The sequence below is a fragment of the Mchenga conophoros genome, linkage group LG1 (genome assembly GCF_057382185.1).
Source record: "Mchenga conophoros isolate Kocher_MC1m ecotype Shallow Benthic linkage group LG1, M_conophoros_male_GT1.1, whole genome shotgun sequence".
NCBI lineage: Eukaryota > Metazoa > Chordata > Actinopteri > Cichliformes > Cichlidae > Mchenga > Mchenga conophoros.
Window position 1 is genome coordinate 37769315 of NC_140526.1, and position 144179 is coordinate 37913493.

The 144179-nt window shown below is 41.5% G+C and overlaps 8 protein-coding genes across 11 annotated transcripts in view; 6 read left to right on the forward strand and 2 right to left on the reverse strand.

Annotated features, from left to right (window-relative positions):
• Positions 1-20540: 20540 nt before the first annotated feature.
• LOC146583776 (cathepsin D) lies at positions 20541-27408 on the forward strand. The gene is made up of 9 exons (XM_085277340.1): positions 20541-20708; positions 23024-23180; positions 24363-24486; positions 24630-24748; positions 24822-25021; positions 25403-25525; positions 26243-26387; positions 26502-26600; positions 26868-27408. Exons 1-9 carry the CDS (start codon positions 20647-20649, stop codon positions 27027-27029), a joined length of 1191 nt encoding a protein of 396 aa, XP_085133466.1. The 5' UTR covers positions 20541-20646; the 3' UTR covers positions 27030-27408.
• A 1703-nt stretch (positions 27409-29111) lies between these two features.
• cdhr5a (cadherin-related family member 5a) lies at positions 29112-44784 on the reverse strand. Of its 2 annotated transcripts, XR_014892766.1 has the most exons (15): positions 44648-44784; positions 42103-42275; positions 41575-41634; positions 40970-41059; positions 40805-40891; positions 40388-40492; positions 40123-40308; positions 38772-38862; positions 37630-37727; positions 37339-37545; positions 36331-36444; positions 36175-36241; positions 35596-35756; positions 33568-34324; positions 29112-29844 (listed from the first exon to the last, which is right to left on the reverse strand). XR_014892766.1 is itself a non-coding variant. In XM_085277353.1 (14 exons), exons 1-14 carry the CDS (start codon positions 44736-44738, stop codon positions 33743-33745), a joined length of 2112 nt encoding a protein of 703 aa, XP_085133479.1. In that variant the 5' UTR covers positions 44739-44784; the 3' UTR covers positions 30011-33742. The 2 variants fall into 2 exon arrangements, 1 of the variants encoding a protein (XP_085133479.1); XM_085277353.1 differs by lacking the exon at positions 29112-29844 and having other exon boundaries at positions 30011-34324.
• A 4018-nt stretch (positions 44785-48802) lies between these two features.
• On the forward strand, positions 48803-75853 carry drd4b (dopamine receptor D4b). Of its 2 annotated transcripts, none has more exons than XM_085277375.1 (4): positions 48803-49431; positions 51276-51388; positions 53018-53610; positions 75522-75853. In XM_085277375.1, exons 1-4 carry the CDS (start codon positions 49183-49185, stop codon positions 75545-75547), a joined length of 981 nt encoding a protein of 326 aa, XP_085133501.1. In that variant the 5' UTR covers positions 48803-49182; the 3' UTR covers positions 75548-75853. The 2 variants fall into 2 exon arrangements, with proteins under 2 accessions (XP_085133501.1, XP_085133492.1); XM_085277366.1 differs by lacking the exon at positions 75522-75853 and adding an exon at positions 63575-66325.
• Positions 75854-79013: 3160 nt separating this feature from the next.
• sirt3 (sirtuin 3) lies at positions 79014-86905 on the reverse strand. Of its 2 annotated transcripts, none has more exons than XR_014892769.1 (8): positions 86420-86905; positions 86284-86335; positions 84104-84283; positions 83767-83999; positions 83572-83672; positions 82342-82503; positions 80907-81051; positions 79014-79233 (listed from the first exon to the last, which is right to left on the reverse strand). XR_014892769.1 is itself a non-coding variant. In XM_085277400.1 (8 exons), the coding sequence occupies exons 1-8, from the start codon at positions 86511-86513 to the stop codon at positions 79210-79212; spliced, it is 1056 nt and encodes a 351-aa protein (XP_085133526.1). In that variant the 5' UTR covers positions 86514-86905; the 3' UTR covers positions 79014-79209. The 2 variants fall into 2 exon arrangements, 1 of the variants encoding a protein (XP_085133526.1); XM_085277400.1 differs by having other exon boundaries at positions 80907-81116.
• psmd13 (proteasome 26S subunit, non-ATPase 13) lies at positions 86877-93583 on the forward strand. Its single transcript, XM_085277389.1, has 13 exons — positions 86877-87094; positions 88539-88617; positions 90025-90059; positions 90151-90206; positions 90284-90327; positions 90425-90511; positions 91388-91559; positions 91647-91726; positions 91807-91932; positions 92289-92351; positions 92440-92520; positions 92677-92793; positions 93310-93583. The coding sequence occupies exons 1-13, from the start codon at positions 86994-86996 to the stop codon at positions 93403-93405; spliced, it is 1137 nt and encodes a 378-aa protein (XP_085133515.1). The 5' UTR covers positions 86877-86993; the 3' UTR covers positions 93406-93583.
• An 8614-nt stretch (positions 93584-102197) lies between these two features.
• Positions 102198-118425, forward strand: jph3a (junctophilin 3a). Its single transcript, XM_085277420.1, has 5 exons — positions 102198-103589; positions 110507-111287; positions 112005-112129; positions 113243-114492; positions 116617-118425. The coding sequence occupies exons 1-5, from the start codon at positions 103208-103210 to the stop codon at positions 116695-116697; spliced, it is 2619 nt and encodes an 872-aa protein (XP_085133546.1). The 5' UTR covers positions 102198-103207; the 3' UTR covers positions 116698-118425.
• Positions 118426-122891: 4466 nt separating this feature from the next.
• On the forward strand, positions 122892-127717 carry znf319a (zinc finger protein 319a). The gene is made up of 2 exons (XM_085277432.1): positions 122892-123244; positions 124232-127717. The coding sequence occupies exon 2, from the start codon at positions 124400-124402 to the stop codon at positions 126158-126160; it is 1761 nt and encodes a 586-aa protein (XP_085133558.1). The 5' UTR covers positions 122892-123244; positions 124232-124399; the 3' UTR covers positions 126161-127717.
• Positions 127718-136465: 8748 nt separating this feature from the next.
• The window catches only part of LOC146583783 (casein kinase II subunit alpha'-like), an 11107-nt gene continuing 3393 nt past the window's right edge, over positions 136466-144179 (forward strand). The window contains exons 1-8 of the mRNA XM_085277444.1: positions 136466-136710; positions 136796-136907; positions 140394-140495; positions 140617-140667; positions 140832-140891; positions 141476-141559; positions 143640-143750; positions 143835-143936. Of these exons, the coding sequence (XP_085133570.1) occupies positions 136604-136710; positions 136796-136907; positions 140394-140495; positions 140617-140667; positions 140832-140891; positions 141476-141559; positions 143640-143750; positions 143835-143936 (729 nt within the window). The 5' untranslated portion in view covers positions 136466-136603. The remainder of the gene's footprint in view (positions 136711-136795; positions 136908-140393; positions 140496-140616; positions 140668-140831; positions 140892-141475; positions 141560-143639; positions 143751-143834; positions 143937-144179) is intronic.

A 144179-nucleotide genomic window follows, 5' to 3' on the forward strand; every position in this document is an offset into this window, starting at 1 on the left:
CACATTGTTAGTGAGTTAACTCTGGATATCTGTAGGTTTTGTCAAACTTGGAGTGAACAAAAGCAGAAAAACAGTAAAAGATGCAGACGGTGAAAGTCTGGTTTATTTCATGAACACAATGAAACATTTTACAGTCCACAGAGCAAAGTAGCATACATGATAAATAGATACACATAACATGAGAAGTAAAACTCGTCGTCTTACCACATGTTATATTCTGTAAACTTAAAATAACCACAGAAATTAGAGTTTAGTGTTTTAAAGTCATTATTAAAAACATGAGTCAACATTACTGAAGTGACGCTTTAACGATGCTTCTTTATGATGATAAAACATGTTCTCTCATTAGTAGTTGTCTGCGCTGTCACTTGTCATGAAAATGTCCAGAGCCAGGGTTCCTCTTTAATCACCATTGATCATTAATAGGGTCACAAAAGATTTGTCACATTATCCCCATAAACAAAATGCTTTTATAGAAATCATTGTGACACAGATATTTAGATTCTTGATTCACAATGTGCACGAACTCAAAATCTTTAGAGGTTCATATTTATAAAGTATCGCAAATAATACATTTATACCATTGTATGAGCTACACTTCTTGTAAAAACTGATTGAAAAAAGCTCCTGTCGTGACCTTCCTTCTGTGAGGACACACACACACACACACACAGAGAGAGAGGGGGAGATCATTAGGATTGGAGGCGTTTTTGGATTTTCACTTATTGTTGGCTTTACAGTCACATAAAATTCATTCCAATTTTTTTGCCTTTGCTTCAATTAAGGTGTTTCTTTAAATCTACAGCAGCTTCCTTTTCAAAAAGTTTACTGACATAGTAAGGAAGTAGCTAGGGAACTCAGTAAGTATGAGCAACAACAGCTTAGGGACAGTTTCTACAATAAAGAGGAATTCATCATCATCTGCAGTTCATCAAAAAAAAAAAAAAACAATTCAGCAGATCCTCAAAGTATGGATACAATCTGTTTTCAGCTGTAGAGGTACGCTTCATGTACTTATCAACATGCAGTTTAGAGGCTTGCATTAGAGTGCTTTGGTACTTGGGCCTCTTTTATTTAGCACGGTTATACCATTGTGCATTTAGCTATATAAATATGCTCAAGAGTCTATTGTATGTTTGTCATGCAATTAAAAATTCAAAAATATAATTTTTAAATCAGTAACTTTGCAAATTTAGAGGAAATGTTTTTGGATAACAAATGTGTCACATTTTCAACAGGGTTTGAATAATCAGCGTTAACACAGAGACATTTATGCGCTGGGTATAACAGACATCCTTACCTTGGAGCAGAGAAACACGGTGTATTGTTGCTTTTCTCTATTGTATAAGCAGCGCCCGACTGTCAGAAACGCTCTGTGCGGGTAGCAAAGTCGGATCCAACGCACATCCAGGAATCTGTGTGAAAGAAAGGTGTCGCTGCAGCTAGGCTCTCAGGATAGTCAGGCTTTTATTTATATTTGCATTCTGGTGCGTTAAAGCAGCCTCTGTGTCCCGCTTGGATCCTCATTCCGAAAATTCAGATATTTAAATAAAATGGCGAATTGGTGAGAATTGATGAGGAGCCACTTAGATCCGTAAAATGAGGTTTGATTAAATTAAACTCTTATGAACAGCTATGAACTCTACCTCTCTGCTGATGTGTTCCAAACAAACGATGTTTTCTACACGTCCAAACTGTGTGCTAACTACCTCACACCGCTGTGTCTGGGATCCGAAAAAATAAAAAGTTAAAACGCTATACCTTGCGGCAGTTGTGAAGTGGTGAGGAAACTACTGTGTGTCTGATGGGGTGTTTTTATATAGGTGGACTTGGTTTCAGTTGGCCTCTGACATGATAAGATAAAATAAAGGAAACTGATTGTAATGGAACTACAGTGCTGGGATGCTCTTGATAAAGGGAGCCTCTTTTATTGTTTTATGACTTGTTTTGCTGACTGTTGAGGGCCTAACTGTAACCAACTCTGTCTAACTGTTGCAGAGTTAAGAATCTGTAGTTTTTAGAAGTAGCACAAGAAAAGTTTATTTCTAAAGGAAAACCTGTTGTTTGTGGTGCTCTATTTAAAACTATTAGTGTCATGAACCGAAGTTCAGCGCACAAGCTGGACCCAGAAGCAGAGCCAACACACACAGGAGTACGAGAAAATAAACTTTATTTTAACTGAAGGTGTCCCGGGAGGGTAGAAGGAAAACACGCGTGAAACTCGAGAAACCAAGGGACCGGGAGATGAGTCGCGCAGGAACGCCGAAAACGGGACTGTGGGAGGCTGCAACAGAAAAAGGACAAGAATTATTGGGGCGCGGGGAAATAGCAGCATACGTGGGGGAAGAGTATGAGTCTTACGGTGACAGCGGGGCCGTGGGAGCCGGAGGGAGGGGTGAGGGTCCGCGCTAAATTTGCAAAGTTACTGATTTAAAAATTATATTTTTGAATTTTTAATTGCATGACAAACATACAATAGACTCTTGAGCATATTTATATAGCTAAATACACAATGGTATAACCGTGCTAAATAAAAGAGGCCCAAGTACCAAAGCACTCTAATGCAAGCCTCTAAACTGCATGTTGATAAGTACATGAAGCGTACCTCTACAGCTGAAAACAGATTGTATCCATACTTTGAGGATCTGCTGAATTGTTTTTTTTTTTTTTTGATGAACTGCAGATGATGATGAATTCCTCTTTATTGTAGAAACTGTCCCTAAGCTGTTGTTGCTCATACTTACTGAGTTCCCTAGCTACTTCCTTACTATGTCAGTAAACTTTTTGAAAAGGAAGCTGCTGTAGATTTAAAGAAACACCTTAATTGAAGCAAAGGCAAAAAAATTGGAATGAATTTTATGTGACTGTAAAGCCAACAATAAGTGAAAATCCAAAAACGCCTCCAATCCTAATGATCTCCCCCTCTCTCTCTGTGTGTGTGTGTGTGTGTGTCCTCACAGAAGGAAGGTCACGACAGGAGCTTTTTTCAATCAGTTTTTACAAGAAGTAGCTCATACAATGGTATAAATGTATTATTTGCGATACTTTATAAATATGAACCTCTAAAGATTTTGAGTTCGTGCACATTGTGAATCAAGAATCTAAATATCTGTGTCACAATGATTTCTATAAAAGCATTTTGTTTATGGGGATAATGTGACAAATCTTTTGTGACCCTATTAATGATCAATGGTGATTAAAGAGGAACCCTGGCTCTGGACATTTTCATGACAAGTGACAGCGCAGACAACTACTAATGAGAGAACATGTTTTATCATCATAAACACGGTGATAAGACGCATCGTTAAAGCGTCACTTCAGTAATGTTGACTCATGTTTTTAATAATGACTTTAAAACACTAAACTCTAATTTCTGTGGTTATTTTAAGTTTACAGAATATAACATGTGGTAAGAGTTTTACTTCTCACTGTCCGTGTTATGTGTATCTATTTATCATGTATGCTTTGCTCTGTGGACTGTAAAATGTTTCATTGTGTTCATGAAATAAACCAGACTTTCACTGTCTGCATCTTTTACTGTTTTTCTGCTTTTGTTCACTCCAAGTTTGACAAACCTACAGATATCCAGAGTTAACTCACTAACAATGTGGAGCAGTCACAGTGTATTTAGCTGCTTTTTCCCTGAACACAACCAACTGAGAGAAACGCCTGTAGGCCTCACTTTGGTCATTTGAACGCTGAAGGAGATTTGTTCCATAGACACCTTATACTAGTGTTTCCTGCACTACTTTGTTCTATTTAAATCCAGATTCCTTTTATAGTTTGCAGTGAAATTTGTTAAACCATTGCTTAATGGGACAGAAGTACAAGTCACTCTTTACTAACACGTTTGTAGATGAGTTTATTGCTGAACAACACAGCTAGCAGTCTCACACACTCTTTAGGTTTTTCAAGTTATGTGTGTAAGGGTTTAGTCTATCAAACCTTACCCTTTTCTCCTCAGTATCACAACAGTATGACTCCCAAAGTACGGCTCAGTAAACAACCTATGACTCTAAAGCCAGAACAGAAAGATACAGTTGGAAGATGAATGATTGCGTTTTTATGATGTGTAGTAAAACGACCCCCTCTTCTTCTTCTCTGTGTGTGTGTGTGTGTGTGTGTGTGTGTGTGTGTGTGTGTGTGTGTGTGTGTGTGTGTGTGTGTGTGCCTTAGAAGTCAAATAATACATTAGCCATACTTAAAAAAAAACATCTGAATTTCATTTAGAACTGAGATTCTAAGTTGTAAGCAGAAATCTTATGCACAGCCAGAAACATGTTTCCCCACTTTCACAATGCTGAGGTGACAAATCCACAACCCCAAACAAATGGTTTATTACACGCAGGTGTGAAGGGCAAGCTTTACTTACACAGCCTCACACACAGTAGATTTTTAAAGGTTTTTTTTGGGTACAGTGGTTTAGCCACAGATGCAACATCCACTTTTGATAAAGATCACTCCACCTGTTTATTTCTTAAGAAATTAAGCATCTTTATTAAGCTCTTATTTATACATGTCTACACAATAATAGACACAGTGTGCTCTGAGACATTATAGTCTTCTACTTCTGCTTCCATCGGTTTGCATTTTAAACTCCCAACCTTTCAGGTTGTTATGAACGGCTTATATTTCTAACATTTTGTGATGTAAAAGTGAACCATGCGACTTTTTTTATTTTCTGTTTGATGGAAGGACTTAAGACACGAGTTATTTAAACAATTCTAAATGACCGTGTGATGGCCATAGTACTTTATGTGGGCCAAATGTGTTAAGGATAATGTTTATCAATGTAAAATTGCAAAGAACCTTTGAATAGATTATAACATTTTGTAAACAGATACCTCAGAAGCTGTACTGGTAGATCTATGTATGTAAGGTAAAACTATCCACAGTACTTCCACTTAAGTAACTAAACACATAAAGTCACCCTTACCAGTAATCCACTGCTCCTTGAAAAAAAGTAGCACAAACAGACAACTGACTGAGCAATGATAAGTAGAGCTACCCGAGGCCGATACTCAAGCAGAAGAAAATTAAAAGTTGTTGTTTTTGTGGCTCGAAAAATTAAAGAATGTATGTTTAATAATTCAACAAGACCCGCACCTTCAACACATGTACATTCAAATTTTGGAACAGGCTCAACATTGCTGCTGTTCAATAGTTTTTATCCGTTTGAAAAAGTCATTTTACGGCTTTAATGTTTCCAGCTGATAAGGAGAATGAGTGCATTTCAAATGAGCGTCCGAAGGCTTTAAACATCTGCTTTGTCTGTAACGCCAGTATCAAACTACAGAGCATTGTTTTTACTAAAATTCAACATTTTCAGATGAAAATTTGGCTACTTTTTTTTTTTTTTTTCTTTACTGTAACACGCACCTCAATGCCATTTTTAGGATATTCTTGGTGATCACATTTTTTTCATATTTATGCTTTTGGCACTGAGGGTATCTAATACGCATGTTGTCACTGTGTTTGTACTACCAGCTGTGAGGGCTCTGCTTTTGCTTTGAGCAGTCTGTTTTTATTTTGTCTCGTGACTGTGTGTTTTTTTTTTTCAAACGAGATCCTCGTCAGTTTGATTTTGTTACCACAAACTTTGTGTGAAGTTCACAACAGAGGTAAAGAGATTTAAACACCCCAGTTTAAGGAGGCAGGCAGGGGTTGGACCACCTGCACAGGACAGGTGAAGCAGAGAGTGTCGGGGGAGATGTGCAACAGAAGCAGAGGGAACATTTTACAAGATGATTAATGGCAGATTTAGATGATTAAGGATTTGTTGACAAGATTAAAAGACACGTCCGTCAGAGTTCAACAACATTACAGTTTGATTAAATTAAAAAGTTTTTAGACTACACAAGGTTCATTTTCTCCTCTGATAGTAATCATATTAAACATGTCAAGAAAGAAAGAGTATAAAGAAAAATAGTAAATGTGTGTCTAATTAAACTCTTCCTGTGAGCCTTACATCATCCTTTAATATGTTTGGTGTTACAAACTTGAAGAAGCACAGAAAAGATCATCAGACATTAATCTAATCAGTTTGCAGCCTTCATTCGTATTGAAAAGTTGAAATCTTCCCTGCTAGACCCAAGTGCAGCGTTTAACACCGTCGGCCATAACATTTTATTACAGCTATTATTAAATGGAGAGTCCTCTTCACACACTGAGGTTAATTATGAAGCTCCACAGGCTTCTGTGCAAAGACCAGTTCTGTTTACATTATACGTGCTTTAGAAGACATAGCATACCACAGGTCAGCTCAGCAACATTTCGACTTTGGCTTGTTTTTTCTGGTTAACGTTAATTACGTAATTTAGAATTAAAGTTTAGTGTTTTTAGCATTTAGGATGGCCGTGGCGAGTAACTCAAGTGCTGTAAACATTTCATGAAACCTCATCAAAAGTTATCTGAGTTGGAAGGGTGGCTGTTAATAAGCCATTCTTAAGGAAGGAGAACAGAGAAAAATAAGGCTGAGGTGTGCCAAATTACACAAGAAATTGACTGGAAAAAGAAATCAGCTGTAATATGTCTTATGGAGTAATGAATCCAAATTTGAAATATGCATGGAAGAGGTCCGAAGAGAGATACAACAGTGAATGTCTATAGCCGTCTTTAACACAGCGTGGATACTCTACCGTGCTTTGAGGCTGGATTTCAGCCAGTGTTGTTGGAGCTCTTATCCAAATTAATCAAATTATGAATGTAGAAAAGTTCCACCAGATTTTGATCGACCATGTAATACCACGTAGTGTCTGATTGGCTTCAACTTCATTTTTCAGTGCGACAATGATCGCAAACATACTGCCAATGTAGTCAAAGTATGCCTGGATGAAACAACGCATCAGTCATGGATTGATCTCTCCAGGGTTCGAACCTCAAGATAATCGAAGCAGTGTGGGATCATCTTGACAGAAAACAAAACAAAAGGCAGCCAGCATCCAAAGAAGAGTCTCGGATGTCTTTCAAGAAGCCTGCAGAACTAAGAAATTACAAGAAAGCTTACCTATTAGAGTTTAAGCTGTGTTGAAGAATGAAAGGCAGCTTTAACTGGACAAAAGGGGGAAAAAAATCCCACATTGACAGCTAACTCAAGAGACAAAAAGCATTAGAACTCAAGTCATTACCTTACTTAAGGATAAATAAGTTAATTAATTACATTAATGCATAAGCAGAAAATAACCTACAGTAACTGCTTTGCGATATGGAAGTGCAAAAGACAACTGAAAGGGAGGATAGTTTCTATATATGTGGTTTCTATTAAGGGACAGAGGAACGATAAGAAATCAAGGACAAGGAGTGTGGTGTAGATAAGTGAGGAAATCCGATCATTACTACAAATTTAGTTGAAATTTAAATATTTTAACTATGGTGCCTCCTGTGAGGGCTGTCTGTTTTCCACATTCTGCAACGGTAAAATACGACTTAGAGGCGGATATTTGTTTTACTTTATGGGCAACAGTTGTTGACAAAACTCGCCTCATGGTTGACTCTGAGAAAAAAACTCTTTCCCACAGAGGGGAATAAACTTATTCGAATATGAGCTTTTTTCCACTAAGACTTGTTTTATGGGGAGATGTACGAAATTATTTACCGGGTTACAAGCAATGATAATATCGGATGTTGACTCCTCAGCGTCATCATTTTCTATCTATTGAGAAATCCCATTGTAAAAGTAATGAAGAAAAAAACTATTCTGCCGTCTAACTCCTCCTTGGCCCGCGGGGGGTGTGTGTGTGTGTGTGTGTGTGTGTGTGTGTGTGTGTGTGTGTGTGTGTGTGTGATCGGCGGCGTTGTTTGAACGGAATGCTGACATAATATTCACGGATTCTTCCTCGCGATTGGTAGAACTGTCACAGATATCGACTCCCCTCCCGTTTCTTCTCTCATTTTATCCTAGTCTAGCGAAGCATCTGTTTTTCGCATCTTTCTCTTGACAATACCAATAGTTAGAGAGGGTTGTTTTTTTTTTTGATTGCCTTCTTGCGAACGCCGTCTGTTTTCCACATTCTGCAACGGTAAAATATGACTTTGAGACGGATATTTGTTTTACCAAATGGACAATTGCTGTTGACAAAACTCGCCTCATGGTTGACTCTTTCCCACAGAGGGGGGTGCTTTAATAAACTTATTCGAATATGAGCTTTTTTCCCCGCTAAGACTTGTTTTATGGAGAGGAGATGTACGAAATTATTTACCGGGTTACAAGCAATGATAATATCGGGTGTTGACTCCTCAGCGTCATCATTTTCTATCTATTGAGAAAACTTATTGTTAAAGTATTGAAGAAAAAAACTCCTCCTCGGCCCGCGGGGTGGGTGTGGGTGTGTGTGTGTGTGTGTGTGTGTGCGTGTGTGTGTGTGTGTGTGTGTGTGCGTGTGTGTGTGTGTGTGTGTGTGTGTGTGTGTGTGTGTGAAACAAGATCGCCTGTCGCTGCAATTATGGTTTGTTTTTCAGTCTCTCAAAAGGAAAAGTAGTATTCACTAAGGGATAGTTATTCGTTTTTTACACATAGACAGCCTGTAGGTTACAAGCGGATAGAAAGTTCTTCTTTTCATCACAAGCTATGGTGTATCTTAAAGGTTTTTTACAGCGTCTGTATTATAGGAAAATAAAATACTATTGAAATCTCTACAGGAAGTCACTCTTTATTTCCATTACAAACGCCGGTGCAGCTTAAGAAAGTAAAATTACATCCGCTCTGTCTCTCTATTCATCACAGAATCATCTGCTGCATCACCGCTGTGCTTCAGGAACCATACCCCTCCCCTCATGCTTAGGGAACATGACGCATCAGGTCTGAAAATGACTAGACACTTCCGGAGTATTTCCGGTAGGGTCATAAGGTCCGGATCGAGGCCTTCCATAGTAAATATGCTGTATTTGAATATGTCATATTCAAAGCCTTCTTCTTTGGGAGAGCAGATCTCATCGGACACAGGAACGCTGCTGGGCTGCAGAAGGAAATCCATCTTGTGTCTGTGCCTTAGAAATTGTGACGGACTCCACCTCTCTGCTTTTTTATTCCCCTCCAACAGATGGCGCGCTTCCGGAGGTTTCCCCCCTCCCTTCTCAGGATGCAATTCGACACGCGGGGGGTTTCCCACCCCCCTTCTCCGGATGCGATTCGTCACGCTCATTACACGCTTCCGGGGGGGGAGGGGCGGGAGGTCAAAAGGTCGTGATTAGGGCCATCAATCACTTCGGATCAAATTTTGTCATAAGCTGTATGGTATTAACTCTCTAGTACAAGGTCAGGAAGAACCAGGTAAGAAAACAGACAGGGAGTACTATCAGGCACAACAGAAACTTTTAAACTGGCAAAGAAAAAAAACTAATTTTACTCGTACAATCTGGAGGTTGTGTTCTCCCTATATTAAAGTTGCTATACACAGTCTACAAAACAAACTGGGTTGTCAGCCCTGGCACTGCATTACCATGTTGAGCTTCAGTCAGAGGAAGTCACGGTTGCCAAAGACTTTTTGAAGCTCAAGAGTGAGGCTGGTGCCATTCCAGATATGTTAACATTGTACAATCTTCTGGATAATTAGATCTTCCCCAAACTGAAAACTGTTATTCAGGTTGACCTAACAAACCCAGTTAGCAGCTGTAGCTGTGAAAGGTCTTTTAGTGTCTTTCATCAGCTCCATACCTGGCTGAGAAGGACAATGGGTGTTATGTGACGGCTGTGTGCAGGCAGGAGAAGGACCCAAAGTGCAGACTCCGGAGACAGAAGGTAACTCAAAACAGCAATCAGGGAATGGGTAACAGGAGGGAAACACAGCTGGGGCAAATCAGGCCTAACGAGACAAGGGGAAGCAAAACCAGATACATTAACCTCAGACAAGGACCTTCAAAATAAAACAGGAAACATGACACAGACTGAACTAAAGACACAGACTCGCACGCACTGCAACAGAGGGAACAGAGACGTGGGACCAGTAGCAACTGACGGGGATATAGCAACTAAGGATACACAGAGACGCGAACTAGACAAGGGGATACAGGTGACAGGGGAGACAGAGCAACTAGAGAAGACAGAGACATAAACCATAAGACAGAACTCAAAGAAACCAAAGACTAGAAAGTATAAATAATATAATAAACTCAAAAACCCTGGGTCAACGACCCAGGCATCCTAACAATGGGTCAAAGCAGACTCCAGCACCTGGCTGTGATGTCAGTTGAGAAAGAGATGCTTGAGAGACTTGACCACCAAAAAGTGACAGACAGATTTGCCAACCTCAAGCTGAGGCGACATAGGATAAAAGAAAAAATCTGCAGAGCCATAGTAGTATGTGCAGTGAAGATCTTTTCATACATTGTACCATAGGCAAAGGTGTCTCAATGTTTTTTAATTTTGTAATAATATTTTGTACATTTCAAGGACTCTATTTTTGGAGTGTATTTTTATGTATCTGTATTATATTATACATACACATTAAAAGTGAATCTCTGTCCAAAAAATGCACTCAGTTTACTTTTTACTCACTATGAGCATCATTCATTATTCTCCCGCAGTAATTAAGGTTAGGATATGTATTTTTTTTTATTCCAATCCATTCTTCTTCTGCAGCATTTAAATAACCTTTATCAGATTTGATGGTTTTGTTACAGACTTTAAAAAAAAGTGTTTTGCTTTTCTTTCACAAATGTGGGATTAAATTGTGTTAAAATGTACAAAACAATGATGTCATGTTTTGTGATGAGGACCCAGGCACAGAGAGACTTGATGAATTTAAGAATCTTTTGATTTAATAAAGAAATTTGCAGACTTGCACAGAGATGGTAAAATGATGATGACTGATAATGGAGATGAAGACAACAGACGATGAGGACAGGGAGGAACAGGGGTTTAAATGCACCAAGGAGACAGTCAGAGAGAACTCAGGAGACATTTAAGGATGCAGGGACTGACAGAGACGGGGAAGAAGTCTCATCGTGACGAGTAAAGTTTATCTTGCCTGGCTGGGCAGCTCTCTGGGTGCTCAGCACCCCCAAAGCTCTGATCCTAGAATCGCCCCTGGTGCAAACGTTACCGCTGCTGCTGGGTTGAGATTCACGAGTCCGGAGCAGAATTAAAAACACGACATTCATTTAAGGTCATTGTGTGTTTTGTGAGCAAATGCTTTTGAATATTCGTAGTGTTTCCTCCCTTAAATGAAATATCTACTTTGCAAGTATCGCAAGTTGCCCTGTTGTCATCCGTTCTCGTAAAGTATAATCAAACTTTTGAGCGTTTGAGCCGCCATGTTTCCTGCCAGGTAAATGACGCTCCGCAATGTGGTGACGTCATTCGGGGCAACTGGAATCGATAAGGGAATCGGTTGCAAAAATGGCAAACAATTCCAAGGAATTCAAACAGTGCGAACGGTTCTCAACAAGAACCGGTTTTAAATACCCATCCCTAATCACAGGTAGGAACATCATTACATCTGACTAATCAGCCTCGGGCATTTTAAACTTTTGGGTTTTAGTGCAGTTTGGGAAATTGGGTTTTGAGCACTTACCTGCCCCAAGACTTACAGTCATAATATCCAAACTAACAATGATAACCTTATTCTGGGTGCCACTGTAGCTCAGTGCCTGAGTAGGCGACCCAAGTGCATCTGTCCAACCCTCAGCACTTATATTCTTTCTCTCTTCCTGCTCCACTGTCCATAAGAAATGTGTGGCATCATATTTGATCATACATAATGTTCACCTAAGTGATGGTGAGGGTTTTTTTTAATATTTTTAGATGAGCTTGATGTACCCAGTAATGGGTAGTTCTGTTTTTCTTACAAATAGCATTTTATAATGTAAGACATTAGAATTGTGTAGTGCAGTGAATATTTCCACAGGATTGTGTAACATCATTAAGTCATGAATTCACCCATTTAAAGAGATTTTCAAGCTATAAATTGTAAAGATATGTGTCATTTTGGCCAGTTTTATAAATTTATAACAGTTTTTATTATACTTACATGACATATTTATTTTTAATGTCAATCTTATTACTGTTAAAGCTGGATTACTAATTCAATATTTGTGATTTACAGCTGTAATCAGTGCCACATTTTTTTTTACCACTTTTTATGTATTTCCTGTTTTTATGCCAGAATTTAAATGCTTTGTCCTCAGTAGGTCTTAACTGTTACTGAGCTTACATTGTTGAAGCTAAGCATATATGTTTAGTCACTTTGTCTTGTTGGAGACTATTATTTTCTGAATCTTCAGTTATGCTGATGTTACAGCAGCACCACTGGATAAGTCTGACTGGACTGGACGTTGATAAGTGTTGCAGATTTATAATTGTATTTGTATCGAAGTGTCAGTCTCTGTACTTTGAATTAGAAATGTTTCCAAACAGATGTTCCTTTAAGTTTACATGTATTCGTCTTTTTATTTATTTATATATTTAAATATGATTTGAAAGACAAAAGTCCTGTAATGTCCTCCAATAAATGTTTAACCTCCTGAGGCCTAAGTGGCCATCTGTGACGACCCCGGCCTTCAAACTAGTTTTTTTTCATTTTTGTGTTTATTATGCAAGATAGATATGCAAAACACGGATGACAGAAGTTTTCCAAAAATGGTCCTAAACAGACCCACCACATTTCAAAACATACTAATCATAGCCTAAACTTAGACTTAAACTCACTTAAAAAGGTTCACAAACAATCCAAAAAAGTCTAAAGTTTTGACCTTATGTCTGCATTATGGAGTCATTCTTGGATTACAGGAGACAGTGGGACGGCCTAAATCCACAACAGATGTGTCTTCCTAGGTGCTGGAACAAGTTGTCTGCCAGATACCTCGAAGTATCCAGGAGCGCTGGTGCTGCTTTAAAGGCAAAAGATCTCTAGTCAAATATTAATTCCACAACGTTTTCTGTTTACTTCACAGTAAAAGATAATCCTTGCATTATTTATGAAAGCATTCTCACTTTTCTTTTAGTGCCTATAACATTTTCACTGTGCAAACATTCTGTGTGTATTTATAGGTTGTTGTCCCAGATCCCAGCCACTGAATGTTTGACTCCACAGCCAAACTTCCTCTGTTCCACTCAGTTGTGCTTCATTACTCAGTCACTCCGTCTCTGGCCAGTTCACTTCGTTTTCTGCCCATCTGCTGGCAGATTTGTTTTTATGTGATGACTAAAATAAAGAACTGAGAGCTTGCCACTGTGAGACCCACTCATAGAACAGAGCCTTCTAGAAGCTGTTATCACATCTCTGTGAACTGTAACTACATGCTGCAGCATTAACACGTCTTTAAACTGGAGCAAAGCAGCCAACGCTCTGGTTTGGCTGCAGGCACCGAAGGCCTTGCCTTGGTAAAAAAGTTTGTTGATGTGTGAATCAGTTTGTGTGCACTCTGTGCGTACTTACTTTTACGTATTAGCCACAAGCAGAGTGACTCAGGTCAATCAGCAGTTAAGCACAAGCATGCTGTTGCAATCATGTTTGTTCACAGAGTCTCATGCATGTTGGTTAGTTTCAACTTAAGACCCACGTTCCTCTTTGTTGCTTTGTTTTATCACGTTTTCTCGTGATTTTCCAGACCTTTCCCTCAACCCTGAGAACAGGAAGTAATTTTTGCAGTTTGGAATCACATGATTTGCCTGCGTGGAACATTCAAAAATGCTGACAATATTAAACAGTCTTTGTTGCAAGTTTCAGTGATGACTCGTTCCATTTAAAAGGTTTCTCTTTGGTCTCTGTCTGACTTTGTCTACTTCACATATACAGTGGCTTGCAAAAGTATTCGACCCCCTTGAACTTTTCCATATTTTGTCATATTACAGCCACAAACATGAATCAATTTTATTGGAATTCCACGTGAAAGACCAACACAAAGTGGTGCACACGGGAGAAGAGGAACAAAAATCATACATGATTCCAAACATTTTTTACAAATAAATAACTGCAAAGTGGGGTGTGCGTAATTATTCAGCCCCCTGAGTCAATACTTTGTAGAACCACCTTTTGCTGCAATTACAGCTGCCAGTCTTTTAGGATCTGTCTCTACCAGCTTTGCACATCTACAGACTGAATCTTTGCCCATTCTTTTTTGCAAAACAGCTCCAGCTCAGTCAGATTAGATGTACAGCGTTTGTGAACAGCAGTTTTCAGATCTTGCCACAGATTCTCGATTGGATTTAGATCTGGACTTTGACTGGGCCATTCTAACACATGGATATGTTTTGTTTTAAACCATCCCATTGTTTCCTGGCTTTATGTTCAGGGTCGTTGTCCTGCTGGAAGGTGAACCTCCGCCCCAGTCTCAAGTCTTTTGCAGACTCCAAGAGGTTTTCTTCCAAGATTGCCCTGTATTTGGCTCCATCCATCTTCCCATCAACTCTGACCAGCTTCCCTGTCCCTGCTGAAGAGAAGCACCCCCAGAGCATGATGCTGCCACCAGCATATTTGACAGTGGGGATGGTGCGTTCAGAGTGAGGTGCAGTGTTAGTTTTCCACCACACATAGCGTTTTGCATTTTAGCCAAAAAGTTCCATTTTGGTCTCATCTGACCAGAGCAGCTTCTTCCACATGTTTGCTGTGTCCCCCACATGGTTTGTGGCAAACTGCAAACGGGACTTTTTATGGTTTTCTGTTAACAATGGCTTTCTTCTTGCCGCTCTTCCATAAAGGCCAACTTTGTGCAGTGCACGACTAATAGTTGTCCTACGGACAGATTCCCCCACCTGAGCTGTAGATCTCTGCAGCTCGTCCAGAGTCACCATGGGCCTCTTGGCTGCATTTCTGATCAGCGCTCTCCCTGTTCGGCCTGTGAGTTTAGGTGGACGGCCTTGTCTTTGTAGATTTGCAGTTGTGCCAGACTCCTTCCATTTCTGAATGATTGCTTTTTGTAGCCTAAGCGTGCTTTAGATTTCTCAATAACTTTATCCCTGACCAGTCTGGTGTGTTCTTTGGACTTCATGGTGTTGTTGCTCCCAATATTCTCTTAGACAACCTCTGAGGCCGTCACAGAGCAGCTGTATCTGTACTGACATTAGATTACACACAGGTGCACTCTATTTAGTCATTAGCACTCATCAGGCAACGTCTATGTGCAACTGACTGCACTCAGTCCAAAGGGGTTGAATAATTACGCACACCCCACTGTTAAGTTATTTATTTGTAAAAAAATGTTTGGAATCATGTATGATTTTCGTTCCACTTCTCACGTGTGCACCACTTTGTGTTGGTCTTTCACGTGGAATTCCAATAAAATTGATTCATGTTTGTGGCTGTAACGTGACAAAATGTGGAAAAGTTCAAGGGGGCCGAATACTTTTGTAAGCCACTGTATATGATGAACTCACCATTCCCAAAGTCAAGCGTGCTGCAGCCCACTTAAAGAACAGAACATCCCACAGGGCCCACCCAATCTTAAATCTTCAAGTTAAAGTGGGGTATTTCCCCATGCATTTTACTGAAAAAACACAAATAACACAGCCTGTTGGGTGTAAATGCGACCCCATGAAAGTGTTAAGGCCAATGTGTCAGCGAGTACATTTATCAGTCATGTTCAGTCATCACGATTATTATAGACATGCAGCTCCCCTGAAGTAACTCCACAATATCTTGGAAATAGATGCTGACATCTCGTGCTGATGCTGAAATCTGCAATCACAGTCAGTGTAGTAGAAACGTTTCTTTCACATTCTTGGAAGTGCCACTGTGTTTGAAGTTCCAAGAATTTAAAAAAAAAAAGTTTTAATGCTGTTTAACCACAAAGACAACACAAAAACTTGGCCTTGGCTCAGAAATACATAAACAGCATAATATTTACAATTGAGCAGTATGCTAAACATCAGCAGGAAGATGGCACTTGATAGTCTGGTGTAAATTATTGGATTGAGGACCCCTGCTGAGGGTGTCTTTATGGCATCTGGCAGACACTCGCTGCCATGACATTTAAAGAACAAAGTCTCCGATAGCAGATTGGTTTAATTCAGGAAAATGTCCATTGCTCTGGGAGAAAAACATCTGTTTTTAGACATGCTATAAAGAAGCAAAGGATCAAAATCAGAACCACTAAACCTCCGTTAGACTAGAGAAAATTGTATAACTACAGGTCTTAGGCTAAAGGGGGAAAAGGAGAGGTGTGCCAAGCAGGGTTTCCAAGAAGTGTGGAATCAGGGCCTGGATACTGCCAGCATTGCAAAATAGTATCAGCATAATTGACAAAAGGCTAGACCCATAACTGACTGCTACAGCAGAGACTACGTTCTGGCAAAGATGAGGCGGTGGGGCAGAACAATTCAAAGAGAATTGATTGTAAAAGTAGCTGCCACTGCTGCTGTTCAGGCTGTAGTGCACACCTGCAATCCTGTAATCAAGCACAGACCAAGACAGAAAGAAAGAAAAGGAAACTGCAGGAACGGCAGGAGAGGAGATATAAGAGTTATGCACCAGTGGTCTATTGTATTGTGAATGACTTCAGCCCAATCTAAATGATTGATATAGATTGAAAGCACAAAACCATAAGAGCTGAAACACTGAAGGATCCAGCTGTCATACAACAACACAGCAGCAGTACTTCCTTACTTTGTAACAACAGTGTTCATAGCAAAATGGTAACATGGTAACATTCCAAATAGAGACCAAAGCAGACGTACAGCACAACTGTTGTGCTGCTCTGACTGCACAACAGCTGTGCTGTTATTAAATGTTTACAGTATAATACCAGCGTAACGCTCTGCAGACTGTCGCATGCAAAATGCAAGACACATGCGCAGGACAACTCAGACTTGTGTCTGAATCCGTTTGTTTTTTTCAAACTCGGATAAAAAGTCATTTCAAAATGAAGTTTTACATTTGTTTATAAATGAAGGATTTGGTGTATAAAATGTTGGGAGTAATGCAGTTACAGTTTCTCTCAAGCGCTCTCCAGCTGCTCTAACAAATGAAGAAATCTTCATTTGTTAGAAATCGTCATCTTACTCTGGGGTGACATGCCACTGAAATCCTCCCATTTGAGAAGCGAGTCGTGTTATCAGTTAAAAATTATAGTTCACAGAATTTTTCGTTATTTCTGTTTGACCTTTAATATCATCTAACATTATTTACAGGAGTTCTGAAACATTCACAGATTTTATGTAGATTACATCTTGCATTGCAAAAGACTATTTTTCAATTCAGTTCAATTACATATAGACAGCGCCAACTCACAACAACAGTCGCCTCAAGGTGCTTTATATTGTAAGGGAGACCCTACAATAATAAGACTACTTCTTATAGTTGATGTAGTATGATAATGTCGTAAGATCTTCCTAGCAGCTTTATTAAATGAGAAGGACACAGTGTTGGTTATGATAAATAAGGCTCACTATGTGCTGTAACATTTTCTACATGTTGGATTTTCTTTGTTACTATGTGCTGCAACTATGTTAGACAAGAAGAAAGAGCCTGTCTGTGTCTGTGTGATCTTAAAATAGCTCATCAGCAAGGTTTGATTTCACACAGAGGGAGAGCAGACGCTGGATGGTCTGTGATTTGTGGGGAGAGGAAGCCACTAGCTGCCAAACGTCGGCATTACAGGAATCCCACTAAGCCCCTATTCTCCAGCTGACACAACAATGACCTTCAGTAAAGGATTTAATGTGTCACGTCTCAAGCTACAGACTGAGACCGAGGATAAAATGATTTGCAAGGCAGAAAAATGTATAAGTGTTTGTGCCAGTGTCCAATAGATTTCTATTATTACAAAAGAATAAATAAATTATAACAAAAGCCTTCAGAAATGTCAGTCCTGTAATAAACTATGAAAAAAATATTTCACTTTATTGTCCAGCTATAAATAAACTAAGAAATTAAAGAGAGTGATGCATTTGGAGATAAAATTGAGAAAAATTAATTTTTCCAATATATAATTTATTTGTGAAGGATTATTTGGGGTTGTGCAGAATGTAAAAATCTGATACCAGCGTAATTTACTTGTTGCCTGTCTGAACTGTAGTGAAAACAAAATACATTTACTATGATTAATATGACTATGAGATAATGTAAAAGTGATAAAAAAAACTTTGATGCTGCTTCATACTTTTATTACAGTATGATGATGTCAGCCTGTTATTGTGAAACTGTGATGTCGTAGGGAGTCATGCAGAAAAAATAAAAATTGTGTTGTACAGCCCGCTTCATGTTCTTTCATATGACATATTATTTAATAAGCTTTCTTGATTTTTTTTTCCAAGGTCAACTTTGACCCTGGGCACTAACAGTGAAGGTCAAGGTCAAATGCTTAGCCAGCCTGGGTACTTATGCCCCCCACGGCCTAGTATACTGTTTGAAGACAATTAATAACAAACTGTGGGTAACATAAAGTTTTTACTAATTTTCATATTTAATGTGACCTTGACCTCACCAGAATTAAATCAACTTGAGCTGTCATTGCTATTATTGTTGTTATCTGCTATCACACAAGATTTGAAATATCTTGAAAACTGGACACTGGATTGCTAACAAACAGACAAACATACGAAACCGATAACACACTCACACCCTTGGGAAAAATTCACTCATTTAAATCTTTATTGATGAAAGACTGGAAAAGAAAAACACATATGGTCAACTGTACAACTGATGGATGGAAATGATTCAATATGTGAATGGAATAATTAATTTGGAAAAAATGAACAACTTTGTTTTAGCAGGATCTTTGTTACAAACTTGTTGAATCTTTTCAGAAATTCTGCAAATAATTTTGTAAATGTTTTGTACAATTAGAAGACAGCCATGTGAAGTTGGCAATCCTGCATTGCATGTGCTGAACACTGCGTTTTAAATAGTATATTGTAATATGTAGTGTGTAAATGAATGCTCAGTAGTGTTAGTTTTACTAGCTGTGTGGAGGCAGTGACACCACCAAGTGCTTTTGAGCACAAAACAGTTTTGATTTGTTTTCAAAGGTTTTGCCAAAAGAGATTTTTTGTGATTGTAGATTGAAACAAAAAACTATTAGCATGTGACTTCCAAGAGTACTGTTCATATCACTTTTTATATAAAAGCACCTTAACACATTTTTGAGGGAAAAACAATGCCGACTCTACAACACATATGCAGAAGTGGTTTCATGTTGGGTCTTGTGACACGTTCCAACAGTCAGAGGACTGGTTCATGGTCTGATTCCTCAAAAAGCAGTGATTGACCATCAGCATTCACAAACTGTAAAACCTTTTGTTTGAAAGTAAAGGTCTGATTATTTCTTAATGTTTGAATGGCTTCTGTAAAGATGTGAACTGATATGCTTAAAAGGACTAGCACAATGTAAGGTTAAATTACAATTTTTTGTAAAATTGTGCTTAATGAGTAATTAACACCAAAAAGTCAATATATTACACTCGGCTAATCCTTTCAGTACTTACTAGTGATGTGTCGGTCGCGAACGAAACGGCTCTTAGAGCTGACTCTTTGAAGTGAATGACGCGAGCCGGCTCCTTATCAAGAGCCATGGGGTTTTTTTTCTCTTTCTCTCACCCTCTCTCTCACTTTTTTCCCCGCTTCACTCCGCACGCGAGCCTTCTGCTTTGCGCTGAGCAGAGGGGGGAGGGGCGGTAGTTACACTCGCAGTAGCATAGGAACAGAGCGGGAGGGAGAGAGAGAGCCAGGGTCAACAATGTCACATTAGAAAGGTATAGTAATCATCCACAACTATTTTCAGTTGCAGATGATAAAGGATTCAGAAAGTTTATTCATGCAGGCCCATATGACAGAGAATGTGCATGTTCTTTTTGTTTTCATATTTTTTCATATTTATATTTAATTGTGTTGTGGTTTGCAGTGTTTTGTGTTGTTTCACTTTAAATTTGTTTAAAAGGAAAAAGCTGAAAATTTTAATACTTAAAAGTTGAACTGTGAATAGTTGGTTTTTGTATTATATGATTTATTTATTACATTTTATGTGGAGTGAATAAATAAAAGTATATTTACGGTGGCCCCTACAGACAAAGCACATACAAACTCCGAAACACGTACAAACTCCAAAACACATACAAACTCCAAAACACGTACAAACTCCAAAACACGTAGTAACACAACAGAAGTGCAGGATGCTAGGGGCAGTTTTGAGCTTTTGTTACCTAGTGGCTACACAAGCCAGGACGTACCAACGACCGGATTTGGTGTGTGGTAATAACAGGTAAATGAACATTTACATTTTTTTAATTATTTGAATATACATGAGTGCTTGTGTATAAATACACAAACAACACACATATGCTTCCAACTGTGTAATTTAAGGGATCTAGGCAGCTGTTTTGGAAGTTCAGTTAACACTAGAAATGTGTTTTTGAGTTTGTACGTGTTTTGTCTCTAGGGACCACTGTATATATTTAGATATAAACATATATAAATAAAACCACGGGGTTTTTTTTACATTAGTAATTCCTTTTGTGCATAATTTTATATTATTGTTAATAATTAATTAATTAAAGCAACAAAACAACCTGAAGAGTCGGTTTGGAGCCGAAAGAGCCGGTTCTCTAAAAATTAAAACTTTCTACTTCCGCTGACAAGCCGGTAAAAAACCGGATGTGACTTCATTTTTGGGCAGGTGACTACCGTCAGCTGATTAAAGTCGGCTGTTTGTGGTCAACAAGGCGAAGTGCTCAGTCATTGTTGTGGAGTGTGTTTCTGTGATTTTCCAGCCGTTACAATGAGGTCCTTATTCCTGTTTGTCATCGCAGCGTTAGCCTTGACTAACGACGCCTTGGTGCGGTAAGGGAAATATTCCGTTTGTTAGCCTCCTGTTATTTCGGCTGGACTCACTGCTAGCTCGTCTGTAATGCAACTTACCATGAATAACACTGCAATACGCGACAGTCAGGCTGTGCTTCATAGGAGCTGTTTTTGGTAGCAGGCAGCCAGCTTTATTCTTACATTTATTCAGCTTGTTTTAGCTAACAAGCCCGCATCGTCTCCCGTGTGCTCATGGTATTCTCTTTGTCTGTTGGTCTTGTGACTTGTGCCCCCCGTCGTCCAAACACACAGCTGTTTATCAGCGGAAAGCAAAGACGCTTCCAGAAAATCCAGACGTAATTAATCATTTATTATGGCTCACTTTCGTCGGGTAAAGTAAACTAGGTTGGCCGGTAGAACAACATGGCGTGTAGAAGGCTCTCAAATTGAAAACAGCTGTAATTAATACACCTGAGCTTTATCTGCACTAACATGTCAAAACGCCTACTGTGCGGACTGTGCCTGTTACAGGTGTTTTTCTTCCTGCCTGGGAGCCGTTAAAAGCGCCACAGTGAAGCTAAATGTCTTTGTGTTTACTTTGGGTCTAATAATAATAAGTGTATAAGTGCTGAACAGACATGCGCAGACAGACACGAAAACTATATTTATAACACAAACAGATCTATAGATGAATATATAGGGAGGGAGGTGCCGGTATGAAGGAATGCTGAAAGAAATATATTTACAATCCTATTCAGTAACAACTACTGCCATAAAATCATGATCCCAGACGTGAGTTGAAGAACAAAGTAAGCCCACTAGTTCAGTATTAAAACAGGTTTTGGTATTTATGAAAATCGAATTTCTCGGTCCCTCCTTTATACTTACTACCACATCTATTACTGCTACTAATATTAGTACCATTGTCGTTAATAGGAATAAATGTAGGAATAATAATAATAAGACATTATTACTGAGTGTGAATTTAGACCTAAATTAGGGCTAACATGGAAGAATTATATGTGATAGGTGAAGTCACATGTATTTAATACGTAGTATAAAGGAATATTTGGAATATTTAGATTGAGAAGAATGACTTTTATCCATTTTAAATTATACATTAAATTAAGCAGGGCTCAGATTCTGAGTAGAGTTAATCGACAGCCTGTTTTCTGACTTTCTCAGATTTTCTGTTGTTGGTAATTAATTGTCAGATGAACATTAAAAACTCAGTATGGGATTTTGTTGTACGTCTTGGTTTTAAGCGTAGCAGTAAGATGGTGATTAGTGTTTCCTGAAGCCTTTGGGTCACATGTTTGTTTCCTGCATAGCTACAGTAAAATAGAGGGACTTTCAGTAGAAGGGTTTACGCCTAGTTTACATTTACAGAAGCAATGAACCCTACTAGCATTTTCATTTCAAGAGGGCAGAAGAAATATTTTTTAAAGTTGATCATGTCATGCTTGCCTTATGGGTGGTGCACATTTTTGCAGCCCTGTTGCAGAACATTTTGTAGATAAGATGTGGCCCACTTGCTACTTCCTTATCTGCGAGGCGTTAGTATTAAAATGTGTTAATATTTCACAAAGGAAACTCAGTGGACTGAAGATTTTCTCTTTTTTTCCCTGTGGTTTAAACTTGATAGAAGACGTACTTTTAAAATTGTCACTGGGCAGGTTGTTTGTGGTTGTGCAGTGTGAGCAGAGAAGGTTGAGCTTCACTGTTAAAAGTGAACACAACATCGACCTGAGGGTGGGGTCGATGTTGTGTTCGACCCCACACAACATCGACTGTACATCAGTACAGTCGTGTTGTACTGATGTAACTCTCTCTGGTAATTAACGCTAAGTAATGGATTAATAGTTGAACTAATATCGCTCACCAAAACTGAAGCACAGAGTTTCCATGAAAATGTAGAAAATACTCCAAGAGCACAAATACAGGCAACAGGTGCAGTTCAGGGGCTTGAATTTGCAGAGGTGAGGCCACAGCACACAGTTACTGGCTACAGCTTATAGTGCTGGCACTGGGGAAAGTGGCTTCACCCCTAATGTTAGTAATTAACAGAATCATAATGAGTGATTTATTCTTTTGATTTAAAAAAAGGAACTTATGTAAATCTTTTGTGAAGGCAGAAACTGGAGTTTTTCAGGAGGCCCAGGAGGTAGCTGCCTTCACGGCTAAGCTCACAGGGAGGCTAAAGCTTTGGTGTGCTTCTAAACGTGTCGCCACACTTTCTGAACCAACTGAACACGAAATGTTACATTTCTGCAGATCACAGATCTAGGCATTCAGACTTGTGTTATGTCACTGCAAATGAACAGAGCAGTCTAATTTTGTTTTCCTCTTTCCAGAATTCCCTTAAAGAAATTCCGTTCCATCAGACGTGAATTGACCGACTCGGGGAAAGGAATCAAGGAGCTTGTGGCTGACAAACACTCCCTTAAGTACAACTTTGGCTTCCCCTCGAGTAACGGACCCACTCCAGAAACCCTTAAGAACTACCTTGATGTAAGCGTCACTCTCCAAACTGGCAACCTTAAAGTCTTCACTTTCCTTAATGCACTTTTCACAAGTTTAAAACCCTCGCAGGGAGAGCCACAACAAAGGTCTTCTTGTGCTGTGGCTGCCTCAGCCTTCCTCTGTAAATCCTCCAGCAGTTTGGAAAAATAGGCTCGTCTGTCAGGCAGAGTCATTCCCAGCAAACACATTATATTTTTTAACAAGGCTGATTCACAGTGAGAGACTGAGAGACACAAGAGGAACAGGGACTATCTGACAGCTGACTCATTGATCTGGAAGCTGCAGGATCCTAATGAGCCTACAGAAGACTGGTTAGCACTGTTTTACTCAACACATCGTGGAATCAGTTCTTTTGTCTTCAAATACTCAGTCAGCTTTTATAGGTTATAAAGAGACACAAAAACCAGACTTACAATTTTGAGTAGACCAAAAACATCAAGGTTTAAACAAAAACTAAAGCTAATAATAACCGTTATAACAGGACGAATCTATAACATGACAGTTGCTCTGTATTAGTTTCAGCCTAATCTACCCAGAAAACAGGGAGGTTTAAATGGTTTTTCTTTTATATAATCAAACCAAAAGTGAAATTATTAATTGTCTTCTTGTTATCTATCATAAGAAAACTGCTGCTTGCTGTCTGCTCATGAGTTTTAGTATTCCTGCTGCTTTTCCATCATAGTTTGACATTTGTGTCCCTGCAAGGCTGAAACGTGAGAGTCTTCACAGACAAACCTAAACTGTGAACAGCCAAAATCAATCACTGGAGCAATCAAAGGAACGTGACTTCTACATTTTGCTCAGAAAAAGGAAGCGTTGTGTGACCGCAGTGACTGGGCAGAAATGTCGACACTATTTTGCAATGAAGGTTTCGATCTGAGAGATTTTGTGTCACATGAAATGGAAGTTTGCTTCATGTCCTGAATTTATGGGGTAGTCATTTCTTTTGTGTAGCAGCTGATTTACTGCTATGACTCACTTCTTATTTGACCTGCGTCCTAATAACATGTGCTGATACTGACAGACGTAAAAACAGGCTGGCTCACTTTTACATGTACGATGAGACTTTGTTGTAGACCTGGTCCTCTTTAGGTTACTATAACAGAAGATCAGCTGCATAGTTCTTCTTTCAGCTCAGCTAACTGATCGATTTCTTCCTTTTCCATCCAGGCCCAGTATTATGGCGAGATTACCCTGGGAACGCCTCCTCAGAAGTTTACCGTGGTGTTTGACACGGGTTCCTCCAACCTATGGGTGCCCTCTGTTCACTGCTCTTTCTTCGACATAGCATGCTGTAAGTTATCAGCTCCAAAACACAAGGCGTTCATGGCGTTGCCGTGCAGAATCAGATTACCTGTGATCACACAAGAAGATTTGTTTGAACAAACAAAGCACAGATTACAGAGACGGATTAAAATGTGTGTTTTTGTTTCTCAGGGCTTCACCACAAATATAATTCTGCAAAATCCAGCACATATGTGAAGAATGGAACTTCCTTTGCCATTCAGTATGGATCTGGCAGTTTGTCGGGCTACCTCAGTCAGGATACATGCACTGTAAGTTTCAGCGGTCCCACATTAGTGTATAGTCGGAGTCAGTTCCTTCTAATTATTCGTCCTGCTCTTTCAGATTGGAGACATATCAATAGAAAAACAGATCTTTGGAGAGGCCATCAAGCAACCCGGCGTCGCTTTCATCGCAGCAAAGTTCGACGGGATCCTCGGCATGGCCTACCCGCGCATCTCCGTGGATGGGGTGGTTCCGGTGTTTGACAACATCATGAACCAGAAGAAGGTGGAGAAGAACGTCTTTTCCTTCTACCTGAACAGGTGAGAGCAGCCGTTTCTAAGCTCAAGCTCAGAGTGTTGGGCTGCAGAGTGACCTGCTCAGAGTTCATGTTTTCTAACCTTATGTTGACGTGTTGCTGGTTAGTGTGAACGGGACACAGCTGTAAAAGACCAAGATGGACAAACAAGTGTTTTTAGTGAAGCAGTGAGCCTTGTGGGTAATGTCAGTGCCAGGTTTTTGGTACTTTTGCTATTTGTTTTATATTTGCTGTGTTTAACTGAGTGTTTTGTATGCTGCTGAAGGTCTGAATGGATAATCTCTTACATAACAAGAAAATCACACGACTGTTTCTCCCTTTAAGATTAAGTGTTTTCAGACAAACACTTGGGCAGGTGCTAATATCAAAGCTTGCTGTTCATCAGGAACCCTGACACAGAACCTGGTGGTGAGCTGCTCCTGGGAGGGACCGACCCCAAATACTACGACGGTGACTTCCACTATGCCAACATCAGCCGGCAGGCCTACTGGCAGGTCCACATGGATGGGTAAAGGCTCAGATATCGTACTCATACGTGCTTAATTTCTGAAGCGATGCATAAAACATTCACCTGAAAAATGTTTATCGAGTGTTTAACAAACTTATCAGACCACCTGTCGTTAAAAACAAGAAAACCGTGTTTAAAAACTACTGAAATTCATGTTTTCATATGTGGCACATTGGACTGCTTCCAGATGTCAGAAATGAATCATGCGTAACATTCAAGTACTAAAACATAATTCTATTTTAGCATCAGTTAGCACATGTGGGGGGATTAACCATTACAACACTGTTTAATTTAGGCACTGCTAAGCAAGCATTTCTGGTCTCATGTCTGAAGATTCACTGCTTTGCTTTGTTTTGCATCATCATCATCAGAAGTTTAATCTTTGATTTTTAGTTCTTGTTTGGACAGAACGAGATATCTGGTGGCCCAGCTTGATCACCAAAAACCCACCGAAATTGAAATTAACTTTCATGTAAGCTATGACAGAGTTTAGCCCCCTGCATCCCGTATTGAATTAATGGTTATTAAAACAGTTGCATCAGTACCTGAAGTCTGAAATATGTTGGACAGCAAATGAACACAAATTGGTCAAACAGGTCAGTCTGAAGGAGTTTCAGTCAGTACGTGTTTGAATCACTTCTTCCAAAGTGATTAAAATTTAGGACATTTAGTTGAGTGTCTTCGTGTAGCGTGAATGTTTTTGTATGTGTTTGACAGGATGACAGTTGGCAGCCAGCTGAGTCTGTGCAAGAGCGGCTGTGAGGCCATCGTAGACACTGGGACCTCTCTAATCACTGGCCCCGCTGCCGAGGTCAAGGCCCTGCAGAAGGCCATCGGAGCCATCCCGCTCATCCAGGGAGAGGTGAGAGCAGTCCTCACCTTTAATCTGCTGAATAACACTGTGATATAAAATCCTTCAAACATCACTCACACAAATACAATACAAAACAAAGTGTTGTTGAAATTTGTGTTTTAGTACTTGGTGAACTGCAGTAAGATCCCATCGCTGCCTGTCATCACCTTCAACGTAGGCGGACAGAGCTACACTCTGACTGGAGAGCAGTATGTCCTCCAGGTGAGACTGTTTCCAGCAGAGGGCGGCAGAGCGTCCCCATCTGATGTGACAAAACAACACTGTGACTGTGTTTCGCGTCATTAAAGTCCAAACAAATGCAGTTTTGTTGGATTTAGCACAACCGGCAGAGGGCTGGCTTCGTGTCTGAGGAGGGATCAGTTTGTTTTCCTCGTTCCTGCTCACGAGCGCTTCAGATTCTCTGAATTATGTAAAAGATGGTCGTTTCATGTTCACCTGTTCTTGACTTTATCTTTGTCTTCCTATTAGGAGAGTCAGGCTGGGAAGACTATTTGTCTAAGTGGCTTCATGGGATTGGACATCCCTCCACCTGCTGGGCCCCTATGGATTCTGGGAGACGTTTTCATTGGCCAGTACTACACAGTCTTCGATCGTGACAACAACAGGGTGGGCTTTGCTAAATCCAAATGAGCCCATCCTGCACTTTTGAGGAGCATGTCCAAGTGCAACGCTACAAATCTAAGCTGCACACGTTTTCTGTTGCTTTGCAATCAAACGGTATAGAGCAATAGATTTTATGGAATAGACTAAATGCACTGATCTGAACAATATGTAAGATTTCCAAGAGCAGGAGAAGCAGATAGGATACTTCGTGAGTTGTGTGATAAGTGTCTAAGAGCAGTCGATTATAAATTTCCTGCCCATTCAAGTGATCCTTTTTCTTTTTTAATCAGGGATTTGTTTTAAAAAGAACTTTTGAATTTGTATTTTTGGGAGGAAGATGGTATCTACTACTGATAGGTGTGTCTTTTAATCTGACTAGCTTCAATAAACAATTTTTAAAATATGATCCGTTTTGTGTTTTGAGTGAATTGATTTTGGGTGGTTCTTTTAAAGACACAGTCTCTGTAAGTTTTAGAAAAGTACACATTTCCACCTGTTGTCTAAAAGTCTGTTTTGAAAAGTGTTACGTCATCAGATCAGAGTTAGGGCGTTTGTGGATGCTAACTGTAAGCCATCGCCAGTGGTGCTTCACCATGAGTCATCATGACAATGGCTAAGTATGAAGCAAAGCCTCCAGTTTAATCCACTGAGGAATTTGGTGATATGCAGGGGGTGAGCTGTTGAAGCTCAAACTTTGAGCACTATTGTCTATTGTACATTTCAAAATTGTTTAAGAGCATTTTATTGAATCCTAGCTTGGAACACATCCAGACTAATCAAAGAGTCAAATTAAACTACATTTAGTACAGCTTTCTTTACCATTTGACACCGATCTTCACTGTCAAACGTTCACATCTTCTCAAACAACATGTCAGGAGTGTGAGGTGTTTTCCCATTAAAGGTTCATCAGTGTTTGTCCATAAGCCTTGTTTTATTAACTGAGTCCTACAGTATAGTATAGTAAATATTCCAGCGCGTGGATGAGGCTGACAGCTGTAGTTTGAGTTAACGGTTGGCAAATATGTTAAATATAAAAATCATCTAAATTATATTATGTTTGTAAAGACACACATTTCCACAGATTAATAAAACTGTTGCTTTGATATTAACTGAATAAGAAACTGCAAAATGTCAGTCAGTTGCCTGAAGGAGGGCAGGAATCAGAGGAACCTGTCAAATAAAAGCTGCCAGTACGTAGCTTAGGTTTACAGAGTCTATTACCCAGATAGATGACTCGGAGTTTAGCTTAACTCTCTTTCTGAAACAGAACATTTTCCCTCAGCTCACAGTTGACAAACCCAGAATTACCACTCCTTCAACTCTCTGGACCCCAGATCTCCATTAAGGACCTCTTAAAACCACTTCCCTGTACAGGAAGATGGTTTTATAGTATGTGAATAAAAATGTGCGACAACCAACAAGACTCAAACTTTATTATTCCCTCAAGTGCTTTACATCAATCACTATAATGTACAAAATATCAGCTATACATAAACCATAGATTTCCCCATAAAAGTAGTTATTTTAACCAACATTCTCAATAAATACATATAAATACTAGTGCTTTCAGCATTAATCTCCTTAAAATAACGTTAACGCCACGTGGGGCTGCACGGCGTCAACGCGTTAGCACAGTTAGCTCGTTAAAGTGTTAGCGCCATGCAGCCCCACGCATGGGGTGAGATTTGCCGCGTTAATGCGGTTATAGCGTTAACGTCATTTTAATGAGATTAACACTGACAGCAGTAATAAATACACATATAAAATCTTTACAGCTGTTTAGTACTCAGTAGATAAAGTTTTACCATCAAATCATTTTCTCAACCTGGAATCACAACAAAACCGCTTTAGTTTCATAAAGTTCATAAACACTGTGTGTGGAAATGATGACAGCTCTACACAAAGAAGTTACTCACTGCTGCTAAAAGCAGAACCAGGCGACACTTTGGGGTGTCTGGTGTTTCGCATGGGTAATTTGTGTTGCAATGTGGGGTTGAGTTCCTGAAATTTCAATGTTGAAACCATACAAATACATGATAATCAAGTGAATACTGATAACTAACCCCCAACCCATTAATGCACCCCCCCCCCCCCCCCCCAAAAAAAAAAAAACAAAACAAAAAAACAAAGAAAAACCTCACATTACCATTTTCTAATAAGGCACCACTTATCAGTGGGTTTATTTAGTGTCAATAAATCTTTTGCTAATGGCTTATAGAAAAATGAAGCACACAAAGGCAGACTGCAGTAGGCACATAGTGTGAAGGCACTTTACTGGATAGAAGATAATCTTTAAGGTCTCCGCTGTTTAAGTAGAATCACATTTTACTAACATCAGGCAGGAAGAAGTAGCAGGTACTGCTAGTTAGCAAAGCTAGGCTACATAGCCCTTAGCACCACTCCTATCTGCTCCTGTGGCATAGCTAATGTTTGGTGCGCTTGTTGCGAGGCGATATCAAGAGCCTACCTTCTGCTAACCGTCACAACATTTTTGACATGGACAAAAAAAGCACATAGGTGAAAGACAAACACATGCACAGGAAGTTTATTTCTCATTTTAAGCATAAAGATATAAAAAATGTAAACATTAGCCTAGCTTAATATTTATGTTTCTTAGCTTAAATAGCTGCTATGTTTCCTGCATTCTATTGTGAATAAAATACAGGCTCATTTACGTTTTAAATAGTGTCCAAACTTTCTTAGAACTTTGGTTGTATATGATGTTGTAATATTTATGACACACCATGCAGAAACCATGGTCTCTCTCACTTTTTTTCCGCTTCACTCCGCATGCGAGCCTTCTGCTTTGCGCTGAGCAGAGGAGGGAGGGGCGGTAGTTACACTTGCAGTAGCACAGGAACAGAGCGGGAGGGAGAGAGAAAGAGAGCCAGGGACAACAACGTCACATTAGAAAGGTATAGTAATCATCCACAACTATTTTCAGTTGCAGATGATAAAGGATTCAGAAAGTTTATTCATGCAGGTCCATATGACAGAGAATGTGCATCTTCTTTTTGTTTTCATAGTTTAATTTATATTTAATTGCGTTGTGGTTTGTAGTGTTTTGTGTTTTTTCACTTTAAAAATTTTAAAGGAAAAAGCTGAAAATTTAAATAGTTAAAAGTTGAACTGTGAATAGTTGTTTTTTGTATTATATGATTTATTTATTACATTTTATGTGGAGTGAATAAATAAAAGTATATTTACAGTGGCCCCTACAGACAAAGCACGTAAAAACTCCAAAACACGTAAAAACTCCAAAATACGTAAAAACTCAGAAGCACATAAAAACTCAAAACACGTACAAAAGACAACAGAAGTGCTCCAGAATGCTAGGGTGCAGTTTTGAGCTTTTGTTACCTAGTGGCTACACAAGCCAGGAAGTACCAACGACTGGATTTGGTGTGTGGTAATAACAGGTAAATAAACATTTTTTTTAAATTATTTGAATATATATGAGTGCTTGTGTATAAATACACAAACAATACACATATGCTTTCAGTTGTGTAATTTAAGTGATCTGGTAGCTCTGTTTTGGAAGTTCAGTTCATGCTAGAAATGTGTTTTGGAGTTTGTACGCGTTTTGTCTCTAGGGGCCACCGTAAATATTTATATATAAACATATATAAGTAAAACCACTTTGTTTTTACATTAGTAATTCCTTTTGTGCATAATTTTACATTATTGTTAATAATAAATTAATTAAAGCAACAAAACAACCTGAAGAGCCGGTTCAGAGCCGAAAGTGCCGGCTCTTTTTAGTGAGCCGAACCGAAAGAGCCGGTTCTCTAAAAAGAGCCGGAAATCCCATCACTAATGCAAATGGTATTCATTTGTAGGCTACAAGAAGCTGTGAATCGACCACAATCCACACCCCGTTACAGCCCAAAGACAGAAAAGCTGCTAGCATCACCAGCGGGGGAGGTTTTTCTTGCTGTCTGACATAAATGATAGTGTCGATGGGATCTCCCTCCCACATCCAAGAGGTTTGCTGGGACAATGATGGAAGATGAGTTCTTTATTTGCAGTTTATGCATGAGAAACTACTTGATAAATTACATTTTACAGATGTAGCTTTGAGAGATATTTGCAGACAGTGAATGTTGGAATGTTCAGTTGTTCTTGATTGTGTCATTGCTTGACTGTTGTTGTCTCAGTCGGAGGTTTTGGCCAGTGTCTCCCATGCTGCGTCACGTTTATATTGCAAGGTAAGATGTCAAAGAGCCGCAGCCGAGAATTAACTGGACTTAGCCCAAAACTAGAATGAATGCATTTTAGTTTTGTAGCTCTAACACCATCAAAGCTTCTATAGCTGCAAAATGAATGGTCTGTTTTATGATAATGATTATACATTCAAACTTATAGTTGCTGATGGATTCAGTATGAATTCAGTCAATGAAGACAGAATGAATTACCAATGACATAAAAGGGTTTGTTGACTACCACTTATACCTCTGTATAAATGGTGCCTTTTAGAAAGTGGAGCCAGTCACTTTACGATAATGAAAATGGTTTATTAGTAATACTTTGTGATTTGCTTTTGTAGTTTGTACCATGATTTCTAATGCTAATGACAATATAACCTGAAGTGAATCTTATACCACCTGAAAGCCTGTTTATTTGTTGCCACATTTGTACAGAAAGTGCATTTGTGGGTTGAGCAGCAGAGTTCAGTATGTGGGTTGTGCCCATGAAAAACTTGCTAAATCTTCTCTTCCAATGCCAAACAAATTATTCTGCTGACTGATGTTTGATGTTGTGTATCGAATTGGATGACTGAAGTGTGAAGAGACAAGACATATTTGCAATTTAGGAAGCAGGGGCCTCAGTAACATGTGGAAGCACCATACACAACCACAACAGCCGGTCACTTCCTTCTCATGCGGGTCATTAGCTTGGTCACCCACTGCTGTGGGATGAGATCGCATTCTTCAAGTTACATTTGTTGCAAGTCAGCCAATGTCAAATTGTTTTTCAGCATGAAAAACAAGTTGATCTCACAAGTGTTCAGTGGGGTTGAAGTCAGGACTGCAGGCAGGCCATCCTCAACAAATCCACTCAAATTCTGGAGGCAGTCTCTCTGTGATCTCGGAGGATAGAGTTAGCTACTTGGCTGTGGAGATAAGGGAATGCCAGCTGTTTCAGGATCTCATCTCGATATCTCTGCATCCAATGATGACATTTTTCCAGTGAGGATAATACCGCCCCACAACATAACAACGCCTCCACCAAAAGCAGTCAGCATAGCATTCTCCATGCACACTTCGACCTAAGTGTTATAGGAAGAATCTGGACTCACTGCTGAATATAACTCTACATCTTCAGGTTCCAGTGCACAAGTTGCCAAAATCAACTCGAATAGGTCTGATGGTGAAGAGCAGATATTAAAGCCCTATGCAGCAGGAGATGCATTTCTGTATTTCTGTAGAAGACCACTTCCTACGTGCTGACAGGGCGAGGAAACAGTTTTCTTGCGGTGTCGTCTTCTTGGAACGCACACATAGCAGCTTTTCTTTGACATCCCCTGTTATATGGAACTTGGCCTTCAATTTGGAGATTGTACTTGGACTTACTCAAAATAATGCTGCAGCTTGGTTTTGCGGAACACCAGATTGAAGTTGCCCTATGGTATGGGTCCTATTCAGATCAGTCAAATGTGGCTTAAGTGACACTAACTGACCCTGGCAGCCGGGTCCATGGTGCTGCAGATCACCACCAACTGAGCACCTAGGGCAGCAGAAGCTCAAAACAAGAGTCAATAATAGAAAAGGCTGTTTGGCATTGGGAGAGAGGATTTGGCAAGTTTTTCTTGAGTGCACCCAGTAAACTCAAATCTGCTGCACAACTCACAGAAGCAGTTTCCTAACAAATATGGCACCATTTGTTAGGAAATAAACAGGCTTTCTAAAGGTATAAGATTTACTTTACAACAAATACATTTGAAAACAAAAATGTGTCTTTTTTGTGATAAGCTTAGTTAACAGTTTGAAAACTGAAGTTTTTGGCCTGTGGAGGTGGTGTTCCCTCACAAAAGTTCAGTGGGGCAAGAAACTCAAAGAGTCAGAACAGATTATTTGGATTGGCGGGTCCATATAGGAGGTTTCTATGAGTCCAAAGAGGGTCTGATGTTTTTTTAATGATGATGTCTTTAAAAAAGAAATTAATTTCTCAGGTAAACGTTGGAAAGGTTTCCTTAAAAACCTTTCCAACGTTTAGAAGGGGAAAACGTTGCTCTTTGATCACCTGTTCGGTGCTGTGTTGCTACATTTATATGCAAACTGTTACACACCGCACAGACTGTAAAGCATCGGATCTCAACCTCGCCTAGTGAAACACTGACTGCTCGTGTTTTTTGCCCCGCTGGACTTGAGGTCATGCTGGCACTGTGATCTCTACAATTCCTGTAATGGGGACTGTAATAGTCTAATGGGCACAATTATAAACCAAAAATGTGTTAGTGTTATTGGAAGACCTTATCTCATCTTTAATACTTGGCCCACACTGGTTCCAAGTGTATGTTTGGTATCCAGTTAATTCCGCTGGAACTGTAGTGTAGTATACTCACAGTAGAAGACAAATACTTCTGGATGCTTGAGTCAGTTCTTTGAGGTTGGGCAGTAGTCCACAGATGTTAAGCGTGCCATTGTCCACTGCTGAGACTTTGACTGTAGGCATCCAGGAAAGCAAACAGCATTCTGCTCAGTCCTTTCAGACTCCAGTTTGACCTCTGACCTCTACTGTCAGTGCTCCCGCTCCTGGCTTCCTTCCTGTTTTTCTGAACTAGCGTTCTCTGGGTACTGTTCGTTGGTCTCCTGCCCATCATCAGCCTCTCTTAAAGGGGCTGCCGGGTCTCTGACAACACTTTCCATCTCTACCTCCCCCTCCAGCTCCTCCTCTGTCTCCTCCTCCACCCGGCCCACAGTGTCTGGGATGATCTCCACCTCAATGTCTGACGAATCTTCACTCTCCTTGAACCACACAGTCTTCTGGCCCTCCTTCCTCCGCTGCTTGGTCAGGATTGACCTTGCACTATATTCATCCTCATCTTCTCTGCCCCTCCTGGAGGGTCTCACTGAGGGACTCCCCTTAGGGATGTGGTTAGTATAGATGCCACATGAAGAACAGTGGTGGCTCCGCCTCTCTAGGGGTATGACGCGGCCCCGGGCCTGGGGGAAGGTGCTCCTTCTGGGGAGAACATTGTTCCAGCGTCTGGCTCCCCGACGGCTCAGGTCCCCCTCATTCTGGAAGCCATCATTGGTGTACTGCAGGGAGTCTCTGTGGCCACTTCGGGGCTGGCCGGACTGCAAACATGGGCTCAGGCACTACAGTCAGGAGAGAGGTTCCTCATTAATAAAGCAGTTAATGCATGAGGTACTGCCAATGCACTACCTTCAGTCTGTCTCTGAAGTCTAAACAATGGAGGTGTCTATTTATACTTTATCATATAGCCAATAAAGGCTTCGTAGGCTTTCACTTGATCTATGAATAAGTCGGCCAAGCAGAAATGCAGTTTATCTAGTCTCCAATAATGAATTCCATGTTATTATATTACATATGTACAAAAATAACCACTATTTACTTTAATAGTGTAATGTGCAGTAACAATGTTACCACTTTTAAAAGCTTAGTTTCAGGCTGAGCCAAATTCTTTCTTTGTCACAGTCACAAATTATCCAAAATGTTTGTGTTTCAGTTTTGCTGAATGAAATCCTGGTATTTTATGAGAAACTACATATTCAGTTGAAACGACTGTACGGGTGGTTAATGAGTCAGCCAGTTTGCTAATGTCTGAAAACCAAACTCACTCTCATCTGAGAAGCAGTTGGTTCAAATCATTATAAAAAACCCAGAAGCCACTAAGTCATAGGACCTACACTGGCTACACCACCTGTTTTTTACCTTATCATTGACTGAGACACTGCCATCCAAGAAAGAAGATCCTGCTTCAACATCTTCAATCTTGACTAAAGTTTGTAACTGACTACACTGACAAAGAAAATGTGTTTTAGAGGGAAAATAGAGTTGTTTTACTGCAATTAGGAAAGGAGAGACCTGCAATGCAAAGAAAACTGTAACAACTGTTAAACATGGTGAAGGCAGCATCGGGCTCTGAGGCCAGTTTGCTGTCAGTAGAACTGGTATATTTTAGGTGGACTAGCACACAATTCATCAGCATAGCCTCAAACCATCTGTTGAAACTTACTTGAAACTCACATCACAAGCCTTTGAAATGTATTTGGACTTTTTTTAAAATCAGCTCCTATAGTAACCACTCCACCTGACAGTTAAATATCTGATGAAAATTATACCCAAAGCTTGTTGTCAAGGTTGATTCTTGCTAAGGGACATTTTTTACAGTATATGTATACTGCAAATGTTAACTTTGACACTTTGTTTACTTTAGAAAACAATAAATCATTTGTATGATGTGTGCTGTGAGATCAGAAAGAAGGAAAGACTGAAAGCCTGATATTGTCTGTTACACTCATTTACATGATGTCCAAGATGGAAAGCAGTGAGGAAGGAGTAAAGATTTTTTTAACTTATCATCTTTTCACCGGTTTAAAATATTTCCATTGCCAAACCGACTAACCTCACATAGTTTGTCCACACCCGTATTTCCCTTCCACAAGTGGGAAACTAAGAAGCCAATAACAATCAGGCAAAGGATCAGCAGAGCTGCCATGATCAAGCCCAGAAGCGCCATGTCACCTGGACGATAGCCGATGTTTGAGGGAGATGGGCTGGCTAAATCTGCACAGGAAGAAAAGCAAAGGACTTAAGGTTAAAGGAATGATTATTATTAAAGCTATGATTTCCTTTAACTTTGATTAAAAATGAACAATTAACACAGTGCCCATTTTGAATTTCACTGAAATGTTCAGGAGGAACCAAATGGGCTCCCAGCCTCAGTATGAAGTAATATTTCTGGCTTACATTTGACTTTGTTTTACAATATTACAAATAAAGAATAACAGCAAGCCCTTTAATTTTGAAGAATAAACAGTTTTGTGTTCCCTCCTTGAGAGGTAATATTTGAAATCATTAGTATAAAAACTGTTTTTTTTTATAAAGATTTAGTAATGTTTTTAGTGATTTCGTTTTTACTGATATGACATGAAATTAGAAACTGGAGAAATAAGGTGAAAGTTTTTCCAGTCCGAAGTCTCACCAGGTATGACCTGAACTGAGAGGGCTGCAGTTCCAAACTCCCCTGTTGTCACATCCACTGCTCGGAGCTGCAGAAAGTAAAAGTTTAACAGCTTACAAAGTGTCAAGAACCAGGAAGTCTTTGCTCTCATTGTGCCATGACGTTTTAAAAAGTCACCTGAAGAGCGAAGGACTCTGTCTTCACAACTCTTTTCAGTATCACGAAACCATCAGAGGTCACATTGACGTAGCTGCTGTACTGAACCTCGTATTTGACATCTGGATTCACACCCTGACAAACAAAGATTTTATCTTGTTAGTTTAGCATTAGTTGTGCATTTAAAGCTGCTTTAAGTGATTTCTAACCAGCAGGAGGTAGAAAATAATGACCAGCAACAGCTTGCACAATAAACGTAATTGTGATCGTGTACCTTTTTAACTGTACAGGGGTTAATCATCATTAGCTCCGGCATGCAAAATAAACACCTGCACATTTTTACAAGTACTCTAGTACTCCTGTACATTTAAATCTGTATAATCTACTACACTAGAAACAGATTTAGTATGTTCTTCCTGTAAGCGGTTCTTTCAGCCAGGGTTAAATAAGAGCAAGAACTTTAAGTTATTCTTCTCTGTATGACTTTATCAGGCTCTGACATGGTTGTGGAGGAATTTTGCCCCACTTTTCTCTACTTGTTGTTTCAGGTCACTGAGGCTTTAATTTCACACAGTGCTTTTAAGGTCCTGCTGAATTCCAATCAGCTAAAAGTCCGGCCTGGAATGTGGCACTGCAACACCTCGATTCTTCCATGTTCAGCCATTCTGTTGTCCTGTTACATGACCTAGACTGTAGTCTAATATATAGCTGTTCTATTATTATTACACGCTTTATGCTTGGGATGAAATTACCGGCACTTTGGGTTAGCATCCACCTGAATGGCCCAGACCAGCAAAATGCCAAAACAAATGATTTCCTCGTAGCACGTGTACCTGACAGTCGGTCGGTCTCTACAACCCTTCCATGTGTAAATCAGCAGCATCCATAGCTGACCTTTTCAGTTAACTCAGTAGGGTGTTACTAATGGTTTTGCTTATTGTAGCTACAAGCTGTCGAACCAGCCAAACGTCAGGGTTAGGCTTATAACATATACCATAATATTTAGCTTTGATTTCAAAGAGCGCTCACACTGGCGAAGTCTTCGTCCCGTGCTCGGACCCTGAAGGGTCGGTTGGTGTTTCGGTCTCGGAGGATCATGGTCTCAGGCACAGAGTTGCTGTAGATAAATCCTTCATATCGCTCCCTTTCAAAACGAGGAGGACTCCTGCTCTTCTTCATCACATCAATGGTAACCTGTGTCACTGCAAACTGATCTCTGTTGGTCACCTGTGATGCCTGATAGTAAAACCAAATATCTAATTCCTGAAAATCTGTATTTTCTTTATATTATTTGACAAATGTATATAATATTTGTTTTACCAGGATAGTGAGAGTTATTGGACCAACAATATCAGCAGCTTTGGTCATTGTGATGTTCCCCGTTTCTTCATCAATCTGAAATATATTTCCTTCGTTTCCTACAGATAAAGGAAAAAAACACATAAAGACAAATAAGAGCATTTTCTTTATGCTGCCCTACAAACCAGCAGAATAAGCTTACTTTATTATTTAACCACGACCTGAATCTGACTTATTGAAATTCGACCTCATTAACAGAATGGTGCCATGAGAGCGTGTACAAAAACAAACTAAGCAGCAGTGATTGCAAAGTGGGTGCAATCACTTGGTCGTTGCTAGCCTCTAAATGGCACCAGGTAACGATGATTTACTTATTTTTTTCTTCTGAGCTTCTTATATCACACGATTAGATGAACAATTAAAAATAAATGGAAAGGATTAAAAGCATTTTGATAACTACTTTTAGTAGTAGAGCCTTCAAACTTCTATCAGTTCAATTCAATTCAATTTTATTCATACAGCGCCAAATCACAACAACAGTCGCCTCAAGGTTCTTTATATTGTAAGGTAGACCCTACAATAATACATACAGATGATACCAAGTAAGACTGGTTTCTGAGTTTTACACAAGGCTAAGCATCAGGCTTTCAAATGAATTAAAAGTCTGTCTGGGTCTTTGGTTGATTAATAGGCTGGTGTGAAAAATTGCTGCCACACCGCCCCCTCGGCCTGTGCTTCGAGGTTTCTGGTAGTTAGAATGACTCGGGGATGTTGATTCATTTAAACTAACATAATCATCCTGCTGCAACCAGGTTTCTGTAAGGCAGAGTAAATTGATTTGTTGATCAATTATTAAGTTTAATAATCCACATTTCACTGTTTTACTCTTTGGTTCAGATGTGGATACTGTATTGTTCTTTCTTTGTGATTGTTTATGTTTAAGTTGTTTGTTGCTGGTTTTTAGTTTGTTTTTTGTCTGTTTGGAAGCTGACACAGTCTCTATGGAGATGGGTTTTGGGGGGGGGGGGGGGGTAGCAGGAGGAGAGAAGCTGCAGAGAGGCGTGTAAGACTGTCTGTCTATATGTGATAATCAGTTTAATAAGCACACCAAACTGAAACTGTTGAGTGTAAAACTCGGGTCCTCCACAGGTTTTTTATCCGACCTCGTAATATTCTGTAGCTGATCTGCTCGCTCTTGTTCTTGTCTCCATCCTTGGCAAACACAGGTCCAGGTTCCAGCACCAGCGGGCCTTCCTGAAGGTGAAAATCAGTATGTATTCATTTCAATTCAATTCAATTCAATTTTATTTATATAGCGCCAAATCACAACAAAAGTCACCTCAAGGCGCTTCATAGATACAGAGAAAAACCCAAAAACGCAACAATCATATGACCCCCTATGAGCAAGCACTTTGGCGACAGTGGGAAGGAAAAACTCCCTTTTAACAGGAAGAAACCTCTAGCAGAACCAGGCTCAGGGAGGGGCGGGGCCATCTGCTGCGACCGGTTAGCTGTTATCGTGTGTCCTCCACACTGATTGATTTCACAAGTCATTACCGTTAATATTGCTATCACTGAATAAATACTGGCAAACACAACATGTAAAAATCACCAAAATTTGCATCGTCCCCATGTCATTGGATCTCGTTGCAGGTTTTAGCCTGTAATGTTTGGCCCTACAGTGGAACCTGAGCAAGTGTCCTCCCTCACAGATAAACCAGTGCTGAGGTTTCCCTGAAAGGCTGAGATGTCATGATGCTGGTATCTTAGGATCACTATGATCACCAACACACGCAAGCACTGCTCTGATGATAATTTTATTACCCTGAAATTTTCTTTGCACACCTGTGTGGTGTTTTGGTGCCCAGCACAGAAGTGCACACCTGCCATGGTCTGTCAAATAAAGCAGCTCGAAGCTGATAGTTCTTATTTCATAGAAACTGTGTGACAGACTGCTGCCGCTGCAGTGATGAACATCAGAACGAACCCTCAGAGCTTCGATGGAAACATTTCTGAAAATGTTTAATCATTTACATTATTCACTCCCCAGATAACAAATGTATTTAAAACAGCATGAAGGTTATTGTGACCCTCAAATGTCTGTGCAGCGTACAGACTTAAGACACTTTGTCCTGTTTCCTGTGTATTTGATTTTTCTGTGTAGCAGCTAAAGTAACAGTGTTTGCCTGGATGTGCACACTCTTTGTCCAAAGTAGCACAGACTGGTATACATTTCATATAGTCGTAAAACTGTACTTGGTTAAATAAAGAATATGTTTTATACAGAAAACCAGTTTTTTAGATGATAAATGTGTTTTCATGACATCATATCAAATATGAACTTCCCCTGTATAATAAGGTTTTTAACCTTTTTTCTGTATGAGCTAGAATAGCACGATGGCTCTTGCATAATTAAAATAAGGCCCAGAGATGTCAGCCATGTGAGCGACTTCCTGTTCAGGTGAAGCGCATTTCTTTTCTTGCTGTGATGTAAACGCCAGAGTCAGACCCCACCTGTTTCTCTGTGAGGTTGACTTTGCCTCTGTAGCCGCTGCTCACACACAGTTTAGCATTTCCTAAGTTTGTCCTCGTGCATGGCTGAAACCACGGGGGCCGGTTGTCCACATCCTTCACACGCACTGTGATGGTGGCCACAGAGGTGAAGAAGGGCTTGTTGGAAGCTGAACCGTTGAACGTATCCTGTAAGAAGCAGACTTCAGACTGGTTTTTACAGAAAAAGCAGAGCCTTGCAGGATGTTTTCATAAGTCATTACTGTACCTGCACGTGTAAGACCAGCGAGATCTTTTGTACAACATCGTAGTCCAGGATGGTTTTCACAAGAATCTTTGGAGTATTGACGTTTTCCAAGCGGAAATACTTGTCCTGAGGAAAACCGACAGAGACAGATCAGCTGATCTCACTTGGATTTTGTGGCCTGAAGCCTGAACAAAGGCTATGCTCAAAGGTCCATCAGAGGTTAGCAATTGAGGGAACCTTTACACTTTTCTTCCCGTTGTTAATAATGAAGCTTTAGTCATAGACATAATTTTGTCCAAGAGAAGTTGATTCATGTGGAGCCTGGGCCTCACAGATCAGTGTGATGTAAACAAATAGCAGATGCATGTATTCCATTCATTTGTCTAAATGCGTCCGAACTTCATCATAGTCATTTGGACATAGTTTGTCTTGTCTTACTGTTGTTGTCTCCAAGCGATAATACAGCGGCTGTGAATCAACATCTGTGGCTTCTATCAGACCAATACTGGAGTTGACCGGAATGAGCTGCAGGACATAAAATGGTTCAAAGAGGAAACACAAACACATGTTGTTCTACAAGCATGAAAGAGCAGTGCAGCCCACCTCATTCACATCCAGCACATAGTGGTTCTGAGCAAAGTTGGGGGGGTTATCGTTCACGTTTTCAACCAAAACCTCGACGGACTCGTTCACCTTGAGGAGAGAGAATCAGCTCAGCTTCAGTCAAACAGTGAGAACACAACAACACATCGAGGCACTGCTCCTAACAACACAACGACACAACAGCACTCAAGCCTTATAAACATGCTCTGTGGGCGGAGTGAAACTAGGAGACAGATTTAGAGTGTGACACGCATTTTCTGTTTAACTTGTTATATAATAATACAATATAATTTTTACATTTATAGACACAACTTACAGCAATGATAAACATTTTTAAAAAGTAAAAAATAACTGTTCATTTCCATTTTTATATTCATCTAGTTTTTCTTGCCAAAGTCACACGGGGTGACTGGTGATGGGGCAAAAAGAGCCGGTGCAGCTCTGGAGCTGAAGAACCCTGACAGGTGGAGTCCCTTACATGAGAACATAATGTTGGCATTAGGCGTGTACAGGTGACCTGATGTCTTGACTTTCAGATTCATTTCCCCCAGACTCGGTTCATTTGCTGACTTCTGTCTGTTTTTAATGTGATGACTCTTACTCACAGATCTAGAGCCAGCTCTGCTGCACTTTATCCACACCATCAGAGTCGCGCTGGGCAATGACTAATAAAGAAACAAAAACAGATACATGGGACGCGCCTACTGCAGGAATATTCTGAAATATTATTAGCTGTAAAAGAAAACAAATAAATGTTCATAATGATATCATTACAGTACATGCTCATATAACCTAGGTCAGGGTCGAACTCCAGGCCTCGAGGGTCGGTGTCCTGCAGGGTTTAGATCTCACCCTGGCTCAATACACCTGAATCAAATGATTAGTTCATTACCAGGCCTCTGGAACTTCAAGACATGCTGAGGATGTCATTTAGCCATTTGAATCCGCTGTGTTGGATCAAGGACACATCTAAAACCTGCAGGACACCGGCCGCCGAGGCCTGGAGTTCGACACCTGTGACCTAGGTAGTCCTGAAAACACTTTATAAACTTTCTGCATACCACATTCTAATATCCAATTCCAAAAACTGATCACATATCTCTTATATACATTATTTGTGTTCCATACATCACCTCATAGTCCAGGCCTTTCTTTACCATGAGGGCGTTTCCTTTCAGGTAGAATAAATCTTCAGGGTTCACCGTCACTGTCAGAGTCACATCACTGTTGGAGCTGATTTTGGCCACCTGGACGTCAGCCGTGTTGTTTTCTGACACTGGTATGGGGCCAGGGGGCACTGTGCAAACTGGGAGAGCATAGGTGACAGAAACATGTGCAGTGATTGAGGTTTTACAGCAGCAAAATGGTCCATGGCCTGTATTTGTATAGCACTTCACACAACCTGTCCTCCACACATTGGTGATGGCAAGCTACATTGTAGCCCTGGGGCGCACTGACAGAGGCAAGGCTGCCGGACACTGGCGCCACCAGTAGGCAAAGGGTGAAGTGTCTTGCCCAAGGACACAACGACTGAGACTGTCCAAGCTGGGGCTTGAACTTGCAACCTTCCAATTACAAGGCGAACTCCCAACTCTTGAGCCACGATCGCCCAACACACAGAGAGAGCTCAGGAGGCTATGCTGTGGCTTCATCACTCCCTGCTAATGTGTCCCTGCTAAAGTCTGCAGATCACAGACACAGACGTGTATATGATACAGTCACCTGATGGACTTTACTCTAAAATAAATTAAGCTTTTGCCAGCACCCATTGTTTTCTGAGATGGTAAACCTCGGTTTATTTGCACTTTAATGTCAAAGGTTAATCATCAACTCGTAGAATACAAGCACTTCCTCTTTGATCAGTTGCTCCTTTTATGAGTCACCACAGCAGCTCATCTGCCTCCATCATGTCTTAAATCCTCTTCTGTCCTCCTTCACTGCATCTTTTAACCTTCCCTGTGGTCTTCTTCTCTTTGCCTTCACCATCATTTGTCCACCATATCCACTATCCCTCCTCTGCACATGTAAAACCATCTTTGCTTCTTAAACTTTGTCTCCAGATTTCTGGACACTCCTCTTCAGCCACTCCACCCTGCCTGCACTCTTTTTCACCTCTCTCGAGCCACTAGTCGCAGCTTCACTTTTCAACCTTCCCTCTTATTCAGACACATGCATGTGTGTAGAATACACACACACACACACACACACACACGACTGGCTTGCACACCGGGGCTTAGGATTGTGTTTTGTTTAAGCCACATGCTAAAATATGCACATTTTCAGAAAATATAGAACATTTTCTTACTTGTGTTATTCGTTTAAGGCCTGATAGTTTTTCTGTGAAAACCTTTTATATCTGGGTGGTCCATATTTGTTAAAATTCCCCACAAAAGCGGCAGACATCAACCTCATCCTAAACTTATAGATGCCACTGATGAGCTTGTGGATGTTAAGAGGTTAAATTACAGGAAATACTTCTAGTAATGACGATTCTGAACATTTAGAAGTATTGAGATGTAAACATAGTTCTAAATACAGTAAATATAGAAATATTAAAACCCCAGTTCTGAAAAGGCTGGAGCACTGTGAAAACGTCCTAACGTTAGCTCGTTTACTCGGTAACAGTTCCAGAGATCATTGTCTGCTGTCTGCTCTCTTCAAGCCGGGACAAAGCCTTGCATGTTTCAGCAACACAATGCTAAACCTCGTATTGTAGCTGTTATAATAGCATGGCATTGCAGTAGAAGAGTCTGAAGTGGCCCGCTTGCAGTTCAGACCTTTCACCAACTGAAAACCTCTGTCCCAAAAGTTCAGCAGTTCATATCCTAATTTCCTCACGTTTCAGGAACAGCGTTAAAAGAAGAGGAGATGCTGCACAGAGACAAACATAGCCCGGGCCCACAGGTTTTGTGACGTGTTGCTGTCATAAAATTCAAATTTACCTTTTTTTACATTTTGTCATTTGAAACATTTGGTTTTCTCTGTTCTACTGTGAATGATGTATTGGTCTCTGAGATTTGTAAATCATTACATTCTGTTTTTATTTATCTGTAACTCACACAGCATCCAAGCTTTTTGGGATAAAAATCTTAAATCAATGTAAAAACTGAGAAAAAATGTTTTACATTAACCCTAGGGATCAAATGTTCACAGCTACATTAGTAGCTCCTGTGATGGTTCACATCATACTGTGATAATACGATCTGTGAACAAAACAATGTTATTACCAAAAATAGTGGTTAGTTACATCAGGAACTGTACAGCATGTACAAAATATATCTAACAAATGAAATCAGTCCTGAGCATGGCATTGGTTGGTTTCCACCTTAAGATTCGCCCATGATGTGACCGTATCACTTGGCCTAAGGATTTGTGTGCCTGGCACTTTGATCATATATTATTCCTGAACTCTTCCTTCTCTTTAGTTTTGAGATTTTTTTTCAACATACGGCACAAAAACACAGTTAGCCGGACCCCTTCAGGCCTCTCAATAAAGAAACAAGAAAATATGCACTTCTCTTTTTTAGGTGTGAGTTTGAGAGGACACAAAAAGGGTGACGATCTCTTCTTCAAGGATGAAAAACTGCCCCCACACACATTCTGTCCACAGATTATCATCCACAGGTCCTCATCCAGCCCCACATCACCGCCCTTCACAGAAAACAAAGCTCCACTCACTTCTTTGAGCCAGACAAAGGTTATAAAGGCAGACTGCAATGAAGCATCCAAGGACAACGTCTACAGGTTTGCGCTTCGATTTCAGTTCCATGTCCTGATTTCAGCAGCAGCAACAAATGAAGTCCCGAGGAGGATGAGGAGCCCCGTGGTACCAGCTGGTACTCGTCAGCATAATGCCCCGTTTGTGCTGCTCCGAGAGTGGGAGTAGACTACAGTCGCAATGTTTGTGACTTCATCTTACGGGCACATATTGCATTAAGCGCCTGCCAGCAGAGGACTCGCAGCCTCCCACTAAAATACTTGCATCTCTTTTAGCTGGACTGGTCATTCTGTACTGGTGCCCCTGTTTTTTTCTGGGAGAAATCCAGCAGAGGAAACTGGAAACTTTTCTCATGCATTGATATATTTTAGGTAGACAGCCCTTTCAATTTGCTTCTTTGTATGACTCACTAGTGATGACATCTATGAAAACATCTAAACAGTAGTGAAGTGTCCGGCAGGAGTAACAGATGGGTTCAAGATGGGAGTGGGATTATATCAGGGACCCTCTCTGAGCCTATAATGAACACTAACGCAGGCAAACAGGAAAGAATCGTTTTTACTACTACAGGAGTTGTTTGACTCCTCTTGCAGTCATTGTTCAGTCAAACTCAAAGGTGGGGCTTCTTTTTCAGTGTGACCAGCAGACTAGTTTTCATTTATCACCACTGTCAGTATTGAATAACTGGATTTTAACATTTATAAGGTGGAACTATTATGCTTTTCCTTATTTTGTGCCATGCATATACTCTCCCAGTGGTGGGGGTCTACACTTAAAATTAGCAGTAATTCATATAATGAGCCCACGTTGAACTCTGTGAGCAAAAAACTCAGGCTGCAGGCTACACTAAATACTCAGTCAGCTTTGGTTCTGAATAATATCCATGTACTGTGTCTGCCACAGCACGTAGTCTGAAAAATGATCTACAGTCCTAGTTCCTACAAAAGTCTTGAATGTAAGAGACAAAGTAAGAAAAAACACAACATTTATACAAAAGTTTTGAAAATGAAAACAAAAAACAGAAATGTTTCTGTGTCCTCTGCTTCCTGTCTCATCCCTCACATGATGACAATGACAGAAAGTTACACTGGCACAAAGTGGGACACATAATGGCCTCACATGTGGACAAAGCAGCACTGTGCACACACTAGGCTGTAGTACATCGCACAAATACCCTCCCCGCATCTGTGTGGGAACAACAAGCTCAGAGTGTCATGATGTCACACAAAGCTCATACATTGTGCCTCCATGCAGAAATGCTTCTCACCAACGCAGGCAGCTCATCAGTCTGTAAACATTATATATCTATCTATATATATATATGTATATATGTATATATATATGTACATATATACATATATATATATATATATATATATATATATATATATATATATATATATATGTGTGTGTGTGTGTGTGTGTGTGTGTGTGTGTGTGTGTGTGTGTGTGTGTGTGTGGATTCTTTTTTTCCTTGGTTCTCATGAAGATATATATACAACTATAAAATATCACTGAAGTTAATAAGTGCTAATTGAATGATGTAATTCCTCTTACGTCCACCAGGAGGAGCCTGAGATCCTCAGTTTAGACTGAAACTAAAATACTTTTTGGCCTTTTCATTGCATCTACATTCTCAGCTGATGTGCTCCGGAGCTTTTAGAAGAATCTCACGGTCTTTCTCAGTAAGACATAGTGAGAAAGATTTGCTACACATACAGTGATAACAAAGTATAGCAGAGACAAATTGTATACAACTGTGTTATACTAACAAGCTTTATTGAAGTGTTTATACACAAGTTACAGAAATTCCACAGACATTAGAATTGTAGCATAAAGTAGTTATTAATGAGTTATAGCAAGCTTTCACACCTTTTATAAATTCTGTACAGGTGTGTGATGTTAAAGCATTTCCTGTTTTTCTACTGACACATTCATATATACAAACCCTGCCATATTAACTTATATTGGCACAATGACAGTGATCAGTCAAATTATTAACTGACGCTGACAGGTTACGATAGTCTGTAATCATCACACCTTGACAGATGAAAGAAAAGCAGATTCAACATCTTCACAGAAAAGTCTTTTCAAATGACTTCAAATAGACAAAGACGAAAGAGGAACAAATGAGTTCAGTGATTTCTAACACAATTTTAAAGAGACACAAAACATGTGTGTCTTGGAAGACACTGAGGAAACAAAGCAAAGCTACAATGAAATGCAAAGCACCTTAGATAAAATGACTACAAATGATATAAAACATCAAAGGAAAGACGCACAATGATGACAAAGAGATGTACAGCAGACAAACTTACACAGCATCTTACACACTCAGTGTTCTGGGAGAATTAGTAAAACTGTGTGAGGATAGGTTCCAATTAGCACATCAAAAAGATGTAACAAATAAACACGCAAACAAAAACAACTTCCCAAAGACATAAAAGCATTTCAAACAGACACAGAACAACTTCAAAGAGATCCCCAATAACTTCAGATACACGAAAGATTACTTCAAAAAAAACCAAATGGCCACAAAAAGCATCTTCAGTGCAAAGCTCTGAAGGGCCTCTATAATATCTGTGTCCATAGGTCCGTTTCCTTTCATCTGTCCATGTGGACAGTATGTACAGCAGGAAGGAAAATAAACCAACAGATTTGTTTGACCACCACTGTCATGCCGAGGTGGGTGACTTAACTCTAACATGTTACACTAACTGGATACTCAACATTGAAAATGAATATGTATAATAAAAATGTATGAAAGGCAGTATGTCAAGTTGTATCTTATATAACAACAATCCTGACGTGAGTTATAGGTAATAATTTGAGCTGTGTTTGGTGATGTAACTGTTACTCAGCGTCGGGGAGGGGTTAACAGAGGAAGTAATCTCATTAGAGATCTACTTAAAGGCGGTGATGCAGGCAGCACTTCATTACACATGACTGTGAAGCTCATTCTGCTTCTCAGACTCTAGCAGAATGACTTCGGCATCAGTTCCAGTATCATGATAACTGCTCATCGGGGCATATCCAATCAGTCATTCAGATATATGTCAGTCACCATATTCCTGAAATGTGTATTCAAGCATGAAAAATAGCAGAAAGAATGCCCAGCAATGGCATTAGATATGTGCAGATATCAGTAATGGCAGCCTTCATGGTTCAAGCGCCATATTATCCACTAACAACGCTAACATTTACAGACTCTCAGCAGAGCCGCCACTGCTAAAATTAGTTTTCTGAAGCCTTTATTTTCATTTGCTCATTTCTAAGCCACATATTTGATCATCAACACACGAAACAAGTAAAATCCAACACTGCCAAAATGCCCATTAAGTACTTGAAATGCTCATCATGTGATGACCGCCATGTGATACCCGGTTAAACCCAATTATATGACTTTAAATATAGTGCCAATATAGAGAGCTGCAGGCTTTTTTTGAGATGAAGAAGAAAATTATGAAAAAATAGGAGACTGCTGTTGATGTGAAACTAAAAGAAGCAGCTGAGATAAAAACCATAAACAGTGTAAAAGATAGATGCAACTATCTTCACATTACCCATTTGTTTCTCATGTTGCAACCACATGTAGCACACTAGTGGCTCTATCTTATATATGTTGTACTTCATTTACCATAAATAAATGTTAAAACTGAGATTATTATTGTTAATAATATTTTGAAATTTGATCCAGATTTGAGCAAAGTTGGGACAGGGGGTTACAGAGCATACACCTGTGTAGCATGTTTGGGTTATAACTGCAGCTTATTACAGCAAGTGTAGAGCGGCGCTTATATGAGCGCAGTTTGTGTTTCACCACTTTGGTCTCACTTGTTGCTGACGTTTTCCTCCTCTTCCTGATTGGCTAGCTTCAAAACTACTTGAATACTTTTAGAAAAAAGATCGAGTTCAAATATGTGTTTGAAATATGTCTCATTGTTACTCAGTGTAGCAGAAAATAATCATTCCGATTATATAAACAATTAACGAATGACTTCATGTAAAGTCTTTCCCATGTACTGATATTCAGAGCTGCAGTTTAGTGTAAGAAGTCTACATATGTGAGGAACAGCTGATTTCCACACTGTTTGCTGTCTCGGTCGAACCTGATTTGCCAACCTGCTGAGGCTGTTAACACATAAGCAGATTTATCCGGTTAAGCCGTTGCCTTCTGATTCGTCCACTTTGCACAGCTACCCCTTCAGTAGCGAGCAATTATCAGAGAATCCACATTTGACAGCCGGTCAAATTTGAAGAAAGGGTTCCTAAGGGCTGGTAACGTGGTTACATCGAGCGGTGTGGCTTTGCGCATCGGTTTCAGTGCGCACACTGGGCGCCGTGGATGCGCATCCACGGAGAACAACTTAGCCCGACTTCATCTGGAAACCTTCTGCTTTCCTTAACGGCTTATAGATGAAAACTACCCTGGAGGAAACTCTTCGTAGGACAAGGAGCCCGTCAGTCTGCGGCGCACGGTGCAACACCGGCGACCATGTCGGACAACTTCACGGATTTTAACAACGACACCCTGCCGGCGGCCGCCGTCACACATTTAAACTTCCCAGCTCTCATTTTCGGGATTTTCTTGATCATCGTCGTCACCTGTGGAAATGTGCTCGTGTGTATAAGCGTTTACTTGGAGAAAGCTTTAAAAACCACTACAAACTACTTTATAGTGAGTCTGGCATTTGCAGACCTGCTGCTGGCGGTGCTGGTTCTCCCTCTCTTCGTTTACGCAGAGGTAAGAGCCGTATTACCCAACAGGCTTATCAGGTCAGCATTTAGTACAGCATGCGTGCAGATGAGTCTGACTGTGACTCGAAGAAAGCGTCAGACAGAAGATAAGCAGGTATCTCTACATCTCCTGCAGTTCAGATGCAACATTAACCAAGAGGAAATGAAAAATATATAAAGACTGAAGGCCGCACAGTGTGGCTTCAAGACTTCACAAAATCCAAGGTGCCCATAAGAACTTTAAAGGCCTGGAGACTATAGACGTAATAGACGTAACCAAGACGTACAAACCACTGTGCAAAAATAGCAAAACTGGGGAAAAAAACACATGCTTGCTACAAAAAACAGTAAAATGCAAACTTTAGACTCCAAACCCGTCTAAAATACCCTTAACCTCATAAGACCCGAACTCTTCCACAGCATGCATTTTTAATTTCTCTTTGCTATTTGGGCTGATTGGGACCTGATGAATGTAAAAACAAAGAATTTTTTTTGTTATTTTACCTGATTTTTGTTTCTGAGAAAAATGAGAGCCACATATGAGGACATCGGTTTTAAATTTCAATAGAACAGTGTCAGTAAAACGTCCTCGTTAGTGGACATCAGGCCCTTGTAGAGCAAAATTTAGTATTTTGGTCTAGACAGCCCAAAATGTGATGTCCACATATGTGGATGTCAGGAGGTTAAAGAAAAGAGCATGGAAACACAGAAAATAACAACTCCAAATATATGGTAAATGGCCTGCATTTATACAGCGCTTACTAGTCCCTAAGGACCCCAAAGCGCTTTACATATCCAGTCATCCACCCATTCACGCACACATTCACACACTGGTGATGGCAGCTACATTGTAGCCACAGCCACCCTGGGGCGCACTGACAGAGGCGAGGCTGCCGGACACTGGCGCCACCGGGCCCTCTGACCACCACCAGTAGGCAACGGGTGAAGTGTCTTGCCCAAGGACACAACGACCGAGACTGTCCAAGCCGGGGCTCGAACCGGCAACCTTCCAATTACAAGGTGAACTCCCAACTCTTGAGCCACAATTGCACGCAGATGCACGCAGATGCAAAATAACAAAGATGCAAACAGAGATACAAAAGAAACCGCAGAGTGACAAAATCAGCACATATCGGTAAAATGATTACCAAAAGAAAATGGCAAAAGGACTGCAAAAAGATGCAAAATGTGACGCTTCAGTTTCTAATAATGTGTGAGCCCTAAAGTACTAGTGGACAGAAAGCTGTTGTCTTGAATTCAGGTGTTTATTAATTATAACAATTCTGGAGGATTAACACTCAGATTGTTGTGACTTAGCGAGGTAGCTAATTATACTCATCAGAAAAAGAGCATCATAAAACAGAGACGGCTGTTCGTCTTTCATCAGGATAAATAAAGACCGAGGGGAGACAGTGGGAGCTTTATTCTGGTGTTGAGAAAAGGTACGACCCATAATTCACAACATCTGCAGGCAAAAGACCAGGATGTAGCCTTGCCTTCAGTATCAGGAGCCACCTGCCTGCATGCCTGCCTGTCTAAATATAATAGAGACGCCCTGCTGAGGCTTCCCCTTAAATCCTCCTTAACTAGCTGCATTTGAGATCTTGTTATCTGTGCCAGTGGTCACAGCCAGTTAATCTTCACACCAGTGCTTTGTCCACATACAGTCACTGGATTAGAAAGTCTGTCTGAAAGTTAACGCCTACTGTGCTTGCTGAAGAAGTCAGGGGACAGAGTCATGCTTCATGCAGGAACGTTTGTGGCACTAAGACAAGAGGATTGGGAATATTTGCAGTGAGTTTCTTTTGACTCAAGGTTTGTGTGTTTTTGTGTTTGTTTATGTGTGTGCAGTTTCAGGGTGGAGTCTGGTCCTTAAACATGCTGATGTGTGATGGCCTGATGACCATGGATGTGATGCTGTGCACCGCATCAATATTTAACCTCTGTGCTATCAGTGTGGACAGGTATACCTCTTTACGTTGCTCCTACATGCTTGCTTTTACTGTCAAAGGCATTCGATGAAGATGAGTCTGAAAGGTGAAAACTAACAAAAACACAGCAGATACTATGATTAATCCTTCAGCTGTTCTGGACACAAATACTTGCTACAAAGAAGAAAACGTAATATTAAAAAGGGAATTTCATCATATAGTTATTTCATTCAGATAACAGTGTAATCCAGATATACTCCTCACATTTTGTTTCCTATAAAATAATTAAGTTCCAAACTGAAATTCAAGTTAAAAACAAGCATTAAAACAAATGTTTCGTGGACTTTCTGTATCACCACATCCACACTAAACTGAAATTTCTCTATTTTTAAAGGCCAATGTCAGGTTATTTCAGTCTGGTGAATTAACCATTAATATGGCTGTTGTAGCTTTAACTTTGCAACTTTGGTGATTTGGAAGAGAACTCATCATTTACGGGAGAGCATGAAAAGGTCCAAGGTCACTGCAGCTTTTCAAAAAGCCTGATTTACTATAAATCATTACAGCTAAAATAAAATGACAGAAAATATAGCTGCTTAGGACGGATATATTCGTTTGCCAAGTTAAATCAATGTTGCGCCATGGGAGGTTGTAATGAATCAAAATAGTTTTTTGAATTCTCTCAAAGGCACAGCCACCACAAAATATTACTCTTGAGCACTGCAGCCAGTGAGTAAAGTCATCCTGAGTTCAGGATCACCATCAGGCCGGGGTCCTTCTGTGTGGAGTTTGCATGTTGTCCCCCGGTACTCCCACGTCTCCCACAGTCCAAAGACATGCAGTTAGTGGGGTTAGGTTAAATAGTTATCTGTGTTAGTCCTGCGACAGACTGGCGACCTGTCCAGGGTGCCTCACACCCTAAGACTGCTCGGATAGGCCAGAGGAAAAGCTGCGTGAAAACCTTACTCTGTTTAACATCAATTTTTTTAAATGAAATTTTCATAGAGGGGCTAAAAATTTTGTCCCTGTGTTTGTCTAAATGTCAGCAGACAGTCATCCAAAGCCTTTAATAGACTGAGTCCACTTTACAAATGACTGTCAAAGCTCCCAGGTCTATCTTTTTATTTAAAACCTCCAAACAACGCTTACGTACCCAGCGTGATCGATCAAGGTAAAAAGTATAACTTGACAGTAACTATGACTGAATTAGTCTCCGGAGTCTTTGCTCAGTGACACGAGGACAGAGAATTATTTTTGTAACTCAGAATAATTCAGCTTTGACACTGAAATTTACATTTTTAACCTTATACATTTGAAGTAACAGGAAATACTGAAATGAAAATCATGCAATATAAACTCTGAACAGCTGTGTTACTGTAAGAATAACAGTTTTTTCCAGTGTTGTGAACCAGGCTGAGACTTCCTGTCAGAAGTGGACAAAAGCTAAATGTTTCCTAGGACAAAGTTTAGATTATTTTACTTCTTTTACTTACCAAAAGACTATTTACCAGTATTTAATGTATTTAATGATAGCTTTACTAAAAATGATTAGACAATCAAATTTGGACTACACATAGACTACGAATGGAAACCAAAATGCTTCCAAGCGCTTGAGATCATGATGTTAAACATATCCTTGTGAACGCTTCTTTCTTTCTGCAGGTTTATTGCCGTGTCCATTCCACTAAACTACAACCGCAAACATGTGGACCATCGTCAGATCATCCTGCTATCTGCCACCTGGCTGCTGGCCTTAGCAGTGGCCTCGCCTGTCATATTTGGCATCAACAACGTACCTAACCGTGATCCCACAGAGTGTAAATTGGAGGACAACAACTATGTGGTGTATTCCTCAGTCTGCTCCTTCTTCATTCCTTGCCCCATCATGGTCCTGCTCTACTTTGGGGTTTTCCGCGGGCTGCGTCGCTGGGAGGAGACCCGTAAGGCCAAACTACGAAGCAGCATCGAGGCCTGCAGGAAGCTGCAGCACGCCGCCATCACCACGACCCTCGCCCCAGTGCCGGGCACCATCCCTGGACCTCTGCCCATGCCTCTGCCCAGGATTATTGAGAGAGATCTAGCCCAGTCTCGCATGGATGATTCTGGCGACTACATACAACAGGAGATTCCTTATCCACGGCAGTACAGAGAGAACTCGGTGCCTACGCTGACCTTCAGCCAGCAGCAAATGAAGACGAGAGCCAAGCTCAACAGCAGGGAGAGGAAAGCTATGAAGGTCCTGCCTGTCGTAGTAGGTGAGTGCCTTTATTGGTGAGCCAGCAGCACCCGAGGACCGTTAGTGTTACCAAGCTTTAGTCCAAATCAGTGTTTTACAACTCTGGGTGGATAGTTGACAGAAGCAGCGCTGCTGTGATAACCTGCGCTGTAGGATTTGATCTGTAGCTCCTCTGCCTGCTGTCGAAACACGTTGACCTAAGTGTTCCTGTTATTTCTAGCAGGCTTTTCGCTGTCGCTCGGTTTACGTTCATTCATCCGTTCAATCATTCACATCAATGATTCGAGTCGACAGGAGGTTTGTGTTGTGATCGCTAAAAAGGGAGACGAATCAGAGTTTCCTGAGCTCATTTCCTGTTGGTCAGCTGGCATCAGAAATGTTTTGGGAAAAGCAGAAAGCAGCGTGTCACAGTTCTCTTATGATGCCTCCGTCCAAGCATGCACGAGCTGTGCTGCAACCTCAGAGGCTGCAAATGAAGCTGACATAATTCTGGTGTAAGCCGAAAAGCCTCAACTATAAATGAAATCAAGTTAAAACTGATTTAGGACACTTTCTCATGGGGAGTATGACCTTTAATACAAGTGTAACAGTGAACTAGGTTTTATAATCTTTCTAATCTAATATAAATAATGTTAGCTGAATGTTGCTGTTGAACAAACGAAAGCCCGTCCAGGGCTTGGTTTATATTTTTATGTATCTCTTCCAACAACATGGATCTTTTCCTATTATGTGGCTGAGCTTCCATAGTTACTCAGTTACAGCTTGTTGGACAAAGATACTGAAACACAGAAAACTGCTGTTTCTTCTCATTTTGGTTACACAAAGAAGCTTGTATTGTGCACGTCTGTCACAGATTATAAACCAGTGACACACCTGCATAGCAGAATCTAGACTTACAGGCCAACAATCTAGATGTCCAACCGCAGCTGAACTGAGCAGAGACCGAATGTGGAGCTGCAGATTGGAGCAGTGCGAATGCTGGAAGAGAGCGAGGCCGATGGCAGACGTGGACAAGATGACACATTTGAATTGTTCTACTTTTACAGTAACTTATTAAAATGTGTTTCTTATCTTGTTGTAGCCAGCTTGAGGTTATTTTTAAAGTACAGGCAGAGACTGATTCAGTCTTTCATAGTGAAGGCCCCGTTTTTTATAACCAATAACAGAGGCGGATTACGGGGGGGGGGTGTTTATAGGCTCTGTTTTGAGTTTTGTTCAAAACTAAATGACTTCATATAGGGAAAAATATATATCACTGATCCAGAATTAAAACAGGACTACAACAGCTCAAAATCAGGACTACTTAGGACTTAACCAAGACAGACCCAGAATCAGAACTAGATGATAGTAGCACTAAAAATCATCATAGACCTGCACTACACTTATTTTTTAATTCTACCAAAGTCCACTATTTAGATTCAGAAACGTTTATATAATTATTTAGCCTTGTTGTGCAAACAAGCCTGCAAAACTTAATAAATATAGAATTTGAAAAATAACAAACCTAAAAAGAAACACTAGGTACGAGATACATGAGGACCTATGATACGGTGATACTTTTGGTAAACAACCATTTGACTAACATGTGTGTCTCACCTGCTCTTGTTCCTCTCTCTCTCTCTCTGTTCCTCTCTCTCTCTCTCTCTCTCTCTCTCTCTCTCTCTCTCTGTTCCTCTCTCTCTCGCTCTCTCTCTCTCTGTTCCTCTCTCTCTCGCTCTCTCTCTCTCTGTTCCTCTCTCTCTCGCTCTCTCTCTCTCTCTGTTCCTCTCTCTCTCGCTCTCTCTCCCTCTCTGTTCCTCTCTCTCTCGCTCTCTCTCCCTCTCTGTTCCTCTCTCTCTCTCTCTCTCTCGCTCTCTCTCTCTCTCTCTCTCTCAAACACCAACATCATCAAATATACAGTTGAAACCAGATGTTTACAAACTCTTCATTGCTGACAATCAAGCCAACACATTTTCGAAACAACTCTGGCTGATTGGGACCCACACCCAGTTTCACACCTTGGCTCAGGCGATTAGAGGATCATCAGGGGGTCCTTTTGTCCCTCTGTGGGGGGAAACTCCCACTAGGTTTATATCTGGGACTCTCCACCATTTGACCTTAGAACTGAAGAAGCTTCTCGGATGAGAGGTGAAACGTCTTCAAGCAACTTAAAGAAGTCCAGACGCTTTTCTTTGCAAGCTCCTTTGACTACGATGACCTGGATGACTGAGAACCTTCACAGACATATCTATGTAGACTATGCACATATCATACAGTTGAGTGCGTAATCACATTTCAGTCATTCAGTCCTTTGGTTTGTTATAAATGCATATTGTGAGAGTGAACCTAACAGAAACCTTTAATAGTGTATCACAGTGTATCACATTTTTTACATATTAAATTAACTCTGAAAGAATGTCCTGTGGTCAGGCTGAAACCATTACTCACTCTGTGGCGGCAAAGAAAACCATCTCTCTTCTCTTTAGTTTTTCCTCCGTGGCAAATCCTTACGGGCCATCTTACAGTGAATTTGATCTTTTGTGTGTGTGTGTGTGTGTGTGTGTGTGTGTGTGTGTGTGTGTGTGTGTGTGTGTGTGTGCGTGCTTCACCTGTGGAGGTCACTGGTCTGTCACAGAATGACACAGAACCATTCACACTCCACACCAAAGGGTCAGATGAGCAACAGATTTCAACCCAAGACTTTCTTGCTGTGAGGCAGCAGTGCTGACTACTAATATCAGTGCCACGGGGGCGTCACATTTGTAGGTAAATGCCCTTTTCAAACCATTACTTAACCCAACACCTGAGGAACAGAAACAAAGATTGTGACCATATTTAATACTTGTGGCCAGCTGCTGACTTTGTCACTATCACTGTAGGTTTTCTGTACAGACAAGTGGTAGCTGTTACACAGACCACTAAAAGATTGGACAACTGTAAGAAAAAGCAGGAAAAACAAGGGAATTTTGGTTTTGGGAGCTTGTTGTTGACTGAGAGCTAGCTGGAGACGAGTTTAGCCTGGCATATGGACAGCTGGAGCTATGGATGAGTAACTAGTTTGGTAGAATAGAGCAGGCGTTTAATAGACTAGCAGAATATACACACTGGGAGGCTGCTGCGTTGTTATGGTTCAATGAGCAAAGAGCTGTGGGATGGCCGTTTAATGAGAGGAAAGTGGGGGATGCACATTTATGACAAAAGAAGACTTGCCTGGTCTAGGTTTGGTGTCACGCATACAGACACTGACAGTTAGCCAAGTCTACAGTCAGGCTGAGTGGAAGTGGCAGAGCCGGGTATTTAAAGGGCTTGATGACTGAGTAAGCTGCAGCTGCTAAAGCTCTGGTTCCAATACACCTGCCACACACACACACACACACACACACACACACACACACACACACACAGACAGACAGACACTACAGGACTAACGGCAGGTCAACCTGACCCAGAAAGGGATGTGTGGGGGAGTCAGATTTGGAAGCTACAATACTACTCATTATCCAAATGTCAGTCATTATCAGTATCTCTCTCTCTCTCTCTCTCTCTCTCTCTCTCTCTCTCTCCATGTATATATTTATATATATACACACTCACGGGGCTCTAGACTAACTTTTTGCCACGGTTGCACTGGTGCACCTTTTCTTAGGCTAGGGCTGGGTATCATCACTGATTTCTATAATCCATTCGATTCCAATTCACAAAGTCCCGATTTGATTCAACTTTGCCTCAGACAGTCAGAAATATTATAATTCTGATCATTTATCAGTACTGACACTTGTGAGACTTTATCAGAGATGTGAGCATCACAGCAGAGGCCTTTGTGTCAAAGTAACTGAGAATAAAACTCAGAAAAACATGAAGCAGATTTTCCTGGCCTGGCTTTTTATAGCAGATAACCTTAAAAAATTCTGCATTTTGCATAATTTTAAAATGTTTAAATTCCTGTCCGAGGTCATTTAAGTAAAAAGATTAAAAAAAATAAAAAAAAGACAGCGGCCGACAGCGCTGTAAACAACAGTAGACTGATGGGTGATAAGCGAATGAATAATGCAGAAAACAGAGATTTGAATGGTAAATGGCCTGTATTTATATAGCGTTTTACTAGTCCCTAAGGACCCCAAAGCGCTTTACATATCCAGTCATCCACCCATTCACACACACATTCACACACTGGTGATGGCAGCTACATTGTAGCCACAGCCACCCTGGGGCGCACTGACAGAGGTGAGGCTGCCGGACACTGGCGCCACCGGGCCCTCTGACCACCACCAGTAGGCAACGGGTGAAGTGTCTTGCCCAAGGACACAACGACCGAGACTGTCCAAGCCGGGGCTCGAACCGGCAACCTTCCGATTACAAGACGAACTCCCAACTCTTGAGCCACGATCACCCCAATTTGAGAGAGAGAGAGAGAGAGAGAGAGCGCTGTGCATGAAGTGTGATTTTATCGTGGTGGAAGCAAAACAGCAAAAGTCAGAGTGAATTCATGACGATGTTTATCAAATGTGAAGCGTAGTTTGATCTTCTTTTGCTGCTGGTTCAGTGAATTTTGGTTGGAGAGAGACAAAACCTGCAGCTCAGACTCTAGCGCAAAAAAGACGTAAACACAGCGCGGACCCGATGCATCAGAATCGGTGAGCTGTCGGCTTTCAGCCCCGACGGCTTGTCTGTCTACGGGCCGTCGGGTGAGAAAGCCGAGAAAGAGAAAGCTGATTCTGTTGCGTGGGGTCTGCTCTGCGTTTACGTCTTTGTCTGGAGTCCGTGTACCTGCTCTCATTTACTGTTTGGTGGTTGTTGAAATAGTTTTATGAGCTTTAACCTGAAATTCTGGCGTTTCTGGCAAAATAAGTTTATATTTAAATGTCAATTCAGGATTTAATGAATCGATATCGCTTTATTCAAGCTACTCACCTCTCTATCCAAATCAAATGTACACACGAAGCACTACGGGAATATCTGGACCACGGCCAATCAGAGAGGCCCCGCCCCTGACTGTCTCTGATTGATTTAGACCACGATAGGGGCATAATGTGTGTCTGCTGTTGACCACACGGAGACGTTCAGAGTGGCGGAATTTGTTTTTGGGTTTTTTGTAGCAAAGAAAAAAAATATTCATAACTCTATATTTCAGATTCCTGACAGCGCTTTAATTCAATTCAATTCAGTTTTATTTATACAGCACCAAATCACAACAGTTGCCTCAAGGTGCTTTATATTGTAAGGCAGACCCTACAATAATAGATACAGAGAAAAACCCAACGATCATATGACCCCCTATGAGCAAGCACTTTGGCGACAGTGGGAAGGAAAAACTCCCTTTTAACAGGAAGAAACCTCCGACAGAACCAGGCTCAGGGAGGGGCGGGGCCATCTGCTGTGATTGGTTGGGGTGAGAGAAGGAAGACAGGATAAAGACATGCTGTGGCCACCCTTTAGTGACAGCTCTGCAAACCCTCGGCCTTCTTTCAGTGAGCTTCATGCGTGACGACTGTGACAGGACTGTGACAGGAAGATGGCGCCTTTGCTCGGCTTGCCGTCTACCTGCCTATGCTGTGTTGTATTTTATGCTTTTATATCAGCCCTGACGTTTAATATATGGAGCTATGCTGCTGTGATTTACGACCGTTCTTCCTTGCTCCACATCAAAGACTCTATGGAACGTCTTTATGATGACTGGGACAGTTATAGAAAAACTTTCCCCCCACCATTTGTGCACTCTTCCACCTCACTGGATTACTTCTTGCTACCTGCGAAACATGCCCTAAGCAATTCCAAGAAGAAATCGAGGAAAAGAGGCTGTAGGGCTGGCATCCAGGTACACATCAGACGAGACTACAGATCGGAGATTTCCCGACTCGTCTGGAGGCGTCCCCGGTTTCTGCTGCCAGTTACCCTTCCGGATTTGATTGGAAACACGTACTTGCAGCCACTACAGCATGGATCCTGCCCATCTGATGCTCTGGATTTTGCCGATTATCTCCCCACCGCTGCGCCCTCACAGCCCGCATCGCACAACCGGTGGTTGGCCCCGCCGGTTCCGTGGCGCTGCTGGAGACCTCGCGTGCGGGCACGGTGTTTGCTGTCAATTCCACTCCGACAAGCTGATGGGAAACCTGCGCTGTCAGCTTTTAATCGGATCGCGCTCTTGAACGCCCGCTCCATCGCAAACAAATCCTTCTCTCTGAATGAGCTCTTCACAAGGAAAAACCTGGACTTTCTGTTTCTCACCGAAACATGGCAGAGGGATGGCGAATTTATTCACCTAAATGAACTGCGTCCTGCAGACTGCTCTTACTTGGGCGCCCCCCATTTAGGTCGCCGTGGTGGAGGTCTTGCCGTTGTCTTTAAGGACAGTTTCACCTGCAGAGGTATGCAAACTGAAAACTATTCTTTCTTTGAGTCGCAAACAATTAAGGTGGGCTCTACGAACATCTTTCATTGTGTTTTAGTCTATCGCCCTCCTGGCCCTGCTACTGAGTTCTTAAAGGATTTTATGGACTTCTTATCTTCTATTATCAAGCTGGAGAAAGCTTTAATTCTTGGGGATTTTAACATTCATATTGATGATGCCTCATCTAACTCTGCAGCTGAACTTCTATCTATATCAGAGTCTTTTAACTTTGTCCAACATGTCTCCGGTCCAACCCATGTAAAAGGCCATACCTTGGACCTTGTTTTTTCCTTTGGCCTCAACATTGGCAATGTGTTTGCTGAGGATGTACATTTGAGTGATCATAACTGTATCTTTGTTGAACTTAATTTTAGCTCTAAACAGACGCCTGTGAAGTTAAAAACTCATAGACGCATAATAACTGAGACTACTGCTGAGAGGTTCTCCATTATGTTTGACAGGTCTCCACTTGTTATGATGTAAATGTTCTTATTCAGTCTTTTAATAGGGAATGCACATCCATTTTGGATCAAGTGGCACCTATTAAAACAAGCTCGGCTTTACAAAAGAAGACATGCCCTTGGATAAATGAGTCTATCTTAAACTTAAGGAGAATATGCCGCAAAATAGAACGACTATGGAAGAAAACCAAACTTGACGTACACAGGCTCCATCTTCGAGATCTCATGCTCTCCTTAAATGACACAGTGAGAACTGTTAGATCAGAATATTTTTCTAGACTCATAACAAAAAACAACAGAAATCCCAAGTTTCTTTTTGACAAAGTTAGTGCTATTGTCTCCCCAGATGTGGTACCTTTAGATGTACACTCTAAAGTAGATAGTAATAAACTCCTCCGATTTTTTAATAAGATTAACGACATCAATGCTAAAATCTCCCCAAAGCTTTCTTGTTCTCCGAGTCAGGCACTCCCTTTGTACTCCTGGTCGACTTTTACAACAGTAACATATGATGAAATAGCAGCCCTGGTGGACAAAATGAAGCCGTCCGAGAGCCCCTCAGACATTATCCCCACTAAGCTTTTTATTAATGCCTTTGACACCATTGGTCCTTGGGTTGTGAACCTTTTTAATGTTTCTCTTCAGACTGGGGTGTTCCCCAGCTTTTTTAAACATGCCATTGTGGAACCAAGGCTCAAAAAACCCAACCTGGACCCAACACTACTTCAAAATTTAAGACCTATCTCCAAACTCCCATTTATGTCAAAACTCCTTGAGAAGGCAGTAGCTGTCCACTTTACGGGATACTTGGAGAAATATAACATCCATGACCGTTTTCAATCTGGGTTCCGTAAATTGCATTCCACTGAGACAGCACTACTGAAAGTTACTGATGATATTATGATGTCAGCAGACTCCGGAGAATACACAGTCCTAGTCTTGTTAGACCTCACCTCAGCCTTTGATACAGTCAACCATACCATAAATGGTAAATGGCCTGCATTTGTATAGCGCTTTATTCAGTCCCTAAGGACCCCAAAGCGCTTCACACTACATTCAGTCATTCACCCATTCACACACTGGTGATGGCAAGCTACATTGTAGCCACAGCTGCCCTGGGGCGCACTGACAGAGGCTCTGCCACCTGAGCTACAGCCACCCATCCTGATAAACAGACTGAGAGACCTGGTTGGGATGTCTGGCTCTGTTCTAGACTGGTTTTCATCTTATATATCTGAAAGGAGTTTTAGTGTGTCTGCAAACCAGATCATGTCGGAATCTACAGAGTTGTTGTGTGGAGTTCCTCAGGGCTCTGTGCTGGGACCTATTCTGTTTTTAATATACATTCTTCCTTTAAGTCAGATAATACAGCAGTTTCCTGAAGTATCTTATCATCTTTTTGCTGACGATATTCAGCTATATTATTCTTTTAAGCCTGCTGAAGCTCATAAGCTCTCCAATCTGATTGACTGTTTAACCAACATTAAACAATGGTTGAACAATAACTGCTTACAGCTAAACCCGGCCAAAACAGAAACTCTGATTATTGCACCAGGCAGTGCAATACCTGATATTAAACGGCGACTGGGTGACTTAGGTTCCTCACAGAAACATAACCTTAGAAACTTGGGTGTCATTTTTGATGAAGCTTTTTCTTTGGAGGGGCATTTAAATCAGACAGTAAGAACCTGCTTTTTTCACCTGAGGAACATTTCTAAACTTAGATCCATCGTGTCAACAAGTGAACTCGAGATGATAATACATGCTTTTATCTCTACAAGACTTGACTACTGTAACAGCCTGTTTACTTGTTTAAACATGAAAGGGCTAGCCCACCTACAGGTTGTTCAAAACTCTGCAGCGAGGCTACTGACCCGCTCGAACAAGGGTGCTCATATGACCCCTGTTTTAAAGTCGCTGCACTGGCTACCAATCAGATTCAGGTTCCATTTTAAAATTCTAGTTTTAACTTTTAGAGCATTACAGAGACAGGCACCCCCCCTACATTGCTGATCTGATTCATACACATACCTCCACTCGTAACCTGAGGTCAGCAAACCAAACCCTTTTAGTGGTCCTCCACACTCGTTTTAAAACCCGAGGGGACCGATCTTTCCAAGCTGTTGCACCCAGATTGTGGAATGCACTTCCCCTATTTCTACGGGGTTTGGACTCAGTGGAGACCTTCAAAAAGCAGCTAAAGACATTTTTATTTCAAAAAGCTTTTAATTAGACCAGGGTTTTCATGGTGTATTTTATGACTGTATTATGTTTTTACCTTGTAAAGCACTTTGTGACATATGTCTGTGAAAGGTGCTATATAAATAAACTTTACTTACTTACTTACTTAGTCACCTGAGATGGTTTCACCTCACAGGTGTGCCTGTCAGGGTTAATTTGTGGAATTTCTTGCCTTCTTTATGGAGTTGGGACCATTAGTTTTGTTGTGCAGCAGTCAGGTTGGTACACAGCTGACAGCTCTATTTGACAACTGTTAGAATTCATATTATGGCAAGAACCAATCAGCTGAGAAAAGAGAAATGACAATCCATCATTACTTTAAGAACTGAAGCTCAATCAGTCTGGAAAATTACATAATTCCTTTATGGGCAAATAGCTGCTAAGAAACTACATGGCATCCTGTTAAGACACCATTTTAACCACCACCAAGAAAAAGAAACAAGCAGAAGGGATTTGTTTGGGCCAAGAAACAGAAGGAGTGGACATCAGACCAGTGGAAATCTGTGCTTTGGTCTAATGAATCCACATTTGAGATCTTTGGTTCCACCTGCCGTGTCTTTGTGTGACACAGAAAAGGGAAACGATGGTTCCTACTGTGAAACATGGAGGAGCAGGTGTGATGGTGTGGGGGAGCTTTGCTGGTGACACTGTTGGGGATTTATTTAAAATTGAAGGCATATTGAACCAGCATGGCTACCACAGCATCCTACTGCGACATGCATCCCATCATTTATTTTTCAACAGGACAATGACCCCAAACACACCTCCAGGCTGTGTGAGGGCTGTTTGACCAAAGAGTGATGGAGTGCTGTCCAGACCTTTGACTGGTGTGTGTGTATGCTCATATGAATCTGTCAGTTACAACTTAAAGTGAAAAGAAACTTGATTTCCCTTTTGTACGCTCTCCACAGGTTGCTTCTTGTTCTGCTGGACTCCATTCTTTGTGGTCCATACGATGCGAGCCGTGTGTCTGACATGCAGCATCCATCCTGGTCTAATGAGCACTGTCACCTGGTTGGGCTACGTCAACAGTGCTCTCAACCCCATAATTTACACCATGTTCAACACAGAGTTCAAGAAATTCTTCAAGAAATGCTTCCGCAGCTGCTGCTGACAACAGATTTCCCACCACAGACTCTGCAGTGAGCTGAAGGCGGAATGACGAGACTGGGAATGGGTTTTGGAAGGATTTACAGGATTTACAGCATATGACTTCTGCTGGAAAGTCAGAGGTTTTCAGTTTAACCACTTACTTATGGTTGATAGTGGCTTGCTGACAACTTATTAAGATTGTTTCTAAGTTGCAAATACTGATCTTATAAATTCCATATCTGGGTCTGTTTTCTCCGTTGATGACGTGATTTTGTGATCCCCACGAATTACGGCCTAGAAAAAACTAACAGTGCATTTGTGGAAAGCTACAGAAAACAGATGAACACAGCCTCCCTTATTGAAAACAGAGATTTCACTTTGTCTACATGGCACTTTTTTTGGAATATACTGTCCATCAGCCTTGGCTGGCTGGGGTTACTGTGAGCCAGTTCCACAGAAGGACATGAGCATCTCAAAACATCTCCAACTATACGGAAAGACTGAGTAAGCTTCAACAGAGCAGAATGACAAGCAGCTAAAAGCAGCTTCAAGAGCAAAAACTTGTCTAAAATCAGCCACTCATGCCTACTGTTATGAATAAGCATAAAGCAACAGTTTGGCATGATGTGTTTCTTGCAGACAGATAAAGAAGATAAACACCGGTCTCATGTTTGTGTGGTAAATATGAAGCTACAGCCAGCAGCTGCCTAGCTTAACTTAGCTCAGAGTAGCTTAGCTTAGCTCAGTATAGCTTAGCTTAGGCTAAAGGCTGGAAAGAATAGAAACATTAAAAACATTGTACAGCTCTGAATTATCGTCATCTCGGCCACATAGTAGCAATTTTCAGTCATTAGAAGCAGAATTAGTAATCAGTGCTCGCTTATGAGTTACCCACTGAATAAAGACTTTTATAGTATTAGATGTGATTAGTGGCACAGCAAGATGCACTATGTAGGGTTACAAGTCCTACTTTGACTCTGCTCAGAAGACTGTATTGCCTCCTTTACATTACCAGTCTAGAATCTAGTGTGCGACCTTTTCCAGCCTTTATGCTGATCATAGCTGAGCTAAACAACCTCTGTGAGTGTGTTTGACTGAGTGGAAGGATATAATGATGTTGTGTTTATTCTATCTTCAGGTAAGAAACCATTCAAGTGTTTCCATACATAACAGACTGAATAAATTTTTTGATATAATGAAAAGTTCACATCAGTTCAATTTAGACTGCTTCTAGATCAGGCATGGCTAATCTGTAAAACTGTGCATCAGATCTTGTCGTATGAATTGTCAGGTACAGTTAAGCATTGTAACTGCCTAACTGATTTTAGCTGAAAATGGAAAAATGTTTTTCCTTCAGAGAAAGAGGATTTTGGAACGAGACCCAAAGTGTGAAAGATAACAATATTTAGTCATGAACTGCTGACATCTAATGAGCTGGTGTGAACCTCTTCAATGGTATACAACACTGAATATAGCACAGTCGAAACTAGCTTACTTTAACTGCTTTAAAGTAATTTTAAGATATGTAATAATGAAATGATTCATATAATATTAGTAGCTTTATGCCTTAAATTCAAAGGATGTTCTTGTCCATCATGATAGAATTGATCCATCTAAAACACATGCAAAAAAATGTAAGCTGTCGTGGAAATAATGAGTAATTTATTCCTTTCTCTGCTTCAGCGCTGAAGGAACTGCACGTCTACATAAAGTTTTGTTATATATACTATATTTACTCAACTTCTCATTATTACAGGAAATGAGTGGTATTAATAATTCTTTTTAAATTGCTAAATAACAGCAGCTTATGATACTTAAGATACCACATGTTCCTTCTGCAAACATTATTTTCTACATTTTCTTTCACATATAGACACATAATATGTAGTATGATTGTAATGCATGTTGTAAGGGGAAGAAAATTACAATAGTTTTCTGATACTGTAAGAAGACATTCTTGTTGGTTTAGTTCAAGGCATAATATAATGAAAATGTGTGCCATTTTAACGAGCATTTGTTGTTAATGTAAGAAACCATGCTAATATTGTTATTGTTCCTAGAGCAATATTACAGGAATATAAGATAAAACAACTATTGCTGTCTCACAAGATTCCAGTTAAAGCACATTATTGCTGAATAATACCGAAAAATCTTAAAAACAGCTATAGACGTTGCAATTTTATTTGGTCATTGGTGTATTTCCAGTGTGCTTGATGCTGAATGAAAGCTCACAGAAAGTTTTTCCACGTTTTGTGAGTGGTATCATTACCACTCTGTGTTTTGTTACTGACTGTGCCTACTGTATGCCACATCCACACTTTAAGTGGGAAAGTTTCTAATAAAATGTTTCATCTTTCTAAAAGCTCATCTTTAGTGGCCTTCATCTGAAATCTAATCAGCTCGGTTTGAGGTTGGCGTGGTGGGTGTATGGCATCGTTGGATGTGCCAGAACACGTCGTTCCAGGCACACAGACCACATCCCAGATGTGGTTTTAGCTCATTCTCATGGAGAGAGAAGGGACTGTGTACTGCATGTTAGTGTCATTTGTAAAAATCAAAATTTTTGATAAAGGTGGAGTTCAGAAATAAGCTGTGTCCTTTTTACTCGCGTAAATCATTTTGCGTCTTTCTTAAGCTGAGCATACGATTATTTCAGCTCCTGCTCAAACTGTAAGATTGACTCGCAGGGGTTAGAAGGTCACAATATCTTCTCTCGCTCTCTCTCCCTCTCTCACTCACACACACACACACACGCACACACACGCACACACATACCACCACCACCATCAACTTTGTTAAATTGCTAATGAAAAACATAATTGAGCACCAATGTCCATCCAACTCTTTTCACGGTTGTTGTGGTCGTGATAATTTTGTGAGGCCACATCGAAGAGGCTCGGATGAGCCAAAGTTCTACAAGTTGTGCCTCCGTCGCTTGTGTCCAGATCACACGCTGCACTGCTGCTCCATCTTTTCACTTCCATTTCTGTGTTTGTGCGTGCGCAGTGTGAGAGGCTGCGGTGACACCCTCACGAGGGGCGACAGGATTTCAAACAGGTTTGATTTTCTTACGACCAAAGGATTGATGATTTCCATGGTCGTGAGGTGTTAATCGCTTCTCGTTACCCCACGTATACTACACGATGCACGACGCACGATGATTAAGGCGAAACTTGGGCCGATCCCTAAAACGGTCACACGAATGAAAAATCAGCTCAAAATGACCTCAAAATCGCACCGTGTATGCCCAGCTTTAGGCATGATGAGGCTTTTGTAACCACTTTGCAGTTATTCTTGAGGCTCTTTGGTAGTTGTTTGTTTATAATCGAGGGAGTTTTGTGTAGTCATTTTGTTTGAGGTCGTCATGTCTCTGTCGTTATTTTGTTCTTTTTCAGGCGATTCTCTCTCTTTATAGTCACGTTATTAACCTAATAAGAACATTTTGTCTCATTGCTGCTATTTCTCTTTGAGGCCGTCATGTCTCTATCTAGGACCTGTTTCCTGTTTCTCTTTGACATGGCTTTCTGTCCTTTTGGTCATGTTGTGTGTCATTGTGGGCGGTTTAATAGTTTTGTTATCTGTGTCTGGCTGACCAGCTTCACTTCATCACAGTCACAGTGGCGGAGCGGGGGGGTGGCTTACTGGGCTTAAGCCCGGGTTGTTTTTTAAGAAGCCTGGGGTCTTTTGGAGTGTAATTTTTTCATAGTTAGATGCCTGGCTGACAACTGTATAAAACAAAAACTACACACAATATTCGAAGCACATAGCGCACACTGTGGGAATTTATGACTCTGCGTAAATCCCCCCTAATATTGGTATGATCCGAGCTCAGGCACTAAGCGAGGGGGCGGGGGCAGCTGCTGCCTGCGAGTGCGCTGTTGGAGAAGCGCAGGGAGGCAGACAGAGGAGAACTGAAGTTCGACCAGGTACCAAAGCAAATCATTCGTACTGTACAAATAATGTAAATATGACGGTGAATCACGAAAGATTGATATCAAACTGATCACTTGACCAATTTTACGTTACTTTCTCTTCGAGTGAATCAACAAATGAATGAAAAGGAATGAAAAGCGGAACAACAACAATGCTGTTTCTTTAGAGAGTCTTAGCTTACATGTGTGTTTATTTCATATTTTCAGTTGTTTCCCTCCACGGCTAAATAAATCGGTTTCAGTAATGCACTGATATACAAGAATGGACATAAGGAGCTTCTTTCAAAGAAAAAACTCAGGTAGATGTTATTTTATATATTATGCTTTGTATGTTGTTCAGTATATTTCTATGCAAAACAAGAGGAACTTCAACACACAGCAGTACATTCACAGTTGAAACCAGATATTTACATACACTTTATGGAAAACACAAGAACATGTTTTTACTGTACAACATCAATTTAGAGTAAACTTGTTTTGTTTTGGATAAATAAATATTGAAATATCTTTTGAATTAGTTAAATGTCAGAATAAAGAGAGACAGAGCTTCTATTTTTATCACTTTCATCAAATTTAGGAGTACATGTACACTAAGTTTATTGTTCATTAATAAGAAAACTGCAGACGATTCCATTCTGAGCTGAAGAAGCTTCTGATTGGTTAGTAGAGTCCATGTGAGTAAACTGGTGGCACAGCTGTGGATGCATATAAGGCAAAACACTGAGTCTGTTTCTGTGACATGGGAAAATTAAGAGATGTCAACCAAAACACCAGGAACAGAACTGTGGAGCTCCATAAGTGTGGCTCAATTTGAATACAATTTGGTGCCATTTACAATTAAGAAATACAGACAGTTTCTCTCTTTACTCTTAAAGTTAACAAATATGTTTTTTATATTTATCAATCTAAAAAAAATAAACATTTAGTCTGATTTGATGTTACAATTAAAAAAGTGTTTTTATCTGAAGAGTATTTAAACATCTGGTTTCAACTGTATATTTGATGATGTTGGTGTTTGAGAGAGAGAGAGAGAGAGAGAGAGAGAGAGAGAGGAACAGAGAGAGAGAGGAACAGAGAGAGAGAGAGGAACAGAGAGGGAGAGAGAGAGAGAGAGAGAGAGAGAGAGAGAGAGAGGAACAGAGAGAGAGAGAGGAACAGAGAGGGAGAGAGAGAGAGAGAGAGAGAGAGGAACAGAGAGAGAGAGAGGAACAGAGAGGGAGAGAGAGGGAGAGAGAGGGAGAGAGGAACAAGAGCAGGTGTAGTGCAGGTCTATGATGATTTTTAGTGCTACTATCATCTAGTTCTGATTGTGGTTCTGTCTTGGTTAAGTCCTAAGTAGTCCTGATTTTGAGCTGTTGTAGTCCTGTTTTAATTCTGGATCAGTGATATATATTTTTCCCTATATGAAGTCATTCTCTTTTGAACAAAACTCAAAACAGAGCCTATAAACAACCCCCCCCCCCCCCCCCCCCCAATCCCACATGCATACTACCCTTTAGGGCTAAGCCCCAGGTGTATCAAATGTCTGCCTCCGCCTCTGCTTCATCATTCTGATGGGAGCCAAAGATTTCCTCAGCATTTTGTGTGAGCTCCTTTTAAATCCACACCAGTTCTCCTAGTTGCACTTCAGCTGTGGCGTATAGGTTGTTCTGTCATCTTGGAGAACATTAAACAAGTATTTTTAGAGCTTTACAGAATATCTCTAAATATTGATTCTGCATGTTGCAAAATGAATTCTGGACCACTTCCCCATGTGAGGAAAATGAATCCGTCTTTACTTCTTAGCACTAACACAAGTAAGACAAGTAGTACCAAGACTCCTAAAAACTTTTACCTCCCTCATTCTCTCTGTTTCACCTTTGAACACAGACTCCATCCATCTTCTTAACCTTTATTCAGGGTCGTGGGGGGCAAAGCCTATCATAGCTGTCACAGGGCAAGACGCAGGCTACACACTGAACTGGTTCCCAGTAATACAGAATGCTCATTCAGTATTACGACTTGTAAGTCCAGAGAATCAGCTGCTGCAGCGGGTTCGTTGGCTTTATTTCCATATATGACGAACGTTCTGTTGGCTGCAAGTCTTCCATGGAAATCATATTTCACATTATTACTCCAGACTATAAATGGTTGTGTTGAAGTCCCTCTGGTTTCTGCTAATTCTGAGCTAAAGATGCTGCTGGGCATCTTCCCATGTCTCTGCAAAATCACCTTGTGTGCTGTTAAATCCTCCCAATTCTTTCAATCTTTGGGCTGAAGGAAGGACAATACTCGGTGTATAAATGCTCAATCAACAATCTTTTATTCCATACAATTCAACACTTTATGAGCATAAACCATCCGGATGGGGAGACATGCATGCAGAGGGACACAGCAAATCTCAAACTGGTGGAGGGTTACTCAAACTCTTACAGCCTCTGATGGCCCCCACCTAGTCGTAAAAACCTAACATTCACATATTTTCTAACTCCTAGCTGAGCCTGACTTATGACCTTGGCTCCCTGTCTCTCTGCTTACAGAGTACAGGGGGTGAAACTCCTGTGGAATGTGATCCGTCTCCTGCATTATCAGAAACCAAGGCCCTCTGCACACAATATTCTCTCCTTAACTCAGCAGTATGAAATGTCATGAAACAGTGTAAATCATTCACAGTAAATCAACAGCATAGGACAATATAAACCTATCTAATAAATCTAAGGATTTTTCACATTTTCTTCATCCAGAAGTGTAATGCAAACTAAAACTACACATTGATCATTTTCTCTATAATAAGTGTGATGCGGCTTACAGCAGTATAATAAGTCACTCATTTTGATTACAGGCATAAGATAACATATGACAGAATAATAATCTCACAGTGTGTGTGTGTGTGTGTGTGTGTGTGTGTGTGTGTAGTGATGGGATTTCCGGCTCTTTTTAGAGAACCGGCTCTTCAGGTTGTTTTGTTGCTTTAATTCATTTATTATTAACAACAATATAAAATTATGCACAAAAGGAATTACTAATGTAAAACAAAGTGGTTTTATTTATATATGTTTATATATAAATATATGTGGTGGTCCCTAGAGACAAAACACGTACAAACTCCAAAACACATTTCTAGCGTTAACTGAACTTCCAAAACAGCTGCCTAGATCACTTAAATTACACAGTTGGAAGCATATGTGTATTGTTTGTGTATTTATACACAAGCACACAAATATATTCAAATATAATTTTTTTAAATTAATTAATTAATTTATTTTTGTGTCCTGTCTGGCACTGTAGCGATCAGAATTATTGTCTGAAGGCCAAGAAAAATGCCCAACACATTTACTTTCCCAAGTGGGCCTTTTGCTATACTGGTCCACTTGATTGTCATAGTTTATTTGATCTTTATTAGTTATTTTTATTAGTTAAGTTATTGTAATCAGGCCAGACTGGACTCGGGGACGGGAAAGAAAAACAAGAAGAAAAGTTCAGAAGAAAGTTAACAGAAGGAGAGGGAAAGAAAAAGGAGAAAAGAGATAGAGAGAAAAGACAATGAAAATCTGCTTCATCACCTTTTTTTCCCCTCTTTTCCTGGATCACCTGTTGAGAAAAAAAGAAAACAAGCAGAAGAAGACTAGAGCAATAGAATACACAACATATTTTCAACATCATATATTCAAATAATTTTTTAAAAAAAGTTCATTTACCTGTTACTACCACACACCAAATCCGGTCATTGGTACTTGCTGCCTTGTGTAGCCTCTAGGTAACAAAAGCTCAACACTGCGCCCAGCATCCTGGAGCACTTCTGTTGTGTTTTGTACGTGTTTTGGAGTTTGCGCGTGTTTTGTCTCTAGGGGCCACCGTAAATATACTTTTATTTATTCACTCCACATAAAATGTAATAAATAAATCATATAATACAAAAACCAACTATTCACATTTCAACTTTTAACTATTTAAATTTTCAGCTTTTTCCTTTTAAACAAAATGATAGTAGCACAAACGAAAAATTTTGCAGCACAAACCAGCACAAACGTAGCACAAATGTTTGATACCACTTTTGTTGGATTTGAAGAAGGTGGGGGGGCCAACTTCACTCACATAGTATAAAGGGCTTTGGCTCGACCTGGCCCTTTGACCTAGGTCAGAGCCACGTCACCAGGCTCCTGATTGGTTGTCGCGGCGCGATTTGACGCTGGAGTTCAGATTTTTCCAACTCGAGCGGTAGACGCAAAACGCGCGTGTGCACAAAATGCAACACAAAAACTGACGCGCGTGGTTTTATTCGCGAGCCAAACGCGCCAGACGCGCTACACTGACGCCCGTTTCACGCGTTTTCGCGACGCAAATCTGCTTCCAAATTTTCACAGGACACGCAGTCGCGTGTCATCGCGCTTTTTCCATTGACTTTACATGTAAACCTGACGCTCTGGCCGTCTCTATCGCGGTCGGTGTGAACACACACCTCACTATGTGTGAGGTGTGCGTGTGTGTAGATGTTTGTCTTGTAGCTTCTTTGTGGTCATGTTGTGTAAATTAAATCCCAGGTTATGTTGTCATTTCAAAACTTACAGTTAAGCTCCAGTGTTATGTTCAAGTTGGAGATAAAAATATATAAATTCAATTAAATTTAAAAAGCAACAACAGCAGAATCACATGACCTCCTCTGTTCTTTTCTATGGTCATATCACAGCACAGGGAGCAGTGTGAGTCCTTGTTCGTTTAGGAATCCCTAAATTTAAACGAGGTGCAGTGCAGGTTTTTTTTATCACTCTGAGAGAAAAGTGGAACAGAGTGGACTGAATAAGAAAACTGAACAGACACAATTTTAACTCCCCAGTATCATTTCTTATAAGTGAAAGGCAAAGTAATTGGAAAAAGGAAAATGTCTTACACCAGGTGTAAAAATATACCTTTAATAGGCACCCAACTGAGATGTGCAAATTGAACATTAGGGTAGGTACAGATTATCTCCCCGTGAAGAGAACAAAGTTTTTACATCTCCATTGTTCATGTTTTATCTCGAGTGTTTCTAAAAGTAACAGAAGCTTGTCACCAGGAACTGTTGGGAGTTTTGTCCCAACGATATTCATGTTAAAAAAAATGTCAGCAGATGCTCCAGTGAAAAAGCCACAATCAGTGAATGATGAATTCTTTCTATAGAAAAGAAAACCAATAAAGTGTTGACAACGAAGAAATTTAATCAAATGTGAAAAAAGGAAAAAAAACACATTATTGACCAAAAAGTCTTTTTATAGCTTCTTAAGCTTATTTACCTTTTTTCAAACAGAACATTCTAGACTGCAACAGTTTTTTACTGAAAACGTGTTTTATAACAATCATACTTCAGCTTTAAAAAGTGGTAAACAAATATAAATGTATGCAAAGAGCTACACAACCTCAGTCTTTTCTCACTAGTTCACAGACTTTAAATCTTTTACTCTGTCAGGCATCTTCTCCACTCTGTGGCTCTTTAAATTTCTTGATCATTCTTCCCACTCCACTTAGTGACACTTGGAAACACAGTGATAACTTTGCATATCCTTCTCCTGCTTTGTGAGCATCAATAATCCTGAGTACTCTTTCCGAATCAGAATACTTTATTAATCCCGATGGAAATTAGGGTTACAGCAGGCAGCACGCTAATGGTGCATGTGCACTTACAAAGGAACCTTCTGACCAACTTTACACAAACATCACATTGGGGAGACATGTCAGAGAGGTAGGCTGATAGGAAAAAAACAACGAAAATACATAACATGAGGTAAGAGGAGGAGAGAAAAAAAACTCCACTCAGACTGAGCTCCTAGTGGGAGAACAGTTTGATAACAGAAAAAACACCTCAGCACAAAAAGCACATGACTATCAATACACCATAGAAACACAAGACAAGCAGTAAAGGGTAAAGGGTAAGAGAGAGCCGGTGTAGACAGCTCATCCGGTCCTGCAGCATGTCTGCGCTGGTCCAGTCGACTGCCATCTTCCTCGGTAGGGCACAAGCATCGAAGGCGTTTGGAAAGGGAGGGGGGATCAGTGTGTGCATATTAGTGTGTGTGTGTGTGTGTGTGTCCAGAGTTCAGCTGAGACAGTGTCCTTCGCCCTGCCAGGCTAAGCAAACAGTCTTCCAGCCAACCCAGGTGGCCTTGCATGGAATGGGGGGAACAGTATAAACACAGTCGTTATCAGGGCGTTTTGTTCAGCTCCAGCCTTGAGGCCGCAGCTGGCGCCGAAGGGGTCTCCACATGAAGTGATGATAGTTTTTACCTTAGTGCAAACAACTCATATGAATTTCAGAGCTGTTCTAACAGTCCAACACTGGTCTCTCAATCTCCCGTTGGAGAGCTGTGAGCTTTCTATGATGTTATCCAAACTTACGTTCCGTGATGTTGTCATTCTTTTTGCTCAAAGAGCAGGTCCTGAGAACTTACGACTGCAGTGCACTTCCCAAGATGTGATCGAATTTGCGCTCAAAGGTGTTATTCGAGCTAGCCCCTCCAGATGTAATCCAGTTTTTCACTCAGAGGTCTTGTTCTGAGCATTCACAGCAGCCGTGCGTTCTCCAAGATCTTCTCCGTGCTGCACTCAATGAGCCCATTTTTAGAAACTCATGCCTCGCCCCATCATTTCAATCCCAGCGGGCAGCCTTGTGGGGGTTTGAACAGCCGGTTCCGCTTCCTTAATTCTTCGATAAGTCAGGGCCAAGCCAGCTCCGATCAGCAAGAACCCTGTTATCATGAAAACCCTGTTTCTGTGTCTCCTGGGTTAAAGAGTGTACTGTGCTACCTTGACAATCAGTCCAAAACATCAGCATACCTCTACTGATAATCTTTTCCCCTACCATCAAGCAGAGTACTGAACAACCAGAAATGCAGACCTGATAGGAAAGAAATATAATTATAATTACAATTTTAGAGCTAATAATGACTTAATTGCAGGGAACCAACTGCTGTTTATTTTTTATGGCTTTTTGCCTGCAACTCTTCCATGACGACCACTTAGGACCAGATTTCCCAAGACTATAAATGGATGTTCCCTGAGCTGGAGGTGCTGCTGGTAATTTTCCCGTTTCTAAAACAACATCAGCTTGTTTGTTTTACCTGCTGGACTGTTTCTATGACTCCTCACTGCACTCCCCAGTCCCCAACATGAACCTGTTCATTCCCACAAAGTTTCTATTAATTAGAAACCTTGGAATTACAACATGCTGTTATTGATGTCATTCATTTTTAGTTTATTTAATTGCTTTAACCATTCTCTTCCCCTTTACTTTAAAGTGCTTACAGATTTTATGCAGGAATGTTAAACTCACACCAAAAAGTAATTATAAAAAAAAAATTGGTCTATGTATGTGTGTGTATGACCAAATATGACCATATATGCTCCTCCTTAGCATAACTACATCTATCACTACGGTCTTCTTCTGCTAGTCCACCACTACTATGTTTGGTTGGTTAACCATTTGCTAGTTTATCCATCTGTATATGGAAGTCAAACAAGATCTTAGCTTTCTAGCTGATCCCATTCTGACCTCAGGACTTCCAAGTGATACTCGGGACAGATGTTCCTGTACACTAGTTGTGCCATTCCAAGTATGCCCTGCCTGTTAGCTTCTTACACCCTGGTGTTGTGTGCCGAATTGTCTTTACAGAGCGTGCATCTGGGGTCTTGCCTGATGTGGTAGACACCCTAACCCTCTACTGACCTTAGTCTTGCACTTAGAACTTGTTCCTGCCGCCATGATTAGTGCCTATGTGCTGTGTTTCAGTCAGAGTTCATCCAGCCGTTGGTAGGATTTCTTCTATATGCCTGTGGTACATGCTATTCAGGTGCCAGTTCTGTTCCTGCTCCTCTTTTTTCTCAGGTTCCTCGGTTGTCCCGGTGTACTGACAGATCTTTGTTTCATCATTGATAGTGTTTCTGACACTCACTAGTCCTGAGCCTCCTGCTTCTACAGTCTCAGGGTGTTGGATGTGAACCCCTCTGTAAATGACTGGGACCCAGCACACATGCGTGGTAAGGACCTTTAGCGTCTTGTCAGTAGCTCCTGTTTCCTCCTTTCCCAGCCGATTATCCCAGCAGGGTATCTGAGGACCGGCAGGGCGTAGGTGTTGATTGCCCAGATCTTGTTCTTCCCATTGATCTATTGCAGAATGACCCCCTTGCTGCAATGAGTAAGGGAAAGCTTTGATGTGTTGTCCCTAAAGGTTGGTTGGACTCATCAGCTAATGACTACAGTTGTTTGCAAAAGATTATTATACTAGTCTACAAAATTGTTGTTGTGATATTTCTGAACAAACTTTTAAAAAGTTACTCTTTTGACCCCACTGTAACACAAACCCCATAATTTCACGGTACATGTACAATGACAATAAAGGGCTATTCTACTCTACTCTATTCTATTTTTTGAAACCACAACTAGAAAAGAAAAAAAGAGTGTGGTTATTAAATGCATTGGCGTTCCTATGAATGTGGGGCAGAATGAGACTTGCAGTGGATTTGACTTGCGTACTTAAGTTGCTTTAAGAAGCACACAGACTACAATGAAAGGAGGGAAACATTACAGCCTTGCAGCAGATGACATCAGCTCTATTTCTTGTTACACAGATGTCAGCAGCACCATAAAACACATTTCTTCCAAGGTTGAGGAGAAACGGGAGGTGAAAATTGGAGTGAGGTGTGAGAGCTGGATTTAAAAAGCTAAAGCTGAATTTGATCAAATTTGTAATGTTCTGCACAAATACAAAGCCCGACTCACTGCACATTATGAAGAGCTCCGCAAAGTTAACTCAGTTTTCTCTCCTCTAAAAACTGTCAATGAAAGAGTAAATAACAGCTGCATAAAAACCAATTATGATGTTACTGGAGCCGTTCTGTAAGATTTTATTGCAGTTATGCCAAATGTACACAACAATGCTGCATTCATTACAGCGATAGCAGTGAGAGACAACCTCTCGACTTAATGTGTCACATTCAGAAGCCTCTGAAGGACAGCACTGGGTGCATTTTACTACCAACACAGACGGGTTTTAGTACGGGGAACTGGATGCTGACAGACGTCGTCCTCGAGATGACCAAAGCTGCCAAGGTGCAATTTTAATTTTGACAGTAGAACCCTGAAGCATTTCATGTGGATACTCAGTTTGACACACAATACAAACGCCAGCAGCAGCTAAACGGCCTGAAATGGACTGTTTTTAAAAAAAGAAAAAGAGCCAAATTTTCTTGCACACCGTCTACTTCTTAGGTGCAACTGGAAACAGTGGAGTGGGCACCAGTATTAGGACCCAGAATCCCATGAATTGAAGTTGAATAGCATGGTTTTATTTTTAGGGAAACTAAACAGCTGTTTGCTCACGTTTTTATACAACATTTTATTCAAATCTGTTTTGTTGGTGACTAGAGCAGGGGCGTCCAACTGCAGGCCTTGAGGGCCGGTGTCCTGCAGGTTTTAGATCTCACCCTGGGTCAACACACCTGAATCACATGAGTAGTTCGTTACAAGGCCCCTGGAGAACATCAGGACATGTTGAGGAGGTCATTTAGCCATTTGAATCAGCTGTGTTGGATCAGGGACACATGTAAAACCTGCAGGACACTGGCTCTCGAGCCCTGGAGTTGCCCAGCCCTGCTCTAGAGTAAAAGTAGACGGCAACATCCTTGCAGCAAGGAAAACTTGGTGGTTGCATTGAATCTTTTTACATTTGGTGACCAAATACTTGTGGAGACCAACTACTACCCAGAAGTTGAGAAATCAATGTATGTGATTGCAGGATGACAATCTGTCTTCAAACAATCTGGACTGACTACAATCACTCTCAGATATATAAACAGACAGGTTATTAAAATGGTGCAATCAGTCTGAGTCGGTGAGTGCAACTTGTTTGTGATGTGTCTCTTTGCAGTAGGGGACTCGACTCCTCTGGTTGCAGGCTGGTGGTATTCCAATATAAGAGTAAGGTTGCTGAGCAGTTATACCTCCATCCTGCTGCAACTGCGTCACTGCTTGTGTTGTAATTTCTGTGTCAACTGTTACGTTTTTAGTGTAAGTAGTTTGCCAGTTACAGACAAACAACTTGGCAGCAACTGGCAACTAGACTGCATAGTCAAACTGATAGGAGACAGACTCCATCTTATTGCTGTTTTACTGTCATGTTGATGCACCAAAGCTGTTTTGAAGACCGCAGCTAACTGCAAGTGGTCGCAGAGCTGGACCCGTCCCCAAACCGATCATCAAGAAGACGGCAATTTTACTGCACACACACTGGTCACACGCTGGCCTCCCGCCACTGTCTTCATTAGTGTGACAGCAGAATAAGGATTAATAAGGATTATACTTTATTGATCCCTGGGGGATCAATAAAGTATTCTGATTCTAATTAAAAATAGTGTTGTTTTTTTCAGTTTCTGAAATGAGGCATCCCAAACATTTGACAACCACTTCTTTAGAGCAACTTCTGCCTGCTTGTTTGTGCAAGGAGTTTAAGTTTGTACAAATACACATCAGATCACAGACACATGTAACCTGTTTACTCCTCATGCAAACATCTGGGAACATCAGATGTTTGCATGAAAATTAAATTCAAATTTATTTTAACTATATGTACAAGTGATGAGTCAGTGTATACGAGAAACTGAACTCATCATATATCCATCAGAAACTTTTTCTTTTTTCATTTTTAATTATATTTTAAACAGAGTAGGTGAATGTGGTCTCAGCTGCAGTTCCCATTATTCTTTACAGCACTCAGCAGGATTCAAACAGGAGTGTGTTACAGTCTCGGCTGCCCTCTTACTCCCTCTGCTGTTTAATAACTGTTTTTATCCCTAATTCTTTGGCAGTGTTACCAAAAAGCAAACATAACATTGATGTCATGAGTGTATCAGAACTCACGATCTCTCTGACTGTGTACAATGACTTCATGACCATCGACGCACACACGCGTCCACTCAGTGTGGATCCGTCTGTGAAGAATAATCCCTATTTTACCCTTTAATTCACATTCTACACAGCCTCTTTGTTGGTATGACTCCATATTTGTGAGCTGTTCTTACTGACTTACATCAGTGTTTCAGTCTTTAACTCAGTCTAGCATTAAGCATGAGCTGAAGATGGTGAGCAGCAGACTTCGGGATTCATACTCTCCAGTGAAAAAGGCTCCATTCATGCCAATAACCTCCCTGAGACAGCAGGTGAAAATAAAGCTGGCACATTAACAGGATAGCTTGGGTCTGTCAACTGTGCATTTACAAATAAAATAAAGTACCAGTGAGTACTGTACCTGTACAATACTGTGTGCTGTACTCAATATTGCTACTGCAGAGTAAATTCTACTGCACACAAAACTTTGTTATATAGTATTTTATTCATATTTGACTGAGCATTAATTACACAGCATTTCCACTATACAACTTCTTTATCTACCAGTCTGATAGTTACCACTGATCCCATTTTTAAAATCCTGGTAAACCTCGAGTCTTCTGGACTTCATCCTACAGTTTGTGTGTTTGATGTAAAGTCAAACCTCATTTTTTGATGTTGTGAACTTGTGTCACTCTTCTTTTTTTGGTGCACTCTGCAGAGAAAGTACGTACAGTTTGATTAGTGAAGTTTTCAGTGAGATTTGTGCTCAATACTGCGCTCAGTTAAAATTCTGGGATATTGATGTGATCAGTTCAGTAGCAGAGAGCGTTGTTAATGAGTTAATAAAATTAACAACAGGTGCACTAGAGTGATAACAATGAGACAACCCCCAAAACAGGAATAGTTTTACAGGTGGACACCACTGACACTTTTTCCTTCCTTATCTTTTATGACTGTTTTTATCATCCCTGCCTTTGGCTAGGGTCAGGGTCACTACTGGTAGCTCAGTGCAATACCTGGACCCTACAGACATTGGACAGGTAGTCCTCCAGGATGGCACATCAATGCATGTCTTTGCCAAAAGGTTTGCTGCGTCTCCCAGCACCAGTCTCAAGAGCAGGGAGGAGATTCTAGGATGCAGGCAGGTACTGCAGGAGAGCTGGACAGGAACATAGAAGGTCCTTAACCCATTAGCAGAACCGGTATCTGCTCCTTTGTGCAGGGAGGAACAGGATGAGCACTGCCAGAGCTACCAAAGGACCTCCAGATGATTTCTCTGACCAAATCATCAAAAACAGACTTCATGAGGGTGGCCAGAGGGCCCAACATCTTCTAGTGGACCATGTCCTCACTGCCCAGCACCATGGCGTGTGATTCATCCATTGAATATCAAAACAGCTCCACCAATGGCACCCTGTGGTCTTCACAAATGAGAGCAGATTAACCCTGAGCACATGTGACAGACATGAAAAGGTCTGAAGAAGCTGTGGAGAACGTTATCATCATCCAGCATGGCTGCTGGGCTGGAGGGACGCACGGACCTCTACAGGATAGGCGACGGCACCATGACTGCCATTAGGTATTGGGATGAAATCCTTGGACCCACAGTCAGGCCCTACGCTGGTACAGTTGGTCCTGGATTCCTCCAGCCTCTTGTGGTATGAGAGTATGCAGGCAGATCTGGATGGAGGAACTGATGCTGACTGTCCCCCACGCTCGCCTGACCTAAACCCAGTAGAACCTCTGGGACATGATGTTTCAGTCCATCCCAATCTGACAGGTTTCTCCTCAGACTGTCCAGGAGCTCAGCGATGAGCTGATCCAGATCCTGACCCATCTCAATGTGAACATGTACCAATGTTCTCAGGCTTGCATACAAACATGTGGCAAACCACAGAGTACCATTTTGAGTTGCTGCAAAGAAATTTTGTCAAAACGTACTAGCCTGCCGCATCATATTTTACTTTCAGAGTGTCTTTAAAATGATCAAACTACCTCTGTAGGTTGTTAAATTTGATAATTGATCTTTTTTATTTCCTGGATGACTGAGAACCTTCAGGGACACCATGGTATCAATCTGAGACTCCTACGTCACTTTGTTCTCAAGATACTGCATTCACAAACATCGCCCACCCGCCCAGCGTGGTGACGAGAAGGGTATACCGTCAATAAGCTGCAAGTCTGTCACATGCTTAACACAGAGACAACCATTCACACTCACATTTACACCTGTGGGCAATTTAGAATCACCAATGAACCTGACCAGGCTAACTGCATGTCTTTGGACTGGGACGAAGCCAGAAAACTATCCAAAAGGCCCAATGCAGCCGGAACGTGACGATTTTTGATGTGATTTTCTGAACTAAAAGCTAATGACGCACTCACTTTCTCAGTGCTGGCCGCCATCAGAGCGTCAAGTTCCCGAGTCCAGCCAAGAGCATCAACCAGAGCTTGCACACCGCTCACCACATCACCCAGCTGTGCGACGTCATTAGACCGGCGGCTCCAGGTGAACGGCCCCACCAAGTCCCTGTTGATGAGAAGACGGGGCACAGAACTGCGAACAGCTCCAGCAAGACTGGCAAAAGGCTCCACCTAAAGAGCAAAGAGTTAACTGCAGCCCTTTATGAACCCTCAAACAAGAATGTAGATCATAGGTGTCAAACTCTGGCCCGCAGCCTAATTACATTTGGCCCGCGAAGCCATACCACATTACTATTAGAGCTGGCCTACTGGTAATATATATATATATATATATATATATATATATATATATATATATATATATATATATATATATATATATATATATATATATATATATATATATATACATACATACATACATACATATATATATATATACATATATATATATACATACATATACATATATATATATACATACATACATATATATATATACATACATATATATATATATACACATACATACATACATACATATATACATACATATATACATACATATATACATACATACATACATACATATATATATACATACATATACATATATACATACATACATATATACATACATACATACATACATATATATATATATATATATATATATATATATATATATATATATATATATATATATATATATATATATATATGTTTTTTTTTGTTTTTTGTTTTTTTTTTCAGCAAAACTTGTTTGACTCCATAAGAAGAGATTCATTCTTATATCTGGAGGAAGATTTTTTTTTTCAATAAATATTAATGTTAGCCCGCGACTTTGTTCCAGTTTTGAATTTTGGCCCACTGTGTATTTGAGTTTGACACCCCTGATGTAGATGATGCAGTGACACTGCATGTACATGTTGCAGCTGTAACAGATGGTGCCATGGACATGCAGTGGTTATACTGTGGTTACTTTATCATACCACAAAGTTACCAAACAAACATTTCAAAGAGAAGATGAGCCACGTTGCTTTTCACCCGCCAAGCTTTACTTCCTCACATCTTCTTTTTTAAATAGCATCAAGTATTTGAACAAAGAAGCATTTTTTGTTATTTTGCTGTTATATCCAAGTTAGTTAATGACTTTCACCCAAGTGTTGTAACAATTCTTATATTTAAACTGATTTTAATTTGTCCAGTTACTTTTGAGCCTCTGAAAATGGCTGTGACTCCTAAACAGGTCTTCTGTTCATAACACAGCGCTTTTGTTTAAACCCTTGAATGAAAGTCTGAACAATCACGTTTCGATTGTTTGATTTAAAATCCAAACACTTACAGGCCTCACTGTGTGAAGGTAGTGTGTTTCCTGCCTGAGTTTGAAGCTCACCTCCAGTGATGTGCCCATGATGATCAGCAGGTCTGCCAGTGGGAAGTCTGTGATATACTTGAAGAAGTGTCGTGGAAGCTCCTCACCAAAAAACACGATGTCAGGCTTTACCACGCCCTTACAGGTGGGACACTTGGGGACCGTCCCACTCATCACATCGGGCTAACAAAACACAAAATGTCAAATTACTGTCTACAAGTGATTTTTTTTTCCAACTAAATGTTTTAAACTAATCAGAGTATGACATAAATACACCAGATTTCAATGAAAATACAACCTGAAAAATCCATTAAAAAAAGAAAGAAATAATTGCTTATTTGCAAATTCTTTGAATGAATTATGAGAACTCAAAAGTTCACCTGTACAAGTTTGAGGGAAAAACATATTTCTTGTAGACAGCAGATGCCTGTTTTTTTTACTTGACAGGAAAAACACAAATGCATTCGACTCATCTGAAACTTGCAGCCCAAACAAACAAAATCCTTGTTACAGAGGAACAGAAGAAAGCATAAATCCACACAGTTGACGTGAAGTTTGGGTCTTACAGCAACGCAGACTCTGAACATCAGAACGGAACAAACACTACACGTATCCTAATCATGTGCTGAACAGCTGCTCAACATCTCAGTCTGGTCATTGGTTTATTATCCTGCCAACTTAAGAAGCGCTGATTTCTTCCTTGCTTGTTTAGCAAAAAATCAATCAAATCAAAACAAACAACAAGGACATTTTTCACACCACCAACACCTGATAAAAAACAAAACAGAATAAAACTCAAGCTTGTCTGCGATCCCTGATACAGTGAGGCACGTAGAGCCCTTAGCACGGAGGAAACTTTCACCCTGATTTATATTAATTCACATGGCACATGTAACTTTCACATCTCTGAAGGCATCACTGATTACTGGGAAAAAATTCCATTCACCTCTAAAAATCTCACGACTCTACTGTCCTGAGTTTTCCTAAGAACACTTTGAGGGATGAATGTTGGGTTGTTTTTGGAGGTTTTCTGGCATTTTAGAATTCCATTATCTAGTGTCAGTGTACTAGTTTCAAAGTTGGAACGACTAATATAGCTATGAAAGCAAAATGAAATTTACAGCCAGAAGCTGTGTGTCACCAGTATGAGTAGCACTGTTCATCACATCCCAAATATCCAACTTGTCAAAAAAAAACCTAACGAAAAAAAAATTCTGAATCATTTTTATGCAATAGTGCGTTCTGACTCACTCTGAGGTCCTCGCCCTCATATTTCCTCAAGCAAGCGGTGCAGGTGGCAGTGGCAAACGTGCCGTGGGCCTCCACCAGCATCTCAGGAGGAATCCCTGCTACTAGAAATAGGCATAAACACAGAAAACAAGCACATCAAGTTCACTGTCACAGTCTCTGTGATGCACGGTTACGTCAAACAACTAAACTTCGTACGTCTTTCCAGGCCATCAATGTTCTGTGTGTACATCCGGAGCAGCTGACCCTTCTTGTGAAGCAGATATACAAAGTAGTGTGTCAGGTTGGGGCGGTAGTTTCCTGGATACAGCTCTTTGGCCAGGGCGAAGAAGGGATTTGGGTTATGGTGGAAAAAGCTAATCTCAAATATGGCCTCAGCGTAAGGCAGGTCATACTGCTGCAGGTTGTCATAGAGACCACTGCCTGGAGACCTGCAAGTGAATCCAAATGAAACTGTTGATCGAGACCAGAATGCACCTTGTCTTTACTGATATGGGTAGACGCCAGGGTAGGAAACCACAGCTAGCCATATTACCTGAAATCTGGGATGCCACTGGGAGTGCTGATCCCCGCTCCAGCCATCACCACGACCCTCTTGAACTGCTGCTCCCGGATGCTCTTCGCGATATCCTCCAGGGTCTGCTGCTTAGCGGACGAACTTCCACCGTGGGAGAAAAACCCTCGGGTCTGAGTCCAGCAGAGAGATCGTGCATGTCTGGGAAAAGTAAACGGCTGGTCTTGAGCCCCGATCGTGGCTCAAGAGTTGGCAGTTCATCTTGTAATTGAAAGGTTGCCGGTTTGAGCCCCGGCTCCGACAGTCTCGGTCATTGTGTCATTGGGCAAGACACTTCACCCGTTACCTACTGGTGGTGGTCAGAGGGGCCGGTGGCGCCAGTGTCCGGCAGCCTCGCCTCTGTCAGTGCGCCCCAGGGTGGCTGTGGCTACAATGTAGCTGCCATCACCAGTGTGTGAATGTGTGGATGACTGGATGTGTAAAGCGCTTTGGGGTCCATAGGGACTAAGTAAAGCGCTATACAAATACAGGCCATTTACATAGCACCCTTCTACTCAATTTGAGCACTCAAAACACTTTGTGCTTCACATACAGCGGGTTTAGTAAGTATTGAACATGTCACCAATTTTCTAAGTAAACATATTTCTAAAGGTGCTTGTTTGTTTGTGGCGCAGCTGCAGGGAGACCGACACGCCTGCTTAGAAAGTATGAACTGGGTCATGAGGCTGTTCTTGTGTATGTGTGGCTGGCAGCTGAAAAGCTGCAGCCAGGGATTGGAAAGCAGCAATCTAATACAGAAGTGTGCTGGAAAGTGAAACGTGTGGTCAGGTCCGTCACTCCTGTCACAGTGCTATTGACATGAAAGTCGGATGTTGGTAACAACTCATCCACACATGCAAAGAAATCAAAGCATAGATGTCCATAAATCAAGTTATGTGAAAAAATAATGAGACATGGAAAAAGTACTAAACACATGAAGTCATGACAGCAGCTGAACTCTGTCAGCTAGAAAGTGCAAATAATACCAGCTGCTTCAGTCCCAGTTGGTGTCATATTACCAAAGTATCACACAATAAACATCTGATGAGGGATAAAACCAAGGAGCTCTCTCAAGACTGTTGCAGCTTTGTTGTTGCAAAGCATACTGATGGCACTGCGTACAGAAGAGTTTCCAAACTACTGAAGGTTCCAGTGAGCACTGTTGGGGCCAGCTTGGAGCTGGAGTTCTTTTAAGTTTCCTGAAGGTGTTTCACCTCTCATCAGGGAAGCTTCTTCAGTTCTAAGAGCAAATCGTGGAGAGTCCCTAGTATTTAAGCCCTAGTTGGAGTTATCCCTTAAGACGGTTGTTGACCCAGTGTTGATCAAGGGCCTCATCACATGAGCCAAGGTGCGAAGAAAGGGCGTGGGGCATTATCAGCTGACGTTTCAGGGGAAACCTTGCCCCACCATGTGACCTACTGATGAACTGACACAAGATGTGACACTGTTAAGGCGCCTGGGAAGGGCTCTGAAAACTGGATTATAGGTGGCAGTTGTCATAAGCCCTGCCCTCTGTTCAAGGGTGGCTTCTGTCACTCCTCTTTCAAACTACCTGTCTTCTCTGTCCAAAATGTGAACGTTTATGAAGTGTCTGTTTGCTCTCTCCAGTGTAGAGGTCTGAGCATGCCTCGCTGCACTGCACAGCATACACTACGTTGTTTAGTATGTGTTTGGGAGTTTCAGAGAAAGAAAATAAAGTGTTTCGAAAAGCCCAGCCAATCACCTGACCAAATGAACATCTATGGAAAGAACTAAAGGGCAGATGGAACCTTCAGACATTTGAAGAGTGTATGGAAGAAAATCACACCTGAGCAATGTATGCAAGTTGTTTCTCCATAGAGGAGGCGCTGTCATCACAAAGCACTTTTAATTTGTCATTGACACACCCTCCGATGGATACACCAGGGGCAACTCGGAGTTCAGAATCATTCCCAGAGACACTTCAACACTGGGACTGGAGAAGATGCACTGATGTTCCCACTGATCCAACATTAGGAACGAGAATCAGAGTAACTCATAATAGGACATCACACGGCATCCCTATAGTTGTAATGCTCATTAGACTGACTAAAATATCGCTACATGCAGCGTTGACAGCCAGGTGATGCCTATATTGCATCACCTGGACTCCGCTGTCATGTTTCTTGTATCCATGCAGGTACCTGGACAGAACTGTTGCACCTTCACTTGGAAACGAGCTCCTTTGATCGAAGCCTAGAAATCAAATACTTGTGTCAAATATAATAGGTCATACATGCATTTTGTGTTGCATCATTTGAGCTCTCTCTGTGCACTAACCTTTAGCGGAGAGCGTCCAGCTTGCTCTTGACCGCAGACTTCGACAGAGTCTGGCAGGTAACAATAACAAAGAGCAGCTAACAGAAGAAGCCATAACAAAGCTGTAGGATTCAAAATAAACTTCACGCACACTTTCACTGCATGGCTCTTGCTGTCACCGTTTTACAGAAGCCGATTTTAGCTCCTTTGAAAATAGCTATATAGAATGACTGCCTACAGACCTGCAGAACTGTGTCCTTTGACCTCCTTTTTGACAGTTCTGTAATATACGACGATACAACTTAGCTTCACTTGCACAAACTTGCAATTTATAATTTATCCATCGTTTGCTTATTAAAAATATATCCCATAGCAATAAACATAAGGCGACTGACTGCACCCAAACAACTTAAGTTACAGAAAATCTTAGCTAGCAATAAAAAAAAACCAAAACGCCTCCTTCATTTCCCATAATTCTTTGCGCCTGGCAGCAACAGCGCAGTCCCATTACCACAACACGACAGGCTGCTTGACATTAGCTAAAAAAATTCAACAACACGTATTAGTATAGAATAAACTACATTTTGTCGCTATCATGAAAGATGTTACTGGGTACCTCAAGCAGCAGCAGAGTAACAGCCCCACGCCGGAGCTGGCGTCGGAATGGCACGCGCTGGAGGATTTGTACAACAAAAGGTACAAAAGTCGTAAGAAGTGGCAGCTAGCCGCTAGCGCTAGCCTAGCTTACATTAGCTAGCCCATTCATTGGAAATGCAAGCTGAGTCATGCACGGAGCTGAGGTTAGCTGTTGTAGCATAGCTTTAGCTCACGTTGGCAGTAAGCTTAAGCTCTAAATTCGGAACAAAATGATATTGTTTTCTAAACTCTAATTGAGTTTTAGGTTTGAGCCCAGCACTAATATTTAGGGCAGCGGGAGTCTATTTGTTGTGCTGTCACAGGTTTTTGTAGCTGTTACTGTGCATCCTTGCTAACAGTGTCAATTAACCGTAAAACAAGAAAACAACCTGTAACTGTTCAAACAGTCTTTTAATCAGTTTGACAAGCAATAATCGCGAAACAAACATCTAATTTCTCGCCTCCATGATATCAGGATTTGTTTTTCCTTATTATGTGTCAGTTGACTCTATATGCATTTGGTATTTTGACAGTGTTCAAACAAAGCAAATAATTAAAGACGGCCCTTTTAGCTATGCAGTGGCCAATTTTTCAGTTTTTAACCCTTATAAACGGATAATGGTTTGTAATTGAAGTTCACAGGCTAACTGAAAGTTCTGATATGTAATATTATAAAGTGGGAGACAGACTAAAAAGAAACCTTAAGGGAATCTGGTGGATCTGTTATGGGGGTGCTTTGCTGACATAGTTTGGATCTCCTGCTCCCTTAAAAGGAAGGGCCACTGCAGTTCAATTCTGTGTTGTTCGTCGTGATTTCAGCAGCAGGAAGGGACTCACTAAAAAGTGTGCTGCAGAAGGGGGGGACAAGACTAAAATAATGAGAACTCTGGTCGCTGACACTGTGGCATAGACTGTAGTGTTAAACCATCACCATTCAAACACCAGTATCGAAGTAACACGTGGTGACCCTCGTTGGCTTTTCCTTTGATTTGGCACAGATATACATATCTTCCCACTGGATGACTGTTCTCAGGAATGATAATTGCTTTCTGTTCCTGTCTGGCTATCAAGACCCCACACCTTTGGAGCGGAAGTCGCAAGTTCGATTCCCTAATAAGGGAGTAAGGGTCTTGGCTAGGCCCCCATTGCCAAACACCAAGCCCTGGAAAGGCACAGCTATGTCTTCAGCTCAGACACGACACATTTCACTGCATGTTGTACTCTGTATTATTGTGTATGTGAACAATAAAGCTTGTTTCCAAAAGATTCTGTGTAAATTCAGGTAGTGCTCAGTCTGTTTGGCCCTGTTGGTCTAGTCTAGTCCATAGAATGAGTACTACTCTATGGGGGTGTCGTGTGTAGATGGGATTTTTGGTGAATAAAGTCTCTCAGCTCTTCATTGCACTCTTCTCATATTTTGATGTAGTTTTTTGGCTGATATCATGAATTAAAAGGAACTGGCAGTTGTGACTGATTTGAACTGTTTTCTTTGTTCTGCCCTTAGATTGTGGCATCAATTGACTCTGAAGCTGATGGTCTTTGTCAGAGATCCCTGCTTCAAAACAGGCGATGGTATCATACAGGTAACTGCATCTCAGCCACTCTTTGTAATGCTTTACACAACATACAAGAGTAAGCATGATTGTCAGATATTGAGAACAAAGTAATTCTGTTGCCTTATTTGTCAGAAATGTATCAGTATTTCAATAGAGTATTACCAAAAATTGAGTTATACTTGACCCCCCCCCCCCGGCAGTTTGCCAGGTGTTTATGTATTTTTTTTTTTTTACACTATTGGAGAGGTGGAGGGGTTAGCTAAAACCCCTTTCGGCTGTGTGGTAAACAGCAGTATATGAGTTCCAGCTGATGGCATCACAGGTGCCTCATTGGACCAGATCTTGGTTTTTTTTTTTCCACTAATCCAGGTTGTTTTAGCTGCACCAGACTGTGGTGATATATTATGTGTTTGCACTGCAGCTTCACAGCACTGGATAGTCCCACTGAGACGCACTGCTGTGGTTCAGTAGCAGGGCCAGCGCTGGCCACCCAATGCCAGTCTGTTCCTCTGCCCTCCTTTTCAAAACTGTGCTGCAGACTAGAGAATATACTGTTTTTAACGCCCCATGTTCACATCAAAACATATATTATTTGCAGTACTTGTTTGTACTTTCACTTCAAACTTGTTTTACTTTTAGAGATCATTTTTAGCTATAACACATCGGAATTACTGCTAATACAAGCTGACCTCTGTCAGTTTGAACTGCTTCACCCTGAAAACGTTGCAGCGTTGAACATGAGTGGGTTCTCATCTTTACATACTTTACCTGTTTGCTCATTCACAGCTTCTTATTTTTATTATTGGACTCTAGCTTTGCATGACTCATAGTTCATTTGCATGGACTCTTGATTTAAGCCCCTGTCTATTTAAGCCAATCTTTTTCTTATTGGCTGGCCCCAGCAGGCAGAAGGTTTGAGCAGCAGGTGGGTGGGGCTTCTGTGCTTACAGCCAGAACGGCGTTGCTGCAATGACAGGGTTTCCTTACACATACTGTGAAACATTATCATGTTTATTAGTGCTTAATATGAGCATCCACCTTTGATACAGGGTGTAGAAAATAAGGAGAAGCAGAACAGGCCTTCTTTAAGCACATACATGCATAGATTTGACCAGCATGCAAATGGAAACTACATTTCATAACGAAGTATCTGTACAGTTCTGCTGAAAATGAGAAGTGATGCCACTAAATTATTCCGACGCCTACATGGTCTCTTGTCATTGTCATAATTAGTTTATCTTGAATATTTAAGTTTATGCAGCAGCAGTTTGTCGTACATGTAGACTTACTGCATACTAGTATATATTAAAACATATCATACCAAAGAGGCCCTTGGTACAGATATTCACTAATGTCATAGCTACATTTCTAAGGTAATGAATAACACTGTCCACTAAATATTCTCTCTTTTCCGTTTCTTTTTTTTCCTTCCAGCTTTATGAAAATTTCATGAGTGACTTTGAACACAGGTGAGTTGTTCATCCGCTTGTCCTAAACAGAGCAAATACAAGTATTTACTGTTTTTTACCTGTTAATTTATAATTTTTGTTCCTTTATCAGAATCAATCCATTGTCGCTGGTGGAGATTTTACTGTTCGTTGCCAGACAAATGTCAGGTACGGAGAAATGGGAACATTTTCTTTCTGTTTTAATTCATTTTTTGGCATTAAAATCCAACGCTGTTTGTGTCTAGATCAAAAAGATGCCATCGTTTTTCTTGAAAAGACCAGGGAAAAGGTAAGATGACCAGACACCAGCATGACAGGTTGCTTTGAAGTTACATTCTGTAAAGTGCACTTTTGACCAAACGTCTGCGCGTCTCCACCTGGTTCAGGTGAAAAGCAGCGAGGAAGCAGTGATTCTCTGCAAGACCGCCATCGGCAATCTTAGACTTGAGATCAACGACGTTCCTGCCACAAAGGTAAAACTGAGCGAGGTGTTGGCAGACTTGAGCTCAGATATAGCATGTGACAGAGCGTTTCCAACTGCCTGGAACGTTCACGTGATGTTTCTGCCTGTTAGCATGAGAAAAACCAGCAGCTGTTAAACCCACAAGTGCAGTCCAAATGGCACTTGGGTGTAGATATCCTTGAAATAACTCGTAGGTGTTAAGTCATCGTTTTCTTGCTGCCACACTCATGCACACCTGACATTTTCCCTTCCTCCAATCTTTGCGCTCATTGTACAAAAATGTGACATCTCCACCTCCTTCCTCACAGACGTCACAGTTCACAAACTCCAAAATTAGGATGAATGCACAGCCTTACACCCAAGCGCATGGAGAAGAGGGAATCAGTGAAATCTGTATTTCAAAGACAGTCAGTTGAGATAAGGTTATATATTCCAATTGAGTTAGCGTAAATGCTCAAGTTAGAGCTATATGGGCTGCAACAACCTTCTTTTTTGTGATATTCACTGAAGTCAGAACACATGTTGGGTGGTGGTGTCACTGATGGACAAAAAGTGCAGCTGTTTTCTGACTGGCTGTGAGAGAAACAACAGGACACAAATGAAAATGTTAAAAAGAAGTAGGATGTGTATAAAATCCAGCTTCACTTTGCAGCCATAGGAGTTGCTGCCTCCGTGGCCATTAAGAAGAACACAGGTGTGGGGCACTTTCACATCACCTTCCATCTTTTTTATACAGTCTGTGGTAAAACGGGGTGTTAACCTGATCCACGTCTGTAAATAAAGTGTGTGTGGAGAGGAGAAACCCCCCGAGGTGTAACAGCTTCAGGTTGGGTTTAAAAGCAGTGATCCATCCACTTATCGCCTTCCCTGTTTTTTCCACTTGTAGAAAGAAATTGAAGAAATTGAGGAAACGTTGAATAACTTGCCTGGAGTGACGTCAGTCCACGGCCGCTTTTATGACCTCTCCAGTAAATACTATCGCCTTGTTGGAGACCACGCTGCCTACTATAAGGACGCCTTGCGCTACCTGGGCTGTGTGGACATCAGATGCTTTCCAGGTAAACAACAGCATGAATTAAGCTGCGTGTCAGTCAGAACACAGCAGATCACTCGTATTCAGTTCATTTTGTAATTGTTGTTCACAGAGACGGAGAGGCAGGAGAGGGCGTTCACGCTCGGCCTGGCTGGACTCTTAGGAGAGGGAGTTTACAACTTTGGAGAGCTGGTGGGATTTGAACTCTGTTAGCCACATGTTGTGTAGCTCGACCTGCCTGTGCTGATTACTCGTGTGGCTTCTCTGTGCAGCTGATGCATCCTGTGCTGGAGTCGCTGAGGAACACAGACAAGCAGTGGCTGATTGACACACTATATGCCTTCAATGCAGGCAATGTGGAGAAATTTCAGAGCTTAAAGTCTGCCTGGGGCCAACAGGTGGGGACTCATTTTAATGCCTGAGATGTGTGTAATGATGACTTGTCATCTATAACAGCTGAATTTATTCTGACACATGAACTGGAGTTTCTGCAGGTGCAGGAAATAATCAATAACCCCGTTTAAAAGTCACAAATAAGTAACGGTAACCTCAGGCAAACATGAATAAGACCTTTGTAAATAAAGTTTGAATTTTTCAGGTTTAGGTGCTGAGTGCTTGTTTTTAAGACCTCTGCCTGTGTTTCTTCTCCCTGTCTTAACTGCATTTTGTTGAAAAATCTTTAATCCAGAGATGATCTGGCAAAGTCTTCACGTGTATGTTTGGGTCAACTCACTGTTTTCTCTGTTGGTCACAGCCCGACCTCGCGTCACAAGAAGGTAAACTGATGCAGAAGATTCAGCTGCTCTGCGTCATGGAGGTGGGATTGCCAGTTAGGTTGTAAACACTGATGTGTAATGACGTCAGTTTGTCCACAATAAACTGAACATCTTCTCGTTCCCTTCCAGATGACATTCACTCGTCCTGCGAATCACAGACAGCTGACCTTCACTGAAATCGCTCAGAGTGCCAAAATCCCCGTTAATGAGGTCAGTGCGGTCAGAACGTGTGTTTAATCAGGGTGTAACTCTGATAATGAAATTAATGCTCACCTTTGATAACTGGAGATAATGTTGTTTGTCCTAATACTGGTCACATACAGCTGATCCTCGTGTAGGCTGATGGTTGTATCGGTCTGTTTGTAGGTTGAGCTGCTTGTGATGAAGGCTCTGTCTGTGGGCCTGATCAAAGGGAACATTGACGAGGTGGACCAGAAGGTGCAGATGACCTGGGTGCAGCCCAGAGTGCTGGACCTGCAGCAGGTTGGTCACAGTGATGCCAGCTTTCACTGTTTACAGCTTCGTTGGTGGGCTGATGTTATCTGTTTGGTACTCATGTGGGTATAAGCATTTATAACAGCCGATAGGTTTAAAAAGGTCAAAAATAAAGAAGACCGACAAGAAACACCCTTCAACCATGAGTGTCGATGTTACAAAGCTTAGCCACCAGAGGGCAATCTGCAACTTCCCCGACAAGCTGATTCAAGCAGAATATAAAGAAGCAGATAAAATAACTGCACATCAATGTTATGTTTGTCTGAAAGAAAAATATCGGCCCTGATTTTTCAGTCTCTAAATTTCAGTATGACAGTTAAAAATCAGTATCTGTTGGGCTCTTTTTTAATTCTTCTTTAAATATAGAAACATCAAACACTCTAAGCATGTAACAAATGTGTACAGCAGCTCACCCAGTAATGGGACCTGAAATGCCCGTTATGTCGACAGTAGTTATGATTACTGTACCTGTTGGTCTGACTCTCCTGTTGGTCGCTGTTTCAGATCAAAGGGATGAAGGAGCGTCTGGACTTCTGGTGCGACGACGTGAAGAACATGGCCGTGCTGGTGGAGCAGCAGGCCCACGACATCCTCACCTGAGCAAGACTGACCCCGAGTCCTCAGAGGGAAGCTTCACACATCTGTTTAATTTTGTTACTGTCACCATTTATTAACAGCCTGTAAATTACACTGTAGTATTTTACACAAAAATACGTTTGGTTGGAACACCATATGTACTGGAGCAAAAACTTCCAATAAAGTCTTTATAAAAATCACATCCATGTTTCTAATGATCTATATCCATATATAAAATGTTGAAACACCAGTAACATTAGCTGAACCACCTATACGTGGTTTGTGCCAAACCTGCAGTGCTCTTTCAAATTCTTCATCACATTCGCGGGAGATCAAAATCCAAAGAATTTGATTTATAATCATTTCTTTAAAAATATAGGTGTGTGTGCGATAGGCTTGTAGTCAAGACCGCCTAAACCAAGACGAGACCAAGACAGGAGGGTATCAAGACCGAGACAAAAAAGTCTTTAAACTGCAGCCAGATGCTGCTTCGTTTACGGGTATCAGGCATATTTATGTGTTCTTGCTCTCGCACAGCCCTCCTCACCGCTGTCTCACTCACTCACTGAGAGGACAGACGCACGCTCCACTTGACTGTCGCGTCCATCACCCTCTGTTTTTCACATAATGATATTATCTTATATCCTCGCATGTGATTGGCCACAATATGGAGGGATTGGAGCATAGCTGAGCCACTGTGCGAGAGCTGAGCAGCCAAAGGAAATTAAGTGAGCGGCTCTCGCTCAATGGGAGTCGACTCTGATTCATCACAAAGCACTCTCTAAGCACGGCTCTTAGAGCTGATGCTTTTGAAATGACACATTATCGAACGTTACGTTGTGTGTCATGGATACTGTTGACTCCAAATCTCCCGACCACTATGTCGATCTGAGACAGTGAGACCAAGACCACATAGAAGTGTTCTCGAGACATCCAGCTTTAGTGTGAGACAGACAGACAATCTTTGTGGAAGATTTAGTTGAGACTGACCCACCTGTTGAGGTGGCGGCAGCATACACATAATATGATCACTGCAGAAGGATGATGACTGATGACAAAGCCAGCCGGCGATGATTATTCGTATCTTGAGAACTAACCATTTCACTTCGTGTTGATCACGTTGCATGAAAATTGGCGGCAGTTCACCAAGTGCACTACAGAGGGCACTCTAGATGGTCTCATATAAACCTGCTTCAGGATGGAAAGCTCAGATTTTATTGTCATTTTTCAAATACAGCATCAATAATTTGTGTGAACTGAAATAAAATAACATTTTAGGGACCTTTTTTCTATTTTGCTTATAACTGACTAGTCATCCAGTGACCTTAACCTGGGTAATCCTCCTTTCTGACTACCAATCACGAGTCGAGTTATAAAGAAATGGCCTCGTTGTTCTAGTCTATGTGACTAAACGCATAAAACCAGGAAATATTTTCAAGTCACTCTTTTGCTTCACTTTTCAAGCGGGGATGTTTGGTCTTTCGTACACAGGTTGTATTTTTATTTATTTTCCAAAAACTAAAATGTAACGATAAAAGGAAAAAACTGTGAAATTGAATATACCAACTTCTATCACTGCATTACTGTGATGACGACAAAGCCTTAAACACCTCATTATTCTGATCACGCACTCTGATTCTTCTCGTCATTATCTTACATTTGTTTTCTCAAGATTACAACAATCCCATAAATATTACAGCAATAATTGTATGACAAGGTCTTATTTAGTTTTTGGGAATGTAATGTGCGGCGGTATCAGTATAAACCAGCCACTGAACACATGGAGCTGATGATCCAATAGATAGAGGATACTTATTCAATTATTACATTTTCAGAAAGTCAAAGGAAAACTGGCAGCCTGACAGAGGCATGAGAAGAAAAGCCAACGCACCCAGAAAGTATCCGCGATGCTCACGTGTTCCACATTATCTTACAGCCTTCTTCCAAATGATTAAATTCATTTTTCACCTCACAGTTCACACATGTTACCCTGTAATGATGAAGCAAAGCGTTTGCTTGAAGTTCTTGCACGTTTGATTCAAAATAAAAACACCATTCTGAACATTTCTGCAGTATTGAAGGTCCCAGTGACCTTTATTGTCCTTTTCTTCGATGTTATATTTTCATATTTCTTGTAATAAATTTGCAAGAATTTCAAGCAAACCTTTTGAACTTAATAATTTTAGAGTAAGGCTGTATGACAACAGGTGGAACGAGTCTAGTGCTGTGAATTCTTTCTGGATGGAGCGTAAATCAGTAGGATTTCATCTGGTGTCCAACATTTAGTCCAGTAGTTCCCCAGAAACAGCATCTCAGTCTGGACCAAAGCCGACCAACCAGTTTGCTGTTAGCACAGTTAAATTTGACTACATCTGCTGAGGTGCATAAAGTTGCCATTGAGGAGTACTGCTCGCTTTTACGCCCTTTGGGTTACTACTGTTTGAGCTTATTAAGAAATTTAAAATAAAACCTGTGTTTCTTACAACTCTGGTGCCAGTCTGCTGCTTATGCTGCATGCCGTAACAGGAGACATATGTAAGGTTTAAAAGTATATTGCAAATTCCTAAGATTAAAAACACACGATGGCCCTGATTTACCCACACAAGCCATTAAAAACATATTTACACTGGCAGCCGGGTAAAAGATAAAGCCTCTTGAGAAAATAAGCGTCAGTGTATCGACTGTGGAGCTGGAAAGCGCTGCCGCTCACAATCCCGCTCTTTGGTAGGATTAAACACTCCAACACGCTTCTCTTTACCGGCTTCAGTTAATTCAAAATGCAGCTGCGCGTCTTTTAACAGGTACGAGAATCTATGAATGCATAACTCCAATTTTAGCCAAACTACACTGGCTCCCTGTTAAATATCGCATAGATATGAAAATTCTTTTATTCACTTTTAAAATTCCGAATAATTTAGCGCCCAGCTATCTTTCTGAACTACTCCACTTATACAATCCCAACAGAGCACTTAGATCGTCCAATCACAGGCTCCTAGCACAACCTAGGTCTCGACTGAAGTCCAGAGGTGACCGGGCCTTTGCATCCGTGGCACCCAGACTCTGGAATAACCTCCCTGTTCATATTCGTACTGCCGAGTCGATCCAGTCTTTCAAATCACGTCTTAAAACTTATCTTTTTACTTTGGCTTTTGATTCTAACTAGTTGGCTGTTCTAGCTTGTTGTGTTGTTACCTATCGTTTGTTGTCCTGTTTTATTGTTTTTTTAATTGTGTCATCCTTTTACTGACTGTGAAGCACTATGGTCAACACTGTTGTTGTAATATGTGCTCTATAAATAAATTTTGATTTGATTTGATTTGATAAAAATAAATATTGAAAATAAAACAGCTGCACACACCTGTAAACAACCCGACATACACCGTGATAAAAACACTGCGTCCTCACGCTGAAAGCTTTAGTTCAACTCTGCTGTGTAATAAAAAAAAACCAAGTCATGTTAAGGATTTATTTTAACTGGGCAATCAAAACATAATCTATTACTTGGCACCAGGTACGGAGGAAAGGATACTAAGTAAAAAGTAACTTGAAAATGCATTACTTTTTTTTGAGTAATGACCCAAATTACTCTAATTACAAGCTTAGCTGCTAATGTTAGCTGCTAATTTTAGCTACGTAGCATTAACCTTAATGTTTATGTGATACTGCTAATAATAACATTAAGAGAGCATATGCAGGTAAGAACAGGTCTCTCTCTGTGGAGTGTCAGGACCTGCTGAAGGTTTTCCAGCAGGTTCCTCCAACAGCAAATCTGAATGCTAACATCACCTTATGTACTTTTGTTATTTGGGAACTAACTGGTGGGAACAGTTATCACACACTGAAAGCATCGTGTGCTTTAATTTCTGCCTGGTAGGTTGACTTATTTCCATTTGGTTTGGTTTTCTGTTTCTCTGCGTTTCGTTATCAATGATTTGGTCATAGTACCAGTCAATGACTGCGTTAGCAGGAAAGAACATGCAAATCATTTCACAATGATAGTATTACATGTAAAAACATAGTATTGTAGAAAAATATAACTTGACTTAAAATACATCAACAGAGACATTAATAAACTATCTGGATACTCTGGAAAATATGCAAATATCTACATATATATCTAAATGTTTTGTTATATCTTTTCATGGAACAACACTGAAGATAAGACACTTTGAGACCATGTAAAGTAGTCGGTGTGCAGCTTGTATAACAGTGTAGATTTGCTGTCACCTCTAAATAACTCAACATACAGCAATTAACATTTAAACTGCTAGCAACAAAAGTGAGTACAGCCCTAAGTGAAAATGTCCAAATTGTGCCGAATTAGCCATTTCCCTCACTGGGGTCATGTGACTCATTAGTGTTACAAGGTCTCAGGCGCAAATAGGGAACAGGTGTGTTAGATTTGGTGTTATTGCTCTCACTCTCTCAGAGACATAAAGACCTGGATGGCCGCTAACTTTCTGCTTCTTAATTCAGATAAATGGTAAATGGTAAATGGCCTGCATTTGTATAGCGCTTTTCTAGTCCCTAAGGACCCCAAAGCGCTTCACACTACATTCAGTCATTCACCCATTCACACACACATTCACACACTGGCGATAGCAAGCTACATTGTAGCCACAGCCGCCCTGGGGCGCACTGACAGAGGCGAGGTTATTGTACTCGGCCCTGAAAATCTTAGAAATATGGTATCTAACCAGATTCTTACTCTGGATGGCATTACCTTGGCCTCCAGTAACGCTGTGAGGAACCTCTTCTGTGGAACCAGCTTCCAGTTTGGATTCAGGAGACAGACACAATCTCTACTTTTAAGATTAGGCTTCAAACTTTCCTTTTTGCTAAAGCATATAGTTAGGGCTGGACCAGGTGACCCTGAATCCTCCCTTAGTTATGCTGCAATAGACGTAGGCTGCCGGGGGATTCCCATGATGCATTGAGTTTTTCCTTTCCAGTCACCTTTCTCACTCACTATGTATTAATAGACCTCTCTGCATTGAATCATATCTGTTATTAACCTCTGTCTCTCTTCCACAGCATGTCTTTATCCTGTCTTCCTTCTCTCACCCCAACCGGTCGCAGCAGATGTCCCCGCACCTCCCTGAGCCTGGTTCTGCCGGAGGTTTCTTCCTGTTAAAAGGGAGTTTTTCCTTCCCACTGTCGTCAAAATGCTTGCTCATAGGGGGTCATATGATTGTTGGGTTTTTCTCTGTGTCTATGAAGCGTCTTGAGGCGACTTTTGCTGTGATTTGGCGCTATATAAATAAAATTGAATTGAATTGAATTGCATTGAATTGCATTGAATTGCACTGAATTGCATTGAATTGAATACTGGTCAGTGGAAGTCTAACATGGCTCATTATGGCAAAGAACTCTCTGAGGATCTGAAAAACAGACTGTTACTCTACATAAAGATGGCCGAGCCTGTAGGAATGATGCCAACACCCTGAAACGGAGCTGCAGCACGGTGGTCAAGCACATACAGCAGTTCAACAGGACAAGTTCCTCTCAGAACAAACCTCGCCATGGTCGACCAAAGAGGTTGAGTACATATGTTCAGCGTCATATCCAGAGGTTGTCTTTTGAAAGCAGATGCATGAGTGCTGCCAGCATTGCTGCAGAGGTTGGAGGTGTGGAGGTCAGCCTGTCAGTGACCATACTGCATCACAGGAAGCCTCTTCTAACGATAATCCACAAGAAAGCCCAGAAACAGTTTGCTGAAGACAAGCAGACTAAGGACCACCTGTGTTCTGGTGAGACCAAGACAAACCTATCTGGTTCAGATGGTGTCAGGGGTGTGTGGTGGCAACCAGGTGAGGAGTACAAACACAAGTGTGTCTTGCCTACAGTCAAGCATGGTGGGGTGATGTCATTGTTTGGGGCTGCATGAGTGCTGCTGGCACTGGGGAGCTACAGTTAACTGAAGAATCCATGAATACCAACATGTGACATACTGAAGCAGAACATGATCCCCTCCCTTCAGACACCGGGCCACAGGACAGTATTCCAACGTGCTAACAACCCCAAACACACCTCCAAAAAGACCAGTGCCCTGCTAAATAAACTGAGGGTAAAGGTACGTGACTGGCCAACCATGTCTCCAGATTTAAACCCTAGTGAGCGTCTGTGGGGTATCCTCAAATGGAAGCTAGAGGAGCGCGAGGTCTCTAACATCCACCAGCTCCACGATGTCATCATGGAGGAGTGGGAGAGGACTCCAGTGGCACCCTGTGAATCTCCAGTGAACTCCATGGCCAACAGAGTTAAGGCAGTGTTGGAAAATAATGGTTGCCACACAAAATATTGACACTTTGGAGACACTTTGGACATTTGTAGTCACTTTTGTTGCCAGTAGTTTAGATATTAATGACTGTGACAGCAAATTAGTTATACAGTTTGTGATGGCATGCCACACATGGTAAGCTCCACACCTCACCACCCGTTGATTCACTTTAGTTTAATTTACAGTCACTACTTTAAAATATTCTATTTATTGTTCAATATCGTTTCTTTATTAAATGTATTCATTTTTCCATCACACCTTCCAATGTTTATATGGCGTGCACACATATTAACCTTGCAAGGTCAAAGTTCTGTTTTATGTTATATTAATACATCTTTCTTTGTTTGAGTTACCTGGGGGTTGGTGTCTCCTCCTGTGTGGCAAAGGGCTGGGAGAGCTGAAGTACTACTGACAGCCTAATTGGATTGCACCACATGCTTCATTGCCTGGGGGGTGTTTCATGTTTGTTTAATTGTTTTGTATTAGTTGGTTATATGGCAGCCATCTTGTTTTCCCCCGTGTGTGTCATTTGGTTTAGCTAAACCAGTATTTAAGTCCCCCTGTGTGTCATTTCAGCAGGTCAGTTTATCATATGTTTGTTTGAGGTTTTGTTAATTATTATCTTGAGTTTAATCTATTGAGTTGACCTCTTTTATTGGTCTGCCTGTTTAAGTTTTGGCTTTGTTAAATATGTTTTCATATTTTTGGGTCAATAAAACCCCTTTTTTGAATTAAAACCACCTGTGTCCTTTATGCTTTACTGCTTGGTCCCTGACACAGTTATACAAGCTGCACACTGACTACCTTACATTGTATCAAAGTGTCATAACTCCAAGTTGTCCCATGAAAAAGTATATCAAAATATTTAAAACATGTGAGGGCTGTACTCACTTTTGTCAGATACTGTATGCTAAATTGTCCGTAAAGTCTCTCCACTAATATGCTTTGTACCTTGGAACTTATACATTTGCAGACACTAACCATTTCTTCTGCACCTGTGGTTAAGACTGTATAAGAAGCAAGAAATAAACAAACCCCTTAACAGATAAGACCACATCAGAATCACTGAAACACTGAAGAAACACTGAATATCTGCGTGTATCTAGTATTGCTCTCTTTTCTTTTTTCTTTCAGAAAACCATCTACCACGATGCTTTCAAGCTATATTTCTGCCTCATTTAGGTCATTTGGACCTTAAGTTGGGTCCATATTCCTTTGTGTATTCTCTTTGTTAACGGGCAGAAAAGAGCATCATGGAGGTCTGGCATGTATCAGTATGCTTCAATGAGCAATTTTACCGGAATTAGACGTCATTTAGAAGACGTGAAAATAGAAAATGTTCAATTCTGCACTGATGAGCAGAGAAGAGGGAATCAATGAACAAGAACTGCTGTGGAATTACATTAATTAAACACAGGTTTAGCCATAATTTCATTATGCATGTACAATGACAATAAATTCTTTTCTATTCTAGCTCTGATTTTTGCACAAAATCAGCGCAAAAACCTGCATTTCATTAAAAAGACATCTGTTTACGGTTGTTTTTTAGGATCAATTAAGATCAGTTAAGACCATATGTGGCTAACACTGAGGAATGTGGAATAAATGTAAAAAACAAACAAACCCAGAATTAATAGAGAAAATTTGAAAAAATAATACATTAAAAACCATGTTTAAATTTAGAAAAAAAAATAGAAATTGAATAAGTGAACATTACAAATGAATGAATTATATTTGGTGTTTATTTACTTAATGAATCTATATTTTATTGTTATTTTTAAGATGTTAAAAAATACATTTATCTATTTAATTTAGAATTTTGCTCATTTTGTATTATAAAGTTATAAATATTTTCATTTATCTGGGTCAGCACAAAGTGCCACACCTTTTCCTTCTGTGTCTCGGAGAGAGCTTTATGTGTTCTGGCTGTTCGCACCTGGCATTACGTGAGGTTCTGTTGTCACGGTCCAAACTTATATGAATAAAAGATACAGCAAATGTAAAATTCATAAGACCTTTATAATCTATTTCCTGTGGATTATCTCTTAGTCCTTCATTTCCTGCTCACCCAAACTGACACAAAACTTTCTAATATCATCAATTCAGTGAATAACAATACATTTACTGGATAACTAATCTACAAATGTAGACGTCTGGTTTTCCAGTTCATACCACAGCGACACTTATTTTCAGGCCTTGTTGGCATTTAAGGAGGTCGCTCTGGGTCTGTGTGGTGTCCACTCGAGTGAAAGCTACACTGCACTGGTTTGCTTTTGAGATGAAAATGAAAAAAACAACAACAACAATTAAGGAGCACACAAACCTCGAGGAAAACAGACTGCTGACTGACCAGGTGTCTGGGAGGAGGATGAGTGTCACAGGGAGAGAGCGAGAGAGAAATGAGGCTGGATAATTAGGAAAAGCAGGCGGTATTCCCACAGGGAAAGAGCAGCAAACTCTGCACATGCAGTTATTCGCACCATCCCTCTGTCTCTTTAAGAGCTCCGAGAAGGAGTGTGTGTTCGCTGTGTGTGCGTGTGCGTGGGGGAGGGGTATTGGCTGGGGTGGAACAGTCCTGTAATGAGCAGATTTTAGAGAGAGAGAGAGCAAAAAACAAGAGAGGACAGATGACTTGGTGGAATCGGGACATTACAACAACAATCCAGATTTAGGTGAGCGTTGGCATGGAGAAGACAAAGGGGAAAGGACAGGAATAATATCCGCCTCTGATTTTTGCATCCCTCATCTTCACTGGAGAGAGTCGCCTGGATCCCGGCCGAGCAGAGGAGAGGAAAAGGGGGAAGAAGAGCCGGGGAGATATTCACACTGCTTTATGTCCGCCAAGGCGTGTGTGCAGGGCTGAGTCCGTTTGATTGCTATGGATGTGTGTCTCTGAGCGTTAGCCTGGATTGCCTGTATCCAGGCCATGCTATAGAAAAATATCTTCAACTCCTCCAGTTTTTTTAAACATGGCGTATGAGTGCATCAGTATCCCTGTCCTGTATCCATCCCTGTGAGCTGGTGATGCAGGGATGTGAGGATGCTCTAATGTGTAATTGAGCCAAGCTCGCTCACTTGCTGCCACCGCCGCCACTCTGTGGGCCTGCGGGACTGCTGGAAAAGCCTAGGCCTCGCTTGTCTGGAGCGCCCTGCTGCACGGCCAAGGCGAAGGGCCTGTGAGGTTGCGTGGTGAGCAGGAAGGTGGAGGAGGAAGTGGAGGAGGAGGATGAGAAGCACTCTGAGCCCGCATGCCCATGGGAAGCAGCATGCACGGCAGCTGTGTACGTCACTCCAGACCCATCGCTGAGGCTCGGATTGCTTCTCCGTCATGAGGCAATGCTCCGTGGGCCCTGTCCTGCTGTTTCTAAAACACCCAGCTAGCGTTCCACATACTAAACTAAGCGGAGAGGAAGTTCGAGGCCCTGAACCTGTATGCTACCTGATTTAAACGAGGCCTCCACCCTCCTTGCTCCTTCTGAGTGAAACAGGCCCTTGTTTTTTTCTTTTTCTTGACGTTCTAAGGATTTGCCTAAACCTGTTTCATGCATGTCCACTGGAGGCAGGTTTGACTTTGATGACGGGGGGTCGTACTGCGGGGGGTGGGAGCAGGGTAAGGCCCATGGCCGAGGTGTCTGCACAGGACCCCAGGGTCAGGGTGAGTACGCTGGGGCCTGGAGTCACGGCTTCGAGGTCCTGGGCGTGTACACGTGGCCAAGTGGGAACAGCTATAAGGGCACCTGGGCACAGGGCAAGCGGCATGGCATCGGAGTGGAGACCAAGGGTCGCTGGGAATACAGAGGAGAGTGGACGCAGGGGTTCAAAGGTCGATATGGGCAGCTGGAGAGCACGGCCAGCGGGGCCCGGTACGAGGGGACATGGAGCAATGGGTTGCAGGATGGATATGGCACTGAAACCTATTCTGACGGAGGTAAGGAAGCTAAGAGCAGCTTATATCTACACAGATTTTCAGACCAGGTTAAAGAGCAGCTTGGTCCACTTTAGCTTCTCTGAATAAAACATTCCAGCTTGTTCCACAAACTAATTTTCAAGCTGCAAGTGGAGCAGCTTGCTTACGTTTTCATCTGCTTAGCTCCACTTTATCACATCTCCAATGTAGGTCACATAAATAACGTGTGGCTCACATCTATGAACACAGACAGGTTACTAAAGACTCCTACTGGGCACCACAGCAGAGGCCTAGGTGTTAAAAGGCTATATTTAGGATAATGTGCAATTGTAAAGTATTGATAGTGTACAGTGTGAGCGCAAAGCAGTGCAACGGTACAGCTGTACTCACAAGTTTACTTCCACTCATCATGGGCTCAAATTTCATGGTAAGTTGTGGCTTTTAATGATTTCTTCAAACTCTCCTTTTTCCTCGATTAAACACATTTTTAATGACTTAAAAAAACAAGATTAGGGTTCACAAGTTTAGTTATTTTGGAATTTCTCCAATCCACACAAAGTTACAAATACACTTCCACTAATATTTAGTTTAATGTCCCTTAGCAAATTGTACTTTGCAAAATCGGTAGCATTCATTTAAATTAGTTGTTTTTCTGGCACAGACCTGGCTTTCAAACACTGTCCTCGCTGAGATTGATCCTGTAGGAAGGCCATTCATGAAGCTTCCAAAACCAGTTTTCATGTTTGTTTGTGATCAGTGTCTTGTTGGAACTCCCAATTGTTTTGACTGCCAAGTTGCTGATTTGAGATGAAGTTGCTTGGTAATTCTCCTTTTCTGTTATTGTTCTATCCGCCCCGGAGCATGATGTTACCACCACCATGCTTGACAGTTGGTACAATTTTCTTAGGTTTGAAAGCCTCGCCTTTACTCCTCCAAACATGGCTCCTGTCAATGTGACCAAATGAAAGTGGCTTCAGTGTGAACAGGAACTCTGGTGTTTCAGTTCATGGTAGGCTTGAGCCTTGGTGGTTCCTGGGTTAGCCTTTCAGAATCCCAAAGCCCCAACCTGAACTCTATTGAAAATTTTCGGACTATGTTTGAAAACTGGGTCCTTGCCAGGAAACCAACCACTTGAAACGAACCCTATTTATTCGGCCAAGAAGAGCAGTCAAATATCCAGTCAGAATTGCGCCAGGAGCTTGTTGATGGTTATCAAAAGCATCTGACTGAGGTGCAACTTGCTGAGGGACATTCAAACAATTATTAGTGGGGGTATATGTATTTATTTGAACCTATGTAGATTAGAGCAAACCCAAAAGAAATTCAAATTCGTGCACCCATTTTTTAAAATTTTTGATCATTAAAGACGTGCATTCATTCCAAGTGGGGAAAGCATGGTTCAAACAAATCATTGAAAAAGTTACCATGACATTTACGCCCATGATGACACAAAGTTCTGACCACAACTGTATGACACAGAGAAATCACTACAGAGGGAAATGAAACAATTACAAAGAGACGCTAAAGAGCTGCAAAAAGAAATATACAAAGTAAATTGACCACAGCGAGACACTAAATGATCAAAACAAAACAAAAAATCCACTGGGAAATGAAAATCGGTAAAACAGTGACTCCTACCGACAAAGACACACGAAACCCCCAAAAATCCACAGAGACACAACTTGAAAACAAGGAGACACAAATTGACTTCAAAATGATACAAGGCAGCTACAAAAAGATATAAATTGACTACATAGTGGTGAAAATTGACCTCAAAGAAAAATTTAATCAGTATAAGGAGAAACAAGCTGACTACAAAAACCCCCCACACAAAAACAGAGAATACGAAGAGACAACCAAGAGCCATAAAGTGAGCACTTTTAAAAATGTTTCATCAAGAGATTTTAAAAAATTACTGTGAAAGACCTAAAATGTCAAAATAATGTACAAAAATGTGCAAAAGGACTAAAGAGGACAGAGGACACCAGAAGATATTGTGCTGACTGTCTGCCGGGCTCGCGCTGTGGAGGCTCTCCTGAGCAGCCTTTCTCTGAGATTTTAAGAGAACACAAACAGGCTTTAAAAACAGGACACCTCTAATATTAGAAATTAAGCCATTTTGAGTCGTGACTCCTGTTTAGACACACAGACTTATCAAAACACACCTTCACCCCTCTCCCCAGTGCCATGAAAGTCTCCATGGAAACATTGATACAGCAGGTCAACGTGTCACAAGAGACCAGCTCGCACGGCTCTCCTGCTCTGATTGGCTCGCTGCCGCTGTCATTTCCCTTTATTTCTGACTTTGGGGGGTTGTAATGTAGGCCGTTTGATCACCGATGGTAGCCCGCCTCCGAGCACCCAGATGATGGAGCGAGAGGTCAGTGAGCGATGCAGGTGGAATAAAAGCACTGCGTGTGCGCGTGCGGGCTGAAGGTGGAGATTGTTTACCGGGAGGCGGTGGATCGTTTTTTTTACCGACTCCCTGCGCGAGTGTGAAGGCTGCACGGGTTCATACGCCCTATTTTAACTGAAAAAGACTGCGTCACGCGACAGCTCTGCTCCTCTCTTCCGCTCACGTGGGAGACCACCGACAGATGAATATAGCACGCGCGAGCTGACACATTTTCCACAACCCAATAAATGTGCAGGTTTTCTCCATCAAAGACCCCCGCCCCCCAAATAAGACACACACATGAGAGAGGTTTACTGACAGAGCTGCCAACAGAGCAAGTGCTCATTAAAAACCATAACAGCCGCATTTGGCGTCCATAGCAGGCCACGAGCAGCCTCGTGCAAAAGCCGTCCTGTTTCAGCACCGCGGACAGCTCCGATACTGAAATCCTTAAAAACCTCACGAAGAGCTCAGAGCTGAGCGGAAACAGCGTCAGAGCAGCGGGACACATGTACTCTGGAACAAAATAAAGATTTAAGACTGCGTGTGGCATTTGGGTGTTTGAAGACATGAGAATTGTCGTGGTCATAACCGAACTCCTCTCTGGGTGTGTTTACTTGAGTAAACTTGTTGTGTATGCACAGCGTTTTGCTCGCTTCATAATCAAAGAAAATGTTTTTTTCATTTATTTATTTTTTCAACATTTGTCACACTAACACATGAAAATAATCTGACACCAACAAGCACAACAATCGTACTATAAAATATTCAATAACATAGACATATTGGGTTTGTTTTTTTCAGTAACAATGCACAGCAACTTAACTGATTATGAAGCATTAATACTGTAACTACTAGCTTTTTTCATCTATATATCTATCCATAGCAAGTCTATCACACTGGACACTGGGCTGCTCTGCTAACATCAAAGGAAAAGAAATGATGTGATGCTCATGGTAGTTGGGTTACTCATGTGTCTCTCCACACATTTAAGGCTAGATTCACAGCGTGTGGTATCCCTCAGCGTCCCCACTGATCTGGAGCCCAAAGCAGTTGTTTGCTTTGCCTAGCGGCAAGCAGCACCTTTTGTATTTTAAAAGCAAATAGGTTAAAAAATGCTGCCCTCTAATCTATTGAGCAGAACTGAGTTCAGCCTATTGGTGGAGCTCTCCTCAGCAGTCCCAGTTTCTTATGTGGTCCCTTAGGAAAATTAATGGTCCTCCCTTGTCTTTGCCAATAGTGGAAATCAATGTTTTGTTTATGTATTGATTTTTGTTTCTTTCATTTTCATTTCACCTAGTTTGAATGAACAAACCCAATATTGGGGGGTTGATATTATTCTAAGAGCAGCTTCTAAGTGCATGTTAGTACCCATATTGGGTGCTAACTCACTCATTGTCACTGGGACATCTATGGCACTGACACAGGCCTATTCTGGAAATGAGCAACAGCTTTCTAGACATGGAAACAGCCAGCTAAAAGCACAGATAGAAAGACCCAGAGACTATTGGTAAATGGCCTGTATTTGTATAGCGCTTTTCTAGTCCCTAAGGACCCCAAAGCGCTTTACACAACCAGTCATCCACCCATTCACACACACATCTACACACTGGTGATGGCAGCTACATTGTAGCCACAGCCACCCTGGGGCGCACTGACAGAGGCGAGGCTGCCGGACACTGGCGCCACCACCAGTAGGCAACATCTGACCACCACCAGTAGGCAACGGGTGAAGTGTCTTGCCCAAGGACACAACGACCGAGACTGTTCAAGCCGGGGCTCAAACCAGCAACCTTCCGATTACAACTCTTGAGCCACGATCGACTCAAGATTGGCCGTATAGAAATGAAATGGACAAAGTCATGTGACCAGACATCACAGACTGATTAGCGACGTCTCATTATGAAGCCCTGAGCTGACCGTTTTCACCACTGCTGTCTTGGTGTTGTGAAGCCAGATGTGATGAGTAAGGAGTAGATGTGACTGCGAAGCAACTTGTGATTGGCAGGTCAGCAGCTAATGAGCATACTCTGGATACCTACCCTCCTTTCTAACTCTAATAATGACCAGAATTTATGAAATGAACTTCATGTGTGCCACGTGGCATGTTTACGTCAGACATTAAATAGAGTTTCTAAACCAAGAGTTAATGAGCCGTTGGTGCAGATAGTGTTTTTGAAGAGAGGACCCAAAAGCAGACACTTGAAGACAGAACTTGATCTTAACAAAAGGCAGGTTGTTTATTAAAGATAGAAGATCAGACAAGGATAGAAAATAAAAGACAAAAGGCAATGAAGGCATATGCTAGACTGGGAAAACCTACTAAGGACAAGACACGTGGAGGAAAGTGAACTGAAGTTCCGGCAAAGGACAAAGGGGAAGTGATGCAATAAATACACAGACCGCTGATTATGAAAGTGGAGAGAGCCGCGAAACTCAAGTGGAACAAATTCAACACAGAGACAAGGGAAGCAAAACTAAACACAAGCACATGACACAAGGACTATCAAAATAAGACAGGAAACACACTGACACTGACAAGCACTCAAGGATTGGTCAGGCTGAATTAATCAGCCACTCTAAAAACTGAATCTCGACTCTTTTTTTCAGTTTTGGACTACTGTGTGTAGAAAACAGGTGACCCATCTTTAATTTTTCTTTCACACACAGAATTTTCAATCCTTAAAATTCACTACTTGCAGTCTTGGTTGTGGCTGGCTTGCTAGGTTGATGACTTTAGCTGTGATCAGAAGCAGCTGGAGCAGTACCTACTAAACCCAATCTGCAACAGAGAACAGACAGCTATTAAAAGGCTGACTGCAACATAAACCTCTCCAGCTTTATAATCAGGAATGAGTCCTACTGTAAGTGAAACTAACACGCTGGTAAGTTTCCTTCCCAGAAACATGAAACTTTAGATTTACTTCACCCTTTGCTCTGATCACCTCAGGGATTTGAGGAGAGGATGCTGACCTCTCCTTAGAGCAGACCTGCTTTGGTTGGAGGCTGCTCTCAGGAGTTTGCCCTCTTCCAGGAGGTCTGGACATCAACTGGAGCTGATTTTTTGTTCTTGGTGTAGACAGAGAGGAGCATAGTGAGAGAGGAGGCTTGACATATATAAACCTTTATGGCTGATTTCAGAGCAACAGCAACCCCCTCGTTGTATCATAATATGCTGGCTTGTCTTCTGCTCACCTCCTCCACCTAAATTGCCAAATCCTCAACAGCTCAGGCATAAAGATTCCTCCACTACAGCTTTTCCTGTTTTTACAGAGTACATATGTGTATTTTCTGCAGACTGGGAGAAGCCAAAAAACAAGTGTTATTTATGGTTTATTTCAAGTGTTTCTATTATTTTAATGCCATTTCACTTTGCTTCAAGTTAGCACTGCTGTGTTTTAAAGATTTTATTCTTGGCAGCGTGTAGTTTTCACACAAAGATGCACAAACACATCACATATTAGATCGGATGCTGAGCAGCCTCCTCACATTATGGAATATTTTCTACACTTCCATCCACATGAGGCAGGGATGGCATTTTTAGACTGACATACAGATGCAAATTAGTATGCAAAGCTCTGGTGTGCTCACAGTGAGTCCAGACACATCTTTGTCAAGCTTTAATTTTATGGCAGATTTATTTGTACCTTGTTGAAAACGTTCATAAACAGTCAACACAGAAACTAAATATATGTGGCATTTCTCAGAAGTGTCAGTGTTGTCATACACGTCACCAGGACTTTTCCTGTTTCAGAATGAAAGATGTTAGTTGCCATTTCTGACAGACAGCTGTGCATTTTCCTGTTGCATTTCTGACTACTTGCTGACAAAAATTAGCAAAATGCTTGGGTAAAAACCCCAATCAATTAAACTGCGACTGCATTCTTTCTAATACCCAGTGGAGGGAAACTACCTTTCCCTTTGACCTTTAACATGACTTTATAGTTTCATCCACTGGTTTCAGGTCATGCTAAACACTGAGCTGTGAGACAGAGCTGGGTGTTATACCGTGTCCTCACTTTTAGCCTCAAGTGCTAACACATGTGAATCGGCCTTAAACACAGAACAACGTTACCTATGAGGCTGATGCACGAGGCGACTGGCTGATTACATTTGAAGGGAATTTGCTTAAATTAACTTAACTCCTAACCCTGTGCTATGTGAGTATGTGAAGTTTGGGGTTTGACATCTTCTGAAAACTTGGCAGTTTGACAATTTAGAAGTGGACGGGAGCCCTCTGACCAGTTCTCAGTAATCCATCCTGTTGTGCCTAAAATTAGCCCTGCACACCAACTTTGCTACTCAGTGAGCACTTTGAGTTTGCAAAGACCTTCCACTGAGTAATGCAAAGACCATTTTGGCAATTACTGTATAACAGTTAGCATACATTAGTGTATTCCTCATGCATGCTACTCTCCTGTTTGGTCCATTGAGAATTCAATTAATGATCTAACTAATGAATGAATTTACACATAGATATTTGGACACTCAAATAAAATGCAGTTCTTATGTCTGACTCGTGCTGTGTCTGTCTGTCTTTCAGGAACCTACCAAGGCCAGTGGCTGGGAGGGATGCGCCACGGCTATGGTGTGCGACAGAGTGTGCCGTACGGCATGGCAGCTGTCATCCTCTTCCCTCTGCGAACATCTATAAACTCTCTCCGCTCTGAGCACAGCCATGGCCCTCCTGCTGTGCTGGAGGATGGCACTGCCACCACGCCTACAGATGGGGTGGTGGCCGGACTGGCTGGGAGCCCAGTGGGCCGGGGTGGGTTTGCTCTTGTGGCACCGAGTGAGGCCGAACGGCAGAGGAAGAGAAAAGGCCGCTTTCGGCAGTCTATCCTAAGTGGCCTGAAGCTTCGGCGCTCTGAGTCCAAAAGTTCTCTAGCCAGTCAGCTCAGCAAGCAGAGCTCCTTCTGCAGCGAGGCCGGCATGAGCACCGTCAGCTCTGCTGCATCTGACATCCACTCCAACACCAGTGAGAGTGAACAGGGCGCTCCTGTGGATGCCACTGTCACTGAGATGTATGCTGGAGAGTGGAGGAGTGACCAGAGAGCTGGCTGGGGCGTGAGCAGGCGCTCAGATGGCCTGCATTATGCAGGCGAATGGGCGGGCAACAAGAGGCACGGATATGGCTGCACCACCTTCCCCGATGGCACCAAGGAGGAGGGAAAATACAAGCAGAATGTGCTGGTGAGCGGAAAACGCAAGAACCTGATCCCCCTGAGGGCCAGTAAAATCCGAGAGAAGGTGGACCGAGCTGTGGAAGCTGCGGAGAAGGCCGCGGACATCGCCAAGCAGAAAGCAGAGATTGCTGTGTCGAGGTTAGACCTTCCAGTATTCTGGTCACCGCTTCGTAGGAATAATTTGAACGTATCTCGTTAGATAGAGCTGGTGACACACCTCTGCGCACCCAGCAAGATTAAGCAACATTAAATCCTCTGAAGTCTAAGACATCACTGGTGACGACCCTCGGTCCAAAGCCTAATCGTCGCCCTTTGTTTGACAAAACTAGCTTTTTTGGAGAAATCATTTTTGATGAGTGTCAGTGTGTTGTACAATAATCATTGTCTTTGTCCCCTGATTACCGGGGGATGATTTCTTTTAAATGAGCTAGCGTTAGACCTCACAAATTTGGGATTCAAATCTGGTCAAATACCTTCCTCAGAGACGTGAATAAAAGAACAAGTGGTATATTACAAACTATGGTGTGCTTTGCATTACTAACCAATTATCTGTTCCTGTGTGGTGGGGTAGTGCTTTATATTGTCTATATTGTTTCATAGGGAGCCACAGCACATATTTAGCCCTTCAAAGGCTAATCAAACTACGTTTTTTTAACTGCAAACTTTTTGAGAGACAGTCATGCATTCTTTTCGATAAAACATATTTTTTGCAGTCTCGTATGAAAGTTTCACTTAGATATTACAAATACCTGGATATTGTTTAGGAGAACATTTTTATTACTTCATAGATACAAAGTAATTTATCTTAAAATACACACACGTTTTGACTTTGCTGTTTCTGCCTGTTCTGTTCAGGATGAGCCACGCTCGTGGGAAGGCAGAGGCTGCAGAAGGTGTGGCGCAGAAAGCCACGGAGGAGTGTCGACTGGCTCGGATAGCTGCCAAAGAGCTTTCACCCTCCTTTCACATCTATGGCAATGGTTAGTAGGTGCACAAGTGTCAGTACATTAAATGTAACAAATGTAGCAAAGCACTATGTGCGAATCAGTCTGTTTACCATTTACCAAAACTAACCAACAGGGTCTGCAGCAAGTAACAGGTAGCTAGATGATGTTAGCTTAAGCTAATTTCACACTTTACATGTTCTTGTTATGATCCTGCTTTCACAAATGAGTTATATGATATGTAGCATGCATAAATAAGAGCTAAATGCTAACTAGCTTAGCTTAGATGAGTGGCCTCCCCCATCTGATGGACGACTGGTTTCTGAGGCCCTGTTGTGAAGCCGCAAAATGAGTGTTTCTCAATATGACCGGTATGACCTCAGATGTGTGCCTGTGCTCACGGAGGTCAAGACAGAAAGACATTTTTCCACAGACCTCTATAGAACTGGAAACCATAAAAAACGCAATTTTAGCATTGCAAAAGGAAAGAAGAAAAAAAGCAGTTTTTTGTAGTAAATGCTGTAAATGAATTTGTCATTTGGCAAATTATGCAGTCAATTAATGGTAGAAATTGACTGCTTAGATATTATGTATATGGTATATTTTATCTCAATTTTAAAGCCATAAACAAACTATTTGTTTATGGAGGCAAAATAATTAACCTATAAAGATAAAACAAAGGTATAACAACCTTTCTATTTGTTTTTTGCCTTCAGGCTTTTCTCTTAGCTTCACTGATTCTATAGTACTCTGTATTTTTTAGATTTTCCACAGAAATTTGTTTGAGATAATTATGAGTCATAGCTAAAGGATTCAAATGCACTAATTTTCTTAAAATCTACATGCAAAAGTACGCCTACTGGAACCTTTACAGATTAATAAAGTAAGTGTGAATTTGCTTTTAAGCGTAGGCCCAGTGTTACACACATTTTAATCTCATAATAAACTACAAAGGATTAGCCTGTAAGAATTCAAATTAAATCAAGTATATTCACTTTCATAAGCTCTCTAAGCTGGCAGCACGAGGCTCCGTTTGTTTGCAGCTCTTCTCCTCCTTTTGTGTGCCGATGACACTCAAACATACTCGCGCTGTAGGCTTTGCTCTGGGTGCCAAATCACCTCACTGGTGCTGTTCTCCTGTTTTCATAGGGCTCGAATGTCAGCGGCCCAAACACCAGGGCACCAAGGACAAAGACCATGAGGTCATCTCCACAGGAACAGACAGTCCGGAGCTGTGCACTCCTGACACCACGCCACCTGTGATAACACCTGATCTCAGCCCCGTGCTGAGCGTACCCACCTCACCTCCCCACAGTCCACTCAAACACACCCATCGCCCCAGGAATGCTTGCTTCATGCGCCAGAGCGCCGTGGACGATCAGGGCGGGGCTGAGATCCAGGTGCTGGTAGAAGGGCGGGGGGTGGATCTGCCGAGGGGCGGGGCTAACAATTGGAGCGACGACATGTATCCGGATCGAGCGTGTAGCAGTCGCTCCACTACGCCCTCCCTTCTGGAAGAGCAGGAGGGACAACTAAATGGCCACGAACAAGCCCCTTTGTCCAACCACAAGCCACGGGAGAAATCCATTTCCAATCACAAGCCCCGGGACCACGCTTCCTCCTACAGAGCCTGGGAGCATTCCTTGTCCAACCAAAAGCTCTCCAAGCACGCCTCTTCCAATCACAAGTCAAGAGACTACTCATCGTCCAATCACAAAACATGGGATCATTCGTCCACCAATCACAAAACCTGCGAGCATGTCTCTTCCAACTACAAGCCACAGGTGCACATTTTATCCAATCACAAGGCCTTGGATCACAACATGTCCAATCACAAGACTTCTGAGCATGCTTCTTCCAATCACAAGCCCCAAGAATATATCTTGTCCAATCACAATGCCAAGGACCACGTCTCTTCTTCTTGTTACAATCCTCGAGAGCATGTCTACTCCAACCACCATCCAAAGCAGCACAACCACTCCAACCACAAGCTTAACGAGCACGCTGTAATCGACCAAAGGCTAGACGGCCACACCGGGGGCTGGACTGCTGAAAGCACCCTTAGGTGGAGCCCCGCCCACTCGCGCCTCACAGAGCAGGACGAGGAGAAGATGAATGACTATACAGTCGACATGAGGCTGCACTGTCCGGACTCGCAGACTTCTCGGGGGCTGGGACAAGAGTCCCCGGCCCCCAAGAACAACAGGCTGCGATCCAGAAGCCTTCGACCGGTCAGAGAAGGATCCATGGACTCTGTACAGATGCTGGACAACCTGAATGTGGGGGCAGAGCTGGAGGAGTGGCCACTGCACAGGGACCTCACCCTCTCCCCACCTCTAAAGTCTCAGCCCATCACTCTGGAGCAGGAAGGAGAGCAATTCACCCTCAAATCAAACTCAGTGAGTCTGCAGTGCTCTGTCAGGCTAACAGTTCATTTTTTAACACATAATAACATAATGTTTGCTGTTACCACAACACACTGATAAAAAAAAAGAAAAAGAGCTGTGTGATAAGACCTACATATTTCAGTTAAATGCAACAAAACTAGTGTAGAGTTAATATTTAAAGGAAGAGCTATGTGTTTACCAAAACTTCACGTTTTAGTCACAGTGCCTCAATGATAAAAATCTAATGATTTTTCAGATTAAAAGACTTTTAGTTCACAAAATGCCAAGATGTATTAGACAGGAAATTTTAAAACAACTCAAGAAAAATCATTTTTCTCAGTGTTAGACGACAGTGGGATATGAAAGTCACTGCTGAATCATCAGCACAGCAGATAAACGTCTGTCTTGAAATTATTAAGAGCATAAAAAGAAGACGATTGGACTTCCTGAAGTTTTTTGGAGACGTTTCACTTCCTTTCTAGCTTTTCAAGCTCTTAAGACTCGGGGTGACCGAGAACCTGCACAGACGCCTGTGTTGGAAAATATCTATCACTGTGATAAGAATCAAAGGTACGAAACTATCACAATTAACTCCACAATGTTACATTTTCAATTTTTACACTGAACAAAGGAACTTTCAATGGACAGATTACTGATCCAAGAGCTTCCCTAAAACTGCTAACATGTGGTGTTACTGCATGCAGAGATTCAAAAATGCAACAATCGAAAAAAACAGCATCTCAACAAAAAGGTATAAACTAACCAAAAGATTCCTAAAACAATTACGGAAAGACTCAAAATGAGTACAAAGTGAAACTGAATGCTCACAGATTCACAAAACAACAAAAGGAAATGAAAAAAAAAATAACTCAAAAGGATCTCAAGACTGAAAAATGTCTGAAAACAACTACAAAGATTCTGTATGAAGGCAAAATATGAATACTCTCAAAACCAAAACAAAAAGGGGTAAACCACCTTCAGCTGACTCAGGTCTGTAGCTGTGAGATTAGCTAAGAAACTCCTGGGTCTAGCCTAAAATTTTCCCACTACACAATTCAAAAGTCCATCACCACAAAGGGTCTAAAATGGAACCGAAATCCAGAAGTGCTCTGGTTTTAGAAGTATTTCCTCATTTCTGTTCCCATATAAATGCATTCTTTACACAGTGTCTTCAGTACAAGACTTTCCTGCATCAGTCATGGTGGACGATTGTAAGAATGACACCAAGGAGCCAGAGTCTGTAATGTGTCCACTAGATGACACACTCGTTGTTATTGCCTTCTTATTCCATAGGTAGACGTGGACACGTGTGGGGTGGGCATTATCATGAGGAAGTTGTGTTTACAAAAATCATGAATTTTACATGTAGTTTGCACCAGTGCGGTCTAAGCGTGCCCTGTGATGGGCCAAAGTTGTCTGGTGATCAGTACATAGTTAACTTTGTTAACAAGCCTTAAAATAATCAGCCTAACATCAAGTTACCAAGTATTCTTTTTGAGTTTCACAAAAACACTTCGGTATTAGGGTATTACTTTTGTAATTCTTCAAATTTCAGGTTTTTTTGGGCGGGGTTTTCTTCTTCCTCTTACAGAGTGCATGCTTACATAAGATAGTTTAGGATGTTAACTTTCAACAGATGTTAGGAAAACCATAAACACAACTAGTTGAAGAATAAGTAACTAAACCTCCTTGTGTTTTGAGTGTATGTAGGAAAAAAAAAGTTAAGTCACTGCGGACTCCTCTGTGGGCTGGCAACAACATGGACCTTCATTTTCACTCCCGAGGCATAATATACTGACGATTGGTCACCTAGTGTAAAATGTTACGCTTTGGGAGTGAGAACGTGCTGTCACTTTATGTCACTCGGACCCAAGCAGACTCACGGACGCAGAAAATATAATCGAGACTCACATCTGTTACGTTATTTTGCCCAGTTATTGTGCTCTTTAAGGCACCTGAGCAGAAAGTGCAGCCCAACTCTAACCTCTAACCTGTTTGTTGATAGCCTGGTGGGTTACTCAGATGTCCATTGTTAAATCTTGACCAGAGTCTGAGTGTCTGTGTTTGTGTTTCCACTGAGATCGTTGGTGCTGTAACTGGACTAATTGCTTTTTTCTCTCTTCTCTTGTCTCCTAGGGCTCCAGCTCTATTCTGGTGGTTATGGTCATTTTACTCAATATTGGAGTAGCCATTCTTTTCATTCACTTCTTTATTTAAGCTTATACAGGTATGATCTACTAAGACTTATTGATAACTACGGTATATTATATGATTACTTAATGAGATGGACGTTCTGTCTATTCGACTGGAGCCCGCAGCCCGAGTGAAGGACACAGCAGAGCCTTTCTATTGTTGCTACTGTCTTTTTCACCTCTGTTGAAGCCCATTTCAGTTTCTACAAACACACCATTTCTTTTCAAATGCTTATTTTGACTTTCATTCGATATAACTTCCATAGAACGTCCACATGATAAAAGGCGGTTGAATTAGAGTCACGAGAAAGAAAGAAAATGCAGCTTTAGACGAGCGTGTTGTTTCGGGCTCACGTGCACGGATGTCCGTCACTGACAGATCAGTGGACTGGAGATGGCACAGGCAGCGTTGCCCATTTTTTAAAATCAGTCTAGAAAAGAATATAGCAACCCATGTTCCTGGTTATCATGAGAAACACACTCAGTCCTAAGCCCCCTTTTGCCTTTGAACCTTTTTCCTTTCCTTCAAATCCATCAGTCTCTATTCGCACTATGCGCTACAGAACTATGCTGCAAGAGTAGATCCATTTTAAAGGGCTCCGTCATTATTCTTTTCTCTTTTTCCCCTCTACTACATAAACACGCAACCATTGCATGAGGCTGTGTGAGATTTTAAAAAGTGCATTTTTCTATCCCTTTAACATCACTGTTCTGTCTTCATTTGTGCGCACTTCATCCTGATGGTCACCTCTCGATTGTCAGACACTTCACATTCAACCAAAATCACAGAGTATGACCAAATCATATTTGATTTGCGAAATCAAATGCCAGCGACCAACACATGCCAAGCCCTCCTGGTCTAATCCGAGAGGAACTTTCTGAATTCATTACAAGTAAAGTGGAACCACATAAACACACGTTTGCGTGCATAATAAACCGAACAAAAAGAAAAAGAAAAAAAAACACATTTAACTGCTGACATACTGAGGAGGTATCAGCCTTGCCCCTTTGTACAGCCTTGAGACTGTTATGTTATAATCACTAATTCTAATATATAAGTGTATGTGTCATTATTCTTCAAGTTTGTTACTTTTTGCAGTTTGCAAGACAGAGAGAATGCTGAGTGCCTCGTATTTATTCATTTTGGTTCTCAAATTGATTTAAAAGCCAACCCTAGATCAAACACCCCACACGGGCAGGCTAAGAGGAGACAAATAACCTTGAAAATTAAAAAAAGCGATCCCCATCCTTCGGCCCTCCACACAATCAGCCCTTCCCTCTTCACCCTGAAATGGCATGCACTGTTTTGTCTCTCTCTCCCAGTCGCCCCTTTTGGACCAGTCGAAAAGGGAAAAATGGGGTTTCTACGGTGTCATTTCCAGAAAACTGTTTTTTTTTTTGAGACCGGATGAGATTTTTGTTTCCAGCATGTTTGTTTAGCCTGCTCAATCTGGTGTCAGTTTGTGAATTTCTCCCTCTTGTCTCTCTTATCCAGCAACACAAGGCTACGTGAGACATGGAGAGCAGTGTAAAATAAACGCTAGCTTTTAACTCTCAGTGGATACTGAAATGTCCCGAGTTTATGAATGATATAAAAGAAACTCTCTGCTACTGTATGTTTTATACTTCGCACCCAGTGGCATCATCATGTTGTGACATCATTGCATGCCCGAGCATGCTCTTTCTTACTCTTTGGTTTATGAGGTTGTTTCAAAGTTAATGTGGAGAAAATAATGAAATGTTTGAAATTAAAGAGCTTGGTGTGGTTATTACTGAAAGTAATTTCATCTACAGCCCATACTACAGCCAGTACAGACTACATGTTGAGCAGGAAGTCTAAAAGCTATCTGCCCTGCACTTTATGTCAAACTCATTTTACATGGTTTTACACATACAGCCCTCTTTGGCCTTGTGTGAAGTGGACCAGTGCAACTTCCCTTTCTGTCAGTATATAAGAAAAAGAAGTGCAACTTTCCCATGTGGTAAAGAAAGACTGCTGTAATATATGAACGCAATCTGTCAACATGACTCTTTGGACTTAAATTGGAAGGACTAAATGTGTAAAATATAGAAATATATCACTTAATTGTTTTGGTGTCGTATCAATGGCCATAGGGAGGCCTTTAACTGTAGGAAAAGCTCTAAAACTTGTGAAAATACAGTTAAAAGTCTAACATGTCCACATTTTCCAAAGCCATCCATTGAGCCAGATTGGAGTCTTTGCTGGCCCAAATCTGGCCCCCTGGCCTTATGTTTGACGCCCCATTACTAAAATTCCAGTTCCTCCAGTGGCCACCTATAGACAATCCCCATAGACATGAATGTTAAAATGCCCAACTTTACAGCAGAAAAAAACATGTTTAGAGTCTAGAACAGTGTCAGTCTATAGAGTTCATATCCTCATCAATGCCAACTGCGTGTGGGGCAATTTAAGGATAACTCACCTCTTTAAAGAATATTACAGCTGTAACCTTTGGCATGGCGGCTCTGACAAGTTGGTGTATTTTGTCTGACTACTAAAAGACCAACACGTTCTCCTTAATGCCATGTTATGCACAAAGTGTCCTCTGGTGTTGTTGTCCTGATGCAACTGCTGCAGCATTATTGTCTGCCATGAGAAGTCTTCTCCATTTCTGAGCCCACGGTTGGACCTTAGAGGTGAAGCAGTGAATTAAGCTGCAGGTATAAAAGCCTTATATAAGCCTTTGGTTTAAATTTGATTGGGAGACGCTTTTATTTTTTCACTTTTACTTACTACTTTGCTACGGCTGGGGAAACCTGCAGTCAGATGAGACTGAAGTAGTCACACAGATGAGTGACGAAACATTTCTCCCACTTAAAACACTCCAGATGAACAGAATCTGCTTTTTGAGGTACTACTTTAACTTTGCTCATCTGTTAGCAAGAGCTTTGTTAGGCTTAGCCATTAAAAGGTAAGTGGTTAAGTTTAAGAGAAGACCAGATTCTAGTGTAAAATGCACTGTCATACAACAGTAACACTTTTGAAAGTGTCAAATTGAAACAGCCAAATTTGTCATGCCCTGGGGATGCAAATGGCTGAAAAGACACTGAAGAATCAGTGTTACAGTTTATTGATTGAGTTTTAAGCTTTTGTATTTTTATATTTTTTTCTAGTTAATATTAACATTCCATTAATATGACAGTAAGTAATGCTAGTTGGGTTAGTTAGCTAGCTAGTCTGATAACCTCCCAACTCAACCCGCTCATCCAAATGTGGTGAAAGAAAAATGCAACCAAATTCCATAGTTCAAAGCTGTAGGAGCACAGGTGGTGATATTTATTATACAATTGGTGAAATATAATGGAAAACCCAGCATTTAACAGAACCATTAGCCTATACGGCTATCCAGTTTGCTATCACTGTATTGGATCAGTTAAAGTAAAAAGGTCATATGATAATGGTGGGTGATATAATAAAAAGTTTTTAAAACAATGATTTTGAATAATAATGAGCTCAAAGTCAGTACAAAAAATGTTAAGTCTAAAGCTCCAGCAACACTTATCTTTATGTGGAGCAAGTTTTTGTTTTGTATTTGGCCCAAATGAAGCTTATGCAGCCTATTTATTTAATTTAATTTAATTTAATTTTACTTATTCAGTTTTTTTAATTACATTTTGCTATGAAAATGTTAAATAACTGATTAATTGAAACAGGGAATAGTCTGTGAAAATACATTATATAAGGCACAAACAGTTTGTGTTGTTCTAACAGACTTGAACGTTAATAATTGGTGTGTCCACTTTGAGGCTTCGCCACAGTCTGAACCTGAAACCTCTCCAGTTATTTCTTTTAGTTGTCTTCAGGAATATTTCTCCAGTCTTTCTGATGTACATTCGAAGCATTCGTATTTGGATGCTGGTCGACTCTTGTCAGGAACCCCCCCAAAACAACCAAATTCCATAGCTCAAGGCTTCAAAGCTCCCACACCGCTTCCACGGTGTTGAAGGACGGGTGGCTGAAATGACACAGTCTCCATCATGTTTTATAGAAGGTGGAGACAGTCATACCTCTCTCCTGACCTCCTCTAAACAATGTAATGATTTAAATTAAAAGTTGGATTCCTCACTCCACAAAACCTATTGCCAACAATTTCCAGTCCAGTTCTTATATAATGTGGCATAACTCACTCTTTTCTTGCCACTTCACTTCCTTCAGATTGCTTCCTGACAGCCATGCTTCCAGTGAGCCGCCTATATCCAAAGAAACAGTTTGAAAAGTGCTTAAGGAAGCTGAAGCCCATGTTAAAAAGTCTGCCACCTTTGAACTAAAATACATGATCTTTTTCAGTTTTGATAAAAGGACACTATGGGCTCAAAATGTGGTCATAAATATTTTGTACTTGTAAATCAGTTTCGTATGTGTAAAAAGAATTTGTGTGTGCGTAACAAAGATTTGTGCGTGTAAAAAAGATTTGTATGTGTAAAAAGAATTTGTGTGTGTTTAAAAAAGATTTGTGTGTGTAAAAAAAATGTGTGCGTGTGTAAAAAAGATTTGTGCGTGTAAAAAAGATTTGTATGTGTAAAAAGAATTTGTGTGTGTTTAAAAAAGATTTGTGTGTGTAAAAAAGATTTGTGCATGGACTTAGCCAAAAAAAACCCCTGCAAGTTACAAGTACGAATTTTGACCCTATTTTTCTTCCTTTCATTTGATTGGTCAATGTCATGTCAATCACAAATGTAACAATCCAATCAGAGAACAGATGGGTTTGGCTGTCAGAGGGGCGCTTTTTTGAACTGCTGGTCCTTGAAGGGTGATACAGTTTGAAGCTGGAGGATCTCTATATAAATATCCGATAGCAGCTAGGTCCTCTAACTTTCAGTAGCTGTTGAAAGGAAAAAGTTGCGGTATATCAGTGGTTAGAAATACCATTATTACTTTAGGATTAGTTTAACACAAAGTCAGGGCTGACCCAGGACCATTGCTGTGAGTCACAGTGCGCAGCATAAAAGTCATTTCACATCGGACGCAGGATGTGCTGCTAATGCTAACTGCTAACTAAAAGCAAAGGATCCAGAATTTGTTGCTGGCTGCTGGGCTCTGTGGGTTTTTGCAGCAGCTCTACCTGTACTAGATGCACCTGCTCCTTGTCGTTTCTATCTCTGACTTTATGTCCTCTACAAGAGTTTCTGTTTTTCTTGCTAGTTCTTCAAATGTTAAATAAAAACATGTATGCTAAGACTGTCATTTCCAAAACACTGCCCGCCCCCACCCCGCGGTCCGCAGCGCTGTTGAAAAGGCTGTGGAAGTCCCTGTATTAAACACGTAGACCTGTGACACAAAAATCACCAAACTCGGACGACCACAGACTGTTTTCCTTCGTGGTGATGAAGGAAAACGCTGGGTTGGCATGAAAACAGGCATTTATTCCCTTCAAAGACCTGCAGTTCAAAAAAAGTGCCCCTCCGACAGCCAAACCCATCTGTTCTCTGATTGGATTGTTACATTTGTGATTGACATGACATTCACCAATCAGATGAAAGGAAGAAAAATGGGGTCAAAATTCGTATTTGTAACTTGCAGGGGGTTTTTTTGTCTAAGTCCACACACAAATCTTTTTTACGCACACACAAATTTTTTTTTACACATACAAATCCTGATTTACAAGTACAAAATATTTATGACCACATTTTGAGCCCATAGGACACAGAAGGTGATAATTCTGTGCTGCATGCGGATCCCACCGTGATGCCGAGGAACCCATTAAACTCATCGTTATAACAATGTTTATCTTCCTCTTTGGTGGTAATAAAGAGCATATTTTACTAAATAAACAGAATGCTTCTCCCATCTGTCTATTTATCTATCCAGACAGACAGGTTTTTCCCCCACGTTAGAAATAAAACTGTGGATTCTAATTTTTAAAAATACTTGAGAAAATGTAGAATGTAAAAAAAGGAAGGCTGCCTCTCGCTTCCTGTGACACACAGAAACATGTTCTTCCTGTTGGTGAGTGAACAATATCAACAATGTTGAAAAATATGAATACATTGTTATTAAAATTGTTGCCTTTAACATTGATTTTGGGCAACGGTGCTTTTTTGGGGAAGACATTAAGTGAAATGAGCTTTATATTAGACAAAAGTATCGCTGCTGAGAATTTCACCTAACTTGTGCGGTTTTGTCTGTCGGTTGAAAACGATGGTATCAGTTGAGACTGTGGGGGTTCATGGTGTACACGACAGAGCTGATGAGACAGAGTACACAGTTGAAACACTCCCCCTACTGTCAAAACGAGGAAGTAGACTTTCTGATACGTTAACAACACCTTTTAGCTTTGTGGTGGATTGTAAACTCTTCCAACAATCAGCGAGAGTTATTTTATCTCCACCGGAGCTCGTTTTGGTTCCTCGGTGCTTCTCTAACATAGTATCGCAGTAACAGCGACGACAGCTCGCTGCGTGGCGGTTTCCGGTGTCCGTCCGTCTGCTAGAGGATGGCGTCCGACTTCAACCGCATCCCTACCACCGCTGGTCCTCCGAGTCCAGAAAACACCGACGGTTTTCGACCAGAGGCCGAAGACGGCCGTGAAAAGCAATGCTAAGCAGCTCAAGTAAGTTATCGTGAATTCATTTTTTTCTGAATGCGATTTTTTTTCTTTGCAAACGTGCGAGACTCCGCTGCAGGAGGCGGATTTCCTCCCGCAGCTTCGGGGAGGCCTAGTTTGATATTGGTCCTGCATACAGTGAAGGTTCATATCAAATGTTAGACCAGTATAAACGCTATTGTGGCCTGTCATGAAGCGGCATTTTGAAGCCAAAAAATATAGCTTAAAGCCCGTGGTACTTGAGTCGCTTTTGCAATGTTTGACTTACGACACGATATGCAGTTTATGACCAAGAAATATGGGAAGTTAGAGTGGTTTTCTAGTGAAAGAAAACCGGTATTATTTGCTAAGGAAGTCCAGTTGTTTAGTGTCGTTAGCTGTTACTAGTGGTTAGCTGTTAGCTTTCGCAATTGACAAGCTAACGTCGGGTAGCAAGCTACTCCCTGGAACCGAGGGGAAAAAAAATAATGAAATACGTTGTAAGAAAGCGTTTATTTTCAGGACCAAGTAGACAAAACCTTGACTCGTAAACCACTTGCATTTAAAACATACCTGTAATTGGAAAAACTCGTCTGTTAATTTCCCGAGTTACGTTTCAGGAATTAGACCGAACCAAATAATTGTGGTTATGGTAATGCTCAAAGCTAGCTTAGCTGAGGGTTTTAGGGTTTTCTGGAGAAGTACATACATGCACTCTACATCTGCATTAGCTAACTAAATGTACGAAGTACTTTGACTTCTGTCTCTAGTATAAGTATGGGTCAAGTTTTAGGCCTCAAATTTGGGGTATTTTTCAGTTTTTCCTCACCACAGTCTAAACCTGAAATTCAGGCAGGTTTGTATTACTTTCTTGTAGCCAATAGTAAGTTTTGTAAATTGTTGTCGATATTGAGTGTTACATACTGTGGTAACTGCATGCTTTAATATTTTACACTCCCTTTTGTGTGTTCGCTGGCCAATCATACTTAAATCTATGTTCTTCTATCCAAACAGGTTTTCTCTCCTAGTCTCAGAGGACACGTGTAAACAGAGATACTGCACTGAGCTCTTGTCAGTAAGCTCATTTCCATTTTTGAAAACCACATCCACCATTCTCTCAGTTTGGGACTGAAATTCCCCTGTCATCTCCCGAGTGCTGAGCCCTTGCATGCGAAGTGGAAGATGACGGAGGCGTGGCAACAGCAACAGCATGCAGTGGCTCCACCCTCTGTTGTGCACACGCTTCCCCAAGGGACTGACAACCCTCTGGGTTGCGCTGTGTATGGAGTCGTCCTGCAGCCAGACACCTCCCTGCAGCAGCCCCAGCATGGCCAGCAGCATGCTGTTCAAGCTCAGCAGCCTTCGCTGCAGGTAGGGGGCGAGAGAGGGCACAAGTGCGGAGCCTGTGGCCACGACATATCTCACCTGGCCAACCCCCATGAGCACCAGTGTATGGTAACTCAAGACAGATCCTTCCAGTGCACGCAGTGCATGAAGATCTTCAGTCAGGCGACAGACCTTTTAGAGCATCAGTGTGTGCAGGTGGAACAGAAGCCTTTTGTGTGTGGTGTATGTAAGATGGGTTTCTCATTACTCACCTCCTTGGCTCAGCATCACAACTCACATGGCAACGGAAACAATCCAATGAAATGTTCCATCTGTGAGAAAACCTACCGGCCGGGTTCTGGGAACGCAACCCCCACCTCGTCAGCTGCCAACCCTCAGCAGCCCTCCACCGGGGAGACATCCGGTGGAGGCGCAGCAATCAGTGCCTCGTCTCCTCCTGCATTTGAGGCTTCTGCACCAGACAGGCCATATAAGTGCTCCGTGTGCCACAAGTCCTTTCGCCATTTGTCAGAGTTGACACGTCACGAAAGAATACACACTGGCGAAAAGCCATACAAATGTGACACGTGCGATAAAAGCTTCAGTCAGTCTTCACACCTGGCACACCACCAGCGTACGCACAGCTCAGAGAGACCATATAAATGTGCTGTATGCGAGAAGAGCTTTAAACACCGCTCCCACCTCGTGCGGCACATGTACGCTCATTCAGGCGAGCACCTTTTCAAGTGCAATTTGTGCGAGATGCACTTTAAGGAGTCATCCGAGCTTCTGCATCATCAATGCCAGCCAGAAGGCGAGAGGCCTTTCCGCTGTGGGTCATGTGGAAAGAGCTTTAAGCGGCCGTCTGACCTGCGACAACACGAGCGCACCCACTCTGAGGAGCGACCTTTCCAGTGCGAGGAGTGCCAGATGAGCTTCAAACAGCAGTATGCACTCGTTCGCCACCGTCGCACTCACAAGAACCCAGCTGACCGCCCTTTCAAGTGCAACCTCTGCGATAAGGGCTTTCTCCAGCCATCCCACCTGCTGTACCACCAGCAGGTTCATGGCATGGAAAGCCTCTTTAAGTGCGCCTCCTGCCAGAAGTCGTTCAGTCAGTCGGGAGAACTTTTGCGGCACAAATGCGGCGGCGAAGTGGAGAAACCCTACAAGTGCGATGTGTGCGGCAAAGGTTACAAAAAGAATTCAACGCTGCAGCGCCACCAGAACTCTCACTGCACAGAGAAGCCGCTAAAGTGCTCGCTATGCGACAAGCGTTTCGTGTCATCCTCAGAGTTCGTCCAGCACCGCTGTGACCCGACTCGAGAGAAGCCGCTCAAATGCCCCGACTGTGAAAAGCGCTTCAGGTATTCGTCCGAGTTGCAACGCCATCGCCGCGTTCACACGGGGGAGAAGCCCTTCAAATGCGCAAACTGCGACAAGAGCTTCAAGCAGCGTGAGCACCTGGCCAAGCACCAGAGTGTGCACTCGCGTGAGACGCAGTTTAAGTGCGTGTGGTGTGGCGAGCGTTTTGTTGACCTCACAGCCCTGCAGGAGCACACGGTCCAGCACACCGCAGAGGGCGAGAGTTTTCCTGAAGCTCCCTGCATCCCGTGAGCTGAGCTGCTGCCAAGCCCTGGGCAGGAAATGTGCCAGCCTCCACTTGCTCATTTGTATTTTAGAACATGCCCCCATTAACTATGAGTTTTAGCATCAGTAATGTTAAGACTTGATCAGTAATGTTAAGACTTGATTCATCCTCTGAGTAAAAGGTAAATCGCCAGAGGGGGTTAGGCTCCCTCTTCTCCTTTCCTTTTTTTTTTTTTTTTAATGCAAGAGAAAGATGTGTAATGTCAAACGTGGAAAGATCTTGATTTTGTTTAATACTGTGTGGAACCTTATCCTGTGGTTGCATGTGGTCGTCTGTTTTGTACCCGTTTGATTCTGTTAAGAAAGATGGCAGGAAAGTCCCGATAGTTGTTTCCAGTACATGTGTAGGCTCCTCTGCAATCCGTGTGCCTTCATTTTCTGTTGTTTGTTTTTTCTGTTTTCTTTTCGTTAATTTTTTTTTAAAATCAATCAATCATTTTGTGGTGTTTAATTTTATGTCCAGTATAGCGCAAAGAAAAGTCCTCCCTTCCAGCAGTTGGCTTGAGCTGCAGTATCTTTTCACATGCTAGGTCTTAGGTAGTATCATCTGTTTGTGCATGAATATTTATCACACTTTAATATCACTGTTGTATTATAGGTTTGATTTATTTAGAAAAACATCCAAGAAGAAGGAAAAAAATACAAGTGGATTGTGAAAATGTATAGCCAGTGTCCTATGAAATGTGTGTTGTTGCATCTTTGTATTAAAACAGATGACATGTAGGTAACTAACCTATACCTATTATGTCATACGAACACTTGACATGTGCAATAGAACATGCACAATGTAATATTTATGACTACTGATTAATGGCATAGTCTACTCTGTTATATTATAGATTGTGTGTATACGCTATGTAAACATTGAGAACTGTATAGTGCTTACGTTACCTGCTTTTCTATTTACTATGAATGAGCTTGCTGTATTTTGCAAGCACCTTAGTTCCATTTCCAGAAGGATGTTTAACCCAACAGGACTTCAAAGCATTATGTTGCTCACTTGCCACAAATTAGCTGCATTAGTTACTGTATGATAGATCTAACAAAAGTATTATTATTTTTATTGTTATTATTATTATTATTATTATTATTTTTTTTCAAGAATTGGCCTTGTAATGTTTTCATGGGATTGTAGCCTCCCCTTGGTCCAGATCAGATGTTCAGCAGATTAATATGACTAGCCTCAAAGTTGCCACTTATGTGTTGGTTTGTACCAGGGATAAAGTTTAAAAAAAAAGTGTGTGTACCTTTAGTTTACTGTGTGGATTTCTATATTCTGTACAATCTTTGCAGTATATTTAAAAGAAGGATTTGGGGGTTTAAAAGATCACAAACTGGGATTAGCAATGGGAAAGTGAGATGGATGGATTGTGTGCCATGGTTAAAAGATCCTGGTGAGTCTGCTTCACGCTGCAGTATGGGATTAGCAATTGTAATGGAGCACTGATTTACACATATGGATATCAAATATAGGCTCCTGTTCATACTGTATACAGACAATTAAAATAAACCACCCTTATGACAGTTAAAGTGTACAGTGTTTTCATCAGCTGTATTATCAGGAGAATGAATGGATGATGATGATGAACGTTAAAGAGGATAGACATCAGGGATGGTGTGACCTTTCAAGCCAACCATACATAAGGCAGGTTAACGTACATTCTACTTATAATCAGAATTAATTGAATAAATACGGCAGCGTTTGGCGTTTGAAAGGAGGTTAAGTGCTCAGAGTAGAAAAGCGCTATAAGAACCAGTCCATTTACCATAAAACTGAATCATAATATTCCAGCTCCAATGTAAACTGAATTTGCTTTGTACTGTCAAGTTTGCGTTGATGGGTGTACGTGGACATCGAGGTGAGTTTTTAGGGACAAAGGTGCAACTGTTACTAATTTATAATTGACCTGCTATTAAGACAGGAAAGCCTTTACAGTAGCTCACTGAAAAGAGATATATCCCATTACATTCCTCAGATTAAATATAAAAAAATAAAACACATGATATTCTGTCATTTTGTTTTTTATTGTTTATTTGCTGTTTATGTGTCTTGGCAGTCTTGTTCTTCCTCGTGTACTAACATAAATGTCCTGAAGTTGAATATGTTTAGAGTACACAAGCCAAACGCCAGGTTGTCTGTCAGTAGGGAAAGAATAACTGGGTATAAACAAATACACGGAGAACTCCATTTATATTTTTTAACCACTGAACAAATTGGGATATGAGGGTTTACATAAAATAGCTAATATTTACTAAACTTAGTTGAGCAGCGCATTCTTTTTAGGTATTGTAGGAATTGTAATTGTAGCTGTTTTTAATGTAATTTGGAAAATTCTGCAGTACAATCAACAGTAAATCCCTACTAGTTATTTATTATTATTATTATAAATTTGATTAGATCAACTTGTACTAGTAATCTGGTAACTGAAAATCATTTCACTTGTAGTTTGGATAAATTTACAAGATGGTGGTTTGAACTTGATGTGTAGTTTGGGGACAGTGGCTCTGACAAAAAGCAATTCAGCAGCATTACTGAAGATTGTAGTTGGGAGTTATGGAGAGAGATGTTAGGGAGACATGGGGGTTGAGCAGTTTGGAGACACTGAGGCGAAGCTGCGATGGTTTGGAAATGAGGGATAGTGACTTTATTGGACAAAGCATGTTGAACATGGAGATGCCAGGCAGGAGAAGAAGTGGACGAAAAAGCAGATACTCTGCTGTCACACCATCCGCTGCTTTATTTTAGATACATATATTATATTAACATGTATTTGTAAAATAACGTTTAGTAAAGACTGACAAAATAGTTAATGTTGATTGCAAGTAGAAGGTAAAATTGCAGCAGATTTGTGCTGCAGTACTTGCCTATCCTGCTACTAAAAACAAACATAAATAAATGCAGATAAATGTTAAGCAGCTTTCAAAAGTTACTAACGGAAAATAATACGTGGGAAAATATTTTGTAATAATTACGCGTTTAAACGGGGTCTTATTTTTCACATCTAAATTATGTCGTTTAAGGCTTGCTTTACTTCCGGGTGACGTTGACTGTCTAAGGGAAGATCATCCTATTTCTGCTAACGAACCGCGGCTAGATGTACCCCCATCATCACCACCACCCCTCCAGTGAAATAACTATCACATCATTGACAGTGTGACTATCACACCCATTTCAATAACTTCAGACGTGCAGCAGCGGCTTCGGTCCACGAAGAGCGACGTATAACCGGAGCCCGCGAGCTAACTCTGATGTTGGGCGGACTTCCTCCGAGCTCGGATATTTCTACGACGAGGTTAGCAGGCTAACTTTAGCCCCGTTATTGATTTCTCGTCACAGAAATGTCACACTGACACACAGCCTGTGGCGTGTATGTGTCCCTTATGCATAAAGACAGAACAATCATCATCCATCGTCTTTGTCTTGCTCCATTATTGTTGACGTTTTAAGATTTTATGCTAAGGAAGCTAGCTAGGTAAACGTTGCTAGTTCGCGTTAGGGGTATGTTTCAGATATGCTACGGTAGTTTAGTGGTGACCAGCTGGACTGGATGCTACAGTTTCTGTTATACAGTGTAAATGTGGTTGGTGAAAAATCCACAGGGTTTGTCTTTAAGGGGAAGGTGTTTATGGCGCTGGTTCAAAACAGGCAGAGATGGATTATTAAAAACAGGCCTTTTGGGCATGAGCCCAAGGGATGCGAGGGTCCCCAGCACTGCACCTGCAAAATCGCAAATAGCTGTAGATTTAAAGGGGGAACGCGGGAGACCTGTACCCCCAGTAAGTAAAATATCTGTATCTACAAAAATCTCCTGAAATCGTCTGATGTTCAATCATTTCTCAGACAGGACCCTCATTTCCCCATCTTAAATTGTGTTTCTCCCAATACTCAATCGAAACCTTTGCCCACCGCAGAGAGAGCCAGCTACACAAACACAAAAAGTGCGAACATGGTGAAAAGGAAAGAAACGCCCAAAAAGATTACACTGCAACAGATACTCAAAAATGAACAGAGACAACAAAGGTCTGCACAGATTCACATCAGTACAATTATGTTATTATCTGTGACTCTGAATGCAGGGGAGAAACATAACAAGGAGAAAAAGGTTCCATTGCTTTGAGCGTGACATCATTGTTTATTAATGCACAACTGTCAGAAATGCATGCTGGGACTGACAGGCTGGGAGGCATGTTTCTCATTCTTGAAATTCTTAAGACCAGTTCTTGTTGCTGTTCTTAGTAAAGAGAAGCAAAATGTTAACAACCACAAAGAAATTAACCAAAACTACTACAGATTTAAATAAATAAATTAAAATAAACTAAAGTAAGATGTAAAAATGACCCCCAAAACCACAAATGGATACACAGTGATAATACAAAAGGGCACAAAATGACCAGTAGTTAGAAAATGACTATAAACTGCTCTTACTCCTGAGAGGTGCTGACGGGAATATCTTTTCTCACACACACACACACACACACTGCAGCACTGAACATTTGTATGTATCACACAATGTACTTGCATGTGAAATTAGAGCAGGTCACAGTCTGGTGAAGTCCTTCCTCCTGCGTGTTTTACTCAGGCAGCACTTTCCCCTAAAGCAAATGTGGCATTTCCAGTTCTTTACAGTGCACCTGCATTGCGCTGTCCTGTCATATGTTACATGTGAGAAAAGGCAACTGCACACAATTATCTGACCTGATTGAACCTGAATTGTACAGACTTTTTCTGAAAATCACTTTCAATAGCACGTTGATAAGTCTTTAATAGGGTTCCACTGTTAATCAGCTTTAATTTCAATCACAATTTTGGCCTCCCAGCATTAAATTAACTTGATTAACCGATATTGAAAATGCATACTTCACCAATATAATGCAAAGCAAAAGATAATCATGTGGTTCTTAAATTAATGCCAAAGATATAGTGAAGTCAACAGATTTTATTTGGCCAAAGACGTGTCCAATAAACACCAGGTAACAAAGATTTATTGCCTAAAGATATGTGAAAGTCTTGTGCAGGTTTTGTTACTGCGCAAAACATGGGGAACTGTAGAGGGAACTCAAAGCTGTTGAGTACTTTTCTGCAAGTTTTATTCACATCAGGCAGGTACAGTGAAGGGAGTGAAAATCTTTCACCTTTGCTTTGTGAAGATCTGCTTGAAACAGGTGAATAAACACCTTATATGTCTGTAAAGAAATTATCACGAATGCAGCAGAATATAAAATTGGAAGCCTTTGTGATAAACTTTTTTTTTTTTTTGTCACATACACATATATTTTTTTAAGATATTCACGTGATGGAGGATGAATTTTATTTTGAAGTAACGATTTGTATATTAGTTGGAATGTAGCGTGACATGGATGTGGAAGCATTTACATGTTAAAATTCTTATGTTTATATTTTGGCCATAATCGTGGAGCTGTAGTCGCTGCTTTAATCTAGTCCAGGTGATTTTCTTCCTCTGTGGATGACTGAAACTGCCAAAATTTAAAAAAGAAACCACTCGTTTACTTTTATATCAAACTTTATAAAAAAAGAAGGGAAGGGGTGCACATAAGACATCTAAAATTGGTAAATGCAAAGCTCAAATAATATGTGAATGAAATAGGAGCTGAATTCAAGTATATTTACAAAGTGAAATGAAGAAGCATAAAAACTGCTCAGCTACCACAGTTTCTTCAAAAACACTTAGTATACACAAGAAAAATCACATGCTGTGTCTGGATTGTTGTGGTACAGCATCCAGCAGTAGTTGGCCATCATGCTACAATTCCTGAAACCTTGGTAGTGACGCTCTATTAACTGAATATCCTGATGAAAACGCTCTCCCTGTTCATCGCTCACCATGACAACATTTTCTGGAAAGAACTCAAATTGTGAGTGCAGGATGTGTATTTTCAATGACATGCGACAGCCCAGCTTCTGGTAGGAATCGAGCAGATGCTGAACTTCTTCCTTGTATCCAGGAGACTTGTGGATGTCCAGAAAGCTTTTGCAGAGCCACTTGAACACCACCCAAGCTTCAAACTCAACTGTTGAGAGAGTTTGTTTGTATCTTTCATCCTGCAAAACAGACTTGCTTTCTTCTTCTGGTGACCTCCTGGGAAGTCCTCATCATGGCGCAGGCAGTTAAGAAAGTTGTGACTAAAGTTCCTGCATTAGTCGGCGCCGCTCTTACATACTCCAAACCCCAGCTAGCGACTTTCTGGCACTACGCCCAAGTGGAGCTGGTCCCACCGAACCCAGCTGAGATCCCCAAAGCCATAGACGCTGATGGGGTGGCTGTAGAGCAGGTCATATACTGATCGGAAGGTTGGTGGTAGGGGTGGGCGATATAAACGATATATGATAGGAACGATATAAATTTGGCCAACAATAGAGATTTTGACTATACTGCTCTATCGCCATAGCGCAGGTTGATGATGTCATCAAGCTGCGCCTGTTTTGATCGAAAGCATCGCAGTGGCTACAACCATTATCATCTGCAAATTATGCCGAAAGTCACAGCAAAGAGATGAAGCACTTTTGAAATATGGGGAAAGCCAAAAACTGCGCTTCCTCCACTTCCGTAACATTGATTCATTAATGTTGAATTCTCTCGCAGCTGCTCTATTCCCATGTTGTTGCAGTATATTAATAACTAACCTTGTATAGAGATTGAAAATGTGACGTCATTTAGGGACAAAACCGCAAAGAATTCTGGGAACTCGTGGCAAGAGGTACTAGCGCACGCAGGCTTTAAATTGAAATCAGTTACACAGCAATAAAAAGAAACACAAAAAATGGCAAGAAGCTGTTGTATCATTAACTGCAATAGCAAGTCGCATGTCAGCCACGGGAAGAGATCGGTTGTTATCGGATTACGTCGTTGAAGAGAAATTGTTCAAGTCATGTTTCCAAAGTAACAAAGAGCCAATGGATGGCCTGGGTTGCAGCCATTCAAAGACCAAATATAACGTCCCAGAACACTCCAGCTCACATGTTAGTCTGCTCCAAGCATTTCCACGAAGGTCAGAGTTTTGTAGTAGTTAATACGTCATTTTTCATAACATAATTGGTGATATAGGTTACAAGCAAGTCTGGCGCTGAACAGAAATTGTCGCGCTATGCTCCTTTGTTTATTGTGCATAAATAGTGAATTGTCCTGACACAATATTACGTTTCGCTTCTGTTATTACCATGTTACATTGACAAAAACATATATTTTTATTCACAGGGTAAAACGTTTTTTTTTTTTGTATCACTAATTGCCCAGTACGATTACAGCATACAATATTATTGTCACTGCTACATTTCTGTAATGCGTACCAGAAATTATTTCCACTGCTAATTAATTAACGTTAAGCTCAAAGGTCCTATTAATAAACGGTTAACGAATGTGTATTTATGAAGACGATTTGTGAGACTGGTAAACTTACCTTTGTTCGTACGATGGTCTTTCATTCTACACGGTGCATTTCAAGGTCCTGTACCCATCCGTCGGTAAACTGTACCTGGGCTTGTTGCAGTGACCTGTAGTTACTAAACTTCATGAGTGTATGCACTCACTCCAAGAACCATATAATTATAAATATGAGCGTGGTGAAAGTTGGGCAGCACGCTAACGTCTTTTGTCCACTCTGTGTGCTCGTAAGTAGGGCTGGGCGATATGACCCAAAATTTATATCTCGATATTTTTTAGCTGGATGGCGATATAAGATATATATCTCGATATATTTTTTAAAGCCATAAAGTAAGAACAAAAAGACAGTTCTTAGTCAAAGCTGTGTCCCAGATGTCACACAGGCACTTTTATTAACATAGAGCATAGATGTACATAAAATTTACTCAAAAATAAATTATGAGCATTTATTAAATAATAATGCTCCATAAATAAAAGAAAACAGTGTTGTTTTTCTGCATAACAAAAAGCTCACAATTGTGCAGTCAAAATGTAAACTAAAAGACGCTGAGCACAATAACAAAGACAGATTTCACAGCTGCTCTGTTCCCAACTTGTACTGCGTGACTGACAGCCTGGAGTTTGAAATCTGCTTCGCAACCACGTCTCTTAACAGGTGCCATTTATGGTCCTTATACACAGTAAGGTGGATATTACGTTGAAGCACAGTATGTATCACTCCGCGAGGCTCAGCCGTAATGCTCCGACAAACCATCAAGCGGTGCAGCTCCGTCCGTAGCTTACCAAAGTCGTACTAAAACATTTTTTGACAGATTGCTGAGCGCTGTGTTCCACATAAAATCGGTTCGCGGCCATCAAGCACAACCAGAATTCATACATAAGGCGCACTGTCAACATTTGAGAAAATGAAAGGATTTTAGTCCGTGCAGCACCTCTGGGCTGCATGGCATTAGCGTGGTTAGCTCGTTAGCGTGGTTAGCTAGCTAACACGTTGACGCCGTCCAGTAACTCGTTAACGGAGATTTGCCGTGTCCATCTTGTCGCTTCCTGCAGGTGAAGCGATGGGGGAGGAGGGGGAGTTGTGTTCAGTGAAGGAGAGGCGAGTCCGAGTAACGTTGCGAAAAGACGAAAGTGGACGAAAGAGAGGGAAACTTGCGGCTCCACAAGTATAATTATAACGTAACATAGACTATATCGATATAAAGGATATTGTCACATCTTATATCTCGTATAAAAATATATCGATATTTTTTAAAAACTCGATATATCGCCCAGCTCTACTCGTAAGGGTCTAAACCTTTCACTCCTTTGATTTTGTCCTCGTATATTTTCTTTGACTTTTCATCAAGTCTGTCTTTGTACGGACCGGCATTGTTCTCCTTCGTTTTGTACATTCCTTTTTTGGGGGGCAAAGAAAAACCAAGAAGGTATTGGAGCCAGAGAATGAACGTTTTGCGGTCCTGAGTTCCCAGCATGCAATGCGCGAAAGTCACGTGGTCTGTCAATCTCTATAGTGGATGAATAATCTCAGTTGTTCTCCTGACTGAAGTTTGGCCCGTGTATAGCATCCTGCTATGCGATTGCATTTGTCCCTAACCACCAGAATCCCTCACGTTAACTTTTATCGAGTGGAAAAAAAAGTTGACGTTCATCCTCCAGCTTCACTGTGCTAATGTTATGCTAACACTGTGCTAATGTTATGTCGCTAGCAATCACATAGCACAACATTATAGCTGTGTCCCAAAACGTCGGCTGCATTCTTCGGAGGACCCGGCCTTCGCGGTCTACATGGGCCAGGTCCACAAAGGTTTAAGCAAATCCTTCTGCTTAAACCTCGAAGCAAGAAGTTCTGCTTTGTCTTTCGACAGGTTTAGAGCACAAACAAGATCGTTCAGCTCTGTTTGTGTAAAAGTCTCTGAATCTTCATTGGCCATGTAATCAGGATCTGATGACTCTGGATTGTAACCAGATGCAGCTTGACCGTGTTCCTCGTCACCTTCTACAGAAGCTAATCCATCATATGCCAGTACAGGAACAGGCAGTAAGTCATCATGAGGAACAGGCCTTATTGCAGATTCCAGACTGGGATATACAATTTTTTGAAAATCCTGTTGTATTCACGCGGCAAAGATAGGAATCGCTGAGATGATCTCACTGTTCCAGCCACACCATCGGGATTGCAAGTGGCATTTCGCAGATTTAAGCTGTCACGCAGTCCATTGGAACAACTGTTGCAGATGACATGTGGAGCCCAAGATTTATCCTGGTCATCCAGTGGATAAAGTACAACTTGTACATCATCTTAAGGTCTGTGGTAATTGGGCGACGTCGTGAATGAACTGCACATAACAGAAACTGTCTGGATGATTGATACAATTTCTAGGCATGGTAACAACTGAAATCAATCACAGTTAATTCAGTCTGTAACATAAAACACAGGGAACTGTCATTAAATCTGGCAATACGCTTATGGTTAATTATTCCAACTATCATGCAATATGTAACTAGCTTCATCACAGAAGCTACGCGCTTAAAAAAAACTAAACACAGATTTGAAATCGGCATGAAAAACCCACATAAACTTATCTCTGATGACTTTGACCTGTTGACCTGTATTATTGTGTCCTTAATGTTATGCAGCTATCTGCCACCACATGGAAATGTTCATACATTTCCAAAGAGTCTGAGCTTTACTTTGAGGAAAGACCCATAGTTATGCTCCTCTCCTGTCTTCCTGCAGCTGGCGGCTCTTCATCCCATCCTACTGAACACCTTGCTCAGGGGCTTCACTCAGTCAGTCATTGTAGCTCTGTCAGTCTGCACGGCGACTGTGTCAGACCAGCCTGACAGCTTTCATCAGAGGCCACGAGCAGCCAAAGCCAATGGTAAGCACGGCTCGGGGACCTTAGAGCCGCATATTCTGGAGAGTCGGTGCGCTGCCTTCCAGTATCGAGCCAGCAAGTATTTAGAAGGAGGTGAAGGTCCTCGACTCAGATCCTCAAAGCTAGCAATGCCTGGCCCCACACCGACCCTCAGCAAAGCTCGGGTTTACACCGACGTTAATACACAGAAGAACAGAGAGTACTGGGACTATGATGCTCATGTGCCAAACTGGAGGTATATATATACATGTTGGCTTCGTGAGAGCATGATTTTTTTAATGAATTTTTAATCACTGCCAAAGTGTTTTTGCTTTTCTCAGTAATCAAGACAACTATCAGCTGGTGCGTAAACTGGGCAGAGGGAAGTACAGTGAAGTGTTTGAGGCCATAAATGTGACCAATAACGAGAAAGTGGTGGTGAAAATCCTCAAGGTAAGCACTAGACTGACTTTTTTGCTAGGGCTGCGTGTGTGTCTGTTTTTTACCTTTTATACCTACAATCTCTAATTTGTATTGTGGTAACATGAGTCTTCTCGCTTTGGCAGTTATCCATTTCTGAAAACCTCATCAAATCCACAAACATTTTTAAAATGTCTTCTGTTAAATCTTTTCTTGGCACTTGCTGACTTTTCTTTGTCAGATTACTTTCTTTAATCCTGTCAAACCTTACATTGTACTCTGGCATCATCTATTGGTCAAATGGTTTATGAACAGCCTGTGGCATCAATTTACTTCTGGATCCCATCAGTCTGGAGAGAATGCCTCCCCCTCAGAAAACCAGCTGGATGAATGTGTTTCTCTCTGGTTCCCACTGATCAGTTCCATTACTTAGTGGGGATGGTCGGTTGTAGTCCTGTTTCCCTGTATGACTTGCAGCAGGATGAAGGTGGTCTCTGGGACTACTGGGATCTGGCATCTCCCTGGGAGCTGCAGTTGCTGTTTTGGGGTGTCTGGGTCTCTGCCTCAGTTGGTAGCGGTGGGGACTGGGGTGGGTGCTGCCTAGCAATCTTAGGGTGTGGGGCCTGGGGTCCTTGTGGTGGTGGGTCCTGATCCCAGGCTGGATGGCTGCCCAGGTGCCCGGGGTTGCCTGGTGTCCGGCTGGGTACCTTCTTGCACAGGGTTGGTCTGCACCCCGTTGACTGCCTTGCAGTGTAGTGTGTGTTAGCGCACGTTGGGATGTCCGGTCTGCACCATGGCGGTCGTGTGTAACTGCAAGCCCATTGGATGGGGTAGGGTGTCCAGGTTATGGGGGCAACCGTTGCTGGGTGCAGCTCGTCCAAGACCCAGATGAGTGTGCCATGTCCCTTTTGCTGTGTGTCTGTTGTAATTGAGTGGTCTCTTTGGGCTCATCTGCACACCCCTGTGGTGGGGCGTGGGAAATGGGGTGCACACTGAGCCACTTGTTTGCTGCTTCTCTCCTTCTGGGCTAGTGCTCTTGTCCTCCTGGTCTTACATATCCCAGCACTCCCTCATACGGCACATTGTTCATACAGTGTCACAGTGGGTAGAGCAGTCATATGGGTGGATTTGCTGAGCCTGGTATTGGAGGAAGGGGTTCACCTCCCCTACCACTCCCCACTGGACGTTGCTGTTGCTTTGGGATCCTGAACTCAGCTCACACCGGGGTGGCAGGCCTCTAGTGGGATTGGCTGCCCATCGCCCCTGGTCCTGGACTCCCACCCCTGCTGGGGGGTAGTATTGCTTCTCACCCTCTTTTCAAGTGTATTTTGTGACACATACACACTCACAAACTTTCACGCTCTTATGTACCGGGGCGATTGTGGCTCAAGAGTTGGGAGTTCGCCTTGTAATCGGAAGGTTGCCGGTTTGAGCCCCGGCTTGGACAGTCTCGGTCGTTGTGTCCTTGGGCAAGACACTTCACTTGTTGCCTACTGGTGGTGGTCAGAGGGGCCGGTGGCGCCAGTGTCCGGCAGCCTCGCCTCTGTCAGTGCGCCCCAGGGTGGCTGTGGCTACAATGTAGCTGCCATCACCAGTGTGTGAATGTGTGGATGACTGGTTGTGTAAAGCGCTTTGGGGTCCTTAGGGACTAGTAAAGCGCTATACAAATATAGGCCATTTACCATTTACCTGTGCATTTTCAAGATTTTGTTCCAGGTGCTGTATTATTGTTTTTGTTTTAAGGTGCACTAACTGGCGATGTATTGTGCATTTCTGTTTGTACCCTGTCGTTTTATTACACCCCACCCCATTTTTTTTCCCTTTCTACTACCCATCCTGTCTTATACATTATCAAACTGTATACCAGAGGAGCCTATAGAGAATTTATAGAGCTGATCTTGGAATAACAAGTTGTTTGGCTCAACAGTGCATTCAGATCATAACTCTGGTTGCATAAGCTGCCAGACAGGACAGGAGTTAACAAAAAAAAAAAGGCTGTGGCATCAACAGCCAAGTGAATGAGATACCCAACACTTTACCAAATAATAGGGGTGCAACGATACACAAAATTCACGGTTCGGTTCGGTTTGATACTTTCAATACAAAAAATGTTCATGCTTTTTTAATTTGTCATTTATTAAAATTATAAATATATATTTTAACTCAAACGTAGAGTTCTTAAATTTAATGTTGCTGAAACAACAAAGTAATAAAATAATAAATCTATCTGATCGAGAAATCACTCATCTTTGGAAAAGAGAGTTTATTACAGAGAAATGGCTCTTTCAAAAATAAAAGCTATACTATCCGCTTCTTCTGGGCTATATTCTCAGCAGCATATTAAACATATCAGGTCCCCATAAGCAGAATCATGTGCTAACGGCTGTCTAATGACTCGGCTAAAGTTAGTAGCATGCTTGTTGTTTTTGTCTGCTTCCACTTATCTTTGCACTAGGATGATGTCGGCATAAATGTGCAGTCATATTTGTTGTGTTCCCACTAGTGCTGTCAGCGTTAATCTTAAATGACGTTAACGCCACAACACGGCAAATCTCCGTTAACGAGCTACCGCGGATCGCCCCGTGCATGGGGCTGGACGGCGTCAACACGTTAACGAGCTAACTGCGCTAAAGCACTAGTTCCCACCCATGTAATTGAGCATTGCATGGCACATCCGACATACTGTTTTACTTTAGTCCATGACGCGCTTACCTTCAGGGTCATACGTCACATGAAAACCAAAATAGTTCCAAACGCCAGATCTGAATGAGGGTGGGGGAGGTTCAATTTGCCATGTTGCAACGAGCTTAGCTTCTGTCTTGCTAGCTTACGCTGCGCTCAGTGGATCTGCACTCGACAGTGCAGCCTAGGCAGAGTAGTCGAATGCAGATCCACTGAGCTCTCAACACAGACAGCATCGTCAGAAGAAAAGTTGATCAAATAAATTAAAAATTTTGTATTGTTCGATACATATGCGTACCGAACCGAAAGCACTGTATCGAACGGTTCAATATCGATACGAGTATGAAGCGCCTTGAGGCGACTTTTGTTGTGATTTGGCGCTATATAAATAAAATTGAATTGAATTGAATTGAGTATTGTTGCACCCCTACCAAATAACTATGCAGTTAATGCTACAGAAACCCTTAAGTAGAATATAAAGGTAAAGAAGCTAAAGAACATAAAGAAGCTGTTGATGATCTAGAAAAAATCAGCAGGAATATTTAATAAGTAGATATTTTTGTGCCGTGACAAGCTTTTATTAACACATGATGCAAATGAAGGTAAGTTCAGTGTTTATGTGGTATCACTTTATGGTTATTGTAGCAGCTTTATTGTAACTATTTCTGTCATCCACAGAACATTTAAACATTTTAAATGAGCAGCATAATGTTGGAAATACTGTGTGTGTGTGTGTGTGTGTGTTTGGATGCCCAAAGATGGATTCTCTCAGCAGCGCCCTATTTTCATTTTCACTTATTTCCATTGTGCTGACTATGAGTGTCCATGTCTACTCAGCCTGTCAAGAAGAAGAAGATCAAACGGGAAATCAAAATTCTTGAAAACTTGCGAGGAGGAACCAACATCATCCGCCTGGTGGACACGGTCAAAGACCCAGTGGTGAGTTGTGAAAACCGGCAGCTGCATGCGTGCGTGTGAGCCATGTAATCCAGTCATGCTTGTAACTCAGTGATACCTGCTGTTCTCCTCAGTGAAGCCATGTGTTGTCCTCTCTTTGCAGTCCAGAACACCAGCGCTAGTCTTTGAGTACATCAATAACACAGATTTTAAGGTACTCAAGTTTGGACTACCAGCAGGGTTACCATCCATGCAAACACGTTGATGTCCATTATTAATAACATGAATAACCCTCCAGTTATTGCTCCACATGTGTAGAGGCCAGCTGCTCACATCAGAACACTTTTTATACATTGATGTCTCTCGTGCGGTCCACAGGAGCTTTACCAGAAGCTGACAGACTACGATATCCGTTACTACATGTATGAGCTTCTAAAGGTAATATTACTTTGTTTTCACATGTAAACTGATCCTCACTTTTCAAAGTGGAACTGCAGAGTACCACTCTTCAAATGTGCTGCGGTCACTGAGGGACTTCCTAATTCAGAGTGTGAATCTGTCGCCACAAGGGCCCAGCAGCAGAGCCAGGATTATATCTAATGACACAGCACGAGTCAAATATGAAAGCATCCTTGGGACAGTTTATTCAGGACGTTTTAAGTAAAGTTATAAAACGACTGCTAAACACTTTAGTTTAATAAAAATGAAAGCAAAGTTTCTAAGTGTTAAACAGCCTGCACCGTCACATGATAACATACGAGTCCATATGGACTGCTCCGGGAATACTCACTGATGATAGAACGTCGTTAAACATTCATTCAGATAAGCTGTCCTGAGCATTAGCAGACAAAGCAGTGGCCTCAGTGCTTTTATTAATGCTATCTATGAAAATGTTGAATGCGCACAACCTTTGAATTTGAATGGGACGGACCTGGAGGGGAAAAGTGACTTTTGGAGGTACATTTGAATGGAACGCCACCACGATAAGCACCTCACTAAGCCTGTTCTGTGTGTTCTTCCAGGCTCTGGACTTTTGTCACAGTATGGGGATCATGCACAGGGACGTGAAGCCGCACAATGTGATGATTGACCACCAGCTGAGGAAGGTGCTACTGACGCTTCTATGGGTTGTTTTGTATGCTGGAATGTTGGCAAGTTGTGTGTCTGCAAACACTTGTAGCCCTTTTTCCATTAGGACGTGCTCGGCTCAACTAATTATCCATTACAATCGAGTGCTAGCCACAAGACGTCATTTGTAGTCTAGGCGATGTTACACCTGCTGCTCAGTCTGTGGAGTTTTTGGGTGACGGGTTCATTTTTGTGAGGCTTTCCATCGTTTCCGAGTCCTTAAAAAAATGGCAGTTTTGATTTTCGTGAAGGAAACACTCCCATACCCTGTCGAGTGACATAACTGACTAACCAGTCAAACACATGCTGTCTGTTGATCGCTTGGAACCCCGGCCAAGTGGGTACTATAAAAGTACCAGATACTGGCCCCTAATAGCAAACCCTAAAAACCATGTCGAGTAGGTACTAGTGGGAGAACGGCTAATACTTGAGCTGTAACTTTGTCAAACCACAATGTGAACCTTCAGAATGGTTCAACAAGACACTGTGTGTAATGTTGTCATTTGTCACATGACATGACAACTCCTCACTGCAGGCATGTCATGTGCCTGCCTGCTTCAAGTCCTCTACCATAATCCCTGTCCCCAAGAAACCTAGGATCACTGAACTAAATGACTACAGACCCGTGGCTCTGACATCTGTGGTCATGAAGTCATTTGAGCGCCTAGTTCTCTCCCATCTCAAGACCCTCACGGCCCCCCTCCTGGACCCCCTGCAGTTTGCATACAGAGCCAACAGGTCTGTAGATGACGCCATCAACATGGCCCTACACTTCATCCTGCAGCATCTGGACTCCCCAGGAACCTACGCCAGGATCCTGTTTGTGGACTTCAGCTCTGCCTTCAACACCATCCTTCCAGACCATCCTTCCAGACCATCTCCAAGGCAAGCTTTCCCAGATGAATGTGCCTGATCCCATCTGCCGGTGGATCACTGACTTCCTGACGGACAGGAAGCAGCATGTGAGGCTGGGAAAGAATGTCTCTGACTCTCGGACCATCAGCACCGGCTCCCCTCAGGGCTGTGTTCTGTCTCCTCTGCTCTTCTCCCTGTACACCAACTGCTGCACCTCCACCCACCAGTCTGTCAAGCTAATCAAGTTTGCAGATGACACCACCGTTATTGGGCTCATCTCGGACGGGGATGAGTCTGCCTACAGGAGGGAGGTTGAACATCTGGTGTCCTGGTGCAGCCACAACAACCTGGTGCTGAATGCCCAGAAGACAGTGGAGATTATTGTGGACTTCAGGAAGCACACAGCCCCACTCCCCCCCATCATCCTGACTGACACCCCCATCACCTCTGTGGACTCATTCCGCTTCCTGGGTACCACCATCACCCAGGACCTGAAGTGGGAGCCCACCATCACCTCCGTCATCAAGAAAGCCCAGCAGAGGATGTACTTCCTGAGGCAGCTGAAGAAATTCAACCTGCCAACACGGACGATGATGCAATTCTACACCGCAATCATCGAGTCCATCCTCACCTCCTCCATCACCGTGTGGTACGCTGGAGCCACTATCAGGGACAAACAGAGACTGCAGCGTGTTGTGCGCTCTGCTAAGAAGGTGATTGGCTGCAGACTCCCATCTCTGCAGGACCTGTACACCTCCAGGACACTGCGGCGTGCAGCTCGGATCTCAGCTGACCCTTCTCACCCTGGACACAGTCTGTTTGACCTGCTCCCCTCAGGCAGGAGGCTCCGGTCCATTCGCACCAGAACCTCTCGCCATAAGAACAGTTTCTTCCCCTCTGCTGTTGGACACATGAACAATAAACGTACGACTGTTCCCACCACTAACACATGACCCTACGCTGTGTCACTGCATCATTCCATGTTTGGCACTGATCACCACCTGCACTCATGTATATATCTTTCTACGTAGCACTTTTAATTCTTATTCTTACTTTTATTTTTTCATGTCTATTTAAGCGCAATTTATGACAGTATGTTTGCACTGAAGCACCGCAGCAATTTCCTAATGTTGTAAACCTGCTCAACATTTGGCAATAAAACCCTTTCTGATTCTGATTCTGATTTCTGTTTGTGTGTGACAGCTGCGTCTTATAGATTGGGGTTTGGCTGAATTTTACCATCCCGCTCAGGAATATAACGTCAGGGTGGCCTCGCGCTATTTCAAAGGCCCCGAGCTGCTAGTGGACTATCAGGTATGCTTCCACTCAGCAGAACACGGTCACCTGCCCGTCTCAGTTTTCTCTGAGCTCATTTTTAGTTGTGTGTTGTTCTTTCAGATGTATGATTACAGTTTGGACATGTGGAGTCTCGGCTGCATGTTGGCCAGTATGATTTTCCTGAAGGAACCGTTTTTTCATGGCCAGGACAACTATGACCAGGTGAGAGAGACAACATGAAGTGGTTTTTCAGAAATGTGTGATCCTGCAGGTCAGACACAAAAATGCTATGGTGGGTTATACTTATGCTTTTGAACTATAATAAATTGTAAGCCAATAATAATACATAGTAGTGACCTGAATATAAGCCGTGTGTTTTCTAAGAAAAATCCAGACAGCAGTGAGTCGAAGGAGCTGCTTTAAAAGGAGCGACAGCTTGTTGTGTCAGCCTCCACTTCATGCTCT

Coding starts and splice junctions, on each gene's coding strand:
- LOC146583776 (XM_085277340.1), top strand. CDS start 20,647: ATGAGGTCCTTATTCCTGTTTGTCATCGCAGCGTTAGCCTTGACTAAC. Junction 24,487..24,629: donor TTTCTTCGACATAGCATGCT/GTAAGTTATCAG, acceptor TTTGTTTCTCAG/GGCTTCACCACAAATATAAT. Junction 26,601..26,867: donor GAGAGCAGTATGTCCTCCAG/GTGAGACTGTTT, acceptor TCTTCCTATTAG/GAGAGTCAGGCTGGGAAGAC.
- cdhr5a (XM_085277353.1), bottom strand. CDS start 44,738: ATGGAACTGAAATCGAAGCGCAAACCTGTAGACGTTGTCCTTGGATGC. Junction 36,445..37,338: donor GGGACGAAGACTTCGCCAGT/GTGAGCGCTCTT, acceptor TTTGTTTGTCAG/GGTGTGAATCCAGATGTCAA. Junction 36,242..36,330: donor CAGAGTCCTTCGCTCTTCAG/GTGACTTTTTAA, acceptor TACTTTCTGCAG/CTCCGAGCAGTGGATGTGAC.
- drd4b (XM_085277366.1), top strand. CDS start 49,183: ATGTCGGACAACTTCACGGATTTTAACAACGACACCCTGCCGGCGGCC. Junction 49,432..51,275: donor CTCTCTTCGTTTACGCAGAG/GTAAGAGCCGTA, acceptor ATGTGTGTGCAG/TTTCAGGGTGGAGTCTGGTC. Junction 51,389..53,017: donor TGTGCTATCAGTGTGGACAG/GTATACCTCTTT, acceptor TTCTTTCTGCAG/GTTTATTGCCGTGTCCATTC.
- sirt3 (XM_085277400.1), bottom strand. CDS start 86,513: ATGGCTTCTTCTGTTAGCTGCTCTTTGTTATTGTTACCTGCCAGACTC. Junction 86,336..86,419: donor CTGGACGCTCTCCGCTAAAG/GTTAGTGCACAG, acceptor TTTGATTTCTAG/GCTTCGATCAAAGGAGCTCG. Junction 84,284..86,283: donor GGTGCAACAGTTCTGTCCAG/GTACCTGCATGG, acceptor TACTTTTCCCAG/ACATGCACGATCTCTCTGCT.
- psmd13 (XM_085277389.1), top strand. CDS start 86,994: ATGAAAGATGTTACTGGGTACCTCAAGCAGCAGCAGAGTAACAGCCCC. Junction 90,328..90,424: donor TTGAAAAGACCAGGGAAAAG/GTAAGATGACCA, acceptor CACCTGGTTCAG/GTGAAAAGCAGCGAGGAAGC. Junction 91,727..91,806: donor TTTACAACTTTGGAGAGCTG/GTGGGATTTGAA, acceptor TTCTCTGTGCAG/CTGATGCATCCTGTGCTGGA.
- jph3a (XM_085277420.1), top strand. CDS start 103,208: ATGTCCACTGGAGGCAGGTTTGACTTTGATGACGGGGGGTCGTACTGC. Junction 111,288..112,004: donor GCAGAGATTGCTGTGTCGAG/GTTAGACCTTCC, acceptor TGTTCTGTTCAG/GATGAGCCACGCTCGTGGGA. Junction 114,493..116,616: donor TCACCCTCAAATCAAACTCA/GTGAGTCTGCAG, acceptor CTTGTCTCCTAG/GGCTCCAGCTCTATTCTGGT.
- znf319a (XM_085277432.1), top strand. CDS start 124,400: ATGACGGAGGCGTGGCAACAGCAACAGCATGCAGTGGCTCCACCCTCT.